General features: G+C 40.6%; 7 protein-coding genes and 1 long non-coding RNA gene across 10 annotated transcripts in view; 2 read left to right on the top strand and 6 right to left on the bottom strand.

The window, feature by feature from the left end:
- Window positions 1–26695, bottom strand: part of sipa1l1 (signal-induced proliferation-associated 1 like 1) — a 77300-nt gene extending 50605 nt beyond the window's left edge. The window contains exons 1-3 of the mRNA XM_034527687.1: window positions 26494–26695; window positions 18513–18664; window positions 2313–2381 (exon numbers count right to left, since the gene is read on the bottom strand). The gene's annotated coding sequence lies outside the window, so the exon portion shown is untranslated. The remainder of the gene's footprint in view (window positions 1–2312; window positions 2382–18512; window positions 18665–26493) is intronic.
- An 8651-nt stretch (window positions 26696–35346) lies between these two features.
- On the bottom strand, window positions 35347–47245 carry rab15 (RAB15, member RAS oncogene family). Its single transcript, XM_034527767.1, has 7 exons — window positions 46893–47245; window positions 40184–40244; window positions 39582–39642; window positions 39039–39116; window positions 38423–38512; window positions 37457–37522; window positions 35347–37200 (listed from the first exon to the last, which is right to left on the bottom strand). Exons 1-7 carry the CDS (start codon window positions 47014–47016, stop codon window positions 37039–37041), a joined length of 642 nt encoding a protein of 213 aa, XP_034383658.1. The 5' UTR covers window positions 47017–47245; the 3' UTR covers window positions 35347–37038.
- A 4072-nt stretch (window positions 47246–51317) lies between these two features.
- On the bottom strand, window positions 51318–66922 carry LOC117727484. Its single transcript, XR_004609046.1, has 3 exons — window positions 66468–66922; window positions 52822–53144; window positions 51318–51726 (listed from the first exon to the last, which is right to left on the bottom strand). It is a non-coding gene; the product is annotated as an uncharacterized LOC117727484 (long non-coding RNA).
- Window positions 66923–67925: 1003 nt separating this feature from the next.
- Window positions 67926–68706, bottom strand: LOC117727445 (costars family protein ABRACL-like). Its single transcript, XM_034527766.1, has 3 exons — window positions 68689–68706; window positions 68386–68451; window positions 67926–68247 (listed from the first exon to the last, which is right to left on the bottom strand). The coding sequence occupies exons 2-3, from the start codon at window positions 68444–68446 to the stop codon at window positions 68063–68065; spliced, it is 246 nt and encodes an 81-aa protein (XP_034383657.1). The 5' UTR covers window positions 68447–68451; window positions 68689–68706; the 3' UTR covers window positions 67926–68062.
- A 1530-nt stretch (window positions 68707–70236) lies between these two features.
- Window positions 70237–87417, top strand: reps1 (RALBP1 associated Eps domain containing 1). 3 transcript variants are annotated; one of them, XM_034527410.1, is made up of 20 exons: window positions 70237–70437; window positions 70659–71003; window positions 72768–72891; window positions 74356–74585; window positions 75353–75515; window positions 76175–76299; window positions 78160–78322; window positions 78438–78501; window positions 78934–79088; window positions 79646–79767; window positions 80184–80264; window positions 81325–81412; window positions 81780–81881; window positions 82262–82322; window positions 82572–82770; window positions 82906–83103; window positions 83558–83647; window positions 83994–84175; window positions 84277–84382; window positions 84469–85911. In XM_034527410.1, the coding sequence occupies exons 2-20, from the start codon at window positions 70851–70853 to the stop codon at window positions 84535–84537; spliced, it is 2475 nt and encodes an 824-aa protein (XP_034383301.1). In that variant the 5' UTR covers window positions 70237–70437; window positions 70659–70850; the 3' UTR covers window positions 84538–85911. The 3 variants fall into 3 exon arrangements, with proteins under 3 accessions (XP_034383301.1, XP_034383300.1, XP_034383299.1); XM_034527409.1 differs by having other exon boundaries at window positions 70237–70498; XM_034527408.1 differs by having other exon boundaries at window positions 70237–71003; window positions 84469–87417.
- Window positions 87418–90080: 2663 nt separating this feature from the next.
- On the bottom strand, window positions 90081–99711 carry clu (clusterin). The gene is made up of 10 exons (XM_034528406.1): window positions 99664–99711; window positions 96613–96777; window positions 95231–95379; window positions 94564–94734; window positions 93908–94078; window positions 93371–93572; window positions 93118–93258; window positions 92282–92508; window positions 91422–91597; window positions 90081–90808 (listed from the first exon to the last, which is right to left on the bottom strand). The coding sequence occupies exons 2-10, from the start codon at window positions 96725–96727 to the stop codon at window positions 90796–90798; spliced, it is 1365 nt and encodes a 454-aa protein (XP_034384297.1). The 5' UTR covers window positions 96728–96777; window positions 99664–99711; the 3' UTR covers window positions 90081–90795.
- Window positions 99712–112502: 12791 nt separating this feature from the next.
- Window positions 112503–121895, top strand: scara3 (scavenger receptor class A, member 3). The gene is made up of 11 exons (XM_034528186.1): window positions 112503–112638; window positions 113734–113775; window positions 114395–114514; window positions 117019–117099; window positions 117614–117732; window positions 117921–118165; window positions 118912–119131; window positions 119896–119984; window positions 120483–120675; window positions 121153–121330; window positions 121405–121895. The coding sequence occupies exons 1-11, from the start codon at window positions 112503–112505 to the stop codon at window positions 121893–121895; spliced, it is 1914 nt and encodes a 637-aa protein (XP_034384077.1).
- Window positions 121896–137377: 15482 nt separating this feature from the next.
- LOC117727449 (adenylate kinase 7-like) lies at window positions 137378–142545 on the bottom strand. The gene is made up of 18 exons (XM_034527773.1): window positions 142462–142545; window positions 142186–142344; window positions 141508–141622; window positions 141324–141418; window positions 141128–141238; window positions 140850–140933; window positions 140683–140771; window positions 140507–140597; window positions 140341–140418; window positions 140085–140234; window positions 139757–139885; window positions 139503–139608; window positions 139047–139175; window positions 138892–138957; window positions 138563–138760; window positions 137845–138062; window positions 137556–137714; window positions 137378–137458 (listed from the first exon to the last, which is right to left on the bottom strand). Exons 1-18 carry the CDS (start codon window positions 142543–142545, stop codon window positions 137423–137425), a joined length of 2097 nt encoding a protein of 698 aa, XP_034383664.1. The 3' UTR covers window positions 137378–137422.
- Window positions 142546–144179: the final 1634 nt, after the last annotated feature.

The raw sequence follows: 144179 nt of genomic DNA, 5'->3' as shown, positions 1-144179 counted from the left end.
GCTCGATACCATACCGACAGTCATCGACCACTGCCGGTTTCTTCTTAAAGGTGCAAGATCTGAAATTTGGAGCATTTCTATTGCTTCTCAAAGGCTCTCAACGTACTGAAGGTGAGCCAGCCAGTCATAGCAAACAACGCTGACAGAGCTAACAGTGTGGACCTGAAGGTGAACTGGAGGGTGGGTGCTACGCTTCCATGACCACGCTGTCCGTCGGGACATTATTATCAGCTGTAACCACCGTATGAGTGCAGTGCGGTGGCCGCACCTTTAAGGCACGCTGGCATGCAATAACATGCCCATGTGGCACACATGTCAACAAAGCAAGAAGCTCAGATGACAACACACAGAGGGAGAGCGCTTAGGTAGACATTACATCAAAATATATATCTTAACACAGAAAATAGTTGGTTGCTGGCATTATAATGTACAGAAAGTTTAAATACAGCTCCTTTAACTGAGAGTGAATGGAATATTTCCCACTGCGGTGTCATCCTTGGTCCAGCGCCATTTCAATATTAAAATAAAAGAAACATAAATAAAAACATCAATTAAGCTCTCAATATATTTCTTCCACTTATAATCCATACCTCCTCTCTGGTGTGGTTTTCAGTCGCTCTCCACCAGCGCTCAAAGCGGGCCACAGGTACGCGTACTATAACATATAGTACGCCCTCTCCATATCAGGTTATCTGGATGATTCATAAGGGCGAAGTGCCAGCGTTTTTGCACCACGCCTCATTAGCCACATGAACATAAAAACAATGTTGAGAGCATCTAGACGGGCCGATACACACGGCTTGGCAAAGAGAAGACGGGGGAGGGGGCGGGCAGACAACAAGAGCAATTTTATTTATTTGTGAGCAAATACACTTAAGGAAAGATTAGACGTTTTCTGAACCTGCTCTTTTGATTTATAAAATGTGATTTTACAGAGCAAATACTGCAAGAAAGGCTAAGCCTTTAATATCTGTAAATAATGTAATGATTATTTAACTAGGGCACGTGGTGTCTTGAAACTTTTGGATATCCATAGTAGACTTAAAATAAAGGTTCAAAATTATGTATAATTGTATAAATTTAAGCCTAAAAACATAGTTTTCTTGGGATGGGGGACCCTTAAATCCAATATCTCTAGTATATTTTATTCACTGTTAATATTCAGATGGTGTTTTAATTCTGCTGCACAATATGTTCAAGCATCCTGATGGACACTGCTCCTAAAACCTGAATGAATATGTCACGCCCTGTCTGTCTGACTGATGCTGATTCCGGGCTATAGGCATCCTAAAATATATTATAGAGTGATATTATAGGCTACAAATAACACAGGAAAGCACTTTAAGTATCAACACTAAGTTGATGAAGATGTATAGCCCATGTATATTAATATAACTATAAAATCACAACTGAATAGGACTGTCATAGTGTAACATGCTTCAAGACACAATCAATAAATAGAAATTTGTAGCAAGAGATTGCAGATACCAGCCGGTACACACACCAACATGTGAATATGGGGAGTACTGGCACTTAAAGCACTCCTCTCCACACTATCTCATTCCTGGTCTTTTCCCTCTCACTCCTTTATACTTGTGTGAACATTGACTCACACAGCGTATGTGTGTGTGTGTGTGTGTGTGTGTGTGTGTGTGTGTGTGTGTGTGTGTGTGTGTGTGTGTGTGTGTGTGTGTGTGTGTGTGTGTGTGTGGAGAGCAGCATTGCTGGCTGGAGGAGGAGGTGAGAGAGAGAGGGAAAGAAAGAGAGAAAAGCATTTACTGGAACAAAACATGCAGTTTCTGTCTCATAGATAAGGGCCGCCTACTCTCCATATCATCTCTCAAAACAGACACTTTATTTTTACAATCTATATTATTCCTTACATTTTAGAGTGTATCTCAAATAAGTACGTCTATCTTACCTTATTACTAGCCTAGGACAAACAGAACATTATCCTTTGGCATGTTTGCCACCCGACTGAAATGCGAGTTGCTAGACCCACCATCTGTCAAGTGTAAGTAAAGATTGAGGGCGGGGCATTTAAACATTTAAATGCTGGGAAAGACCTATTAGCTTGACACATTCACAATCAAATGAGTGGCCTTACCTTTCTAACACAATCCCAGTGATAATAAACAAATCCTTTATACATAAAGAGGGGGAATGCAGTCAAATTATATCCTCAATAGAAGAAAAAAACTAACAAATAATAGCCAATAAATTCATGTTTATAGAATAAAATGGCATGGGAATAGAAGAAAATGGCTGGACATTTGAGTATAAAAAAGAAGCCTTGGAAGTTGGATACTCACTGAGGATCCCAGTATCTTGTCCAGGCCAGTGGACTCCAGACGATACCGTCTGAAGGCTGTCAGGTGACCCTGAAAGATAGATTGATATTGTTTTATAATTAAGAATAATGTACATATTTTAAAATACAATCATTCTTAACATCACTCCTCTTCTTCATCAGCAAAGATCAGGGAACAAAACTCCCGGGTGGCCGCTTCTGATTTTCAGCCCACGCTGACCGTCTCTACCTGGTCTCAAAATGACAATTGACTTGTTATAGTTCCCACAACTCCAACAGAGTGAGACATCTTCTCTGAAGGTTGTCATGTCAGGTCAACAAGAGTCTCAGGCTTAGTCTCAATCGCCACAATCACAGGCTTTGAGGCTCCCGCAAAGTCTGTGAGGGGTTAGTTCTGTGTTTGAGGGCCCTCTAGCAGACGTTTTGAGACCCTCATGAACCTTTTCCCTAAGTCAGCATTAGATGCAGACTTTTCCAAAGGGCATTACCTACAATTCATAATGGGACATTAAACACAGATAACCAGTGGAACCATGGAGATGTGTTTTAAAAAAAAAGGTAAACAAAGGACGACACGTGTGTGTTCAACCTGGCCAAATGTACTCCGATCAAAGATGGAACATATAAACACATGAAATCAGAAGATATTTATTTATTTAGCAAATATTTAATTTGGTCAAAAACACATAAATAGATTATTTGAAGTGACCTCTCAACGTAAAGAGCCTGGAAGACGTTCAAATACCCACAATTGTACATCATATTTCTTGATAATTCTTGCCATGGTAACATAATAGTTGCAGCATAGTGCTGTCCCATTCGTATTTACACCACTTCAAGTCCTTACAGACTCTCATACTCATCCATTTAACAGGTGACATCAGCAAGTCCATGAGAGTTCAGGGTTTAAGGCTTTAGGGGGGGACACTGGGATTGGACCTCATCATTGTTAATCTTTCATTCATATCACCTTAACAGTTCTAAACGAGAACCTTCAGTATCTGGATCAAATAGTTTATGAAAAATAAGGAGTGGCAAACTTGACACACTAACTAATGATTATTTTCTTGATCAAACGTAACTTGAAAAGCTGTTCAACCGTCAAGATTGTTGTGAGTACATTTTCTGTTGTTTGATTATTAAATTACTCGATTAATAATTTCAGCTTTACACGGTTGAGAAACATGACAAGAAACTGTCTCTCTGGACTACAACTGTGTTGCTTGAACTATAAAATCCACTTTAGATGTTGTATTATAATGCTAACTGGTACTCTGCATACCAAAACATATTTTCACATTCATGAAGACAAAACCTCTCCAAAATTCCAGAAGTCAGAATTTGGTTTCAGTGATAGAGATTAGTTTGTATCCGATACCCTTCTATAAAAAGCTAGATCACACTGAGGACAATGATCTGTTCATAACAAGAGTCCTGAGTAAAAAAAAAAAAGAAGGAGGATGAGACAGAGACAACAAGAGCCTTAGATTTCCAAAATGCAAATTCTGAACTGTGACCCGGGAAAGTGAACATAATGATAGTCTGCAAATAAATCCATTAGAAACTGTAGGAATGGCTGAAGGGGATTTCCTGCTTTCAGCCGGTGAAAATCAGCTTAAAACGCCTTTGGGGAAACATATCAGTGCCGAATGTAATGGAGTATCTCAAAATGGTAGAGGTAATCCAAGTTTAAGGACAATCACATTAACAAGACAAAAAAAAGCCCTAATATTCACAGTCTAATGAAGACACACACACGTACACACAGTAGTTATCTTGTTAGCTCCAACTTACAGCACCAAGGTTTGACAGATCTGATGAACACTCTCTGTATGGACTTGATGTGAGTTTAACCGAACCAGCTCATGTCAAATCCATGTCAAAATGACCTGGCCAAGAAGTTTTCACAAACTGGCATGTTTTTTTTGTCTTTTAAAAGAAAATACAAGGTAAACAACAAAGAAGATCTGATATCCATGATTACATGCAGCATATTGTCTTCATTGTCTCATAACTGAGATTAGATCACACATGAGTATTATATTTGGTTTTAAGGAGTTCCATTCCACAAAAAAAAATTGTTTTAACAGCTAGTCCCTTGTGTCATTACCACATGTATTTTCGGTTGAATTCAACACCTGGTAATGATTTGGAAAATTATTTAGCAGAGGTGGTAAGTGATGTGAACATGCGATAAACCACTTACTGTCATCAGCTAAACTTAATGAGCCCAACGCTGACATCTCATCTTGTGATCAGTTCTCTGGAGGATAGCAATTTTCTCCATCATTAATATATCCTTTACTGTGTGATATAATGCCTCTGCCATTTTACCATGTAGCTAGTTTGTTTTTTTAAAGTGTAATCATTTCTCATGACGTTAGCGAGGGCAGCACATCCCTAACTACAATATGCAGCAGGGAACCCTGCACTCGATCCTTTGCTATGCCACGCTGCTACTCCACCAAGCTGTCAGAGGTACCACGGAGCCCACACGATCACCAACTGCACTCCCTGCATAAATGTTGTCAAATTTTTGGGGAAAACAAAAAGTGAATTGGGAGAGAAGCAGGTAGAAGGATCTACAATATGTGTTTGAAGGATATATCAGTACGTCAAATTGATTCAGCAGTGAAAAGATAGAAGATAAGGCCTCCAGATCACAGTGAATAGGGGAACCACAACATCACCTGGCAATCCAGACAGAAGACGATGAAATTAAGGAACAACGCTGTTCCTGTAAAGTCTGGTAGGTCTTTATTCACCGTTACATTGAAAAGCAAATGCAGCATGTGCAGTGTTTTCGCAAAGGATTTTGAGAGACTATGGTGGGTGAACACCAGACCCTTTGCAAGGGATCCAGGATCATGCTCCACCAGAAGAAAATGTTATTCTATGAAATCCATCAATCTGGTGCACTTTGAGAGCAAAATTAAGAGGCTAGATCTTTGGTGGGCCACCACAGTAGGTCATGAATGGGAATCACTGATGTGTATACATTCAGTAAACCTTCAGCAGTTTGCTTGCCAACTGTCGTTCTAATGAGTATCATTATTACATGTGCTTCAAGGACACTACGTTAAACAATAACTAGCTTGAATTCCAGACAGGACAAACAAAAGCATTTATTCTACTCCTAACCGCTTATCATAATAAACTACAAACATATTCCGATATTCCAATCCTTTCCTCCAAACTTAAACCAATGTACTCTCCAAATCCATTTGTGTCCTCCGAACCTACACAGTCAGCTTCATCACCATCCTTTTATATGCCAAGCTATTTGCACAGACTGCTACCATGGACCGTTGTCTGTTTCTGCATGGTGGCATTCAGCCTAATGAAGCTTGCTAATGGTCCACCCATGTCAATCTGGGAGAAACCTTCTCCTCTATGCAAACTGGACCACATGGACACAGTTGCCCAGTACACACTCCCACTTTCTACCACTATGCACAGTTGCTTTGTTGATGACAGGAGACGCATAACTCAAGCATGAGTCAACTTTACACCAAACCTCTGTCTGGCATCCTAACATACTGTATCGCTCACACTCTATTCATCTTCCCCTACTGGACAGATCTGCAGATGTTATCTTAGGCTAGTACAGCCTGCTTTAACCCTGTTACAGAACTCTGAGGTTTTCGGGACAAGAAATCTGCTCAGTTAATGTTACAAAGATTATCATTTCAACATTAACCAAACTGCAGATTTTAAAGAAAGAGTTTAAACAAATAACGATTTTTTGCAAATAATAAGAAAACACGTAATTGTAATGAGCATACCAACTGGAATGAGACCTACAGTACACTAACTAAGTGGAAAACCTGTTGTTCCACCCTACCACTTATCCACTGGGTGGTGACTACTGCTGCAGGTCTTAACTTTGATTGGCTTCCCAAGGCCACACGCTCACAGGAACTTGTCCATTAATCATGCTCTGTTAATAATACTAGTTAATGATTGCGAGTCCTGTTCCAACACATTTATAAAGTGTGGCCTCAGTCTGGTGGTCCACACGACACAGGGGAGTTGGATATAATACCAAAAAGACCAGTTTGAAAAGATTTGTTTCAGAGTTCGGAAGAAAATACAAAAAAACGTGTGTGATTCTGAAGAGACGGCTGCTCAGCAGGCTAGGAAACCTGGTGAAACTAATTCAACATTATCTAAATTCTGTATTACACATGATTAATTGTACGCAGATATGTATTGTAAGAAATGCAATGGACTTTAAAGCATTAAAAGGAAAACGGCATAATTTATTCAATCTTGTCCGGGGAAGTACAGGACTGCAGAAGTTTTACTATGACCAATACTGTGACTGCTAGCTAGGATAAATCCAAATAGTTTCAGGGAAGGGCAGAGAAATGAGAAGGCAATGCAGGTTTTTGGAGAGCAGAGAAAAACTGAGAAAGGAAGAAAAAGAGAAGGGCCAAACAGGTCAAAGCTGGTAAAGCCATTGTGCGGGGTGCCAGGAGAGTTCATGTCTTAGGCCAAAGCCACAAGCTTCTCAACAGCCTATGAAGCAAGGCACACAGGCATCTTCCTGCTACTTTGAAATTAAGAAATATTTTTAAAAAAAAGATGGATCGATCTGGAAGTTTTTTGATTATCAAAACATATTCTGGCCTCTAAGATACATATTACCTTGGATTGAGAGACTATGTCCACCAAGTAAAGTAAAGTACCAAATGTCAAATTCAATCTGCAAAACAATCCATAAGTGTAAAGCTTACAAGACCAATTGTTGATTTCTTGCAAATGATGTATTATTACTGTAGATTTGAAGCATTTTCCATCAAAGCTGTGATTGAGAAGAATATGTACATTGTCAAAGTTGCTTTGGAGACAGCGTGACAATAAAAATCACGCTGTCCGTGGTATACTGGGTTCAGAGAGCATGAGCTCAAGTTGCAGGTTGTAAAAGAGACAACATCCAGATGTCTGGCAGGACGCACAAGAATGTAGAAGAGGATTCAAGGAGCTAGTTCTCTTTCCAGTCAGCTATTGATGGCTGTGGTTCTTCCCAGGTGAGGATCAATGAAACTGACAACAATGGCAGTTCGTAGCACAAAGTGATAAAGTGCAGCAGACTTGTATGAATCTAAAGCTTCGAAAATTAATGTTTCATGGAAGCTGACTGACTAACTATTTTAAAAAGAATAACAATGGCAAACCTTTAAGCAAAGTGTAAATGTAAGACACAACAGTTGTAAAAAGCATCATTGTTTATATCCAAGTGGTTCAGCTTCTTCATCCAGACAGACCTCAAACAATTCTAGCACTTTAGGATCCTACTATATGGTTGTTAGGCTGGCCTTGATACCATAATTTCACTATACCAGTCTCTCCAAAATAATGCTCTGAGGAACAAATGATGGATGACATGAGAGACTGGAAAAAAAAAAAAAACTTTTTCCTGTCTTGGTCGAATCATGGTGACTAATGGAAGTGTGTGCCTCTTGCAATACAGACAAGGGAGAATAATGATTCCGACTATTCGCTTGCGCATTCTTTCACAAGTAATTCCATTGAGTCAACCAAAATATGCTTGCAAAAAAAACAACTAACAATACAAACTATTTCCACATTATAGGAGTGAGTCAATAGAGTGTGGGGTGTGACATGATGCAGACTCTATAAAGCCCAATGCAGGCGTTTGGGAGAGCTAGAACTTGCAGAAACTCAAATTTCTCTGTGGATTCCAGTCCAAATCCATTGCAAAGCCACCGCGAGCCAGCATACGCAGCTTTGTTCCTTTGCCACCTATCCTCACGGTATGCTCATTCTAAACCCATCTTCATTGTTTTGACCACAGCTCTCTATCAAGTCTCAGCTGCCTGATTTTCACATTCCTCAGTCAGGGGGACATAAGCTTCAGTTTTCCTCTCCCACACTCTTCAGCCCTTCAGAAAACAGGGATACAGGCTAGCGGAGCTGCTGTATCAAATCTATTTGTCGGCTAAACCTTCTTCAGAGCGGAGCCTGGATTAGGCTTGCTGCTGCTGCTGCTGCTGCTGCTGCTGCTGCAACTGCCGCCGCCACTATACAGAGAAACCTGGCATGCGTGTTTGCTTTGCACTGAGGGCCAGTGAGCTTTGACAGGCCAAGTCATTTGCATAGCTCTTGATTTGCCAGGAGGAGTTCATCCAACAACCACAGAAGCCTCAGATTTACTATCATCATGGTTATAGTGATTAGAAGTGTTTGGTTATAAGTGCTTACTTGCGAGTGTCTATGCAACTTGTGTAATTATGTGCACATTTCCACAAGTTAACAAACCAAGAGCCTATTGAGAGAATTAATGCCAATCGTGAGTATTGAGTAGTTTAAGTGCTGTGGCGGCGACATGGTTGGTAAGCCAAGTATCACCATCGAGCCAAAAAGAGGAGTAGGATTTGTAACAGAGGAAGGAAAAGTGTGTGTGTGTGTCTGAAGAAGCCTGGGAATCATCTGTGTGCAGAGGGGAATTGACAACATGTGGCAAAGGGAAAAAAAGCATAACCAAAGAAGCAGATCCTCTATGTAAGTCACACCAGAACGTAAAGTCCACAAGCAAGGGATGGGAAGGGAGAAAGGGAGAGAGAGTGAGAGGAAGGTGAGTTGAGGTGAAGAGCGGAGGAATAGAACGTGTTAACCAGAAAAACGAGCTAACTCGGAGAAACAAAGGAGGGGTTATGGGTCAAGAAGAGTGCTACAGATAGAAATATAAACAGATGAAGTGAGACAGGAAAGAAAAGAAAATGGTAAAATCCTAACTTGAGTTTACAAGTTCAACTGGAAAAACCTTTTTCATTCTCTCCACTTCCCCCCCCCCCTCTTCTACACTTCACAGTGAGCACACATATCAAAGATTCAGATAGCCAAGTGCATTTGTGTGCGGCCATGTGCGTGTGTTCTGTGTCACTAAAAGCCACCTGCAGCTCACCCCTTGAAACAGACCCGGAGCAGCATTCATATTTAATCTCTGTCGTCAAAGCGGCTCCTTAGAAAATGTAAAGTGTTCTGCGCCTCTGTCTCACAATCTGGCAAAGTACAAGCCTCAACAGTTATCTTAAGTGTAGGTCTGTGTGGTGTCGGTGTGGTAAAACCTTGATTAAGCTATAAAATCAGAGCTACTGTATCAAAGCCCATAAAACTCCAGCCCACAACAGCCTGACAACACAAACATGCTGTTTTCTTGTGGTGCTTCTCTCAATATTTTCTTCTCTCTACTAGTGTTCACACAATAAACAGCAGTGGCACGGGTTGCCATGGCCAAGCCAATTCACCATGAAGACGCTTGCCTCTTGTTACACCCCACTACAGCTGGCAAAATTAAGATCAATGAAAGTATGGGATGAGTTACGGTGGATTGACGTAACAAGGTTACCTTGAATGTACGGACTGGGAGGCGTTTGAATACCTGTATAAAGATGGGTACCGAAGTGGTCACTTACTACATCAACTCCTGTGTAGATAATGGGATACCCTTGGGTCACTGTTGACAAAAAGAAAACTTCATCCAATTGAAAAAGAGCTGGCATTTGAAGTAAATTACGAAGAATGAATGACGTGAAGCAGCTACTCAAAAACAACAATGCAAGGAGGGCATGGAGTGGAATGACGATAATGAACAAACAGCAGAGTTTGCCATTGATCTAAATTTATTTTTTCACATAATGAGCCTGATAGATCGTCCCAATTCAATGAATTAAATGATTTAAGACAGAAAACTTTAACTTCACTAATTCTGAAACATTTTGAGCAAATTCCTTTATTGTGCAGAAAAATCTGAAACCCATGGTCAGATGGAAGCTTTATCGTTTTCATATATAGCTAAGAAAGGTGTGGAGGATGCAACAGTAACACTTCAAAATCAAGTTTACAAACACCTGGAAACCCTATCATCTTATGTGGGCATATCATTTGCAGACTTCTCATCAATCCCTTGTAAAACTGGTATTCAGATAACTCATTGATTTTTAAACAAAGAAAACAAAGTAATGATCATTGATTTGATCAGAAACTCTTCTGTCCCCAGTAATCAATTAAAAGGTGTAGAGGACTACAAGTAATATTGTTTTCAGTTCAAAGATAATCCTAACATTATTGTTCTTAGCTCCACCCTCTTGCATCACTTCTAGTTGCAAAAACCAAGATGGCGCCCGCCAAAATGACAAACTCTAGTCTTCAAAAGGCACTCCACAAACAACTATGTCTACTTAATAAATACAATATATGTGGGAAATACAGGTTTGATTAGTAGTCATAGGTAGCTTATGCACTGTACAAATTACCACATAGATTTGTATTGTTATATGATATTAATACAGGTGATTTATTTCCAACAAATCATATGGATCCATTTTCATTTTAAAGTTTGGTCCACACACATTTGAAGTAATAGGCAAGATTTTAAGGTCCATCTCCAAAAAAGGTGACAAGTTTGCAGCTATGCAGCATTAAAGTTGCTTTGTGAATCCTTGATATAATTAATTCATAAAAATCTGTCTGGTGTATTTTGTCAAGAAGACTCACATACTTTGTTTATTTGTGTATATAATAACAGTGTACATACGCCAAGGCTTTTAATCCTGACATCTGAAGACACAAGCCCAGTACTTAGCAGTTAGCCGAGTGTTTTGTTCTCCCGCCTCTCCTTATTGTGCCGTCGGTCTACACAATCTCAAAACACCAGGGACAGTCCCATTCCAGGTAGCATCATTAACAGGCAAGCCAAACAATGTCTGACACGTTTTTAGGGGAGAGTGTTCCACTGTAAATAAAAGGCCTAAACAAATGTCCATGTCTTGACGAAACAGAAAGGTAGCTCTTTGGTTGGAGTTGTTCTGCATTTTTATTCCTGGAAGGCAGTAGCTAAACAAGATAACAGCAGAAGTCCACCAGAATTAATTCAAGGCAAAGCCATGATGTGCAGGACAACGCAGGCTTAACTAAATGGTGCTTCTTTTAGTGACTCTTCACAACATCAGTTTTGGAAAATACTCCAGATTCTTTTTTTCCATAGAGAACCATAAGTGGCGACCGTAGGTCAGTGGTTAGCAGGTCAGTCTTTCAATCAGAGGATCAGCGGTTTGATCCCCGCTCACGGCCCGTCGTAGTCGATGTGTCATTGAGCAAGATACTTAACCGTGAATTGCTGCCCGTAGCTGTGTCTACGGTGTATGATTGTAAGTCGGCTAAATGAAATGTAATGAAATAAATAAATAAATAAATAAATAAATAGGTATAGGAAAAATACTAGATAGTTTATCTAGCTCTAGTTTGCTACACCATGAGACTAAACACCAGTGATCCCAAAACCTCTTACGAGATCCACGTGTACTTGGTTTGATTTTATTCCAACAAAACTCAATGGCAGCTAATTAAAAAGGTGAATTAATCTGAAGAATTCATTGTGCAGGTTTTAACTATGCGTAGACATTTCTATGGTTGGAGACCAACAAGTTAGAAAATCTGCAGTTGTATTGATTAGGGCTAAACCAGCTGAGAGGCCATCGGGCATAAGACGAGGGAGACCGATTGACAACTGCATGTTTAATGGCCCTGAGAAACAGTGTGCAGGGGTTCCTGGGTAATCTCTGTTTTAAGGGATGGAAGGAGGATAGGGCTGCAGACAGCAAGCCCTGTGACACTGACAGATGTGAGGCTTTGCGCCTCCCAAAGGGGGCAAAACAGAGAAAAGGACTTTGAATAAAAGGCTTACTGGTAAGCTTTCTGTGCAGTGCCCTCAGCCCGGCAGCTCACAACCAAAGAAAGGGTCGAGTCGTTGCTTGACTACAGGCATCTGGGGCTTTTCCTGGCAAAACAAAACAATTAAGTGCGGGGGAAGGATCTTCTTGAGGTCCACCTTTCCCTCCCTCCCTACCTTTATATATATATATATATATATATATATATATATATATATATATATAAACCCTCTGCATTTTCCCCCTGTACAGATTAAATGTCTTTTCATTCCTTCTTTTTTGTCTTCCATCTTCCTTCCCCTGCTTATCGCTATCCATTTGCATCAAGTCTACCCAGTCCTGTTGCTATCCATGTATCTCTATGTCGTTTTTTGTGGCCATCCAACTCTCCCGCCCAGTCTCCCTCTGTGCCCCACCTCCTCAATTGATCCAACCCATTTGAGGGCTGAAATGCAGAAACTGCTTTGAGTGCAGAGATACAGCGCCAATGGCTCCACCTTCTCCACCTGTTAAAAGGGCCAACAATTGATGTCCAAAGAGGCTGGATTGGGGGAAACCAAGAGAAGTTCCTGTTGGGTGTTTTCAGGCAGCGCTTAACGAATTAATCCATCCATCCATCCATCCATCACTTGAGGCCTGTCTGTGTGGTAACATTTGTTTCTCTTAAATGGAGTTCAACCTCAAATACATTGTGTATAGTGGACTTAGTGGACCAGAGAGTTGTAATCACATTGGAGACAGAAATGTGATAATCAACTGGCAACTTTGAAAATCTTCGACTTTACTCTATACAATTTGAATCAATACAACAGGCACGCCAGAAATGTATACCAAAACGCAAAGCTTTATTTAATTTGGCTGATAACAAATTGCTTTACAACAAAACTTTTCTTCTTTTACATCACAGCCACCAGTGCTGCTGACATTTCTTTCAGTGGTTATAGTCCCTCAATGACGGATGTGTATAAGGGGAGCTTGAGTTTCAGCTTGTGTTTGCTCAAAACAAACTTCTATTAAATGGTCTATGTGTCTAGCTTTAAGGCCCTATCAGAGACCAATTAAAGCACAGATGCCTCTTCCTTTAATTACAGAGGTCTGAGAGAGCAACATGATGAGCTTTTAATGATAGTGACTCTGATACAGGCTTTTTAAATAGTGCATGCAGGGTGACAGGCCCCTTCCTGGAAGACACCTGCAGCATATTATTCTGTCTTTTTTCAAGGTTTATGTTAGTTTCATTTGGCCGACTCTGCAAGTAATGGAAATTAACACTAACTGAGTCTTCACAGAGGTTCCTGTCCACAATCCCTGTGTAACAAATTGCCAACACAAGGGGAGAAGATAGTGCTAACTAGTGTAAGCTGCCTGTTTCTACAATACATGAAAGGGTATTTGTTCTTGGTGCATTGCTCCACTGAAATGAAAGTGCTACAGAAAGAAGCTGTAGATGGGAAAAAAAGAAGGAAAAAGGGAGAGAGAAAAAAGGCTTCTAATTACCGTTGTTAGAACCCTGCATTATCATTACACTCCAAGGTTTCTGACAACACAACAACCGTGTTGCTATGGCAACACCGTGCCGGAAGAGAGGATGACGGTGCTGCCGTTTCATGTTTTGCCCATTTGAATTTGCCTTTGATCCATACTGGCTACATGTGATCAGTCTTTTCAGGGTCAATCTGTTCATTGACCTCTACCCTGATCCTGAACCCACTCTGAGGAATGCAGGTGGACTCATCAGTCAGCTTGGCTGGCACCACTTCACCCATGGGCTGAACAACATCACACAGCTGGGTTCATCTGATATTATGTAACGCAGCACCACCCCCGCAGGCCTTGTTCACACTACCCCTCTACTCCTACTCCGCCTCCCACTAGCGCACCATTGGCCATTTGCAGGCTGAGGTGCATTGTGATACAAGAGTGCTCCAGCTCTGACACAACCTGTGGGGATATTTGTGGAGGATTCAGCTTTGGAAATTTAACAAAATTATAATAATATGAAGCCCATGCATCCAGATGCGTTGACCAGCAGCTTATTGTGCTCATGTTTTCCCCACAACGTGTGATTTAAAACATAAAAGGTAGTCGTATACTTCGTTCAGTTGGGGTTTACCACAGTAGCTGCTTTAAATTCCTAAATTAGGTGATTAGATTCCAGTGTTTTATTAATCATTGATCCTACCTTTACATCTTGGACACAAATGTTGTTACTAAGCAATACTTGCTAAAAGTGGAATTGCACCTGTTGCCTGGCAACATTAGCTTATTGAATCTCATAGCAGGAAGCAAGCCCAGTGGTGCTTTGAGCTACAACCTTCTGGATACTCTTTTCATACAGAGTGAAGATTGTGACGTCCAAGTACAATCATGCTATTCAAGTCATCTGATATCCCATTAAATCTGTACACCTGGCCTCTCACAATCATGGATATATTTCAACACACAGCCACAAACCTGATACTTTATGAATCCATGAAGCAATATCATACCCCCAGCTGTTCTCTTACTAACTGCAAAGTATAACAGCAACAAAAAAGGCCATTTCTTTCAAACCAGTTTGCCAGTGACAAGCTCAAGTGAGACCCTTCCTTTCAACCTCTCCTCGACTCCTCGACCGTGGCATGGCCTCCTCCCCCCACAAGTGCTTTATGAGATGTCAAAAGGCTTCAGGCAGTCTCTTCATTGAAAACAACCCTGTGGGCACACATTGAAGATGCTTTATTTCTAAACTGTCCTGCCGTCATTAAAATGAACCACTAGGGCAATCAACTCTCCTCCCATGCGCCAGTTACTTCCAAATAAAAAACAGCTTGCTTAAGCTCACACGAGTCCCATCCATAAACCACTGATCGAGCCTTCCTCCTCTAAACTGGAGCGACCCAGCGGAGGCATTAGGTAGAAGTTGTCAGAACACCACTGGAATGGATCAAAGCTCTGTGTGTAAGTTGCCTCCGATGACCCTTTAAAAGCACTCCAACGCCATAGAGCAGCCCGCTCAATTTGAGTGACTGGGTAACGAGGCAGGAATAGATGCAGAGGCAACAGATGTGCATGGAGGAGAGCACGAAGGTTTTCTGACAGACAAGTCGGCGATCACTTGCTCCATGAGTCAAGACTGTTTTGGGGGGTTTTTTTAGCTGAAAATAAAAGACAGGTTACTGCTAGGTGACACAAAATCTGGGTTTGTGAACATTGTGATAGTATAAAATACACGTTGACACATTTAAGGGCTGTGACTACTAATTAATGAATGAACTGCCAACAGTGAAAAATGTCCCATCATAGATTTATCAGAGCGACATATTGCTCCTTTTGATAAAAGCAATATGGAGATAAAAGCAGCTAAAGCTCATATTAAAAAAAAAAAGGCAGCAGAAAATGTTTGAAATAGCTTGAATAGTTCCCAAAACAAACCCATCTGAAATGATAAATCAGTTATCGACTTATAGATTAATCAAGTCTTTTAATCTAAAAGACAGAAATCATAAGACTAAAATACAGGCCATCTTCACACTGCGAGTCTGTGATTGGAAATGAAAGTACAACTTTTATTTTTCTCTCCGTCTACAGTTGGCTGGGCAATATATCGATATTGTGAAACAAAAATGTTTTTTCCTGGATTTAAAGGCTGCATTATAGTAAGGTTGATGTCATTTTCTGAACTTACCAGACTGCTCTAGCTGTTCTATTATTTGCATTTAACTTTATATCCACATTACTTATAATGTCTTTATCAAGAATCATTGTGTAAATATTTATTGACCGCCCCAATAGCCAACCCTACAAAATCACTGCAAGATCTGTATCAAGGTATTTGGTCAAATTGATGGTGATATGCGATTTCCTCCATATCACCAAGGTCTAGTTTACAGGCCGCCTGAGCAGAAGTTCAGGATTGCATTCACTAACTGACATCAGCAACAAAGCACATTGAAGCTGGCTTCTCTGCAACCACATACCAGTGTTTGGAGCCCAAAACGTCCAATCCTGCCTGTCCAAATAATCATTAACCAGTTTAACCCTGAGTAAATATTGAAGGAACCTTTGTAAACAAGAAGGTACACACACACACACACACACACACACACACACACACACACACACACACACACACACACACACACACACACACACACACACACACACACACACACACACACACACACACACACACACACACACACACACACACACACACACACACACACACACACACACACACACACACACACACACACACACACACACACACACACACACACACACACACACACACACACACACACACACACACACACACACACACACACACACACACACACACACACACACACACACACACACACACACACACACACACACACACACACACACACACACTTTATCGTGTTGAAAACAATGAGGTCATCCCTGTTGTGCACACACAGCATTCTCACACATTCTGCAGCATGCCACTGAACGCCCAGCTGAAAGCATCATGGGATGAACGCAGAGAAAGGCTGATGCACGTCTACCAAACATTTGGTCTTTACAAAGCCGTGAACCTGAAATCTATTAAAGCAAACAATGGAAAGTCAACTCTGGTTCTCAAGGCCAAAACACTCCCCTTCATGGATGAGCACAGTGAGCAGAGAGGTTGCAGTGAGGATCATGACAGGCCACTTTCCTGTTTTGGTTTCTGCTTCCACCACCTGCCCGCCAGATGTTGTAAGCCTGGCACTGTGACCTCATTTCTATGGTAAAGATAAATAAATAAATAATAATCTGCAGGCACATATGAATCCCATCGTTTAGCCTAGTTTATGTTTGTAGACTGAGCACTGGAATCAGCAGAATAAACTGCTGAATCAATTTTTTGTTGAACTGAAAATGGATCGATAGCTTCAATTATGTATTAACCCTACATATTAATCGTTGAAGTGATTTGTCAATCAAAATGCCGACATGAGGCGGTTTCTAAAAAGTTACGATCTACTATTTTTGCCATTTGTAAATTAAATGCCTTTAAGGTTTTTAACTATTGGTAAATAACATTGCATGAGAACTAAATTGGGAAGGCTATTTTTCAGTATTGTCAGACATTTTATAGACGGTATAATTTTGTTCCCACAAATACAAGTAAATCAAATGGAAATAAATACAAAAACAAAGTCCAGTCCTGAACAGAGCCGAACGAGCGTCAGTGAGGAATGCACCGCCATCAGCATCATGTCTGGCTTTGTGTCAGTTCATGGATCTGCAAAGCAGGACAACTGTTGAAGGTTCAGCCAAAAGCTGCTGCTGCTCTCAGAGCACCAAGATGGATTCATGCATTTACCTCGCCTCCCAAAACCCAGGCAAGACGACTTTCATTACGAGGATACACCAGAGCTATTTTCTCTTTGGCACAATGAGCGAGTGCTGCAACCTTTTTCTAAATGAAATGACACTCGTGAAAATCAATATGCCTCGTTTTTTTCCAACCGTTTACCAAATGCAACTTTTGTTACAGCAGTCTTTAATCCAGATTCATGTCATTTTGTACAATAATACTTTTGTACCAGTTTGTGATCACATAAATAGTTGTACCATTTACTGAACTGGATATTTCAACACAAACGCACCACCAACCGCCAAACAGAAAAAGTGTCCCTGTTAGCAAGGCAGCAATAAGAAACATCCGTAAAACCATTTGCTGCATACTCAGTTCAAGGTCGTAGGAGGCTGAAGCCTTTACTATGCTCTTAGCAAATATTCAGAGCAGGCTGTAGTAAGTTAAAAGCACAATTCAAACAAACTCTTGTTAAATAACAGAAAATAACTTTAAATCATGAATATTACAGAGATTTGAACACAATTTTTCAGGGGCTTTAGAAACTAACCCTGGTGAGGTCAATAATCTATAACCGGACAACAATAATCAACTATGGTCATGGTATTTTTTGAATTATACAAAGGTGGTTCATAATGACTCTGGTAGAGTTGATGAGGAGCATTGCTTGTTAGCAGTAGCACCAAGAAACCGCCTAAAAAAATATTGTTTAAAAGAAGAAGAAAAAAAAGCTCTTTGTTTAAAAAGCGTCACTTATAATAAACATAACTTTACAACATCACATGTTTAAAATGTGTGTTGCAGTGTCTTTCTGGTAATGCGGTTCCCTCCCAGGCCGCCGCATTACCAGAAACATCAATATTGCCACAAGATTATCTGGTTTGGTTTGCTGTGGCTTAGGAAGAGAACTCAAACTGACAGTGTAAGAATCACAGAGACGGTCAATTACAGTACACTTAATGAATGAATTTCAAATGATGGGAAACGACCCTAAAACCTGTTCACTTTAAAGCCAGATTTCTCTCTCTGAGGCACTTATTCATGCTGTGGCGAATCTGCAAAGTGTGGTATGACACAGAAGAAGACAACATTCCTCATATCTTCTTCATCGCATTAAAAGGGCAGCTGCGTCAAAACTTTCAGATTTTTTTAATATTCTGCATGCAGCACTTGATTATTAAAGGAAACTTACGGTCAACAGATGACAGCTTTCCCAAACTTCAAGTAGTAACAGTTCCCTTTAGATCAGAGAGGCGACTCCATCCAGACAGTGATGAACATTGACCAGGATATGTTTTCCTTTCATCCTGTGCCTACTTGTGACTGTCGCCAGAAGACGGTTCCCTACAGCGACATATGAGAGAAGCATGCGTCTGTTAAGGAAATTGTACATTTTACAAAACATGGACACAGCCTGTTAAATACCTACACATGTCAGAATCTAACCATTAATTGACTGGGTAAAAGTATGCCGACTGAATTTCAATGCTTGATTATACTAATTATTATACTTGATTATACTAATACATCAACGATTCAGGAGGATGGTCATATTGTTGGAGCACACTCAAAAAGGAGAGACATAGGTTACAACAGCAAAACAATAACCAGTATCAGATCGAGTCTGTTACATTCATCAATCATGAACATAGATTCTACAGTACATGCAGCAGACAGAAATGCTCTTTTCCCCAAATGAACTGCATGCTTTATGAAATACAATTAACCATGCTCTTATTTCTTTCTTTATCTGAGTAATTCCAGCAACAAAGTGAGTGCATGTCTCATGCCATCCGAATGCTTGGACGACAACACAGTCCCATGAGGATGGGTCAAATGTTCCGGGGGCACATGTGTGACAACAAATTAGCCGTGCTCCTTGGATAACTGGATTGGTCTGTTAGTCGGTGCAAAATTAGAACACGTGATTAGTAATAATCCTCACTTTCCCGGGATAGTCTGTGTAAATGCATCACCAGCATGCTAGTTGAAAATAAGTAGCCTTTTAACACTTAGCTACACAAAGAACACAGCTTAGTGCCTGTAATACTTAAAGCAGTTGAAATTACAAGTCTATTGGATGAGCAGTGTCAGCCTCTTTTCTTATGTTTGTGTAAATGGAGATCTAGTCACATTTGCAAAATCTTTACGATTATTCTGTTGCACTCCACAGAACTTTTTACATTCAGAGCTAATGGAATAGCTAAACATGTTTTACAAATCACAAGATGTCTAGTTGGCCTCTACTTAAATTATTTCAGTTAAAAGGTTCTCTAAAATCATAAAAAAGGCAGACAAGCATGACAAAACAAACAGAGGGCATATAGGGCTCCACTTAACAGAGATGTGGGCAGGGAGCTTCAGACAAACAAGATCGCACAACATCTCTGAGAAAACTAATCTCGTCCAGAGAGGGCTTTAATAGTTAAGATTTCCCTGAGGTAAAAATCCAAAGTCACATAACGCTTTAATCTCTTAATAGAAAGCTTTTTTCAAAATTGCATCTTGCCATTTGTAATTTTTCTTCTCACATTAATCTTCACTCACTATTTTACATGTGTACATCTCTGGCTGACAGTCTGCACATTGGTGTTGAACTCAGATTTTAAAAAGAAAAACTCAAACAGCAACTCAGTCCCCAGTTTGCCTGTCCAGGAGAGTGGTTGTGTCTAGATGGTAACCCGTAAGTTGGGAAAACATACAAAAACGCTCGATTCTTGATCTACTTGCTTCCTGAAGACCTGACCTTAACCGTCAAGGTCAATGCCTAATCTTAACCATCTTGCGAGAAGTTTTGCAACTTCTAGACAACCCGGAAGAGTTAGCAGCCATCGTCGTGGACACGTGCAGCCACTCACCCTCTGCATCAACGACTACAGCTGCGGGCTGTCAGCTGTGTGTCTGCCTGGCATAACTTTACTCTTCAGGGTTTCCGCTGGAGTATTGCAAGCCCGGCATAACGTTAGCGAATGTCCATCCGAGAGAATGAGCAGTCGTGGGACGATGAGTACGAGGTCACCAGTAACTCTGGTGGACGATGGTCAAGTTACCAAATTTGAATTCTATGCGAGACAAAAAGGCCAAATCACATTTTCGTCACATTGAGCTATATTATTTCCTGACAAATAGCCTAGCTTGCATACATTTCAGATCGCAGATAGTCATCCAGCAAGACCGAAATTTGAGCGCTCCGTGAAGAGTCCCTGGGAATCTTGGCAAGATGTACAGTTCTCGTGCACAGTCATGTTCTTGTGGTGTCATCATGGGGTCTAAGGGAGGAAAACATCCTGAGACGACCATCCGCTTCGCACACAAATCCATTTCTGATGAAGATTAATGAACCTGCACTTGACTGAATTTACAACAAATCACAACTAAATCACAGAATCGAGTAGCATTTGTATAATTTTCGCCCGCAGGCATTTAGTTTTGCCTTTTGTTCCTATTAAATATAAAGTGGTCACAACAGCGTACACTTTACAAGCATGTCAGAGCATCTTAGAGGTTAAGAAGAGCAATGTATCGTTTAAGGGTCAAGAAGAACAATGTTATAACAATCCTACATTTATTCAATAGCATAGTATTCCAATATGTATTCTATGTGTTTGCTGAGCTGTGTCAGACCTATGGTACATTATATCCCAGGAGCAGAATAACAGAGTGATTATGGATCAATGAATCACCCTAAAAGTGGTCTAAGAAGGCCACATCAAGGTAAAGAAAAAATAAACTTCAAAAGGTGACGCTGTACTTGGGCAAAGAGTTTCCAATGTGTGTGTGTCCTTAACAGACTAGAGGGAGTGTGTATGACTTTGGATTTAAGTTGTGAACCATCTAGCTTTACTTGTATCACCAGTATCTTCAGGTCTCGTATTGGCAGATACAGAGTTGAGGTGTCGCAATTGGTATCAGAAAAGTTGATACGGTGCTTCTGTTGATGTTGTCCAATATAGCCACATGGAGTTCATAGTCTTTCCATCTTTTTATAAAGGTTTAGATGTTATCTGGTGATAACGGTCCACCCTGGCTTGTGCTATTGTAAGAATTGCTAGCTAATGCTGACAAGATTTAAGCATGATTCTCATAATAGGCTTTTCTCTCTCTCTCGGGGCTCTCCATCTGTACAGTATGTTCCATCTGTTTACTTCTGCATGGATTAGCCTGCCTATTCATTGTTTCATGGTGTTTTTATAGAATTGTTGCTCATCTGTCACAACTGAAATCTGGGCTGTTTTATATAATCCATTCTGTTTTAACGTGCTATAATCCAATGTTACAGCCCTAATTAAGAAGTTTTCTCATCAGACAAAGGGGAGACATTTGAATAAGAGATAGGGGTCCAATACATTTAAGTCGCCTCACTTCAGGTGGAATAGCTTAAAATTAACTGGTGCATTAAAACTACTAATGACAATATTTGTTTTTATCAATAAATTACACTTTTATATTCTTTTTATTTGAATTGTGTGTTTTTAATTAAGAAAGAAACAATAAAACAAAGTAAAAGTTGTGATGGTTTACACAGACTTCAGAGCAGCTGAAAGGATTTTTGGGACGGAAAAAATTGTCAAAGGGATCTGTATCTGCCAATATGGAACATCAATGATCGATAATCAGTATCAGCCACAAAAAAGATGTGATCAGGGATCTCTAAGTTATATTTGATAACTTTTTTTAATTTGTGCTGATCCGATCTGTGACAAGATTTTAACTGAGTTTTAGGATCCATTGCCCCACTAATAGAATGGTTACATGGTCACCTGGCTGTATTATCATAAATATAAATGCACAGAAAAAATGAGGATCCTAGTGGTGAAATAGACCATATGTGTTGATAATGTTTGAGGTTGGCACAAATGGGACATTTTACAAACAATCATTATTGGTTGAACTGGTGTCAGATGTCTGCCAGTCAAGCTGGCACGTACATCATGGTTTCAAAGAAAGAATCCATACACTTGAGACTTGATCTACTTTTGTTGAAAATATATGTGTGCATATCATTAATTACTGATAATAATGTAAAGAAGAAAGATTTTTTACAGAAAGCAATTCTCCACTTCATGAAAACTCCAAAAGCATTCAACACATTATTTTTTCTGGTAAGAGGCCTTTGCGGTTCCATAAACAGCAAGAAGTGGCATTCACGTCATATCGACCTGTTTTTAGTTAATTTTGCCCCACAAAAGGTTTTCCGACTTACATATAATGCAACACTGTCAGCTATTTGTCAAGAATACAAGACATAATGTAACTACTACTTTAATTAACATACCGGTTTAACGTTCTCTCTTCCAAATAATTCAGCTACGTAATTATACATTTATGAAATCGCACACTTTAGGATCCTACTCACCCCGGGAATATGCATCAACACTAATGGTTTGTAGAAGTGTCATTTAACAATGTAACAGGACAGAAAACAGAAGTAATCATGGACAGTCATAAGCCAGAGAACAGCACATCACCCATTGCTATTAAAAGAACATATTCCAACAATGTAATCCATCAAATCACACGTCATTATGTTCTCTTAATAGTTATTAAATTATGGTGTGGTAAAAAAACGGCATATCCAAAAAGTAAAGCAGGTCATAAACACCGCAAATCAGCTTTTTCCTGCATTTAAGAATCGACTCGATCTACTTGTAATTATGTTTGAATGATAGAAGTTGCTTAAATTTCATAAACTAACTTTTGTTTGCACATTCATAGTGCAACTCAATATTGTTGCTTAAGCAAAAGACCCAAAAAAAAGTATATGTTCAACTTTAATGAGGGGGGCGGAATCAACAATAGGGCATTTCCAAAGACTGCTACGTTGATGTCCTTGTAAATGAACTCACGAGCATCAGTTATGAGTTTGCAGCTTTATATTTTCTTTGTCTAAGAGCAAGTATACATTTGTTTCTGCAAGCAGTTCGATCGCCCTGTTTTCAGCAATTTATTCACAGGTGAGTGGCCACTTGAGGGGAACTTGTTGATCAATAACAGACTATAATTTCCAGACCTTTTATGTTTTCTGCTCACTGTGAGACGTGGGAAATGGACCTGTACTTGTATTGAGCGTCTCTTTTTTTTTTTGAGTAGTCTTCCGACAACTCAAAGCACTTTTAGCACTACTTGTCATCATTCACCCATTCATACACTGATGGTAAGTAACTAACATTCATACACCATAGGCAAAGCTAAGGGAGCAATTTGGGGTTAAGCGTCTTTCTTGCACAAGGACACATCGACATGGGCAAGCCGGGGATTGAACCGCCAATCCTCTGATTGAAGGACGACCCTGCTCTCTACTGAGCCACAGTCGCCTTGAGACATGACCCATTTGTAAGGTGAATTATGCTTCTCATGGTCAGAACCAATTACCTGGCATAGCATCCACGAGCCGTCCTAGAGGGATTCTGCTTTTGCAGTTGGCAGTGATGCATTTAACATAACACTTTTGAAATAGGTGTCATTATGTTCAGGTTACGGTAAACCAAACAAAAATCGAGACAATATTTGCGTAAGAAGGCCACCTTTGAAATGTTTCTATTTATGGAAAACCCTGATTAACCAAGGCATGGTAGTTGTATTAAATAATCCTGCCCCGCCGTGTGAGCTATTCACTGTTAACACATATTTCTTGATCTGGTATTTCTCATGAGACAGACCACCCCAAGACCTTAACAGAGAGAACTCACATTCCAATCTCCAGCATGCAGGGAGACTGAAAAGAAGGGGTGGGAAAGAGAAACACAGAGAGAAGAAAAAGGAGAAATTAAAACCAGGGAAGGGGAAAGGGAGAAAGACAGAAGGATAGATAAGGTTAGGGATTTTGACTGAAATGAACATTTCAGAGTCTCGATATGCTTTCCACAACAGGAAGGAAACAAGACAAGTGTAAAAGGCACTGTCAGTGTCGGCTGGCAGAAGGGAGGAGGACATCGTGGGAGGTGGAGAGTAAAGAAGCGGCGACAGAAGTGAGACAGAGAGGGAAGACGAGGCAGAGATGATAGAAAGTAGCCACCTAGCTAAGTAAGGGTGTGTGTGTGTGTGGGGGGGGGGGGGGGGGGGGCTAGCGTGGGAGATCGTAAACAGGTAGGACACCATTTCCAGCTCCTGTCAGCGCAATGCATTGCATGTAGACAGCGAGCGGTGCAAGCTGCCCAGCTAGCTTTGAAATTGAAATGTCCTCTTTTTCCTGACTTTGCATTTGCCAAATTTCTCTGTGTGCATTCTGCCAAAAGTCTTGCCTGTTCCAGATAGGCCTAGGCTACACATTAGAGGGTTTTTTAAAGAGTGACCGCATCCACGATCACAGAGTATCTGATACAAACTTAAAGCTAAATATTTTGCTTGCAAGCACCAACTAAAGTCCTGGGAAAATCTTCCTTTGAAACTCAGAATAAGAGACCCTAGTGCGCTTACGCTGGAGAGGGTTGAAACCCTTCCGAAGACAAGTTCTCAGCTAACTCCAGGAACACTAGAGATGGTTCAGCTACTCTACATCCCAAAATCCCTTTGAAAATCTTTCAGCAAACCTGACAATTTTCTCATTCCCTCCTTCTTTTTTCCCCCCTCCCCTTTAAAATCAGTATAGATACAAGTCTTACAAAAACATGTGTGCCTTCACCTACACACTCCATTTCAATAGCATACTTAATATTGTAAATGAAACCTCCAGATCTGCTCAGCCTTGGTATTCACAAGCACCGCCAAGGGAGGGCTGATTGCATGGGAGATGTGTGACCGAAATGTGAGTTTGGGGGGGGGGGGGGGGGGGGGGGGGGGGGGGGTCAACAAAGCGGCTGCAGTGGCCAAAGCAAAGCAGACAAAGTGGTTTAAATGCTGTCTTGGAGAGAATATATATCTCTGATGCTGCTGTTGTGTTTTAGGTTGAGAATCTGACCCACCGTGAGCACCCAATGAATAGAGATGAGATCTCTTTGACATGTCCATTTAGGACGTGTCAAAGGGGAGGGGGTGCAAGCCCCCTGGAAGGCTGAAGCTGGTAGCCTGGGGACAGACTCCACAGGTTGAGGTGGCAGAATGTGTAAGGGTTGAGAAGGGTACTTACAATAAGAATCCCTCTCAGGGTGTCATTAGAGCAGAGGAGAGCTTAGACACATGGACTAACAAACTTGCATGTAATCTAACTATAGTAAGTACTTGAACCTAAAGCTTTATTGAGTTTTACTCAAAAGAATAGCGTATTCATTTTGTGTCTATAGTTACATCACTACTCAAATCTGAGTAGTCTACATAGACGGCCATTTTGATTAATGAGACTGATTTTGGCAGAGCATTGGGTAGAAATGATATCTCAACTTGACATTTGATTTCCTGCAAGTTCCGAGGCAAGTGCACTATTGTAGTCTGCAACGGATTGTGTGCACGATTAATACGTTTTAATAACAGAGACGTCTGGTTTGCAGAGAAACAATTCAGAAAACTTTCCCTGTTAATAAAAAAAAAAAACACACACACACACAGTCGCACATCACTGAAGGATTTCTATGCGGATCCACACTTCACAGTTGGTCCAAACAACCCATGCAAAAGGACAGCAATGCATGACAACAAATTCCACCAGTCGTGACTGGTGCACGAAAAGCTTAAACAGAAGAAGGGGGGAAAAAAAGAGCCGTTTCACCAGAAGTGTCGTCGTTCACAAGTAAAGGATGGACAGCGAGGTTGAGATGGACAGGAAACCCACGAGAACGACTGCAGCCAGCCATCCCAATTATACAGCAGACACGCAGCGACCTAACCAAACAACAATTACCTTTTATCTGATGGACTTTGTTGTTGTTGTTGTTGCAGTTTCCGGTTTATTTAAGTGTGTCTATAATTCAAACTGTGGGTCGTCTTGCAGAGAGGGGGCATCGACGGTTGCGCGAAAAAACGCAATGTTTAGCCAACGACGTGGTTGATGAAAGAGCTCGTATAGAAAACAGACGTTAGCTAGAAAATAAGGCGGCGGGTGAGACATGACGCTCGCAAAACTTTTGTTACCTGCATTCTTTGTAACGGCTCACGCGCACGTATTCACACTGAAATGCACAGATAACGAATGAACCATTCACAAGTTGACCGTTAACCCGAAAATTAACTGCGCTGATAGCTATCGGCTGTGTGTCGGTCCGCAGACCAACGGAGGAGAGAGAGAGCGCGCGCGCACTCACCTTTATTAATGTCCACCTTGTCGGCGTTTTCGAGAGGAAAAATAACGCTCTCGCTGCTCGGTCAGCCGGCATACACAAACCGTCACGGCCGCTAAAGATACAAACGAACCGACGTGGAGACTTCGGAGCAGAAACCCCTCGGAATCTCTCCACCTCTGTGACTGTTTTTGTCCGCGCACTCCGCCGACCGACCGCCTCTCGGTTTGTTCTAATCAGAAGTTCATCCAAAAGTTGCAGCGGTTCGCTCCGCCTCGCGACGACGATGAGGTCACCGCCTCTCGAACTCCTCTGGGTTATGCTCTCGCGATACGAATCAGAGCGGTCCGATAAGTGCACGCTGCAGTCTCGCGAGAGTGAAATATACACCAAAAAAAACGAGCAGACGGGCAGATAGCTGGTGAAAGGATGTGAGAGAGGGAGAGCGTTGCTCTGGCAACAAGTAGCATGGGCTTTTCAGCTAGGCTTTTCTCCTCGAGCAACTGGTGTGGCAGGTTCGGGTGTTGATGAAGACTGCACATGAAGCTGCTTTTGCATCATCTATTGCAGTTTGTATACAGGTAGAATATTGCAAAATAAATGGACCGCCACCAGAAAAGACTTGCTGTGTTATTCAGTGTCCCTTGACAAGATAACGCTGACTAACGCTGTTTCCTCACATCATAATAAGGCACAGCTATATTGTGTACTACCGCATGTAGCTGCAGAGTGTAGTCCAATCTTGACCTTTGACCCAAAAAATATGTCCAACAAATTCAATATTTATTCACTTTTTTGTTTTGCCCTGTTTTGGTTGTCACTGATTCCACAAAGGGTATGTGACTTTAGTGCTTGATGTTAGAATTATTTACCCACTACTTGCTTGCTTTCACTGCCATTTGTTGCTGTGCATGTACCGCATGGTGGGTGAATCATAATTCACTCTCTGTTGCTGGAAATGTCACAAACAGCTTATTTAAAAAAATCTCAATGAAATGAATGGCGGTTAGGCATAGACAGCCACAATGACGCATGTAGTGCATGCATGTTAAAAGACAGATAATAATTTCAATGGCGTAAACCGATCTTTCCAAATTCCACCTGCTTGCTTTCCTCACATACATTAATTATTTCAGCATTTCATTTTAATTAGATAATAGAAAGAACACTGCCTTAATTAAAGCAGCTCAGCAGGTACTGACATAAGGAGTGGGCTTTGGACTAACAGGAATTCATATTTCTCTCCCACATAATCACCTCGAATAGTTACAGCCGTGTTATTTGTATTCTCTGTCTGCAAAGTCTGTCTGTCTTTTCTTATTCATTTTGGACCTTGTGACGCTAGTTCATATTCTCATCTTCATTCACTCATTCTCTCCACATTTACCTCTGCTTTACCTTTCATTTCCAGTTTCCATCTATGCATCCATTATACTAAAACGTCACCCAGGATTACATAACAATCTAATAAAGACAAAGGAAAAGAGATTACCGTCATTAAACCCTCTCTATTCCTGTAGCGCTGTGGTTCCTAACACTACCCACCCCATTCTGTCATGGGGCGGATATTTGTGTGGGCGGTTTGAATTGTTCTGTGTTGAAAAACTGCTCCCCCAAGGATTAGCTCAAGTTGTTTAATTGGGTTTAAATTCAGTATGGATTTAAAGCATAGAGAAGAAACATCACCAACGATAAATGGACGTTTTTTATGCCAATAAAATAATGAGGCATCAGTTACTTGGGCGGTAACTTCATAATACTTTATTAATCTAGTGGTGTAATTATGAGGTTTATACTGCTCGAGAAGTGTCCTGTGTCTTTAATCTGATTTTATATTTCAGAGAACAATATAACAGGATCTCTCTTAACACCCAAAATACTACTACTTCGTTATGAGATTATGACTTGAATGGCACATTGATCCACCATTCATAAGACAAGCCCCTGAAGCAGAGCAGAGACCTACAGCCTCTCAAAAATACTGAGGAACGTCTGTTTGTGTGTGTGTGTGCGTGTGTTTCTTGCTCTCACAACTCCTTTTCTAGTGAATTTGTTAAAGTGTTAAACGTAGCTATGAAATTATTTGATCCAACAACTAATGTATGTAGTATATTAGTACATACAGTATTATACATACACATTTTTAGAGATTCCCCAATCCAATTTATTGTTGATTCTGACACTGTCACCTAATGTGGCGTACCGATCCAATACAATACTGATCGTGGAAACACTATATTTCATAATAAAATAGACCAAAATAATCTTGTTTAGATTTCATCAGCCATGTCATGGACGATATTCCAGCAGCTTAATGTCAGTATAAATACTGATATTGACTGTTTTGGTGCATCCCTGCCAATCCTCATAGTACAGTTCTGTACTAGAAATTTTATTTCAATTAATATCCAATTTCATACAACTTGTGAATTGCTATGACTTTTTCCTAATATACTGTTTTAGCAGTATAAGGAAAACAGCAGTACTTTTCTGTTTTGTACCGCAAATGACACCTTAAGTGTCCTGGTGGGCGTCAATGAAACTGTGACCTTTGAATACCATAAGGCCAATTAAACTTTAGCAAAGAGCAAGCAACATGTTTCTCCAAAGATTTTTCAAATTCTTATTAATTGTTGTTTATGTCTTTGTTTTTCAGAATCTTCCTGTAACTGTTTTGAATATTTTTGACTACGCTCTACCATTTCTGTTGTGCATTGCATTGTGGGGCAACAGCACGTGTCAGTGTCTTTTCAACTAATTGTTACTTGAATACACGTTTACAACATGGATATATTACAAACCTAAAACTTGCTTCTTCTGTAGTAATTGCCAAAAAAACAGAAGATAATGTTGCAGTTGTCACTTCTGGAGTTCCTTTAATTGAGCCACCTTGCCTGTCTTTGCGCTCCATCTCTACCTCCACTATTATCTTTAATGTCCTCTCTCTATGATAGACGGATCTGTGGGGAAAGAAGGAATCTTAACGACGGAGGCTGTTTTTTGAAGCTCAGTCTTTGACCCCCGACTTTTACAGCCTGCCCTTTCCATCACAGCATCAAACGTGATGCTATCATATCTGATGGTGACTCCGCAGCAGCCGACTATTGCATTACGTCTGAGATATATTAAGATGTCAAGTAGGGAAGACAGACGTGGGGCGACCACCCATAGGAGACATGACCGCCGTAACCCACAGAGGGAGAGCGCTGGAATTCCTGGCTCTGTTGCCCCTGGAAGCAGCGGAATGAAAAGAATGGGTCCCATTCATAAAATTCCACTCAAGCGGCACTTGTACAATAATAGAGATTGACATAAAGAAAGGGGACAAGTTGTTTTCACATACACTGGCTCTTTTGTCCCTTTTACTGAGGGGCATTATGCAGACAGTAGGCTCTTAAAATAGACAGAATTTGATGTGATTGTTTTTCCTAAGTGGAGACCACAGTACCTTGATTGGAGTGTGTGTGCAATTAGTGTTTTTGTTGTGCATTGTTATTGTGAGAGTAAACTGTCAGGCTTTATTCACTGGGGGATTGGCAGACGGTTTAGCGTGGACAGGAGGAGAAAAGCAGCTGTTGCTCGGTCCAATCACCACTTAAAAAGAAATCAAATGCTCAGAGATGGACAACTTTTGCATCCTGTCAAAGACTGCGGGACGTTTTGAGCAAAGGGCATACTTAATGCGCAGCGCGTGCCTAAAATCATCACATGCAAAGAATTCAAATGTAAAAAAAAACACGAAATAACCGGTGTGCAAAACAAGAGTGTGCAGCAACGCTCGTGTGTTTCGTGCGTTTCGATGCTCACAATTGTGAACTCGCACCACACACAAAGTACAGCTGAGGCGGATGGAAGCGCCATTATTTCCGAGGTATTTGGTCATAAACCGAAGGATTGGACGAGCCACGGATTTGACCTGACGATGGCCCTTGTTGGAACCATGGACGGATGATTGGTTGGAGGTGGCATACTATCAGGACAGCTGTGGATTTCTTTTTTTCGTCTTCCCCGTGAATGTGTTCGAGTGTGAAGCCGAGGAATTGGTGGGTCAGCACTCGGGTTGAAGCAGTTAGAGCTAAACAAATAAAGCACCTCATCACAAGCTTTGTTTGAACACGCCTTCAAGTCTTCTCAGCCAAGTTGAATGCCAGTTGCAAAAAACAAAGACAAGACTAAGGACCTGCGAATCATCAATTATTTGTTATGGGTGTAGCTCCAACTGTATGCCAGAAGCATATTGAATCCGTTGTATAGAAGTTAGAAAAATCGACCTTTGTTTTTTATTTCCTATGCCGCTAAAGCAACTTTGGAGAAGTCTTTCTCCACAGTTCTTCACATGTTCAGTCTTCCCTCGGCTGCAGCGACAGACAGGTCTGTCTCATGGGAATGTGGGTTGTGTGCATGCTCCATGCAAACTCTATTACCAGATATGTATTTCTTATTAGAATTCTATATCAAAGAAAATGCACTGCTCGAGATGTATATATATATACATTATATAAATATATATATATATGTATATATATTGTTCTCCATCTCTGCATGTAGTAAAGACACAGGCAGTTTCTCAGAGGACTAAGATCCAAGTTGCCTGTCAAAAGATGCGCTGCACTAGGATCCACGTGATCCCAGCCTCCATTTGTAGAGTGCAGGCACTTGCAGGGAATTCTTTTAAGATATGTTTGAAAAGGCAGAGGCAGAGACCGAATTCAAGTTCAAAATACCCCCCATTTGGCAGTGCACACACACACACACACACACACACACACACACACACACACACACACACACACACACACACACACACACACACACGCACACACACACACTTCCCCAAGAAGAGCGCTGGAGCAGTGTGACTCACGCTTGTGTGAAAACACAGCGGAGAGGTGGGAGGATGACGTCACAGCACCGAGCAGAAGAACAAGTGCACCGGAGTTGGACCTCGTCCTAGCATGCATATAAATAAGGGCACACCTATATGTATATGTATATGTATATGTATATGTATATATATATATATATGTGCACACATAATATTGGTTGTCCTGAGAAGACATTGGAGTTATGTTTTTGATATCAGACTTCATATGATGGGGGGGGGGGGGGGGGGGGGGGGGGGAAGGCAAGCCAATGGTTGGCCGGGATACGGACATGCTCTGATTGGATTTGGGGGCCGAGGTTGAAAAAAAAGAATCGAAATTAAAAAGGAGAAGGTACCATCCAACTCAGATGCATTCAGGGTATGTTCACCCCCCCCCCCCCCCCCCCCCCCCCCCCCCCCCCCCCCCCCCCCCCCCCCCCTCCTCATAAATACTGAACGCAAGCGCACATGCTCAGTGTTTCTAACGCGATTGAAAGGAAGGAGGCAGGATTCAAGCTTGATCTGTGAGACAAGTCGCTGATGCAGTGATTCACCAACAAAAACACATTTCGCCAGCTCCGGACGAGCTCTCGGGCTTCCTCTGCTGATCAAAGAAAACAAAAAACACGCTTATGTCACGCAAACATAACTTTCAACAAGACATGTATCATGGGATTTATATTTACAGCAATATATATTAACGATTGAATTGCACTGAGAATAATAAGTGGCTATTTAGTTTCAATATGTTCAACTATATTCATTAGCTTGTTGCTAACATCATGTGTCCCAATACTTTGTTCTGGAAACAAGGATTAAAAGATAAACAGAACCAAAACAATTAGTTGTGGGTAGGAACAATATGGATATGCTGAAATATGCTAAAACGAGGAAATTTAGAATGAGGTGATGATTCTTTGTGGGTTTGTTACTATTAACAACACCTTTCACATTACACATTTGATTAATTGTACATAGAAAAATAGAATTGCTGAAAGTTGTCTTAGATGTATTAAATGGTGAAAATAGAATACACAACATACTGTATGTACACCATCAGCCCACTTATCTCAAAAATCGAACCCATATTGTCACGCTCAGATCTGGAAAAAGTCATTCATGCACTCATTTTCTCTCCACTCAACTACTGCAACTCCCTCCTTTCCGGCATGAATCAAAAATCCATCTCCCCCCTCCAACTAGTCCAGAATGCAGCAGCTCGGCTTCTGACTGGTTCTAACAGACGGCATCACATGACTCCAGTCCTGGCCTCTCTCCACTGGCTCCCTGTTAGTTTTAGAATTGATTTTTAAGATTTTGCTGCTCACTTTTAAAGCACGGCTGGGTCTGGCCCCAAGCTACATCATTGAAATGTTAGCCCCATATGAGCCAGCTCGCAGTCTTAGATCCTCCGGTGGGGCCCTTCAAGGCCCTTCAAGATCCTTCAAGGCCCTTGTTCCAAAGTCAAGGCTTAAATCAAAGGCTGACCGTGCTTTTGCCATCAGAGCCCCTCGACTTTGGAACGACCTACCTGAGGGGATAAGACTAGCAGAATCAGTAGCTTCTTTTAAATCACTTCTTCAAACCCATTTTTATAGAACTGCTTTTAAGTGATGTCGTCCTTTTATGCAGTTTCCCCTTGTTTCCCCTATTTTAGTTTGTCTGTTCTGCATTATTTTGTATTTGTAATTTTCTATTCCTCTATTGTGTTCATTGCCTCATGTATTTTCTGAAATGTTTACTTGTATTGATGTTATGTTTTTACCTTGCTTATATGTAGAGCACTTTGTAAACTCTGTTTTTAAAGGTGCTATATAAATAAATGTATTATTATTACTTATCCCAAAGTCAGAATCACACTTCAAGCTTTGATGACAACAAGAAAGTCGGGCAGATTGTCTGCAGATTTTTGGAGGGAGATGTTTCTGAAGCCAGGTAACCCCTTCCTACTTCTTTTTGCTTTTTAGATGTAGTTAAGGAGAGAAGATGGAGGCAGTTCTCAAGAACACAAGTAGCTTTAAAAAAAAAAAAAAAGCTCAGTGCAGCCACAGGTGGCATGAGAAGATGGAGGAGAAAAATGATTCAATGTAAGATCTGGCTGTACAAGAAACCTTCCACCTACACTGCTACATCTGAATGTGCGATTTAGAGTCTATTTTCTCCACATATTCTCTGGCTCGCTCAGAACATAAAGCTACAGCTCCATTTGGACTGGAGGCATTGGCCAGGATACTGGGAAGTGGAGAGGGGAGGGGGGCGTCTAGGTCTGGCTTGGCCGAGTGCTACAGCAGTTAATTAAAGCTGCCAGGCAGGTATTTCAGGATTAGGAGTGGGAGTGTAGAGAGAGCTTCTGGTGGCCTGCGCATGAAGTCGTCATCTTGTGTGTATACCTTATCGTGCAGATCGTGACTCTAAATGTACTATGTTGTCGTCCCAATAGAATCCATTTAATAATTTGTTACAATTGGACCACGAGTGTCGACAATGTCATCTGGCAAATCACAGCGCGCATTTATTCAGCTCGCCATTGTACTAAATGTGTGATTATTTCTCATGATTAGTATTTCCTGGGGTCACAGACAATGTTGTTATTTTGACACAAACAGGATTGTTCATCGTCACAAAAGAATCATTTCATGATCAAATATACGTCGCGTGAGCAAAATGCCCTGTAATTATTCCTCAAACAATTGCGATGACAGATTGATGTGTCACATCGCGAGAAAACATGGAGCAACTCCAAATGAGGGCTGTTGTTGCGCCAAAAGTGAAGCTGATGCAATGTGCCTAAAAGTAATACATTAATAAATTAACCTTACACAGGTTTTATTTTCCTTTGTGACAGAACTGTACAAGTTAAAGCTTGTGTGCATCGAGGTCAAGGGTGTTAGGCTCGATCTGTTGTGCGTGTGCACACATGAACAAGTCTGTACCTGTTCTTATCTTCTTCTATCCCACTTTCCCACACACAGACAGTTGTATCATCCCGACTCCAAACAAACACTCACACACACACACACACTCACACACACACACACACACACACACACACACACACACACACACACACACACACACACACACCAAATGGCCGAAAGTCAGACAGCTGCAAAACCTGTAGTGATGTGGTGCGGGATTGTGTTGCAGAAAAGGATGATGATGATGATGATGATGATGATGATGGTGTGTGTGGGTGCTATGTGTCAGTGGGCGTGTTGACTTGTTATTCTGTACGTGTGTCCGTGTGTCACTCAGCCGTGTGACAGATACTGAGCTGTCATATCTGACAACCAGACAACAGTTCATCATTATGCTAATTTCACCCAGAGAGATTTTAATGAGTTCACAACATTAACAACTCAGATGAGGTGATGAACAAAAGCGTTGCAGCTTTTTTTCTCCAGTAATTCTCACTGAGAAAGCCTCATGACGACTAATTACGAATGGATATTACTATAAAGTTTCAGTGTGAACTTCATTATTATATTACTAAACACTCAGGCTTTAAAGCGGTTTAGGAATAAAGTGGACCTTAATTTATCTAAAGTATTGAAGTTATATTAATAAACCACCAGATGGCAATAGCGTGATCTAGTGTTTATTGTTGTAAATGTTTCCTTTGTAACACTATAAGTGACTAATAATTCTCGCTCACTGTGACACATTTTAATTGTCTTACACTCTTAAAGCAGACTTTGACTAACACAAAAGGTAACTGGGTGAATCTGTCATCTAGTGGTCAAAGCCCGCTTCTGTTTGTGGATATGCAAACATCCACCATATGATGATATTCATCCATAGGTTGGGTGATTCGACGACAGATAGCTGACCATTGGGAAACACTGGTTCTTTAATGTGGAGCATAAGCACAGTCTACTGCCTTTGTGTTATTGATCATGTGCTCATGTTACACGAGGACATACTCGTAACGCCAACACAGTGCAACAGTATGCATCTCCGTCTCATATCAAGGGAGTACCGGGTCTCGACATAACCATGACGACAAGGCATTTATCTGCAAGTATTTACTCATAAACATCTGACATCTTTTCGTCAAGAATAACATGTTGCATTTTACATGTTGCATGTAATATATTTCCACAAATACAAGTTGAAGTAGTCTAAAAGGAGAAGAAAAAAAAAGTAGTTCTTGAAAACAACAGATACATTGTGTATCTAGAGCTTAATCCAGAACATCATTCATTTCACACTGTGCACAGATCAACAACGGTTTTGAGGAGCATTTCATATTTCTGTGTTGCAAAAAGAAGTTTCAGCCAAATTTCTTCCAGTGATGGTGATTCTGTTTAAGTCTCAAACAGGAAGCTCTGGTCAAATGCTATGCTTGTGTGGTCAGTTGATGATTAACTTCATTGAAGTTGCAATAAAAGAAAAGAAAGAAGAGTGGATCGCATGCAAAACCCTCGCTTGTCCCTTTATAAGGGAGGAATAAATGGCATCTCTACTGGAGTCTGTACAAAACAGCGAGAAAATGACCAAAACATTGTTATCTTCACAGAGGGACCATTTCGGACCAGAATATCACTGAAAGGACTTTTTTTTATACAGCCCTCTAATAATACATTAAATTAATGTCACACTCATGGTTCTACCAATCTACAATGCTTTGGAAAAACCTGGTATATGTACAATGCAGTGGGCACTTATCAAACTATCTGTGTTATACATCTTCTGGAATAAACAAAGACTATAAAATGAAAAATATCTTCCGTTTTGCTACAGGGAAATTGAATAATTTTGCTCTCAATGTTTCCCCCAGTTAACGACTTTTACTGGTGTCATTATCAGAGTGTACGTGTTGTTTTACATGGACGATATTGCAAGCTGCAAAGCGTATATTTATTACTGAGACAATATATTTGCATAAAAACAATAAAAGGAAATAATAAAATTACTGCATATATCTAGAATCCTTTCATCGCATTAAAGGTAGTCGCTGCAAGTGCAATTACAACCAAAAACAAAAGCAGAAGAAAAGAGGGCAAAATAGCATCATTTAACACATGGCAACTCTCCAGCATATGTGCAGTTTTTCACAATGCACGTAGCACCCTCTTGTGGTCAAGTTCTCACACTACATCTAATGCATTCAACAGTAGAAAGGCGGAGTGTGCAGGGGTGCCAATTCCCACATAAAGCACAACACTGAAGGGATGGATGAAGGCCAAATGGAATCAATCACATTGTTGATTTGCAAGGCAACCGGACCGATGAGCAATATAAGAGACAGCTCTTGGAAAACATTGTGAGATATAACATTGTGAAACGCTTCGAGTCAGTGGTGGACCATACCAAGTCAATCCCCATTTTCTACATCTGAACACTGTACACGTTTAGTAAGACGATGGTAGAATCTCATCGTGGTGTTAAGTCAACTGTAGGTCAATTGCAGATTTTTATTTGGTTACGTCCAAGACACACTGAACGGAGCAGGAATTAGTGCTCTAGACAATGAACAATCATTCTCACTGAGGGAAACCTTGACATTTGGACCTTCAGTTGGTTAATCCACCACACACTTGGCACTGTGGGGCAAAATGTTTCCATCTTTGTCCTTGAAACTGCTCTCAAATGTCTCGTTCGCAATGTTCCTCTTTAGTTTCAACTAACGACAAAAAGAAACATTTTGCCTAGAGTGTGCAAAGTGTCTGGTGGTAACAAATGATCTGATTTTAATTCTTTCTTTAACACCAGCAGCCTTTGCCTTGATCGCCCGCCGCACTGTCACAGAGTCCTTCCTCCTCCTCCAGAGCAGCGAGATCAATCTCGTCATTCACAGACATCCGGAGAAGATCCAGGTCCTTTTTATTGGCTGCCAGCACCTGTTCAGCCAATCGTGTGAAAGTCTTGGAGGCAAAACACAGACACAGGTTGAGAGCGTCAAGATGCAGTCATTATTCAAGGTGAGGCCTTATAAGTCAGTGGTTAGAAGACTGACACTAGGGTTGTCAGTTCAATTCTCACTCTGCAGTGCAATGGCATTGAATTTTTATCTAATCACGTAATTTCTTCCCGTTATATAACCATGACTGCATGCATTGCGTTGATCGTGTTACTACTCTGTGCGTGGTCATAACATGTCATGAGTTCAGACCACCTCACCTCTGTTATATTTTGATTGGTGAAGGCACTTGTCTCAAAGAAGTCCATTCCGTAAGCCTTGGCCAGCTGCAAGATAGACAACAGGGACGTATTTACTTTGCTGGTGTAAACAAGTTTATTTGTTGGTCTTTTTTAATTAGAAGCACAGACGAATGACACGTTATTCGTTTTCACACAGGCGCAGTGAGATCTGCTTGGCTGTCAGCTTCGGATGGCCTTTACAGCTCATTTGTGGAATAGACACAGTCCTGATGGTGATAACAAATGATGGCAAGCTTTTGGGGAAACCCAGAATAAGTACCTCTTTAAAGAGACAGTTCAACATTTGGGTAAATAGGCTTGTTTACTTTCCTGCCAAGAGTAGATCGATACCACTCTCACGTGCAACAACGATAGAGTTAGAGGACAGGAGGCAATCGGCCGAGCTTAGCAGGATGAGACGATTATCCTGGCTCTCTCCAGGTTTCAAAAATAGGCCGAACAATACTGCTGACATGTTGTATTTTGAGTAGCCAGGCGCAGTGATTTGCCTGACTGAACCGGAAGGAGCCTCTTTGTGTCCGTCTTTTGATTTTCCTCAAAGTGGTTTGGATGCCTTTGGATGCACGAGGATGGATAAACATTTTGTCACAGCACATAACTTCTGTCTAAAACATCCAATTGTCATTTTTCCACTTGCGGATTAAACAAACAAGGTGTAATGTGTTCATTAGTGAGCTTTAGAGGTGCTGGAGGGCATCATTTTGAACGTGAGAGCAGCTCCCTGTCTTTGTGCTAAGCTAACTGCCTCCAGGAACTTTGAGCCTAATCTCTTTCAGAACCCAAACTGAACAGAAGCTTTTCGGTGAACTAATTTAACTCAAAGAAAACCAGCATCATAATAATGTATTTTAAAGCGTTATTGTTTTAAAATATTATTTTTCAAACCATGCCATGGATCTAATTATCCATTTGCGATTGACCCACCTTGATACCTTGCTCTGTGGCCACCTGCCTCTTGTCCTCTTCATCCGACTTGTTCCCTACGAGGATCTTGCGGACCTTCTCAGGAGCGTACTGCAGGGGTTTGTCGTGTGAGTGTGTGTAGAGGAATAAAGAAAACAAAATCAAAGAAATAGGATATGTCAAGGGGAGAAAACACAGCACTCAGGAAATGAGACCTAGATTAAAAGTATGCTGGAAGAGTGCCAAGATCAACAGAGTGTATATTCAGACAGACCATAAAGGAAATTAGGTCCATCATGACTAAATTATTAGAATAAAGTAATCTGGGAAATGACAGGAGGAAGCAGGCCAGACGAGATTGCTTCCTGAAACCTTTGAAACCGATAGAAAAATGCGACCGCGAGAGGAAAAAAGATGATTCTCCTTCCAATGACGACAGATGTTTGAAAAATGAAGACGGAACATAATAAACACAGCGGAGCTTCATCCGTCGGGCCAAAGCATTTGTTTTCTATCAGACCGCGTCGGACAGCTGTTCTTTGTCAACCGGAGGCCTCGGCACAGTAAGTCGTTGTGTCGGTTTTTAGCCTTTTCTGCTGCCCCGTTGATCGTAAATCCCCCGATCTCCGTGACTCACCTCATCCACATCACTGGCCCACTTCATGATGTGTTGGAAGGATCGCTCACTCGTGATATCATACACCAGGAAGATTCCCTGAAGAGAGAGCCAGTGCATTTTAAAGCATGTGTAAAAAGAGTTCTTGGTTTCTTGATGCTTAAAAGCAGCATTTTTATATCAATACATGTGGGGGGAGAAAAATCCTACTACTGTTTAAAAACCAGACCACCACTGGCAGGATGGGCATTTTTATAACACAACACAGGAACCGGGCATAATTTCATTACCAGTTTCCGGTAAATGGACAATTCGATGTCAGCCAGTTTAAGCAAATGCAACATTCATACAACAATGTCAGAGTGGTGGTTGTGTTTGGAGAGCTACTCCCAACATCCTTGATCCATGAGAGATCCCTTTAAAAACATCTAAATGGTTCATAAAAGCACCTGAAGTGCTGCCAAGGTGTGAAGCGTATATCAACATCTTTAACTAATCACTCATTTTATGTCCGAAAATAATTTGATTTAAATTTGTCAATGGAGGAGAGTTGAGGTCATCTACCTGTGCTCGTCTGTAGTACTGCTTAGTGATGGTCTGGTATCGTTCTTGGCCTGCAGTGTCCCTGGAAAGACATCAAGCATATATGAACATACATATACAGTCTTTGTATGCGATTATAATATCACAACAGGATGGGGGAAGTTTATCGAAATACTATTAGTCCCCATCCATAAAATGCGTCTGGCACCTAAAATGTTTAATTATTTAGATTTTCTTGTCGCTGTCCAATGTATCTTGAAAATAAATGTCAAATAATTATGATAATATGATTCCAGTCTCCTGCATGAAAGTACTATTATTTAATTGACCTAAAAAAAAGTAGTTAAATGTAAACACACACAGTCTAAAACTACTTAAATCAGTTTACAAAATACTATCAATATGAAAGTGTGTCATTGTATAGAATAATTGTAGAATAAATACAGAGGACCTCAGTGTTGGTAGTGGTAGCTGCAGCCCTGTACATGAGCCTGATAGTGATCGCATATCTACAAACGAATAATATCCCCTCCATCAGAACTACTGTCGTGTAATATCTAATAACATTGTGTTCATCTCCTGCACAAGGCCTTCCAGCGAGGCATCCTATGCCGCTGTCTTACCAGATCTGTATCCGTACTTTGATACCATCTATTACTAGTGTCTTCATTTTGAAGTCGACTCCTGCAAGAGAGGAAAAGGCATGGTAAGGAAACACCACATTCACCGAGGAGCTCTAAATGTATTCAGACTAAATGTTCTGGATCTTCTCAAAGGCCGTCCACTCAATAATTGAGTGAATTCAATTAACCCGGCGCGTATTTTATAGGCAGAAGTTCACCGGACTCTGCTGCAGCTTTGTAACCTCATAGGGAGGATACACGTCACCCCTGTATAATCAGACTGTTATATATATATATATATATATATATATATATATATACATATACATATAATGATCCAGCGCGTCCTCTGTGAGTTCAGTTCTCTGCATCGATCACACAGGAGTTGAAAAAAAAGGGGGATTGAGAGAAAAATAAGCAGAGCTGAGACGGGGGGGGGGGGGTCACGCTCGCTTCAGTGATATTTGATCTATTTCAGACGGCTGAGTGTGATATTGTATATAGACAGAAAATCAGGCAGCAGCGCCAATCTTTTTATTTCTATCAAGATTCATCCTGTGATATGAATATGATATGAATATACTTGAGAGAGGTCGCAAATACGTATTATTTGGGGCTGATGCTAAGTATTTGAATGCTTCTAAAACAAAAGGTTAATCCATATATTGATTACTTTCCCAGAAACATTTTTTCAAAAGACCATTGAACATTATTCAGTCCATCTTGTATATAACATAATCCTACAATTTACACTACGACAAGTCTACGACAAGAAATCTCTCGTCACACAAACCAAACTCTGCATCTTTTTTCATTTAAAAATAATCATTAAAGTTTTAAATTATAATGGTACATTTATGGTGTAAATGTCATTGACTTCTAGTCTTCTCTATACACTGACAGGTGTGCAATTCTGTTGGAGAACTCGTAATCCCTTTTAGTCACCTCAAAATTAAAATGTCAAAATATAGGTTAAAAACATAACTTGCTATCAGGCGGGAAGAGGGCCATCTACGTACATTTCTTTGCCCATGCAGGGGTCCATTGTATCATAATCCTTCTATACCGATGACGTTGTCCTCAATAGTAGTTACCAACAATAATAATAAACAGTAGCAATAATAAACATATTCATCTTGAACATGTCAGTTTGACCATGAACTCTGCCTCTACTGAATTCTTTATATCTTGTCTTTTTCTCCATGACGGTCTCCTCAGACTAATGCATCCGAGTCGTTAAAAAGCAAACCCAAAGGCTTCTATAGACCACACTAATCCCTCAGAAATCAATTAACAGTTCATCCCAATTAACCCGACACTCCCGTGTGTCACAGCCCTCAGAGGAAGAGCTGCGGAGTCCAATCGATTCACATCAGAACTGCTGTTTGTGTTATTTCATAGCAGAAACAGCTGACACACAAGCTATCTTGTACATATTACCACCTTTCTGTATACACTACCACCTATCTGTATAGTGTTTGCTTTTATATTTTGTATTTTTTCTTTCTTTCTTATTATAGTGTTCATTTCTAAACTGTTGACTCGGAGAGCCCTGCACAAGATGTCCAATGTGTCTGGACTGTTGGTTCTCGGCACAAATGGCAAATAAAAAACCTTGAAACTATCGGCTGGCCTGGTTGGTTTTAGTGTTTGTTCAAAACAAGCTGGAGTCGCGGGGGAGACTCCGGAGGCTGGAGCTGCACTGAGTCGGCAGTGCGAGGCCTCGTGAGAAGTCGCGAGGCGGCCTTTTGCATTTGTATAGAGCGCATTCAAACTAAGTGAAAGGTCAGCGTAACAATCAGTGGCTCGCTTTGCCCCGAGGCTTGAGAGGAGCTCATGAAAAAGACTACGTCTTCCTGCATCACTGTCCAGCTGCATTAGCAGTGTATAAAGCTCCAGTCGGATGTCATCCATGCAAACAGCATGATTTAAATAGCAAATGCAGCTATGGCCTCATGGATTCTACAACAAGGGGGAAGGACCAAATCTGGAAACGTAAGAAATAAAAGCGAGATGACTCCACCGGCAGGTCTTATGAGGACAAACAGAAAGCAGGAAGTCTCCCAAATGAGTATCTTTTCAGTTATATTAACAATAAACGTATTTGTTTAACAGCTTCCCGCTCGTTAAACGAATAAATTGAATGGGAACCCGTCTGATTGCTCTGCATTGTTTCATACCAGTCGAGCAAAATGAGGCTCTTTTATAGAACCAGGTCCAATCCGAACTCTAGTGGGAACAATGAAATGACCCAGCAGGCTGTCGTGAAGGCATTAAAAACACATCTCTTTATTCGAGGGTTGATATTCAACTCGTTGTGGGTGTTCCCGTCACAACAGCACACCTGCATGAGAAGATGCACGTAAGTCCTAAATGTTACCGTGACAGGAAAGATTAGAGGTGCCAAACGTGTTTCATTTTAAAAGCAGCTTTTAGCGTGACGGTGCCACTACCTGGAGTCAGTCAGATGGGCCTACGAGGTAACAAGAGTCCTCCGTAGGTTTTTGAAGTGTTAACTTGAAACTAAAGTGTAAACAACCTAACTGCGTCCTCTCACTGGCAAACCAAACCTCGCACTTCAGACTGGCGCACGTTCCAGGTGCCAAGTTTAAGAAACGCGACAGTTGTGTTAAAGCTGCCTTGAAAAGAAGAACAATGCATTCTTCCCTCTCCTTCTTCGGAGGGGACTGTGACAATGGAGACGAGCACAATGTGCGAGGAGAGACAGCAGTTAATTGAACACGGCAGCCTTTCACAATCGGCAGTGTGGAAGCCATGTACGAACCACACTCGACAAATTAGAAGGATGCCGGTGTTCCGCTCTACAAGGTGGATTCGGTGGTGACACATGTCAGCGTGCTCACTAATGGACGGACGGATGATCTGCCACGGATTCTGTGGGGAATGGGTATGTCATCCATAACTATCATTACTAGCAGAGGACAGCCGACAGCTGCCACAGCAGGACAAGGGACACACTTGTGTTCAACCTGGACTAAATAGTTACGCCTTGTATTGACCTCCTGTATGTATATGTATAATGACTCATAGTGGCTGTTTCATTACAGACCGGTGCTAAGCATTAAGGCCCAGACTGTGGATGTCGTCACCGTGACGTCATCCGTTGGTTTGTGGACGGCGATTTGGAGCCTTGAGTTCAGTATTTTGGCCGTTGCTGTCTTGGCTTTTTTGTTTTTTTTGCAACCAGTAGCGACACGAGGGTGTGAAGCTTAGAACAAGCGAACGCTGAACAAGACAGTTACAGTTAATGAACTGAACACTGGGAAAGGGTTCAAGTTCCCAAGAGTGAAACACAGACAACTCCCAGTGCGGGCAACGCCGTGGTAGCGACCTGTCAATCACAAGGTAGCCGACAAGCGCAAAAGCATACCCTTCGTTATTGTCTATTCTACTCTAAATGCAAAAGCATCATTTTCAAAGTGAACATCATACAGTGTTGAAGAAGACTTGACCATAAACTCATGCTTACAATGTGTACCGAGGTTATAAGTATGATCATTTTATCATAGACTTATTTTTGCAATCAGAGGAGTCGCCTTGTTGGTAAGAATGCCTGAACCTCTTCCCAAAGAAAATAACACAAAGTCAAAAAACTAAGGGGTTCAAATATGATATTGTTTTTAACATACAAACTTCAGGCTTCACTTGAGCCCGACTGATAAGCCAGTCAGTACATGGGATTTATCAGCAGTACACATCTTTAAAAATGTCTTTTAAAATGATTGCAGCTGGAAGAAAAGTGAGATCACGCCATTCATTCATTCATTCAGGAGGAAGTCAAGGCCGAGACAGCACCACTGATTTCTTTGATAACTCTGTATGAGATGTGTGGTGTCTGAGTCCCAATGCCCTTTAGACACATGAGCTCGTCAAGCAGTGTTTGACCAGGCTGAGACCATAACACCACTGGGATCACCAACAGGAGGACCGCCGCTTATTGAGCTGTGATGTAGGGCCGGACTCGTACTTTATAGGTGCTGTGACAGGCAGGAGCTTCGAGGACTCCGGTCACGAGACCGCCAATGTAAAGGTGAGGAAGATTAAACTCGAATAGCATTAATAAATCATCTCTACAGCTGCTCGCTGCCAGAGAAATGTGCACCTCTCGGGCCCAGATGGAAGTCTTATGAACAGAGTGACCTGTTCAAATGAAATCTGATCCCTGGATGAGTGAGGGTGTATTATCAGAACACCTGCGGCCAAAGAGTCTGGACCAGTTTGATTTCTCTGATATTGAAGGGGAGTACAAAAGTCGGAGCTTATATTTTTATACTGAGCTGTAACTATAGGGAAGAAGTCACATCCTTTGTTGATCCTACTGTATAGCCAGGTGTGCTATGTATTGGTATATTTAGAGAATCTCATTTATTCTCAAAAAGCCTTGGTGGATCAACAATGGTGGATTTGCATGCAGGTCTCGGCGCTGTGGTTTTCAAATGAAGCAAAATCCAGACCCTCTCTCTCCACTTTCCACAGAGAAGGGGTTTTGGAGTTTGGTGTGCGAGACCTTGACCGGCCTCCCTCTGGGTTGATCTGAGATGACGTTCTTGTGCACTGAGAGGGAGTCGTTTACCGCATCTATATGCATCATCCCTCTGTTTGCTCAACCGCATGAATTGTTTGGTTTTATTTTCATGCATAACCGCAGGAGGTGCAAAGTAAGACTCTTTTCCTCCTCTAATGTATAAACGTTGTTGAGTCAACACCCTATGAAAGTGAGATCCCAGACGTTTTTGAGATAATTAAGAGCAAAAACTGATCACATGGACTGGAACAGAAACTGGTGAATTATGGAGCTACCCGTAAGGGGGTACATGGGAGATCATTTTATATCCCTCTGTGACCATGAAGGTTAGAAAATTATTTATTGATCCTCCGCAGGAGAGCACCGATGGTGGTCGCTTATGATCTCTCTGTCTTTGGCTTGTTTAGTTTGAACTATTGCCCGTTACAGTCTGTTGGTCACGCCTATTCGGCCCAATGTCTGCCTTGTGAACACTTACACTGCAACAAAAGCACAAACAGATCATTACATGCAGACAGGCATGTAATTATGAGCATGACGCTACTGGGAGGAAGTGACCTGTGGAGCGCCATATAGGTGCACGACTTTAAATAGCCGTCTTCGGTCTAAGTAAGCTTCATGATATAATATGTCTTTAATGGTTGGAGCAAACAAAAAGCCTTGAAGTGCAGTGTGATGAGCAGAAGAGTCTAAATCTGGAGTTTGAGCCTAATGCTGTGGATGTGGGGTGTTTGCAACACCAGAAAAGGCGTTGATTTGACTATGAAAGCATCCATGCAAACGCAGCAGTGGTTAAAAAAAATATGAATGCACCCTATGTTAAAATGAACGATGACTTTTTTTGTCAGACCTTTTTTTTCCGGCAACATCTGCCTGCAAATCCCAGCCGGACGGCCAGCTTCACGACTTCTTCTCTTGACCTTACTCAGACAACGTATCTTTAATACAAAAAGACAGCTATCCAATAAAACTTCTCACTCGAACCACATGGATATCTGTATTGCACCGTCCATCCAATTACTACAATGCCAGAAAGTAGTTGCTGCCACAAAGAATAGGAACTTACTGGGAGAAAACGTCTCTATAGGAACTGAATACACCCATAAATAGACACGTGGCAGCACAGTTGCCACAGGAGATAAGAGACAACTGCAGCATATGAAAAGAAAACAAACAGCTTACTGTACATCGTTAGTTCCCTCACCTCAAAGTGAAGCCCGGTAATGCGTCTGTCATGCTCTGAATCCTAACCATGGAGGGAATAGACTGCACAGCCCATATCAACTTTGAGGAAAGAGGCGGGTTCAGCTTTGCTGAGTCAAAAGTCATCTTCAGGTGTGGCAAATCCATGACTCTATATACTCTGAATTAAGGTGGAGGAGCAGCATTTGCGTTTCCTTCTTATTTGTTCTCTGCAACATCAGAAAACATGAAATGTTTTTTTTCTTGAAAACCCAACTTTAATGAATTAACCAATTATCAAAATGTATATGCCGGTTCATTTTCTGACAATCCACTCGTTTCATAGCGGTTTGGCAGGAAGGAATCGAGACGGGATCAGGGGTTCCTCAAACATCACACCAAATTATTTTGAGATCTTTTTGTGTTGGATGACTATAGTGAGACTGAACATGACAGGCGTACATGTACTAATTCTGTTTCAACGTACTGGAATAAAACTGTCAATCGTTTTGATTAGGAGCCTAACAAGACCCAGAGTTTTGATGCACAACGTATTCCCAAATATAAAAAGTGTGCCTGCTGTTATTTCTTCTTTAAATGGCACATGGTTGCACCGGCAGTACCAAGTGCTCATAGTTGGTAAACTCATCTGCATGGCTGCCAAGTGTTAGACCCTCCCCCTCAGAGCTTCCCCCAACCAATGCAATCACGCTGATTTTATAGTTAACACTCTCTGAATTCCGGCTGAATACACTATTCTTTTTTTTTTAAATCTAGACAAAACCTCTGTACAATTCCGCATCAAATCTATAGTAGTGGAATTAAAAATAAAACATGTAATGACCACGAAGAAAGGTACGATGCGTGAACGAACGTGAACACAACACGTTTAAAAACACCGTGGAAACAACAAGCGGGGCTTTGTTTAATGAAATGAAACAATTCAAAAGAATAACTCCGGGGGGCAGAGCCGAGTCTTACCGATGGTGGAGATGTGAGACGGGTGGAATTCGTTGTCCGTGAATCTGCATAACAAACATGTTTTCCCAACCCCGGAATCTCCGAGGAGCAGGAGTCGGAAGAGCACATCGTACTGCTTCGCCATGGTGGTGGATGTGGTGTTGAATTCAAACGGCCCCTAACTCGTCGATGGGTGGCCGGTCCCTCCCCGCCCGCAGCCCATGTCTGCTCGAATGGTCAACGCGAAGGCTTTTGGCGACGCTTCTTTTTGTTCACTGACGCGGGGTCGGTGGGCGACAAAGCAGGGATGCTCCGGCTTCCCATGCAGCCTCCAGCTTCCAGTGGGTGCGGTGGACCATTGTCAAGTTAGTCCTGGTGAGAAAGAAAGAAAAAAAAGGAGACTTCCGGTGGTGCCTTTCAAAATAAAGGCCCGCAGGTTTCGCGAGAACATTTTTTTTGGGGGGTGGGGGGGATTATGAGAGGATTGGATGACTGTTTTTGGTTGCAAATTCAGTAACAGTGCGACGTACCCCCCCCCCCCCCCCCCCAACACACACACACACACACAAGATATCCTTATGAAGATGTGATGTCCTGATTATCATGATAATATTAAACATATAGAGGTTTTTGAAAGTGGGAGAAGAGCATGCACATATCCACATCTTTTCTTCACATATTGTGGCGAGCCCAGTGTGGCAAGGAGCTGGCCATATGTTATTTGCCTATTTGGCATCTTACATGTCTACCAGTATCAAAGTTGTACTTTATTCATTCATATGATAACTTGACTATATCCTATTTATGATAATGCATTATAGCATAGTTGTTACATCTGCTTATTGTGCATATCCTCTTTTTACAGAACGTTTAATTGCAGTATCTGCACTTTGCATCCAACTGATCAAACGACTAGAAAATTGCAAAATATATAATACAATAATAATAAAAGTCGTATAGTCAGGGTCTCACAAGATGGGACCTTAAGATTTGGTGGGCTATGCAGGTGTTGCAGACACTAAGTGTACAACATACCTCAGAGGCCATTACAACCAGTGCAAACTTGTATTACTGTCCAGTACTCTCTCTCCAACATAAGAGTGTTTTAGCTGTACCTCAGCTGACAGCCAATTAGATTCCCTCCTGCATTTAGTTGTTCTGTGTCCTTTGAATCAAACCACATCTAAAACATCACACCGTGATCATTATGATGCTAAACGTCATGTGATGCATTTTTGTTATTGAAGGATGTATATATTTTTTTATACTAATAGAACATATTTGTTTCTGAAGCATTATAATTATGTTTAATAGATATGTTTTGTATTTGCAAAACAAAATGCATTGGCTTGTTACTATTGTGTAGCATTTACAAAGCACACTGTGTTTGTTATTTATTACAACAGTATATAAAGTATATCAAATAATCATTAAGATTGGTTAAAAGAGGAGTCTGAATGTATCCACTAATGTTGCTGTGCTTTGAATGGGTGGTGTTGCATTGGACTGAAATAAAGCTGTATCTGATATTTTGTGCACCTGAATTGTAGGAAAAAACATTATTATTGTTATTGCACCACATTTTGCACCACATCAACAGCCTCCCAAAAAGAAAAAAAAGCACCTCTCTGACATACAGATTACAATTCTGGGTTTCACAATTTAACTGGACACTCACTTGATTTTTATATTATCAATCTTAATCTAAATGTATAAGTAAGATTCAGCAAAGCTAATGCCATGCATATATTTGCACCACTGACAGAGTGAGATAGAGAGAGTGAGAGACAGTCAGACAGTTAGTTAGTTAGTTAGTTAGTTAGTTAGTTAGTTATAGAGTTAATTTCTGTGGCAGGTCCGTTAACACAGAGGTTACCTGCTTCTCTGCTTTCATCTATGCAGCACGTTGTTCATTGAAGTGCTTTGAATCCGGTTACAAGCAGACGTGTTTAAGGCTCATAGCGGCATGACATCATCATATCAGTTGTCTGTGTTCATGTTGCGTTGCAGAAAGTCAGTTTTGTCACAGATTTGTGGTCGTATCATTTAGTTTTGTGTGAACTCCATCTGGCACAATGCACGTCTCCAGCACAGCCGTGACCTTCACTTGCTCTCCAGGTAACTGAGCTACATACACAAATGTTATCTTCTCCGATGTGGACATCGTGGCTTCTAGGTGTGTCGTCTTTCTAATAACATACCTTCACAGTCTTATATTTCAACAGTTTTACGACAAAATGCGTACAAAACATTTGTTAATTTGACAAACATTATGTACAAATTCATGGCACAATTCCAACGGAATCAAAGTTATTTGTCTCTCACTATTGATATATTTTTAATGAAATAAGGTGCCGTGGTGGTCCAACAGAATGGGAGGGTCTATTTGAACAGTGATGCAACACTTAGTTTGAGCAAAAAGGTTAATTAACAACAAAGTCAGTTACTACAAATCTGAACTGAACACAGTGATTCTCACCAAAGTTGCATTTAGGTACATTTTTAAAACTTTTGTTAAAAAAAGTATCTTTTTTGGACTGGTTGTAGAGTGATATGGCAGCTGGAAGGAAGGAGCCCCTGGAGCGGATCTGGATCAGTCTCTTCCTGAAAGTGCTCGACCGGGAGGACCCTGTTCTCCACCACCCCCTCTAATGGTTCCAAGATGGTTCACAATTATGAGATGCCCTTGTCATCTCATAAAAAATAATTTCCTTTTGATATTGTGATATCTCAAATGTTTCATGGATCTATTTAGGACAGTATGTACCTGGCAATACTCTTTGAGCCGGACCTCTGTTTGTTGCAAAGTAAAAACACAAATGTACCTTGTTGTGATTTTCAATATACAGTATTTATTTATTATTTATTTATTTTGCATAAATACTGTACATACAGTGTACATGATAATTTTGTATTTTATGTGACAAATTAAATGCGTTTGGGTTCAGAGGTCGACTGTGGGTCTGGGTCGCATGGGTTAACGGGTTGGTTGACGTCCACCCTCAGCTTCCCCAAGAGAGAGACAAAAGCCCAGAGGAGTCCTGCCCTGTGAGACACAAACACAAGAGATGAATACTTTTGAATTAAACTACACAGCCTTTACATTGTTGTGTTGAATCTGGTCTCCAATGATGGAATCTTATGACTGATACTTCTGTAGTCTTGGAGAGGGATCACTTACTCAGCCCACTGAAAGAAAGGCGACCGCTGCTCTCCATCTGGTCCTGTGGTCCTCCGTCCTTCTCATCTGGTCCTGTGGTCCTCCGTCCTTCTCATCTGGTGCTGTGGTCCTCCGTCCTTCTCATCTGCTCCGTCGTCAAGGAGACCCTGGATGTTGCTTCTTGTGTCATGGCCATCGATACCTGAGTAAAAGAGACTTGGAGACTTTTCTTAACGTTAGTAGTTTGTATCACACATTAGTCTGGTTCAGCCACCTTCACCTAACTATATCAATAAACAGAGTAAAATGAACACCTGGAACAAATCTGATTTAATGCAGAGAATATAAGCACAGCTCCTACTGCAGTCGTACAGAGACCAGATAGCTCGGCACCCCATACTCCCGCAGCACCCCCCACAACAACCCCAGAGGAACCCAGACGAAAGCCTTCTCCAAGTCAACAAAGCACATGTAGACTGGTTGGGCAAACTCCCAGGACCCCTGCAATAGTCTCCTCTTGAATCTGAGGTTCGACAAACGGTCGGAGCCTTCTCTCCAGCACCCTGACATCAGCTTTCCACGGAGACCTGAGTAGTGTGATACCCCGATAGTTCGTGTCGGCAGGCGGCGCCCTTTCCCGGACCCCTCCCACCGACTCCAAGAAGGCCGGATACTCTGAACTGCTGTTCGGTGCATAAGCACAAACAACAGTCAGATCTTTACTCCCCGCAACCCACAGGGAGATGACCCTCTCCTTCTCTGGGGAAAACTCCAACATGGCGGCGCTGAGACGGGGCCTTGTGAGTCCAGGCGACGTAGCTAAAGTCTGAAAGATGAACATTTCGAAATACTACTTACGGATTTTTTTAGGTGAGAAGTTAGTTGTTTAAGACATCAAATCTGTGGTCGGTTTGTCAAGATTAAGCCTCCTTAAAAATGTGCATCCGACGATGGTGGTTTGATGGTAAAAATAATTCACAGTGAAGAACCGTAGTAAACTCATTAGCAAGAACAGCTGAGGTGATGATGTCATCAAGTGAGCTGCTGTTCTAATTGCAGAATGACCGTACTGCGTCCTCCCGTCCCTGGGACTCCAAAGTACACAACTGGGGGCGGAGCTTCTTCAGGCTGTTCCTGACTAAAACCTCTGCTACAGGATGAAACCTATTGCCAACCCCGCCAGACGCGAAGGAAGGCTGTCTGGCGCTTTAACAGTCCTGCCAGACATAGAGGTTTAAAATCCTGCAGCAAACAGGCTGTCGGTCTCAATCCGAGTCGCTGTCCTCATCCCACTGCCAGTGTGTTCTGTTTGTGGAGGACCCGAGGCCTGACGTGGAGGCTGCAGACCATGGTTGTCGCTCCAAACCGGGCTCCATTCCGCGCTCCAATCCGAATCGAGGTCCTCATCCAACTCCCAGTGTGTTCTGTTTGGGGAGAATCTGTAGTCCTCTTCCTCGACCTCAAATCCTTGCAAGTGGTCCACGTCCCAGTGGTCCAAGTGGCCCCAGTGTACCACACGGTCCAGGTCGACGTCCTCTATCGCGTTATTAAATGCCTGGGGAGGGAACCCACCGCCACTGCCACCCGCCTGTCACTCAAATACAATTTCAGCCTCAACTTGATTACCTTCGTCGTCAAATAAGGCGATCCCGATGGGGTCTCTTGCAGGGCGCCCCATGATGTAGTTCACACCAGCTAAGAGGGAAAGGTTAAAACCATAAGGATTCATCATAACAATAAATATTTCTGGATTTCTTTGAGCAATAATATATTATTATTATAAATAATAAAAAATGACAGCATATCCTTAAACTAACAACGACAGACCACATACAAGAGGCCCGTGCCTTTAACAGTTATATCAAACATATTGCAGTTCTGGCTCTGTTAGTTTAAACGGATGAGGTCATCAGAATAAAGTCATGATGCTTCCATGTGACATGACACTTAATGATACACATTGTTGTTAATACATTTTGTTAATATTTTAAAAATCGTTTTCACAAAAATGGAAATGTTTACTACATAATATAATTGTATTCCAATGGCAATAATAATAATTATTATCGTTATTGATATTGTCAGCAGTATGAATATCTGTATATGTCCAAAACAACAAGGTAGGGTTCATAATTAATTAGTTGCAGATGTGAGGACTTCATAAAGTTTGCTGTGCCTTTCACGCACGGCTTTTTTTGTGGTCAATTAACCGACAGTTGAGCTCTCGTGAGCTCTCAAAGACATTTATTCTGGACCAAACAAGTGTCAGGACTTCGGTGTTTGTGAAAAAAAAACGATTAATGGTTAGCAATAAACGGCGTGAACGTATTTAATATACATAAACCACGTGCGTCATGACGCACAGTGAAACATGGCGATATTAATCCAACATGACCACAGTAACCTCTTTCGTTTATAACTCATCATTCTCCGGTTAATGAGGTGCATCTCAGAGCGCGTGGAGGAGATGCTGGAGGCAGCACGCGCGCATGCATTCAAACCAAAATAACAGGGTTTTGGAACCTCTACACTAATTGTTATCACATTCCGCACATCTCTCGCAATTTTAAAGACATTCCGCCCCTCAGAAATCCTTTCACAGGAGAAATCATCGACTGAGAGTCACCTTTCACTATATATTTTTTCCCCAAATTGCCTGACGTCATTCTGTGAATTCTTAACCTTAAAACTCAAAAAGTGTCACTGATTTCTAAACTGAGAACACTTTTAAGGATTGAAGGGGATACATTCATAATACAAATGATAAATGAAACATAAAAATGGTCTTACCTGCACAGTTATGGTCCAAGTCACAGCCCGGTCCCTTCAGCAGGGGCTCGTTGTCGGTCTGGAGTCGTCGGAAGGCCTTTCTCAGGGTCTCTGATGCTCTCGATAGTCGTGATCTCAGTTCTGTTCGAACAAAAATGTTCGTTTCTAACAAAAAGTCTCAGTTCAAAAGTCAAATAGTTTTCTTCGCAGGTTTGGGTTCTCGGGAGGGTTCTCAGGGTTCCGCTCAGGTCGAAGTCCAAAGTGCAAAGGGACGAATCAGAACGTCCGCGGCCCTTAAATATCCTCGGTCCGGTTTCCATAGCATTGACGCACGGGCTTGCGTGCTATTGAGCAATACAGAAAGAGAGTAATATTAATTATTTCCCCACATTTGTCAAACATATATTTGTATTTGATTCATACTAGAGTTATTATTATTGTATTTGTCAGTGATCTGTTGCTATTCAGTAAAGCTCTATAAAGCCAAACTGGATGGTAAATGAAATATACTTTATTATCGTGCAGTATTGTAGATTAAAATGATGCTCTCGTTGTAATTAATCACGCAGCATATGGAGCTTTCTTATGTGCTTTACGTTGTTGCACATCTACTTCTTGTTGATGATTAGCATGATGTATGATACATAAATGACGGGCTTGCAAGTGCATGGTCTTCCGACTAAACTTATTTGACAGATAACTACTTTGCAGATTAAGAGACATTCCCCCTCTCAACTTCTTGAAACTGTTAGAGAGGTACAAGTATTACTGTCCAGAAACAAAGAGTAAAGTCTAAAGTCTATTTGTTCTTCTTCTTTTAGGGCCAACCTATTCTACCAGGAGGCTTGGGGAAAATAAGACACACATGCACATCAGAAATAGGATATTGTTGTCAAATGTTTTCTCCTTTTTTTCATTTTACAACTGGAACATCTCCCCGCTGAAGGTTTATTTCCCAGGGTCGCTCCTGTCCTCGGCATTACGGGAAGAAGTCACTTCTTACACGTCATTTATTTGCAAAGTTTGCAAATATTGTGTGCACAATTATTTAAACGATTATTATAATATTATAATAATGATTATAATGTATATTATATATTATTATATGTTATATGCTATGTTTTCCAACGCGCCCGCGAGACAAGACGCTGTCATTTAATTGGCTGAAGAGTCAGAAACACTCCGTAAATCGTAACTGACTGTAGTCACGGTGAGCTACTAAATACGACAGGAAATAATAAAGCCTCATATTAGTATTTCGTTTGATATCACCATTGATATTGTTGACCCTGTTGTGCTTTGTAGAAAGGAAAATGACACCAAAAAAGAAAAGAGATATCCGAAGTTTGTTTACCAGCCAGAGGGTAAGTAGCTACCAAGAAGCCCAGGTTGTTGTTAGTTAGGGTTAGCTAGTAACGTTAGCAGGCTAACTACCACACAGTGGAAACCTGCATCCTTTGAGATGCATTCAGGAAAGTCAGAAACTCCGAGCAGGTGCAGTGCAGCTTGAGGAAGCAGCAGCTGGACCACCTGGGCTTCAGGTGAGGTCTTACATTTGTTTTGAGTCCACCATTAAAAAATGTCCCAGCCTTCTGCTTAAATGGATTTTGTAATTGTAAAAATGCCATTGGAAGTTTTAATCGCCATCAAGAGAGTACGGCTCACCAGCATGCTGTAGCAACACATGCATTGGAGAAAACGCCATGCAATGGCTAAAACACAGCAGGAGGCAAGGCACTGTCTAATTAAAATTATGATAGATTTATTTTAAATGTTCTAATTTCTTTTGTCTTTTTTCACTACACAACTGGTATAAGTTGTTTATATATATTTTGGATATAGAATATACTGTTACTGTATCCATTTACTGGTCGGTCTACGTTCCAACCCTCACCTATGGTCACGAACTCTGGGTCGTGACCGAAAGAACGAGATCTCGGATACAAGCGGCCGAAATGAGCTTCCTCCGTAGGGTGGCCGGGCTCAGCCTTAGAGATAGGGTAAGGAGCTCGGACATCAGGGGGGAGCTTGGAGTCGAGTCGCTGCTCCTTCGTGTCCAAAGGAGTCAGCTGAGGTGGTTCGGGCATCTAGTCAGGATGCCTCCTGGACGCCTCCCATTAGAGGTTTTCCAGGCACGTCCAACTGGTAGGAGGCCCCGGGGAAGACCGAGGACACGCTGGAGGGATTATATCTCCCGGCTGGCCTTGGAACGCCTCGGGATCCCCCAGAATGAGCTGGAAAGTGTTGCGGGTCAGAGGGAAGCCTGGGTCGGCCTGCTGAACCTGCTGCCACCGCGACCCGACCCCGGATAAGAGGGTGATAATGGATGGATGGATAGATGTTACTGTATATTGGCATTTTAGCAGAACGTTCTTATTCATTTATTTAATTATGTATTATGTATTATTATTATTATTATTATTATTATTTGTTTGGTGCAGAATACGGTTTTGTATTTAAACTAAGGTTTTATTACTGTTATTATTTTTAAATCAGTTCCAAGTTACACAAATGTTAATATATTCTAATAAAGTTTGCCTACATAATATTTGCTATGTTTTTTTTATATGGTGGGGGCGGGGGGCTGACAGTGTCCCTACCATTGCTGAGACCAAACCTACGCCCTGGCTTGACTGCAGCGTGCACGACCTGCGGGGACACAGCGACCTGGTGACCCGTGTGCTGCGCAGACCCTCCAACCACCTGCAGGTACGCTGGTCTCACCACCGTTTGGGTTTCTTATCACTTGTGTTGAAAGCTACTCGAGTAAAACCACCAAAGTAAATAACATTAACATTATGCAAAATCCATGTATCTTCATATGTTCCCTTTAGGGCCAGGGTCAGTCTTCTGGATCTTACACAACTTACCAATCGGTTCCTCACCAGTTTCGTGATGCTCTTTCACACAAGCACGTTGTTTTGGTTCCACAGATAACTTGTATACATTTTTTTATTCCATAGGTCTATAAATCATCCCAATTTCCTCCAGCTGATTTCTTTAGGAAGTTTACTTTGTCTGAGCGATAGTCCAGAACCTAAATAACACTTAATTATATAATGCAGAGAAGCAGCACACTGACACAAAGAAGAGGGAACCATGTGTCCATGCTTGTGAATAGATTATCCAAAACAGTATTTCTGTTGATTGTATTATTGACAATCAACAGCACTGATCAATTGCATACATCATCTGTGGAGAAAGACTCCACTCGACATGATCTTACATGCTCCAGGAGCATGTAATATCACATGACATCTGGAGGGCCGTCCTTTAAGACTGGAGCAACGGTGCTCCGTCTAAATACTGTCGTAGCGCCATGATTCCATGAACTTATATCTATATATCTAATATGCAAACGAGAAGTACGAGTTGAACGTCCAAGTTATTAGTAGTAGTTCCATTGTTAACTGCAAAGTCCATAAAATAACTAATCATTCGTGGTCAACTCTGGTGACCCCCCCCCCCCCCCCCCCCCCCCCCCCCCCCCCCCAGATCACATGACATCTGCGCAGGGCTTTTTAGGATGGGAGCAATGGGGCTGTGTGTAAAGCACTTCTGTTCAATATAATTGATCTCACTGATGTGTGTACTTTTTTTGTTTACTTAAAAGTACACACTTTAGTATAAGCATACATTGTATAGGCTGTAATTACTCCGAACTCATCATTCGTGGCACTGCTATTCTATAGTTATACAACACCAGTCCTTCTGAAACTGTGAGGTGATGTCTGGAAGTGCACACTGACAAGTATAGTCTTTTACCTTGTCAGGCACCTTAACAGCACACTTGGGCCATCCCGACATCACGTAGTGTTGAACCGTGTGCAGTTCTGCGTCCTGTAAGGTCTGCTGTTGGACCATGTGGGAGCTTGGTGGGTGAAATGGGCCACAACTCGTGGATTGCTTTCTCATAGGCTTCTATTTAACTGGTCGGCTCTGTGATTTATGTTAAATAACTGTTTCATTAATAATAATAAAATAAAACTGTTAAGTGCCAGTGCCACCACAAGTTAAAATCCTGAAGAGATTTTGAAATTAAATGTATGTTGTTATGAAACTGTTACTAAGAACAGTTAGTCATGCAGAAGATGTTGACAGACGATATTATGCCTTTTGCAGCATGTCTTAAATTACTTTTTGTGATGTCATTGTGAAACTATTGTTTCTGACATGTACACGTTATTTATGACTCTAACATGCTACATGTGTGTGTGCGTTCTGGTTTGTATGTTTCCTCCCCCTTCAAATTACAACCCAATAGCCTATCATCATACTTTACGATATAATCCCCGGGCACTAGGACCTTGGGGAGGCTGCTGCGCTGACTCTCACTCTGCCAAGTAACGTCTCTCAACGACAGACAGGATTACAGCCAATGAGGTGAGCGGACCTGTAACAGAATGTGTCGTCTATAGTTGTTAACGAGTGTTACCTGCTTACATTTAGCTTTACAAATGGCAAATGAAAGGGAAGTTAGAAACCGTCTCCATTGAGCGAGTGTGAACGAGCGAATTCAAAATACAAGAAAGAACTATCGACATCTGTCTATTCTTTGCATGAATATAGATTATTATAATATTTTTTTCCATTGAATGGTATATTTGACACAGAACTAGTTCATCTTTATCTCAGTGATAGTGTCCAAATGAGCATAAAATATCACTATGACCCTGAAATTCTGTCTCTTGTGTTATCATATACTGAATGCAAGCAAAACCACAGAGCTAAATCTCACTCTTTCTGATTGAACCATTCTATGACAACAATGGATCTCAGGGGCCCCAAGAAAAATGTACCCAAGAGTGCCGCTCCCCTTGGGGCTTATCCCCCCCTTTCTTTGAATCCTACAAACGCCCCTGGGTTACTGTAATGCTTTATCATCATGGAGGTGATCGAGACAATTGTGATCTGAGGTGGCAGAAAAGGAAACAGTTGTATCCAGCGTGGACAGCGATACAACTAAAGCAGGTTAGTAGTCGAAACCCTGAAGTTAAACAGGTTTCATCCAGTCATCGCGTGAAGCGAGGAGGGCCCAATGAGTGTGCATTCTCTGCCCATTGCGGTAAATTTTAGTCATAAACCGTGACTCGCATAATGCCATATAGTTAACAATAACTATATGGCAGCTTATTACCTCATATTGATGTTATAATCAGATTATTTATTTATTTTAAATTAAGAAACACAAAAAAAGAAGCAGGAAATGGGTTCAATTGCAAGGTCTTATAATTTAACAATGATTTTACATGATATACTTTTTTTTTTTTCCTCTCTTGAATTCATATGGACATGCATCCATGATTGGCAGGACTGCTCAAACATTAACCAGCTCCGCGCCGAGGTACCCCGCTTTTATGCTGGATCCAGACGGGATAATTATCTCTGCAGGTAGCGTGGATCTGCTCCAGCAAAGAGGAACACACACACACAGGGAAAAGTGAATGCAGGGCATCAATGTATGAGAAAAGGCACCAAACTGTGCATCATCAGTGCCATCATACCTGTTTAAAGTTGTATTCTGTAAATTCCCCCTGCATGTTTGTCATGGGAAGCAGCCCCTCATCCCTCTGTGGACTGATTCAGCCATCCCTTTGTAGTTTGGATTTATTTGATCAATATAGTTGTACAACAGTCTTACCTCAAGGTCTATTTAGTTCTCGAGCCTTTGATTATATCAGCGGGTGCAATTTGCTCTGTTGACATTTCAATTTGATAAACTTATGAATAGTTTAAATGACCAGTGTGTGGACTTTAGTGTCTTGTAGCGGTGAGGTTGCAGATTGCAACTGCCTGAATGCCCCTCCGCTCATCACTCCCACTCCAAGTGTGTCGTAGAACTACGGTGGCCTTCAGGTTACATGAAAGCCAGTGTTTGGTTTGTCCATTCTGGGCTTCTGTAGAACATTTGGCAGTGCAGGCTGACTCCACACTGTAAAAAAGGATTTGAACAATAAGTCATGATAATGTATTTTTGTCATTTACTTCAACTTATCATGATAAGTTATACAATTACAACTCAATTGTATAAGTTGTCGGTAGTTCAACTCAGGTTTTTAAGCCAGTTCAATAAATTGTACATTTCAAGAAGTCAATTGAACTTAATACTGTGAGTTATAATGATGGTTATGTCCAACAGTCAAAAACAAGTGCCATTAACTGCCGATCCTCAAACGGCCACTTGAGAATTTAAAAGCGATTCAATTTCCATTAGACCCCCATGTTAAATAGTCAAATTCTACCCAGAAATACAAATACATACAGCCTACTACAAAAAACAGTTTTATTCTCTTTAGCTAATTTGCCTCTTCAGGAACTGTTCAGGGGTGACTTTGTGTACAACTAATCCATTTACATTGAATTGAGGCTTATCCTGCATAACTTTAATAGGCGTTCACAACAAACGCGTTGCGAATATTCGCAACGCGTTTGTTGTGAACGCCTATTAAAGTTATGCATAATCGACCGTACCAGGTCGATTATGCATAACTTTAATAGGCCTATTAAAGTTATGCATAATCGACCGTACCAGGTCGCAAACTGCGAGCTGCCTGTCAGCTCAGCTGCATCACTAACCAATGGAAAACCAGACGGCGAACTAACCTAAACCACGCGGCGGATCAATACGTTTTTGACAGCCGGATCACAAACGTGACCTGGACACTACCACGCAGTACGTAGGTTCAGCGAACCAAGTGGCGGATGAATATCGTTAGCTAGCGAGACGATGTACGTGAGTCGACCCTGGACATGCGGCGCGACAGCTCGGAAAGAGAAAGCCCAGTGAGGTGAGTGACTCCATCAGCAATATCATTCAACCCAATAAGTCAATGTAAAGAAAGTACCTGCTGTCATGTTAATATATTGTCTGTAAATGTATGACGCGTAAGCTTTGTTTAATGCGGGTGGTTCAGTATGGAAAATAGTCCAGTGTTAGCTAACATTAGTTTTTAATAGTCACATTTGAGCCGCGTAAACCCCGATAACCGGTTTAATTGGACCCGGAAACGACAGAAAGGTTGATTAACAATAGTTTCAATCAATTATAATATTTCAGAGGACATTTAGAAAAATGTAATTTAAAGCTAAAGTAATGTTTTTAGCCAGCTTCTCAATGTAACTTAGCTTAGCAACAGGACTGTCTCCAGGACAGTTCGCTACGGTCAGTTTATGGACTATTTGTGGTGTGGCTAAAATATCAGTAGCTAATATAAGTACATTTAAAATTAAATTAAATTACATTTAATTAATATTTTAATCTTTTTGGATTTGTGCTGGCAGGCTAATGCTTTTGTCAAAACATGCCTCGAAAACGGGACCTCGTTATCTAGCCAGTTAGCTAGCTAGCTTAAGTTAAGGTTTGCACTAACCTACTTATTTGACGATAATTAGCTCGCTAGTAGCTTTGGCAAGCTAGCTGAGTTCGCGCCACTTTCGCGTGCTCATGAAGTGACGTCATGAATTCCAGTCTTGAAGCTCCGCCTCCTTCAACAATGCTGACGCTAAAATATTAGATTTGAATTATTTAAAAAGCATTAGTAGATATTCTAGGCTTAAAATATAGTGCAGCAATATAAGATACTAATAAAATATATAACATGTTACTAAAATGAAGTTAATAAGAATAAATTCAAATGCTAAATATACAATGTAACAATGTCTGGACGGGTGGTTTAAAGTTAAAGTGTAACATTGGTTGTGTACATTGTAAAGTGATGAATAAAACGTGAATGCTTTTATCATTTTAAAACCTGTTATTCATCAAAATGATACTGTTAGGAAAATAGATTTGTAATCCAAATGACAAATTCACTTGGCTTATGATTTTGTTATTTAAAAAAACTCACCATAGGTTATGGAAACTACCTTTTGTTCCTAAGATCATAATTGTTTGTCCTATTACTGTGCAGTTTACTCTCTTAATCAAGTTTGCAGTTCATATGACTAATGGTTTTGCTATATTATGTTATTGATTGTGTTTCTGTGTTTCAGGTGCAGATGGTTTGGTCATTGAAGTTTGGTTGCTGTTGATGAAGTGGAGTTGTAAGTTCTGCAGTTTTGCCTCATACAATGAAAAAACAATTGAGTCATTACAAAGACAATCATGGACGTGGAAGACGGGGTTTCAGCTGTATAGACCCAAACTGTCTAACATTTTTCCAATCTCATGTGGAATTTACGCAGCATCTAAAGGAGCACAAGAAAGCAACCAATCCAGTTGCTAAAATTCGCTGTGAACTTTGTACATTTTCAGCACCAAGCAACATCAAACAATACTTTCTTCATTTAAAGAGACATTTGGGAAAGAGAGAGACTGTGAATTGCCCATTTGTGGGATGCTCTTTTAAATCTAGGGTATTCTCAACTCAAACAAGTTCTCAAGTTCTCAGCTACAACTTATAAAAAAAAGGACTCATTAGCTAGATCCTGTCAGTTGTTTCTGTTGTATTTAATGTTCTTTGTGAATAATTCTGTTTAACCACATTGTGGAAGTTGTTTTAATGTAAAATAAATTTGTTTTGATGCAAAAAAATAAATATGATTTTTGCCACAAGATTCTGTGTTTCTTATAACTATAAATTGTCATTTGAAACAATGCATACTTTTACGTAATATTAACTAGGAAAGTTATGTCAAAACGTCCTTCTAACTTAAATAAGAGAGTTGAAATCATTAGTTGGATAACTGAACAGAATGCATGATAATGAGTTAAATATCTTTTTAACTTGCATTGTTAAGTTGACTACTTATTTGGACAAGTGAACAGAATGCATGATAAGTTAAATATTTTTTTAACTTGCATTGTTAAGTTGACACTACTTATTTGGACAAGTGAACAGAATGCATGATAATAAGTTATATATCTTTTGAACTTGCATTGTTAAGTTGAATAAACATGTACTATACAGTCATGTGAACTTACATAGAGCAATCCAAAGCTAAAGTCAGCTAAAAATCATAAGTTGTAGCAAATTGTAAATCCAATTTGACTCTACTTGAAAGTTTAAGGCAGCAATTGAACTTATCTTTTTAAGTTGAACCACATTGATTTTTATTACAGTGCATGGAAGAGGACCCGCACCCCATGTATATTATCCAGGGCTCATTCTGAGCTAACAAAAACAAGATTCTTAGTTTTGGGTCATCATACACAAATGAAAACACAGTTATGAATAGTATGATTTATTTCTGCCAATACTGGCAGAACCATACTGGCTCATTTACAGCATCAGTGATGATATTTCAATAATCAGTGGTAGAAGATAACCAAGTACATTTACTCAAGCATTGCACTTAAGTATTATATCGAGTTCCTTCAAGGTTCAAGGTTTTTATTTGACATTTGTGCCTAAACCAACAGTCCAGACACATTGGTAATCTTGTCCAGGGCTCTCAGAGTCAACAGTTCAGAAATAGCACTGTAATAAGAAGGAAAAAGAAAAATACAAAGAGCTCTTTTATATTTTGTATTTTTCTTTTAGTATACAGAAGGGCGGTACTATGGGCTGATGGGCTTTTGCCATCAGAGCCCCTCTTCTTTGGAACGACCTACCTGAGGGGAAAAGGCTTGCAGAATCAGTAGCTTCTTTTAAATCACTTCTTAAAACCCATTTTTATAGAACTGCTTTTAAGTGATGTTGTCCTTTTATGCAGTTCTTTGTTTCCCCTATTTTAGTTTGTCTGTTCTGCTTTATTTTGTATTTGTAATTTTCTATTCCTCTATTGTGCTCATTGCCTATATGGCATGGTCTCCTTTGCCTCATGTGTTTCTGAAATGTTTACTTGTATTGATGTTATGTTTGACCTTTGCTTCTAAGTAGAGCACTTTGTAAACCCTGTTTTTAAAAGGTGCTATATAAATAAACGTATTATTACTATGTACAAGGACAAGAGAGGTGTATCCCAAACTAATATGTAGTTTGGGATACAGTTTTAAATTAGACACTTTTAAATTATATAGTTTTTAGTAATAATATGTCACATATTGCACATGATAAGTGTAGTGAGGTAGGTTCCTTAGACATATTTCCATTGTTTTGTGTTGCCATCAGTCTGACTGGCAGGGAAGAAGCTGTTGAAGAAGAGTGTTCTGTGAGTGATGATGCTGTGCGCTCTGCTGTGTCTCAGGTTGTATGAGCATTGTTTGTGTCTGAGCAGAGAGTGAGCTGGGTGGAGTGAGTCTCTGATGATTCCCTCTGCTCTTTTCCGACAGCGCTGCACATATATAGAGCCCACGGAAGGAAGTGTTGTCCTTGTACTTCTACAGTACTTGAGTCATTTCTTAATGATGGTACTTTATACTACTCTTCCTCTCGTCTATGTTTCAGAGACAAACATTGCACTTTCTACGCATTTACCTTTAGTTATTGGTTACTTTGTAGTTTCACATTATTATTACGATTATTATTACGAAATATAAACCGACTAACAAATATTGATGTATTAGTGTAGATTAAGCTATACTTACAGTATATACATTTGTTCAAATTAGCCCGGTCTTCATCAGATACAAGAATTATTATGATTAATGATTTTTACTTAAAATATCAAAGTACTTCTTCCACCACTGCCAATATATATATATATATATATATATATATATATATATATATATATATATATATATATATATATATATATATTTCTGAATAGGGCCATTCTGCCCAATAAGTTATTTTACTGTTATACTTCAAGTGCATTTAGCTGCTTTGAGCAGTATTGCTGTGTTTACTGAAGTATAAGACAGAGCTGCCAACTCTCACGGTTTCGCCGTGTGACACACGCATTTGCATGTTTTCACACGCACACGCCACATAACCAATTTCTCACGACAAAAAAACATTCTGATTTTGGGCAGAGTGGGAGGTCTGTCGCCGGGACGCGTTCGTTCCTTTTCAAACTTCCCGACGATAGGTGGCGCTAAGGAGCGCATCTGTAACCCTATTCGCTGCATAGACATCCTATTTATCCCAAAGAGTCCCGAAGTTAGCAACAGAAGAAGATTTTCAAAGAGTCAGAACAGCCAGAACAATTTATAGAAACAACAGGGCAACAGACAGAGGAGCAACACACAGGACAGAGAGAGATATGGACAGATATGGACAGCTTCTGGGCTGAATGGCAACAAGGAAACATAAGGTATACATTTCTTTTGGCAGGTGTGTCTTGACTACATCCGTTGCTTTTATTGATGCATGCATATAGTGTGTCATACATGATGCAAACTATGCATGTTGTATCTGAAAATTCTGATACCTCATTTTTTGTTATTTTATTTATGTGTTGAACCATTGTTTTGGTTAAAAAGGCTACTGTTTAAGCACTTTATTTGTTGCACTTTTTTGTTTCATAATGAAAAATATTTCTCCCTAACTAATCTTGTGTCATTTTTTGCTTTTTTGCTCTTAAGAATACAATTATTAACAATATAGGTTAGGTTTCAGTTAAGAATTAGTTGAATACCATTGTAATCAAAATGTCAATCAACCTACCTTGGTCAAATCTTAAACACAGGTCTATTAATTAGGCTATATTGTGGTACATAGACAGTCATTGAGGCACAACAATAGTTTTCTGGTTGAATGTTCAGCTCAAGCCTAGAAGGCCCTGCAAGTCATGAGCAGATGAACATGAATCAGAATAAGTTCAGGTATTGCACATCCTTAGCATACCACCCAAAAATCCACTAGAATGCATGAAAGATTACTTAAACCAAAATTTCCTGGAGGCGGACCACCTTTGCTTCACAGAATGTAACCAATGTTGTCCACCTCCAGTAGGCCGCCCCTATCAACGACTATGGGCCCCACAAACCACCAGAATGCAGGGCACAACATGGGTACAACGCCAAATTAATCAAAAATGTCCTGATATTTGGGCCACCAACGTGTGTGGCTGCGTGCGCAGCAACATTTTGGTCACCCCCCGACAAAATCTCACTCCAAGATTTTTTGAAAAGTTGGCAGCTCTGTATAAGATGTGTGTAACGTCACTTCTTCCCCCACTGAGAGGAGTATCCGTCACCTAACGTTAGCTACACATGGCACATCAAGCGTTACTTTGCTAATGTAGCATTAGCATGTGCCAGCAACTCCACGTGGAGCTTCACCACACAACAGAAACATGCACAACGGTCACGTCTTCGCCTTCAACCACACGTTGAGAAGCAAACAGTATGGCGGATAGCGCACACCACCTGACGTTAACTGCGCCCGCGTGCGTGTTCGTGTCGGCTCATATATTCGCATAACACCGACAGCTTCAGCTCAGCCGTGCGCGTTCACGCCCCAGATTTGGATATGACGGCGCCGTCTCCGTGCCTCTGTGCTGGCAGAGAGAAAAGTATTGTGTCTCTTAAAAGAAATCCAACGTCAAGGAAAAAAATGTTTCGGTTAAGTAATCAATTGTCTTTGTGCTTCATTTAATTGCAAAGTGTTAACTTTAGACATGTTTAGCAGACTTTTAGTCAGACGTATTTAATGATTGTGATGTGTGTCGATACTGTCTGTGTTTGTAAAAGCGAACCACTTCATTGTGCGTTTGCGATACTGCGCACGCGCCTGTCTGTGTGCTGCGGTCCACTCAGCAGACACTCGGATCTCCGTGGTCAAATCAGCCGGCACTGAAATTGTTGTGCGCCTATATACTGACATTCAACACGTTCAAAGTCCTTAACACATGTGCAGTAGTCATTGCCTGGATTTATTGCTAAATGTAATTTTAATGAACTTTTAATATCCATATATTGTCTTTTTGAAGTACAAAGATACGACTTTTAATTTGAAATATCTCATAATCTAGACAGTAAAAATGTTTGATTGTCAGTATGGGTGACGTCCTACATGTCCTAAACACAGTTGCATCACTCATTGCCTGGATTTATTGCAAAACGTATTTCTATTGACCTTTTAATATTCATAAATGTGCTTTTTGAAGTATAAAGATTGGACCTTTTAATTTGGAATATTACCTAATTGGTAAGGTAAATGTGTTTCATTTCCTGTGTATGTGTAGACAGAGATCCCTTCAACATCACTCATATTTGGAATTATTGAGGAAAGTATGTCTATAGCACCTCAAATATGCCAAATTTACCATACACATGTGAATTAGACATTGCTCGACATATTGAGACAATTATCTTTATACCATAAATGATCTATTTGAAAGGCACAAAATCAATTCCGTTCTTACTTTGTAAAATATCTGAATTGGTACAGTAATTGGTAATTTATTATCTTTCCATGAACCCTTAAATCAAAGAATAAAGACACTTTACACACAATTGAGTTGTATGTTCACCTTAATTCACTAGAAGCAGGTCACATTCATACATTTATACTTAATGTGAATATTATTTATTTAATATAATTTCCATACAAGTATACGATTTGTTGACATCTTATTTTGAAAACCGGATGTTGTGTCATGTGGATCTTTCCGCTAACTTTGCAAAAACCCTCGCTCGCTCCTGAACTGGGTCGTTTGAACGTGTTTACCATAAATGTCCGCATATGGGTGCACAACAAATTCAGTGCCGGCTGATTTGACGACGGAGATCCGAGTGTCTGCTGAGTTGACCGCAGTAACTCGTGAGGGAGGACCGCGGAGATGTCTTCACCGTAAATACAAAACCCAGATGAAATGTTAAATGAACATGTATTTACCTTTTAATTTCGTCTGGATTCTAATAAGATGACGGACGTCTTTCTGATGTCTCGGCTCCGGTGGATGTTGCTGCTGCGTTCACGGTCTGCGCGGAAACTTCCACTTTCCTCTTGGTGCGAAACAATCCCGAGATTAATCCGTCTTTCTTCTTCTTTAATGTAATGGAAGACTACAAACCAACCTTTAAGGTGCCTTCCGCAACCGACTGTACCGTGTACCAAGGCTTTATGGCATTTTTCAAAAATAATTTTAGTACAAATAAAAAGGATCTGACTTCATAATATGTTAAACACACTTCATCCAAAAATGTCAATAAATCCCTTTTAACCTGACTTGTTTGTCACCTATGTGTAATAGTCCTTTGGTGCTCCACTCCATTCCCATATCACCCTGCCAGTCCCCCCACCTGAACAGTACATGTTCAATAGTTTCTTTACAATTACATATGTCACATTTATCCAACACTGTCTTTATCATGTATGTGTCACTGAGTTCTGTATGTCCTGCCTTAATCAGAAAAAAAATAAACTTCTTCTTTTCCACGTTTATCTCTATCACATCTCACTCTGACTGACGTCTGAATGTTTCTACCCTCAGTGTCATTATTCAAAATTCCCTGCCAAGATGTCATTATTCTGTGCTGTATTGTGCTTCGGACCTCCCTAAACACATTTCTAAAATATCATTATCATTTTTGTTTAATTACTAATACCTAATTTCCCCCTCCAACATCAGCCACTCCCCAACCGAAATATCCATCTATTCCTAATTGTTGTAAATCCAATAATTACATGCACTTCCGCTGAAAGATCCTCTCAAACTGACTGTATACTTTGTATTGCAGCTGCAGAATCAGAACATATTACTCATTTAATTGGTTTAACCCCCTCGACCCACTGAAGAGTATTGCTGTCAGTTCTGCTGTGTACACGGATAACCTGTTTGAGATTATTTTTGCAATTCCTTTGTTGAATACCGGAATGTATACACCAACTACATGTCAGCTATCTGAGTGTTTTGATCCATCTGTAACATATTTAGATAATTAAACATCTTTTCTTGAGGTAATCTGGAATCAAGTATGTTAAAATTCCTCTCTGTCTTTTCTGATCTGTATACTTTGGTTTGTTGAAATATTCATTGAATACTAATCCAGTATGATAGTTCTAATTTGATTCTCCTCAGATATAATGGCAGTTTCCTGGATTCGACAAGCTCCCAAATTAAGTCCTAACTCTCTGAATTGTATCAACATTTTTTTAAATGAATGTGTTACACGGATTATTACATTCCGGATTTGTGCGTTTATAGTCTTAACCCTTTAAAAGTGTATCAAAATCACATTTCAGACCCGTGGTTGAGAACAGCAGCGCCTGTAAAGGAGAGAAACACATATTTCCCTTGCCATCTGAAACCATGATCAAGCTGGGTCTGTACTGTTTATTCAATCTGTTGAAACTCAAATACTGAGGCCGGCACATGAAGGAAGAGAACTGAAAACAGAAGCTCAATGACAAGCCGGTAGATGGCAGAAGCTCGGTATTTGAGAGGATTCAGTAAGTCGCCAGAAGACCGTCTGATACCAACTTTGGCCTCATTCCTGGAGCAGGACGATGTCAACATTATCATGGACGCCCTGCAGCAGCAGCTCGCCCTCAAAATTGATCACCTTTCTCTTCTTGGCTGCCCTCAGGGTGCCCACCAACGCCTCGAAGATGTTGGCACACCGGTCGTCATTAAACAGGACCCCAAACTTCACTCTGGTTTGACCATCAGCACCTTTTATAAAGAGACAGATTGATAAATTAATGCCAAATGGGACAGATTATAATCTAAAAAAAAAGTGATAATGACCTAATGTTTCCTCATAAAATGAAACCCATCCTCCTCCAATACAGAATCGTAGCACGGACTCACTTTTACTGCCGAGCTGCTGAATCTCCTCCACCAGCAATTTTACTTCATGATCGACATTCATTGTTGCTAAAAGGGAAAACAGAGAAAAATATAGCAACGCAATTAGACATTTGATTGAAATTAATCTGTTTATTTTCTGAAAAGCATCAATTACTCTGTGTCCGGATACATAGGGAAGTTATTCAGAAACAAATCTTGACTTTTATTAGCCCCATGGTTATATTTGATTCCAATGTATTGAAAATGAGCATCCCAGTAAACACAAAAATAGATTCAATGTTACATTAACATTTAGATATTTACCTTTTTATTTAATCTTGATTCTAATAAGATAACGGACGACAGCCACAAGCGAGGGAGTTCAGGATACGTCCAAATGGTAAGAGACCTATGGTAGACCCAGAACACGAGAGATTATATAGCCAGCCCCCGTCGAGACCTGGAAAAAGTTGCTGGGGAGATGAACGGCTGGAAAAACCTGCTGAGCCTGCTGAGCCAGTTGCCTCTGCAACCTGGCCCCAGAAAAAAAGCAATTTCTGCTGCAACATTCAGACAGTAGCATCAGAATTTGTCGTAAACAACATGAAAGCATGGCTCCATCCTGATCCTATCAACAGTTCAGGCTGCTGCTGGTGGTTTGTAATGGTGCGGGTGATATTTTCCTGGCGGCAATTTTGGGCACCAATTGAGCATTGTGTAAAAGCCACAACCTACCTGAGCCTTGTTGCTGACCATGTCCATCGCTGTCCACCACACTGTACTCTTCATGTCACAAAGCTCGAATCATCTCAAACTGGTTTCCTGAATATGACAATGGCTTCACTGGACTCAAATTGCCTCCATAGTCACCAGATCTCAATCCAATAGAGCACTTTTGGGACGTGGTGCAAAGGTGCTCAAATAGTACTAAGAGGTCCAAAGTGTGCCAAGAAATGTTGATGAATGATGTCTTGATGTGTGGCACAATTGTGTTGTCAAATCCTTTCCACGTCTGGTTGTAGATTGGCCTTCCAGCTTTATCAGTGAACCCGGTCATGCATCCATCACCATGGACCCGATATAAGGGAGAAAAAAGCTCTAATGATGTGTTTTAGTGACAACCAGAAGGAATAGGGTATACTACTCAGACCTACGATTGTATTCCGGGAATAGTTTGAGCTCACCTATTTGGCTCTATGTTGGCGGTGGGGGTCTGTAGGAGAATGTCAATTATTAAGGCCAAGGGATGAGTAAATACCTATAATCATATCAATGTAACTAGATCATAAGGAAATAAAAAAATTAATGTAAACAGAAATGTGTGTGCATCATACATGTTGATGGTGGTCTGCGTGTAAGTAAACGACAACAAAGCAGCTTTGTCAAAATGGAATGGAAACATTGCTATTGATATGATAGACTGACTGAGATTGTGACACATGGCTGTTAGTAGCATTGTGCTAGTGGTGAGAGCATATGTTGTGTTACACTCTTTGTTTTCCTGCATCGCCAGCATAGCCAATTCTTGTTGCCACAGATATGTGAAAGGACTATGAATTAGCATGCAGTAAAAATAGGTCCACATAATATAATTTTTAGGACAAATGCAGAGGCACATAATGATCTTCGTTTCAGTTATTCTATTGAATGTCTAAACATTATCCCACCAAACCTAATTTGAACCTACTTTTCCATGAAAATTTAAAAATAACAATGATTATTTACTAGTTACTAATTACACATAATTTGGATATTTTCAAGTCCGGGAAATTCGATATTAAATGGGTTAAATCAGAGCCCTTTAAAGGGCTCTGGGTTAAGTGCACGTCGAACCGATGTTTTATTTTGAAAAATCCAAACGGAAGTGTTACTTTAACGGACTTAACACTGGTGGTAGGAATGGCGGCTAAGATTACTAGAAGAAGGAACCCAAAGACCATGAAACTTTACTTCTAACGGCCCCGCTGAGGAATTTGTTTCCAGCGAAACGCAGAGAAGCCATCCCATAACGGATTAACGGGAGAAGAAGTGCCATAACGTGAGATTAACGCAGCAGATGTCCCGGCTAAGGAGGTGGACGCACTTTGCGACTCGCTAGTTAGCTTAACGTTGGTGCCACTGACTTTGATTCAAGGTAGCCGCTAGCTCGCTGTACTGCTAGCCAGCTGTTGGCTACTTAGCCCAACAAGTTAACTAAGTAATTAACTGTATGAAAACATTCATTGTTTGAATATTAGAGTGTTGACCAGCTGCCTTTATTAACAGATAGTATTGGCGTTTTTTTTCTTTTCCAGAGAGTAGGCTCAGGCGACAACAAGTCGACACAGCGCGCTGAGAACAGTGTCACTGCTAACCTAGCTCGTGCAGTAACGCGAGCTAAGTTAGGATCCTGAAGTCTCGCCCATTTTTTGGATCCTGCCCTAGCCATTGGCTCAGGGCTAATCAACAGCCAAGTAGTTTGGGTTTCGGGGTCAATTGGTGCTACAATGGAAAGTCTGACGCTTACTGATGTCGAGCAGAAATATTACTCGGACTTGTTCATCTACTGCGATACGGACAACACCAAGAAAGTGGCTTCCAATGGGAGAGCTCTTGACCTTTTCCGGGCGGCCCAGCTACCCAGCGAAGTTGTCCTGCAGGTAAGCTAGCGTTAACGACTGGCAGTTTTGAAAAGTGGTATGGTCAGACTGTGAGGCTGTCCAGGAAACGTGGCGCTGGTCGTGGCTATTTGACGAACTTGCCTGGCTGTCAGAGCTGACCTGTCATCCAAGTGCAGCTCTGGGTTGGCCGTGGTGGTTAGCAATGCTGCGCAGCAGAAGAGACACACCTTCTTCTGGCTAATGTTAGCCTGAGCCGGAGAGTAGGCAGCCAAGTCTCATCATTTACTTTAGCTGAACATTTGGTCTCCAATTGGCATCTTATTCGTATAACAGACGCGTGTATTTCTGCTCTCCAAGTATCGCCCAATTAACATAACGTTGTAGAAAATTATTATTATCATCCCCTTTGCTTCAGATTACTGCCCACTCTTTCCTGTCTTCTCACTCCATTCAAATCTGTGGTTTTGCTCCCCACTGACATGATGGACAAGCAGACCCAATGTCAGTGTCTACATGTCAATGTGATTTATAATAGCTGTTACCTAACATACCACCAACTGTCTCTGATTTAGGAAGTGTGTCACTCAACCTGCCCATACACATATCTATTTTTGCTCCTTGTCATATTAAATTAACGTTATGGTCACATCCACCTTGATGCCATCCACGCCCTCACTGCTTTGCTAAGAGTTCATGAGCAGCCATCTCAAATGCAGCAGCTCCATTTTTATTATTTTTAGTGACTCCAGGTTTTGCAGCAGGCCAATGTTTGCAGTTTGAGTCTGAATCCTTTTCAAGGTCAACAAGGGGAGCTGTGCAGTGAAAGAATTGGGCAGTGTTGTAATCATCTACTTTCAAAATGTACACTGTGGTGGCCAATCGGACACGTACAGCTACAGTGTCATGTTGTAACAGGCGGAGAAAAGTGACTGGCTGCTTTGTATCCATACATACTCCGAATACATCCTTTGTCAGCAAGAAAGGGATCAGTCAGCTGTGGCGGCCTGTCGATGTTGTGCCTCTCAGCGCTGAAGGAATCATATTAATGTTATGAGGTTTAACTCCCTGGGTGTCAATCATCCACAGTGACTCCACTGAATTATACTATCTACCCCAACAGAGTGCCATATCTCCTATGTGTTTCTTTCTGTGCACATTTTAAACACTTTGTAGTTTCTGTCTGAATGTTCAGTCTACCATTTTGGACAAAGCCTGCTCAGCATGATGTCAAGTTCAGCCAAATATGTGATAATCAGGCTTATTGGCGGCCAGTCCCACTGATCATCTGCCAATAAGCTGAGTAAACTGACACAATTCTTGTGTCAGTTTTTTTGTGACTTGAAGCAGGTAGACTACATCACGTTAACTCAGTAACTCTGTGGAGACCGTTGGTACAATATTTCCACTGGTTACAATGTTGCTTGTTGTTACTGTGAAGAAAAACACTTAGCTTCTAGTTAAAGCAAACTCTAGTTGTTTATTTTTAAAATTCTGCAAACTATGAAGTGTTTTTTTTTTTTATTGTACACTTTATTAATCCCACACTGGGTAAATTCCTCTCTGCATTTGACCCATCCGTAGTTATTAAGGAGCAGTGGGCTGCAGTGAAGCAACTGGGGGTTCAGTGTCTTGCTCAAGGACACTTTGTGGTTGCGGGACGACCACTCTCCCCATGAGCTACAGCCGACCCAAATGAATAGTCTAGTCTGGTCTTCTCTTTTCTCAGCAATTGATAATATCAGAGTTTCAGATGAATACAATGTTGTTAACTGTTCCTCCTTGTTCTTTTGTGTGTGGGTTTAGATCACAGAGCTATGTGGAGCCACTCGGCTGGGTCACTTCGGGAGAAGCCAGTTCTACATCGCTCTGAAGCTTATTGCCATTGCCCAGTCCGGTCTGCCCCTGAGGGTGGAAAGCCTCAACTCGGGTGAGTCCACCGATTAATTGAACACTTTATCTTACTTCAGAACCCACTCTTGTGCAAGAGCAGCTTCACACTAAGTGCAGTCATATAAAACATACCAGTGACATTGGACTTGAAAGCTTTTTGTCAATCTCGGGCAGTCAAAATCTTGTTTCAGAAATGATAGCTTAATTAATTTGGGGAGGTCATGGGACCAGGAGCAAGGGACAGTATAGAAGTCTTCAAAGTTAAAGTCTTAAAGATTGCTGGCTGTGTTAACTAATTGTAAATGATGGGCCTAATATGTAATAAGATAAAAGCCCAATATTTGTGTTATCAGGTGCTTGACAATACAAGCTTTCTATTTATCTTTGTACTTGTAGTAAAGTCTTAGTAAGTCTTTAGTAAAAACGCTCGAGGGTTTGTCTTTAGCATGACCGCTCTTAAAAAATACACAAGGAAAGATGGCACTGTCAACCTCTGAGTGAAGTTACTTGTTTGACACGAAATATTTCAACATGAAGTCGCTGAAATTTGAATAAATATAAGGAAACAGGGTGGCCACTTCCTTAAAGCAAAATGGACGTGATGTACAACAGGATCTATTAGATTTGTGGATGTTAATAAACCTTTCCCTCTTAAAGATGAGACTCTCAGAAGTAGATTGAGTGAAACTAAAGCCATGGATAGAATTTGGTTTAAAATGTTCACTGGCTTTGTGCTATTTGAAAGCTTAAAGTCACCTTGGTCATGTTGACATATTAAATATAAAGTTATTCTATATCACAAGTATATAGTTTGTTCCCCAGAGAGCACATTTTTCATCTGGGAAATGTTCCACTCAGTATATTGCTTTGTTTGGGGGGATGCACATTAGATTTTTGAGTAGTTCTTTTTTTTTAATATCCATATGGTTATATAACAAATTCCTATCTTTCTTTAAATATGAGCCGATGAACTAAAAGCAGAAAAAAACACCACTTGTCTGAAACAGTAGAAATATCAAGTTTTCATTGATATAACGACCAAATAGTGAGGACTTCTTTTCTAATGTCACTATAAGAGGAGACAAACACACCGTTTAGTGCAGCAAAAGTAGCATCAATAGACCGTTTATTTTGAGGAAGCAGTTTCCTTCTGTTTTCACACTGTTGTTCTCATTCTTACTTTTGTACTCAAAAACACATAAACCACAGATTGCGAGAAGTTATCCTCCTTCTCAAGGCATTCTGGGTAATCTCCGGACTGGAGTCAATAACTGAAGTAGAAGCACATTAGGCAGAATGAAAGTGGCTTGACCACAAAAGTAAACTCATCAGCGAGGAGTAACCGATGAAGTCCACTAACCATAACGGACTGATGACATCTGACAAACTTAGTCCAATTCAGAGAGATGTCGGTCCTTCTGTTTAGTGCATCAAAGCACCTGAAAGTCAATCTGAATCTAATCTTTCCTCTAATCCTATGAATGGATTCCTGTGTCACCAGTCAAAGACCTGCCGCTGCCCAGGTTCGTGGTGGGGAAGAATGAGGCAGAGGCGAGGCACGCAGCTCTGTACCAGGACTCCGACAGTCAGGGGTTGTACCCAGCCTCTGCCGCTGCAGTAATGCCCAGACCACCAGGCAGGGGTCTCCAGAACAAGAAAGGAACCCCATCAGCAACTTCACTTCCTGCCCACGAGGTCATCCAGCCCCTGGCACCCAGCATAGAACCACAGGTCAGTCATTTAACTTTTATTGTGTACATGGAAGACTTAGTTACATACTGTCATTTTGTACTTTTATGTTTTACATCCCCATGTGTCTTCACCCTTTTCCTTAAAATGACCTATCCCTTGGGGTTGATGTTTAGAGACATGCATATCTTTTTTCCCCTGCAATAACTGCATTGGTCAAATGGACTTTACTTTAATCTATATTTTGGGGAACATCATACACACACACTTTATTTCCTCCTGCAGACAAACCCAGCAGTTACTAGAGATACGCCACTGGAATACTGTTGCGTTTCCTGTGTTTCTTCCTGTGCATGTTTGAGTATAGGTCAAATTACGCTCAAAGTGTTTCTGCTGAAACCCACAGTGTGTTGCTTGTCAGTTACATAGACCTCATATCGATTTGTATCTATTGGGAAATGTTCGCTCGCTGGCTGCTTGAACATCCATATCTGTCATGAGCAGAGTAAAAGCTTTGACGCAGCATTTATTGGCTCGGATGTGGCATTTTCAGGGTGGAAATCTTGTATGAGATGGAATCTGAAAGTTAATACTCATAACATGTTGAAATCATGATAAGACAGTTGTGGCTACTCTTCTGCACGCTGAGCTCCTGTTTCCTCCCTGTGTGTCACATTATGATCTTCGAAGATTGCATGTCTGGAGATGTTTATTCTCATTAAATCTGCAGTTGTTTAGGTGTTTACTGAACGCCGTCTTTATCTGCATACATATTTCACAAGATTGATTTTATTTACTTGTGTTTCCAGCCCGAACCGACGTCCCCCGTGGTCTCCCCTCAACAGTCTCCCCCCACCTCCCCTCCCTCGTGGAGGAAACACAAGCGGCAGACCAGTGGAGGAAACGTAGACAGACCAGCGGTGGTGGCTCCAACTGGAGCTGTGTGGACGCATTTCAGAGAACCACAAGCAGGTAACATCCACTACTCATAACGTGTGAAACAATGATAAGCCACTGCTGCTGAATAAAAGTTGGTGATGGTGAATTGATTCAAATTTGTGTTAGTTTGTCCAGTGTCTCATGTTTCCTGCTTTTGCCTGTTATTCATTAATGTCATGTTAAACAAAATATCTTTGGATTTTGGACTGTTGGTCAGAGAAATCCTGACATTTGAATTCGTAACCTTTGACTCACTATTTATTACCTAATGCCTAATATATATATATATATATATATATATATATATATATATTTTTTTTTTTTTTTTGCAGAGTAGTGTGTTTTCAGAAGTGTCGATAACAACAATGATAATTTGTTAGATTTGGCAGAAATGTGATGCCGACTGTGGGTCTGGCAAGAAGGAATCGGCACACAGCATAGTGGTTTTGTTAGTGTTACTTCCTGGTGTTTGCATCTTGTACATAAATGGTGTTTGCTGAGTGGCAGTTAGTCATTAGAGGAACAAAAGAGACATCACATGACCTGTGTCACGCTTTCATCAGCACAAAATGGGATGGAGATATTGTAAAAATGAATGGTATAAAAGTGATCCTTTTTGGAGGTGCGTCTTGCAGTATATTTATTTGTGTCACGGGATGTAAATGTTTGCTATCCTCTCTTCCTCCCTCCAGGTCCGGTGCCCGCTGATGGAATGTGGCCGTCCCACTCGCCCCCGCCTCCAGGTCAAGAAAGTTGGGTCAGTTTCACAGCAGACACCCCGCCATCCATCCCAGGAATGCATCCCTCATCAGTCCAGGTAGGGCAGTGTTATGTGTCTGTCCCTCAGTACTAGGGCTGGTCAGACATACTTGCTGCTGAAGCAATTCGATTTTAAATTTTTTAGTTGCCTAGCAAACCCCTACCCTTTCATTCTGGCCATGATGCTTAAAAAGATAACAAACTGCTGATCATGCAACACAATACAGAATTAGTGCTGTCAAACAACACCATCAGCTAATCACACAACAGAAATGGGGTTTGTGGTGACAAAATAGAATAAGCTTACATATTATTATGGCTGGAGGCAATACAATAAGTTATCAATATATATTATGAGACTGACTCAGGAAATATTGTGATAGGCTGTATTAGGAGGGAAAACATCAACCTCATTCGTCAGATGGAAAATTGCAAATTGTCAGACATTGCAAACATAGAACGTAATCTTACTAATCCCAGTGGTGCCTCAAACATGAGCCAACTTTTTATTTTGGTGCTTTTATCTGCTGGAGCTAGTAGATTAAAACTGTGCAAGCAACGTGTGTGACATTGCTCAGCCAAAGAGAAAAACTGTAGAAGCCTCTCGGCTCAGTGCCGGATTTTAGACGGACGACATGCTGATTTTTAGCTTCATAGACAGTGTTTCCCCTAGGTTAACAGCTTTGGGAGTTTAGGAGGAGGGGGGGGGGCGGGGGCGACACCCACAGAAACACTTAAAGGAAACTGCTGACCGGGACTTTCAGGGCAATGGAAGCCAGCAGGTTCATTCTTTGGTACAAGACACTAAAGTCCTCATATTTGCAGCTTGTTTCTTTACTTGAACCCGGAGCAGGAGAGCTACTCCGGGTTCTACTCGCAGGAGAGCAAGTGTTGCCATCTTCACCACCCTGGGAGCGCTTTAAAAACGCAGATATAGCTTGTGCGTGCGTGACCGACCATGTAGAGACAGAAATGACATGCCGTCGTGTAGATAAGATAAATGGCATACGGACATTAGTTTGTTTAATAAAAGAACAAGCTGTAGACCTGTTCTATAGGAAAGGGAACATTACATTGAACAAAATGAACTCAACCTTCAAGAGGGGCGGAGGGGGGCGGTGCCCTAATATAATGGTAGGGGAAACACTGATAGATGATGTGATTTTAAATCTGTCAAATTGTCATTGATGGCTGGAATCTGACAATGGGCCTTTGTCTGTCCAAATTCCTTTTGCTGTGCCACCTTCTTGCTACTTTTATGATAACTTGCAACAGTTTATACAGTAAAGCAAACTGTGGTCAGAAAATTGACTACAGTACAAACGGCCACTGAAGAAACTGCACTTGAATACATACAGGTGTTATTCCAACCCGCTTTACTTATCAGACAAAAGTGTATTGCCAGGGAGTTTTTCCACTTATTTGCCTTGGTGTGTTTGAATGTAGAGAGTAAAAAAAAAACATAAATAAGAAAGGAGTAGAACAGCTGCTCTGACCATCACCCCGTGGAATGAATGGAGCGGCGGCTGTTTTTGTTTGTACCGCTGCCATTGCGACTGTTGGCATGTAGCAGGCTCACTGGGCTTTAATGCTACAGTGGTTACAGAAAATGAGCCAAACAGCAGTGGCCAGCTGCAGCGCTGTGTCTTACCGGTCCATCCACCTCACAAAGCCAGCTATCCGTCTCCAGAGCTGTGGCAACAATTTACAGCCTCACTGACATGTGTCGTCAACATAACAACTAGTCAGATAACCATAGAAAACAGTTCGATGTCCGTTTTTATGAATAAATATTAAAACAAATTATTAATGAAACAAACGACAATTATGTAGTAATGACAACTATTACTACTACAATTATTGTATATTCCTTTAAACCAGTTTTACTTTCTTAAATGTTTCTGTAAATGTCCCGTAGGAAAGCACAACAATACGAACGGTGGCCTCGGCAGCAATGACCAATGAGATCCAGCGACAGTCCAGCGGCTACGATGATCCGTGGAAGATCACAGACGAGCAAAGACAGTATTATATTAACCAGTTCAAAACCATTCAGCCAGACCTCACCGGATTCATACCTGGTAGGCACCCACACACCAACGCACACACACACACACACGCGCGCACAGGCGCGCACAGACACACACACACAGACAAGTGGATTGTGTTAATTTAATCAGTTTCGTTGCGTTTCAGGTTCAGCCGCAAAAGAATTCTTCACCAAATCAAAGCTGCCGATTTTAGAGCTGTCACATATTTGGTGAGTCTTCACTCTTCTGCCAGTCACCATCTCTGCTGCGTTTGTCTATCCTGAAGATATTTAGTGTCCCATGTAGATGTCTCCAGTGAAGCTACGACTGGACAGTTACTGGCAGTGTTGATGACATCTTTACTATCATCCTGTTGTTCAGTTACTTTATTTAAATACTAATGTGGATTGGACAGGAACCAAGCATTACCATTTTAATTATTTAATTTACAGTATGAAATGTAGTGTGTTCAAAATCTGATGGGAAAAGTAACAAATCATAGTTGTCTGGATGAGAATCTGTAGAAAGCTAAATTCTTTTTTTTGTATACATTTTTTTAAGCGGATCTATTTTGAGAAACTCTCTTCTGCACCTATAGTTGCTAATGTGATGCATTTTGTGAGGATGGCAGACTCACTAATGTCTAATGTGTGTTTTTGAAGGGAGCTGTCAGACTTTGATAAAGACGGAGCACTGACCCTGGACGAGTTCTGCGCTGCTTTCCACTTGGTTGTGGCCAGGAAGAATGGCTACGACCTCCCTGAGAAGCTGCCTGAGAGCCTGATGCCAAAGCTGATAGACCTGGATGACTCAGCAGGTACACAGTGTCTCTGTCTGTCTTGTCTGGCCTCATAAAACCTGTGAGGTTACAGCACTACAGTGTGGTGGTTCATCGATGGATTAACTTGGGCTGTACTTTCTGTGATGGAGCTACTGTACGTTTCTGCTGCTCTTTTAACGGCACATCCTCTCTTTAGCTTGCCAAAACAATTTAGCTTGCAAATAAAAACTGACATGTTTTGCAATTGATATCATTGTTTTCTGTATTTTAAGAGAATTGTGTCTTTTTTTTAAGAGAACAGCAAAACATTAGACAGTTATTTATCTCTCTTTTGGGTGTCAAGTCCCTTCGACCACAGAAGGCAATTTACAGCAAATGTAGTGTGGCGAATGGAGAGGAGTCATAAAGTCTACCTAATCTACTGGTCATCACAGACCACTTAAAGCTTTAGCTGTGACCCCTCCCCCCCCGAAGCAAGGGTGTGTTTTCTTTATCATAGGTTAAAATTCAGATTTTTAAAAGAGGAAAACTGTCGTGGTGTTGGTTGTTTGGTTGGAACCTGGCGAACCTGTGTCTATTTTTTCGGATTTCAGAGGGCTCGGAGCAGACTGCTGATGTTGGATACTCTGGATCCCCGGTAGAGGTCACCCCCAGCAAGTCCCCCTCCATGCCTTCACTTAACCAGGCCTGGCCGGAGATGAACCAGAGCAACGAGGTTCACAACACGCACACAGCACACACGTTTTCCTATTGTATCTTCACACATAATGTGAGCTCCATGTTTCTTTGCTTTTGCTGTGTTTGCATTTAATTCATCATAATTAATTGCGCAGGGTTAATCGGGTGCTTTTTCTTCATTCATCCATCATGATTTGACTGCCACTTCATCCTCTTCATCATCAAACATAATTACTGATAATTCAGCACCTCTTCTCTCACTTCCTGGACTGTGGCGTTAGCCTGCTGTTCTGTATGAAAGTTTTGTTTCGTTCCATGCCCACCGATGAAGCCACGTCGCCTGGCGATGGCTGTCACATGACGGTAGCGGCTCAGGCTGATGATGTAAATGTGTGATGTCACTGCACTGGCTGACTGACGTGTTTTTTCTCACTGTCTGTCTGTCTCCTGCAGCAGTGGGAGACGTTTAGCGAGCGCTCCTCCAGCTCACAAACTCTGACCCAATTTGACTCTAACATTGCACCAGCTGACCCTGTAAGTCAACACTTAGTATGCATGGTTTCACCATTAATGCACAGACATTAACCCTCTCTGGATCTCCACGAGGTCTCTCTCTTTCTCTCCCTCTCTCCTTCTTAATTTGAATTCAATATGATGTGCTTTATTGGCATCAGTGTAACAAAGGTGATGAGTAATAAGATTTTTAAAAAAAAGAAGAAGTAAGGTTCATAAAATCAAGAAAATAGTTGTCTGTGTGTGCGCCAGTCAGTACCTGGATAGTAGAGGGTCTGTGTGGTTGTGTAATAAGCACCTACAATAGACTCTTCACCCCACTGGGAGTATCGGTATCAGTTGTTGTAAAAGCAAGAAATTATCCAAAATGATCAAATTATAGCCTTTACAGAATTATAATGCCAAAATTACCATATACCATCTCTGTCTCGCTCTCTTAAGTACTTAAAATGGTGTGGTGCTTTCTCTTTTACTCTTGCAGTGTACAAGTCCTTTTTAATTTTTCTTCCAGCATTAATTTGCTCACGAATAGCTCTGCACTATTAATCTGGTGAGTGCAGTATTGACAACCACAATTTGCCTTATTGCAATAATGTGCATATTTCTTTAGATTGCTTTTGGGTACTCTGAAGTCCCAGCGAAATAAATCACTTAAACATGGAACATGGCTGTAACCCCCCCCCTCAGATTTGTACTTCAGTACAGTACTTGTACAGAGTAACGCTACTTTGTTAGGGAGTTAAAAGACAATACTTTTTTAACCTCAATCATATTCCAATTAGAACATTCAGAAAAATGTAAATGTCTCTCTTGTAAAATAATGGCAGTTTAAAATGATAAAAATGGGTCAACACAATCCAAAAATGTGATGCGGACATGTGATTGTAGCAATTATGAAGTTGAGTCTTTACTTTTTGTCATTTGATAGGCTGCTCTGTATCAAACCAAGTTGATTGATAGATGGAGGCAAAGCCTGACAAAGTAAACGGATAATAAAGTGTTGTGGACTACAAATGTATCTCCAGTGAAATGTCATAAATCGGTCTTCCTCACCTCCTGTCCCCACATATCTGTCCTTCAGGACACGGCCATCGTCCACCCGGTCCCCATCCGGATGACGCCCAGTAAGATCCACATGCAGGAGATGGAGCTGAAGAGGACTGGCAGTGGTGAGACAACCTCTGGCCGTAGATTACAATTTCTTAAATCAGTATAATCAGTTTCTGCCGTTATGTAAGTGCAGCAGAAAGCTTCTTGTAACACAAGCTTTCTATGTGTAGCATTGTGAGCGTGAGTTAAAGCTAATAGGAAAAAACAATGATGCTACTTAGGATTTTTTAGATACGGTTTATGAGGAAACAGAAACTAACGTCATTAAACATCTGTTTTAGTTAACTTTTCTAAAGCTGCTACTGAAGATATTTTGCGACGAAATTAGTACGAAGACTCTTAACTGTTTTAAAAAAAAGTTATTCTCATTACCATGATCAATTGACTCAACACCTCTGGCCTCCCCGTTGTTGCTCAATTCTTCAGACCACAACCACCCGACCAGTCCACTACTGGCTGAACCTCCGGAACTGTCCGACGAAGCCAATTTACCTGCTTCCTTGAAGTTCGTAGCAGCCAACACTGTAGGTGAGTAAAGGATGGGCTGCGGTGCCAGAGAATCCATGTTTACAAAAGAGAACTTCACCGAAGCACTGAGAGACTCACAGATGGGAGTTAAGAAAGTCAAAATGGATTCAGAAGAATTTTAATCCACGCATTCCTCTTCCCTGTCCAAACCTTGCGCCTACATTAACCACAGTGCAACAGTTCAGTCTGAGATTGTAGAGTGTTGTGCGAGGAGAGGAGTGGGCTACAGAGGTCTGATAAGCTCACTTCTTTCTAAAATGTTTAGCTCACTGTGAGGTGAAAACTAACTGGCATAAAGTCTTTTGTATCTTTTGAAAATGCACAATCCGTAGATCGATCAGATGTTTATGGGATGTCTTTTGTGTGTTTCTGCGATGAAGGTGATGGTTACAGCAGTTCAGACTCCTTCACCTCTGACCAGGAGCCAACCACAAGACAAAGGTCAGTGGCTGTCACGTGTTTTGAGTTTGCTTCTGTTCTTTATTGTTGGGCTTTATCTTGTTTTCTGACTTCTGTTGGACAATCACTGTGGACATGGCTTTGAGTTGTGTATCATTTATCTGTTTATGTGTGTTTTTGACCATCTTTCCACTTAGATTACCATCCGCTCTGATAAACCGCACAGGAAATGGATAAAGTAAAAATGTAAATCCTATCCATAACTCCAGAAACATAAATGCTTGTCTTCAGATCTCAGTCAGGAACGTCTCCAGAGGCACTGAAGGTGGTAGCCCCCCCACCACCTCCACCCCGCCCCAACGCCTCTCACTCTCGTTCCTCGTCTCTTGACATGAACCGCACCTTCGCTGCCGCAGCTGTTGCAGGACAACCACAATCCTCTACGATAGCGTACCCGCCTGCTGTGCCTCCTCGACCGCTACCCACACAGGTAAGATGGACAGGGGGAAAAAAAATCATCCACCTTTTTTAAAAACAAATCACGAAGTTCAACTGTATCTCATCATAAATCCTGCATCAAGTGTAATCTTGACCCTTCACCCTACTTCTCTCTCCCTCTTTCTAGACATCAGCACCACACACCGGGCATCGTGCGGAGGCTGAAGGTGCATCAGGAGGCGGTGCGGCGCTTAGCACCACCACCTCCCCCCAACAGATTCCCCAGCAGCCCAACTTCGCTGACTTCAGTCAGTTTCAGGCCTTCGCTGCATCTGAACAGCCTTCAAGCCTGCCGGAGGTCGATATACACAGTGAGCCTGGACAGGTACGTTGTCACCTGGAGTTTGTGTGTCTCTATCACTAAGTAGCCGTTCATTGTAAACATTTCACAACTAACTCCTGTTACTTGACCACCGTTCTTCTCTCTTTCTGAACTTCCTGAAGGCACAATGACATCTTGCATCCTTTTATTGACGATGCCATTCAGTGTTCAAAGCCTTCACAACAATTAATCATCATCAATGAACTATATATATATCGCCTAGTCATTTTTTAAAATTCAGATAATTGCAAAGATTCTTCCATTTATTGTTGAGCAACATCCACAGATACACATTTCTTATTTCCAATAAGAATAATGACCTTGACAGTCAGCGCTTTTCCAACAACAAACTTAGGCCAAAAGTGTCTTAAGGAAATTAAAGTTCTGACCATAATACAGTAAATTAGATGTACAAAATGCACAATCTGTGCCATAATTTAATTTTGTGTGTCGACAGGTGGAGAAGACATCGGAGGGAGCCGGCCCTTTAAGAACAGTGAAGAGTGATGGCCAAGCAGATGAGAGAGCCTCAGCTACGGTCAACTCTGTAAGTCAACAGGAAAATGTAAACAAACTGAAAAGCTAATCTAATACTTCCAACAGTTCACTACACAACTGAACAATGCTGACAAAATGTAATGAAGATGCATCTTGGGTAAATATTGTGAAGATGTTTGTAGAATGGTAATATTTGTATTAATGTGGAAAAAGTTCAAGATAAGTAGAGACTACAGCTAACCATTATTATTTTCATTGAAAATTAAGCAGCCGATCATTTACTTGATTTATTTAATTGATTTGTTTCTTATATAAATACTGATCATAGTTTCAGTGAAAAGCACCCTCCTTCCAAACAGTAAAACTAGACACAGAACTATTGTTTCCCACATCAGGCCAAAGGGTCTGGGTCTGGGTCTGGGTCTGGGTCTGGGTCTGGTCCGCTAGCGCCTCCTCCAAAGCCTGTGCGGCGGAGGTTGAAATCTGAAGACGAGCTTCGACCGGAGGACGAGCAACATGGTCCGCAGAAATCAAACGTCATAGCTGCCGTCCTGGCCACTCAGCCCTCCATCCCCAGGTAAAAAACATGGTTGGAAGACTTTGGAAGTTATTTAATTTAGTTTTTCTATGTATTTTAGTAATAACATTTTTTTTTTTAAACGTGTGTGTGTTTTTTAGGTCAGTCGGAAAAGACAAAAAGGCAATTCAAGCTTCAATCAGAAGAAACAAGGAGACAAACACAGTGTTGGCACGACTTAACAGTGAACTGCAGCAACAGCTGAAGGTACGTAGGAGTCAAGAGTTTTCCCTTCGGTCTCTTTTACCCGCTGGCATAAACCAAAAGTTCACTGACAACTTGTCATTATCCAGGACCTGCTTGAAGAGAGGATATCCCTAGAAGTCCAGCTGGAGCAGCTCAGACCTTTCTCTCATCTTTAACTAACGTGAGGCGGAAAACTCTGCTTTAGTGAAGCAAGGCTGGGGCCCTCTGTGTGACTCCGCCTCCATCCCTCCCGCCTCCTCCCACCATCACGGCTTCCTCTGGAGGCTCCGACCTGCTGCAGGGTGCTCCGCTAAAACTCCCGCGCTCAATCCCACAATTAATTAATTAATCAAAAACCAGAAGGACCTGAGAGCAGTCTTATCACGAGGAGGAGGGGGACAAGAGTGTGGGGGGAGGAGACTATACACACTGGCACTTTTTAATTTTCTCTCGAAGTGAACGTGAGGACGACAGCGGACTGAAAACAGTTCGGAGCGGTGGACAAGACACTCCGAACTGCGAGTGCCGTCTCAAGACAAACTGCTGGTGTCTGATTACTTTACTCTCTGAATGACTGAAGAAGAAGAGTGTGTTTGTCGTGTGTGTGTGACCGTGTATTTGTGTTCCTGTTTTTTGACTTGCTTGAATCCAGCACCAATGTGTTTTATTTTCCCTTGAGGTGAAGACTCCGCAGCACCAAACCCCTGTTAAATTCAGGCAGGTTTAAAGAAGCGGTGTAGTACTTTTGAGAAATACACTTTGCTTTCTTTCGTAGCGTTTGATGAGAAGATCCATATTAATCTCATGTGTGTTAGCTCAGCTTAGCTTAGCATAACGACTGGAAGCAGGGGGAAGCATCTAGCCTGGCTCTATCCAAAGTTCCAAACTACACCTCTAAAATTCACCAATCAACATGTTTTTCTGTCCTTTTTTTCAAAAAACATAAATTTCTGAGTATAGGTGGTAAATGCTGGAACTGTTGGAAATGTGCTTTGACTGCTTCTACAGAAGTAACCTTATTTGTATTTCTCAAAGTAGAACTCTTCCTTTTTAAATGTCTTATCATTTATTGGTGTGCCTCCTTTTCTCCTACCTTCAAAACTGGAAAATTGTGGAAAACTCTAAAAACCTTTTCTGATTTAAATATCACCAAAGATCATCTATCGATTTGAAGATTCAACCATCTTCAAATAGTCTGCTAACAAATAGATCACAGAGACGTGCTGCCACACACGTTGGAGGCTTTGAAAACATGAGAAATTCAAGTAAGCAAGGAACGTAAAATGTACTTTTATTTTTTTTGGACTGGGGTTTGGTGTGGTTGGTTTCCATTAAACATGCTGGGCTACTTCTGGACAGGTTTTATGCGCGTGTTTTTGTGAGGCCTTAAAAGGCTAACTCATCATGGTGAAAGCTTTTTTTTTTCATATTTTTTTTTTAATAACTCATCCTGTGATATGAATTCAACCCACTTTTGTTGTTACTGCCCCTTGAAGTCTACTGTGTGTATGTTGATGTGTTGAAAGAATGTCTTTTAAAAAAAAAAAAAATGTTCTCTCTGTACGCTAATTGGTACCCGGGGTTAGATGTGACTGAATGGTTTAACTTTATGCCAAATGACTGAACTATCCCTCTGCTCGCTCACCTCGCTGTGTGTTTTTAAACCAAGAAAAGCAGCCTGTTTTCCTCCCTACAGGTTTCTCTTGATTTATTTTCAAACATAACAGTGTATCGACGTTGCGTCTTTCTTTTAAACATCTCATAGTTGCTTGCGGTCATTTCCTGTCTGTTACCGTCAGCCGGGAACAGACATCCACTTGAAGGTATTCCAGCCTCTAGACTGCAGGAGGCATTTATGCATAATGTTGCTGATCGGGGGAGAAGATTTCCAGCAAACACGCATGCACAGATCCAAACTGATGGGGCGGATAAGCGTTTTGATATTGGTTTAAAGATTAATTTCCAATCGGGCAGTCGGCACTATGCAACATGGGGGGCGATACATCCTCACAGACCAACTATACTTCTGTATTAGTACTACGACAGTAGCGACTGTGAACAGTGTACTCTGTATCTTAGATCTTCCAGAACACCATCTACTGTATGTTTATAATTAATTTTGCCTTTTTCTTGACCCGACCCAAGAGGGAAATCCAGACCAGTGTCTTATCAGGACACGTTCGCCCCAAAATCTGCAAGATGTGACTCTTGCTGGGTGTCGACGAAGCTTAACGGCATTACAGTCGGAGATCAGTCAGCAGGAAGGGAGACCTGAATGACCCAAATGCACTTTGAACTTAACCCCCCCCCCCCCCCCCACACACACACACTTGTCTATTTGTATTTTTATGTTACATCCCTCATCTGCTTTCTTTTAACATTTGCATGTTGGTCTCGTTTTTCACATGTATTTATAAAAAAAAGAAAAGGAAAAAAAGCTTTAATGAGAAAAAGATGATAATCAACCACTCGGGTTTGATCTTCAGTGTGTGTCGTCCCCGGAGCTTCCCGTGTCCGTCTTCTACTAAAGCCTTACTTCCCGACTGGCGTTCAGGTTTCCACGGTGGCTGACTGACCTCTCTTCCTTGTTGTATCAAGGGCCGCCTTCTTGTTTTCTTCTTCTGCTGTTCAAGATGATGATGATGTGTGTGTGTGTGCCTGTGTGTGTGTGCCTGTGTGCCTGTGTGTGCCTGTGTTGCGTTGACCGCGTTGTTACTAATACCATTTAAAACCCTTTGTTTGCTAGCACAATAGCTCCCCATTCATCTTCAACCCAAACGGCATCCAGGCAGGAGCAATCACAAAGTCTTTGATGGGATTTTGAATGCTATATGCTCCCAGCGCTGTGTTGTATATTGTATATGATACACACTTTTTGGACTCATATGTAAATTTGCATTAATTGCTGACTAACAGCGAAAGAATATTCTATTTAATTTCTTCTCTTGGCTGTGGGATCCTAGATGTTTAACTGCATGGATGTACTGTATCTCTGCAGAGTCAACTAGCAGCTGTGTGATTTTTACACAAAAATAAAAACGGCACAATATTTTAAACGCTGCTCTCTTTACCGTCTTGTTTTTTGATAAAACAAAAATCTTTTCCCTCTTTGTATGAGCAGTAAGGTTCCACATGATGATTTTTTTTTACTAGGTTTTTTTTTGTTTTTGATTATGGTTATTGAATATTTTTACAGTGAGGAGGATTACAAAAAGGTTTTCTTAGCAAAATTTCACATTTTATTAAAAAAATGTGAAACACTATGAATATCTATATCTGCCCTCATGTATCTTGTTGCATGTGCATGCATTTATTATGACATGTCAGCTAAACTTGTACATCTTAAGAGCAGCTTTCAGGCTGCAGACTCTGCTTTCGTGTCGGTTTTGTTTATCATTATTCGTCATAAGGTTAGGATATGTGTGTTTTTTTAATATGCTTTACAAGAGGAGGAACTGCATCTTATTCTAGAGCTTTTGTTAAATCAACCGTGCAACATGTTGATGGAAACTGGTATACTCTAGCGTGCTGGTAGTTGATCAGTTATATCTCTTGATCAGGCACAACACATTTCCACAAACATCATAATATAAACACATCACAACTTAATCATTGGACACACGTTAAAAGTTTAAAGCAAAGCATTATATCAAACAGTTGTGTAGCTGAAGTTCTGTCTTATATCCTCACGGTGACACTAGATAGATAGATAGATAGTTACTTTATTACTTTATTTATTAGGGGACATGTTTCGCTACAGCATCATTTATAAGCAATAAAATATAAAAACTGAAAATTCACCTTATATACAAAAATAGAATAGAATAATAAGAAAAATGCACAATATATACACGAAATAGAATAGAATAATAATATTTTTTTTTTCTCTTGTGATGCTGTTTTTATAGATAGAAAGAATGAAACAAACTCATTTGGGCCACTTTTTCTTGGCAGTGTGACACAATTCTGATGATGATTTGAGTATTTCCCCCCCAGATGAGGCTCTGCAGAGACAGGAGAAGATCTGGCAGCAGGAAGTCGAGGAGTCTCTCTCCTTCTGCCGTTCACTTTCTCATCCCTCCAGACCGAAACATATCGACTTCTTGCGCATCACTGCACCTGAAGATGACATAATTGATACGCCGACATCCACGCCTATCCCACAGGAGTTACGGGTAAGTAGTTCTGAAGACTTTATCTGTGTTATGCTGTCTACGACTGGGAGTTCAAAGTATTACCACAACCTAGAAGATTGCGTTTTTTTCATCTGACCATATGACACTTAAAGTAACTGTTGTCGTGTTTTTTCTTTAACGTGTAACTTTTTACTACAGCTAAAAGCACTTAATATACTAGTTGCATGTGTGGCGATGGAAAAGTTATAATAAAGAAAAAAATGTTTGCATCTTGTTGTTGTAGCTCTGGACTCAGATGCACTTTTGCTTCTGGTGTTTTCTGTTTAATTTGAATGAAAATACAACGGTTTTGTAACACTGAGAAAATAATTAAAATAAAAAATAGAAATATTCCATCATCATTAACCGACATATTCCCAGTATAGTGGAGTCTGGTCTGCCCTGTGGATTCAGGCTAAAGAAAAGCCTCATGCAGTGTGTGTGTGACAAAGAGTTCCTTGTTGTTACATAACAGAAGGGATTTAATGCGACCTTGTATAAGCAATTGCATCTGTATTCAAATAAAATGGCAGTTTACTGGGGTTTAAAGCTCTTAAGCTCCGACCCGCTCGGCCGAGAACGCGGGGACGCCGGTCGTACGTTTTACCGTCGATATCCTATCCTTGTCGATATAAAATATTTTCCTAAAAATGCCAGTCGATCAAAAATGTAAAAAAATGTAATGGAAAAGAAAAAAAAATTATTTGAAAAAAAATGTAAATATAAAAAAAAAATGTAATAAAATTTTTTTTTTGTAGATCCTTTTTTTTTTTAATATCAATTTTTTTTTGGGGGATAAAAATTAAAATAATTTTTTTGATAATGAATTTTTTTAATATAACATTTTTTTTTTTAATATAAAAATGAATTTTTTTGATAACAATGAATTTTTTAAATATAAAAATGATTTTTTTTGATAACAATGAATTTTTTTAATATAAAAATGATTTTTTTTAATATAAAAATACATTTTTATATAAAAGAAAATCATTTTTATATAAAAAAAAATCATTGTTATCAAAAAAAATCATTTTTATATTAAAAAAAAAACATTTTTATATTAAAAAAATTCATTGTTATCAAAAAAAAATATTATCAAAAAAAAACATTTTTATATTAAAAAAAATCATTTTGAAAAAAAATCAAATGATCTTTTTTGATAATGATTTTTTTTGATAACAATGAATTTTTTTAATAAAAAATTAATTTTAATATTATTTTTTTATTTTTTTTATCATCTTTTTTTTTATATACAGTGAGTTCACATTTTATTAAAAAAATGTGGTTGCTTAATGGAGCTTCTCTCTGCTATGTTTAACGCTACATGGCTGCCGTACTCGGTGCACGTTAGTGCACGTGAACGTGCTCTTATTTCCTCAATTAGCACCTTGAGGGCTCCCTCAAGCTCCACGGACACCATTCTCCCACATAATGTGGTTCCACACACAAAAAAATCTTTGATTGACAAAAGGTGTTAATGATTCATAAATGCATAAATCAACATTGAGGAAAAATACTGTCAATAGAAACACAAAGACACTGAATAGGTTGAGCAGGTTTTATTAATCTCTATTCTTTCACGATAGACTCTTGTACAGAGGGGCTCAAAGCAATCCTGAACATAATCAACTCTTATTCCCCAACTTTAAATCTCTCCACCAGCAAACCAACCAACTCCGATCACAGCTACATAGAGACCTACACAAGGGGAGATCAGGTCTTTGTAGTCACTGAAACGGCTGAAATCCACTTGCTCTAAACTTTAGTTTTCTACAAATCTTTGCAACAAACCAAATGTTTGTTCTATTGTGGCAAAATAAATATCAGTTTTTATTCTTCATGCGATAGAAAGGCTGAATGCAGAGAAAAAAGGCCTTTCAGATTTGATAAACACACCTTTTGAATTTGAACAGAAATGCTAGCAGAACTTATTTAAGTACTATGGCCCCTTTTTGCAAAGCCAGCTCACATGTTTGAAGGCCTTTATGATGAAGGTACTATAGACATGAGTAGGCCTGCTATCTACCTCTACTGAACATCTTCTCTTACAGCGGGACAAAGAGCTCTAATGTGACGATATACATCTTCCACGTTAAACTGAGTTGTTTGCAAAAGCAGGACTTGAAGAGCGTTTCCAACAGAACCAGTGTTGCCTTCAGGTTTGATTTCTTCTCACGTCTGTTTATCGTCGGGTGTCGCTCGTGTGTGTCGATGAGTCCAGAACATTAACTTGTCAGCGAGACAGCGCGGGTTGAGACTTTATTTGACCACACTGGAAAAAAAAACGAAGAGAAGGAGATTAGAGATCGTCTGTGATTCTTTTATATCCTGTCGCCCTTAGAAAGTTGATTTCCAGTCCGTCTCCCCACAAACGGAAGGTTTTGGGACAGCAGACGACCAAAGAGCCCTAAATGGACAAGAACCTAATATATCTTCAAACTGTTGCTGTTGTTCAGCATTACAGTTGAATTTGGACCTTTAAACCATAGTTAAAAATGTAAAAACTCAAAGTCCAGTTATTGTCTACGATGATCTGAGGAAGACCACAAGATGGGGGAAGGTCCTGAAGTGAGCGATTTGGACAACTGAAATTTCGGATTTAAAAATAAAATAAAGTAATAATAAGTTTACTGAAAGGCAATTTAAGTAGGATTTGTAGGTTGCGTTACTAAATAACGACATTACAGCAACTCTGCCCTGTTACTTCGGTCCATTGCCATTACTGATATCTAGAACATGAGGAATTCTCGCAGCTCTGAAGCTCCATTGTCGGTGAACTTGAGGACATTGTGGCAGTTTAATATGGAGAAACATACGAATGCTTGGAGGAAAAAGTCGTAGACCTTTTGTAAAACACACGCTGGTCAGCTGTGCTCGACACTCACATGCTGGTTTCCTTGTAGCGGTCCAGAGCCTCCTGGGCCACCACCTCGGAGAACTTGGGGTCGGTCCAGGGGATGTCGCTGTGCACGCTGAAGATCAAGGGTGGAGAGTCGAAGAGCTGCACGGACACATTTGTTTCTCCAGGCAGAGTTTCCCTCTCAGTGTTTGTGCTGTTAACCTGCAGCACAGGGACGGTTATCATCTGTTAGTGGCACTGCACATCTTAACAGCCTCAGCAGACGTGCATTCCCAATACTGATGTACTTGAAAACTGTTCGCATGCAGATACGGTGGCTTTTACTGCTCCCAGTTGCATTGTTGCTGTCACAAAATCAAATGTGTACATCATTTATAGTATTAAATCCAACTTGCGAGGTGGTCGTCTAGCCAACAGTATGTATGGATTTATTGAAAACAAAATGAAATGTGTACATCATTTATATAGTATTCAATTTTACTTGCAAGGTGGTCGTCAAGCCAAAAGTATGTATGGATTTATTGTCTTTCAAAATCAAACAATTGCTGCAAAGAAAACAAGCACGCCACAAAATGACACACACTTTAAAACCATTAAAATAACCAAAACAAATCATAAATACAGTGTCCTAAGTTCATCACGGGAGATTTTTTTGTTGTTGTACATAGGATAGTCTTCATGATCTCATCATATTTTTCTTATTCCTCACTCTGCTGACCCTCCAAAAAGGATATTTCTTGATCCATTTTCTCAAAACCAGCTTGTTATGAATTTGTATTCTTCTCTGATTTAGGAAAGCTCCATCAGTGCTTAAGTAAAAAAAAAAAAGCCGTCACACGTGATGATGACACATCGATTGTTCTCGACCAAAAGGCTTCTTCGTACCATGTGAACCCGGAAGACGTCGTCCTTGGTGCTGGTGCTGTTCGCCAGAGACGACACCCAGCCGAACTCCCTGTTGAGCTGATCCAGGGTCGAGGAGGTGTTGAACATCTGCTCCTTGAACGTCTTCAGGAGGCGGCTGTACTGCTGAGTGAAGCGCTCGGCCATGGCCAACGCCTCCTCCAGCTCCTCCTTCAGAGGACCCTCCAGAGGTCTCATCCCGGAGCAGTCTGTGAAGGAGACATCATCATGGAGTAAAGGAAGACAAAAATCCCTTTACTTTACTACACTGGCATTAATTAGAAGAGGACACATTTGTTTCATAGCATGTTTAAAAAAAAAAAAAATATTGATCCCAGATTATATCACGTCTGACCAAAGACTTTCCCTGGGGTGTATTTAAAGCGATATTTTCATAACGAAAGTGGCCCAAAAAGTTATTGTAGGTTAAATATTTTTACAAAACCATTTGAAGCCCTTCCTGTTTCCAAAAGGATCATAAATCCGGAAAATGTGTTGCTCTAATAAAAGCATCTCTGTAATATCATTCATATCTCCACACCACCGGTTTCCTGCAGGAGGAGCCGGACCTCACCGCACCCTTTGGATGGGTATTATAAGTTGTTTTAATACATCTTACACTCCTCATTCAATCATCGAGGATGTCGTTCATATTTTATCCTAATTCAACACATATGTCCTCGGTATTGCTCATTATTTGTTTTGATTTGCAGCCCAATATGTTATACACCGTGTATCAACGTTCATGTACGGCACTAATATTGATCACAGAACACAGAAGAAAGAATTAAAAACACGTCATCAGAGTGTTGTGATACCGATATGCTGGATCTCTTTGCATTTCTGACACTCTTCGCGGAACTTGAGGCAGCCGGCTGAGTTGCGGCGAATCTCTCTGCAGGTCATCCTGCCGTTGGCAAAAGGTTTGGTGATGACCACGTCCTCGTTCACGCTGCCGTCTGCGACCACGTACAAACACACGCCGTTGTTAGACAATTAAAACCACCTTCCAACCCTACGAAAGCGTTCCGAATATGTAAACGGGGCATCAGAAGATGTCAGAAGCTGTACCTTCATCGGGAGCTGTGTCTGGGTGGACGTCCACCATGGAGCCCATAGAGCTGAACAGGTTCCTGCCCATGTCCATCATGGGGGAGAACAAGTCCTGGAAGCCGTGGAGCGGATCGTGGAAGAGAGAGCGAACGCTTCGCCTCGGTGCCAGGAAATTGGGAAAAAAGAACACTGGAGGGTTGTAGTGCACATGATCGGCCACCTGAGACACACAAACAACAACAACAACAACAACAACACAGAAGCCTGTTAACTTCTTTGTTCTGCAGTTAGTGTGCTGTTGCATCCATATCTCTTTTGTTGATGCATGATTTGAGACCAATAATCAGGATTCATCAGAATGAGCTGTAAGCACAAAATGATGATAATTTGTGTCGATTTAAACGTGTGTTTTAGAGATTTCAAAGCTGGTATTATCAGATGTGTAATTCCTAGTTGGTTTGTCTGTTCTCGGCTACTGCCAATATATTATGCTAAATCCTACATATGCATCTGTGCCCAGTGTCTACATCCATGGGCCTATCAAGCAAACAGTACCTTCATACTCTCTGAGAACATGTTGTCCACAACATCGGTCATCTCGGTGAATTTGTCTTGCAGGTTCTTGAACTCTTTGCGTTGACGCTGCCCCTCCTGCTCCAGGACGTCTATGTTCTCCCCGTTGATCCAGATGGAGAAGGGAGACATTGTGTTCAGCACCTGCTCCAGCTGCAGGTCAAAGGAGAATATTTAGATTTTAAATATCATCTTATTTTGATAAGGAGAGTGAAGAAGCAAGAGGAAGTGGATGGGAAAGAGTGTTGCACTAGAGAGTGATTGGGTTTAATCTTTTTTTGTTTTTCTGATGCTGGTACTAATCTTTGTGGTGGTATATTTAGTTGAGCCATGTAATAATATTAAATTGGACGATTTACATGTCCCTGACATTCCAAAGTATTTACTATTGCTCGACAAGAAAAGTGGCTGGAATTATTATTTGAATCCAAAGATCTTACTCATAGGCAACATGTGTGTGCACACGTTGTGCATTATGGTCACTTTAGTTTAAAGGGTTCTATAAAGACCACAGCAGTATTGATTAATTCCCAAAGCATTATGTAATCAATGAAACTGCACCCTTATAGACGGAGGCAGCTAACATCTGGATTATAATCTAGGATGAGCACATGCACGTGTCCATGCGATGGTCTGACCTGGCGGCCCACCAGTCCAGATCCACTGCTGCATGTTTGGGAGTAGTACTTCACGCAGGTGTTCTTCAGACAGGGCTTACACTCCTCCCACAGAGCCCTCATGGTCTCGTTACAAACCTCCTGCTCCTGCTCCAGCTTGGCCTCCATCTCTTGAGCCATAAGTATTGCTTCCTGTCGGGAAGCGTAAACAAAGAATTCATCAGCTAAGCTCTTATTTTGGTGGGATCTTAAGAACTCATTGCCAATTGTTATCGTTTTATCCGGTGTCAGTTAAAGTGATTGTAATATAATGAAATATATTTAGATTCTGTTTTGTTTGAAGATTGTTTTTAATATATAGTGAAAGAACCTTCTTACTACAGCTGTTAAACTCTATAACACCTCGTTATTTAACCCTTTTTCTTTCTTGCTCTAAGGCATCCAAAAAGTGGTTGATATATAGACGGCAATAATCTTCTTCAATTTTCACTTGATGAAAAGAAAGGTATGACCCTGGGTTCCTGTAATCGCATCATAAGATGTATACAACAACACCATAAACAAGTGGATCATATTTTATCACCTCCTGTATGTATGTATGGAAAAAAAAGCACCGTTAATGTGTTCATTTATTACAAAACTCTGTCTCATTAGCATCAGCGCTGATATCTGACAGGCCTGTTTCTACCTCTTTCTGCTCCTTGGTTTTCTCCAGAACGTCCAAGAACCTCTGGTGGTCCTCTGAGGATTTCTGCATCACGCTCTTCATCTCCTTCACTCCGTTAACAGCGGTTTCAATCTGTTTGCCCAGATACTTTTCTCCCTGGAGTGACAGCTCTGACAAAAGCAAACACAACATATTTACTGCAGGTGACGATTCACCGACTCCTGACTTCCTGCCCTCTACAACCACACTGATTATTTAATGATAACATATGTGTGGGGTGTTTTAGTTGTTCTTTATTTATATGTAATATTATTTAAAATATATAATATAATGTATATAATAAATAAAGAAATATATACACACACAAATATATATATATATATATATATATATATATATATATATATATATATATATACACACATATTATTTCCATTTTTGGGCCTTTTCATATACATATAAATGGTTTAAGAGCACTTTAGGGTATTTTTCTTCAGTTTCATACAATCTGTAATAGTTTTTAAAGGTTTAACAAGTATCTTATGAATGTTTGTGGTGATAGAGGTTAGCCGCCCCTCGCTCTGTGTAGCTTAAGATCATTCCGATAGACAGACTGATATATAATAATACACTCTACACTCTCACTATGGGCCTCACACACAAATGGCTGGGTAAAAAGTAAAAGAACATTCCTGCTATAGTTAAGTGAATTATTGAATCATACTCAAAGGAATATGTTATGTAGTTAAACTCCAGCAAACAACATCATAGGCGTTTACTTGAGAGCTTGCAGGATTGTTCATTCATGCATTTTGGATGTGGCTATTCCAAAGGAAAACACATACTTAATGTAAAACATTGTGAGGTAAACATGTCAGATATAAACACCAGGCCAAACAGTCCAACACAAATGCCATCGTACTTTGCCTGCTGTTTCCTCGACGTAGACTATATTTATCTTCAAGGACACAGTAAATATTGATAGGATACATTAAGACGTCACTAAAGATTTTGTCTGAACAACTAAATGATAAAGTCAGAAAGGTCTGATAAGGTCTGAAAAAAGCACAACATAAACGGTGACAGCTCTGACAGTATGAACAATATTAAAAAGCTGAATCATACAGGAATAGTTGAAGATATTTTCAACATTTAAAAGTTTAAAAGGTGTCTGTAGCCTAAAGTATGCAGAACTGTTGTGCTTTTAAAGAGCACACCAACAATAAACAGTTCTGATCACGGGACCCTCTACTCGTTAATTTGTAATAAATTACAAATTCTTTTCTTAATTAATTTTTTTTTTCTTGTGATATGTAGCAATTCATATACTACTTTAATTCTTCAGGCTTTTAGTTATTAGTTTCTGTTATTTCTGCTGCCGCCACAATATCAGGCTTACTTACGGTTAAGATCTTCTTTTGATGGAGGAAGGATACAGTTAACTGAGGCCAGAAGAAGAGCCACCACAGCCAGAGACTTGGACCCCTTCTTCTTCATCATCATCATCATCATCAACATCCTCTCTGACTCTCACCGGGCCAGCAGGCAATGATGGGATAAAAAAAAACCTGGGGGGAAAAAAACAAAACACGACCGGTCAAAACCGATGCTGGTGTAATGCTCCTCCATCTCCTGTAGGGGGAGACACAAGCTGTAAAGAAAGCAGAGACCTACGCAGTAGAAAATAACGGTCAATAATCAGCAGTTTTCCATCCATACTCAGCACAACATAAAAATAACAGCACTGATCAATACTTATTAATAATTTAGACTCATGCCTGCTGAGCCTGCATCATTTACCTCTTCTCTTGTTTCATGCGCTAAAACAATTTAAAAAGACATACGGACCAAACTGACCTCAGATCAGTGTATCCTGTGACTTTGACCAACTGTGCATTATATAAAGGTAACAGCACGCCATTTCTGTTTACTCATTTTCTCTATGACGTGTGCACACACAAACACACAATTAATTTTGTTAATGTAAAAAAAAAAAAAAAAAAAAAAAATCTATATATCATAGCAGCTTTTAAGTACACGTGGACACAAGTGCATACGTTTGACTATGTAGCGTAAGCTAAGCTATGGTAGGTCCTTGTATTCTCTAAACCAAGAGAGATGTTGACACATATTTGTTTACCATCTGATCTGTGTGCTTATTCTTCTTTCTATATCTTCGTCACACATTTCTTTGTGGTTTGTGTCTCTCGATGGTCCTTTTGTGACTCTTTGTAATCGTTACGCATCTCTCTCTGGTTTTGTGTCACTTTGTGAGTCAATGGACTTTTTGTGGTTTTTTTAAAGATAACTTTGCGTCCCTTTGTGCTCATGTTGTGCCTTTTGCAGTCATTTTGAGTCTCCGTATAGTTGTTTTGCATCACTTTGTAGTTGTTTTGAGTCTCTATACGATCACTTTGTGCCTCCTTCCAGCTGTTTTGCATCTGTATGTAGTCATGTTATGTGTTTTTTTAGGGCCTTTTGAGTCTCCACCTGGTTGGCACGTGTCTCCTTGAGCAACCAGGGGGGCCCCTGACACCTTCGAGTATGTTAGGAAACTTCTGGATCCCTTCAAAATCCTTAAAATTGTGGGTTGAAAAACGTATTTTCTGACCTTTCAGATACATTTCTCGGCAACTATTAAGGTTGTTTATAAAGTAGATTAAGTCTGTGTGTGATAGTGATTTTGCTGATGGTATATATATATATAATCTCTTAGAATTTCTGTGCTTTTATTCTGCAGTGAAAAACAGAAAAAAGGGCTAAACGCCCACCTGGGAGCTAAGAACCCTGTCCCACTTTCTCCTCTTTCGCTGTATGAGCTCATGTGTTTACGAGTTTAACACGTTCAGTGCAGCAAACTGCAGCCGCTTACACAACAAGGTCATTATTCATGTGACAATAAGCCTCTCGCTTTAATCACAGCAGGCCAGCTACTGGAAGGGTTGTAAACAGGGGCAGACTGGGACCAGTGAGACTTTTAATGGAAAACCCCCCAGCATGAGTCAGACTTTGAGGTGCAGCTGGAGGGAAGAAGGAGCAATGGATAAGAAGAAAACAGACAGAGACAGAAAGAGTTAAACAGACAGAGAAAGGTTGACGGGGAGAAAGTTAAACAAATATACAAAAGGAGGGAAAGCATAAATAAATGGCATTGCAGATGTCTAGCTCCATTGTTTGCTGCTTGGCAGCTGCACCTCCCAGTTACACAACTGGACGGATGCCAACCGACCAACCTTGCAGATGTTGCCTCAGGGCCATTTAGAAAGTTCAGCTTCAGGAAGTAAAATACAGTGAAACATCAGACACTTTGTTTGAGTCCATATCTAAAACTAATTCATCCTACATTGCATTACAATACATGTATCACTTTATAGCAATACTATAATCTATTAATATTAAATTGGTATTATTGTGTCTTTATATAACTTGTTAGACTATAATGTGGTATAATTTCTTTACTGTATACAGCGTGAATTTCACAGCATTGTAATATTACTGAAGAGTGTGTTTATATTATATACCACACACGTTTAATATCAACTGAAAGGTTTTGTGGATGAATTGCTTAAAATTGATCCACAAGGTTTTTGAAAAATCTATTTATAATTGATGTAATTCCTAATTGCTGTGACATATGAATTCAAAAAAGTGTTTTACTATATTCTTCTGTAGTAACATTTATACATCTGCTGACAACTGCAGCTGATGCTTGTTTTTCACGATTGATTAATTCTCTCTTTCTGTCTCAAAGCTACACAGACGAAGTTGGAACAATGATCTAATCTGGATCATTTGAGCTCCATTTGCCACAAATGGGACTGTCACGTGTGACCTCATTTTATGAGTTTGGAGATGTCTGCACCCAAAGGATTCACGTGTCATGTGGTTACAGAGGAATTAGGGTCAGTTTTAATGTTACACATTTTCCATTTTTAGAACTGTTAATATTGCAAATAGCTTTTCTACAGTATACATTTGGAGGACTAATATTATAACTGACCCTATTCCTGTACTCGACAACACTCATCAGTAGCTGTATCAAATAGCTAGTTAATATTCATATTTTAAAGTTAGTATTGCTGCTGGGTGCGCCTAGCCTAAAGTGTATTGAAGTGAACCAACCATATGATGTCATCTACCCTAATCCAGTTGTTTTGATCCAAAGATGAAGGTCACAACCATGAATGAGTAAGCAACACAAAACAACATCAGCCATGAAGTCTGCACGAAGAAAAACAACTGCCAGAATTAAAATAGAAATAATAAAAAAAACAAGCACATTATACATTCGAATTAAAGTTAAATAATGTAGACATTTCATGAGCTGAAACTGTAAAATGCGTTGCACTCTATTCTCATTGATCACAGCACGAGAATACAGCTCGAATATAAATATTTCCCTCTGAGCATCACCGAGCTGCAGACTCAAAACAATAAAAAGCCCTCTGACTCACCTCTGTTGGTTTCCTGGGACTCTGAACCGTCTGAAGCTGACCCAGTCTCTCTGCTGCTCGTTTTTATACCAGCGGATAACGGGGACGGTGCAGACACGTGACTCACGCAGCCCGCCGCGGCCACCGTCAAGCTACAGCAAAAATAAAAGCCAAGTTCCTGTATAACCTTTCAAAATAAATTGCTTTCGTGAACGTTTATTTTTGGGATACAGACAGGTGAACATGCAGTTTGTAAAGGACCAAACCCACATCGGATACTTTTTTTTTGTATTCGTTTTTTTAGAAATACTAATACCACACAGTAAAAATACTCCGATACTAATAAAAGTACTGCACTGAAATTGTTGCTTAAGTAGGCTAACAATAGGTGTTGTAGCTTAAGTAGTGTATCAGGAAATTTGTTTGTGTATTAATCTAAAAGCAGGATTTTACATTTAATTTGTAGTTAACTATAATTTGTAGTTTAACTATTGAACTATTTGTATGCAAGTAAATACATATTTTAATCTGCTTAATTCTTTTCTTCTACCAATCGATATATATGTTTTGTTGTTTTTAAGAAATAGTGTTGAATGTCATCACAATAACCAGAGCCTTACATTACAGCAATAATATGCACCCAGTGATTGGAAAAGGGTGTGTGTCACTCTCAGTCAGTCAGTCTATTATACATCTTTTAGTACCATATTTATCAGGAGAGACATGAAAGAAACCCTTACTTTAGTGTTCCATGTCCAATAAAGGTTTATTTAGGGTGAAAGTGAGAAGATAAGAAACATTGTTTAGTCTGGAAAGTGTGGTTCAGGTGTGGTGATGGGCACATAGCAGGATAGAGATGGGTTCCCATAACAAACCACTGATTTTTGGTTTGAAGTTTGAAATGTGTATAACTTTATATATGTATGACATGTCTGCTGTTGGTGCCCTCGATGGACTGGCGGCCTGTCCAGGGTGTCCCCTGCCTTCGCCCTATGTCAGCTGGGATAGGCTCCAGCGCCCCGCGACCCTAATGAGGATAAGCGGTATTGAAAATGGATGGATGGATGTCTGCTGTTGGTCTGGAGCCTCTCGAAAACCATGGAACATACTGTACAAATGCTGAACACTGTATTTAATAATACATGTAGTAAGTATAAATACTCATTTTTAAGGTTTTGCTTAACCCTTTGCTTAACCCTCCTGTTATGTCAAATTGATCCGTTTCGAAGTTTGAAAATCTAAGACAAATATTTTTAAGTACTTAAAAAAAAAAAAAAAAAAAAAATATATATATATATATATATATATATATATATATATATATATATATGTGTGTATGTATATCTCCACAAGGAAATTTGAAGAAAGGAACCAAGTCTGCTGTCTTGTTCTTTGCTGCTTGCAGCTGAAGCACGTCCACATAAAATACCACAATGTTTTACAAAAGAATTACGTTTTAATTGTTATATTCAAAGTCTGCATGTCTTTTTTATTTTTAGCTTTTTTGTCCCTCAGTGCAAAAGCCGAATTTGACACTAGGTGGCAGGAGCTCCATTCTTATTCAGTAAAGTCTTCTTCCTATAGATCGCTGTATTCAAAGTGTTGGATATGTATTTTCCTTCCCAGTACTTATGAAGATGAACTTGAAAGAATAAAGTCCAATTAGGGATATAAATCAATGCTGTCTGACAATTTAATTCTGTTAACAACATTTCAGTGTTGTCCATTCGCCAAATTCGAGTCACTTTGAGCCTGTTGACGGCCTCCCACTGCGTCTAAATAAATCAACAATAGCCAACAGAACATCTGTGTTAAGATAATGAGGATGAAGAGAATACCAGATTTATCGATAAAATGCCCTCTCTGCTCTGTCCAATATGGCCCCCACATGTGAAATTGCAGCCAGCCATGACACAGCATCCCTCATTTAACAGCGGCTCGGCAGTTGTCATTACAGCAGCTTTATTTGATTGCACCTATTAAACTAAGTTTCTATCCATTAAAAAACCTTGCAGGACAATGGAAATACTCAAATCAGTGACACAAGCCGGAAACCGTTTTGAATTTGTTTTATCACTTTGTGTTATTCATTTGTTTTTCCTTTTTTGGACCTCGCCATCTCTTTTTGTGGAGACTTGTTTGCTTCACAACAAACTCCGGATGGAGCTTCATCAAACCAAGATGGCTGTGGTTGCAAAATAGAGCTATTTTCAGGCTTTTCTTCTTTCTATTGTCAGGCAGCAGTGCAGGAGATGGGATTGTTGGAGGATCTTGCTTTGTTTATCTGATAAACAGCTCTGGACAAATAATACACAATTTTCCATCAGATTTAGATGATGACTTAAGCCTCCTATGTGTCTTCCTTATCAACAATTATTATGTTGGTATTGTCACTTTGTTCTGGTGTTAGAACGTTGACTATTAGAGCTAGATCAGGTCACTGCACATCTTAATCATGTTAGCGCTTCAATGAATGTGTCGAGGTTGCATGTGTACTTGCTCGGCCCATAATGTGTTTCTGAGCTTCTTTTTTTAAATACATCTTTTGTGCACCAGTATGAAGAAATACATGACGTAAGTGTAAAGGGGATCTCTGATGCTGTTTTTACTCCTGAATACAGCAGAATGAGAGATATTGTTCTGTTTTATTCCACACATTCTTCCTCCTTATCAAAACATGGTGAACGCAACTCATTACTTTCTAACTGCACACCTCCAGATTTCTTTAATTAACTTTAGACCTAACCTACATTTAAAGCAGGTATGAGGGATTTTCACATATACATGAACTTCTGTTAAATTGAAGCCTTAGCTTCACACACTATGTTCAATGAGCCTTTACCTGTCTCCATCGAGGTCAAGGGAAAGTAGTCAGGAAAAGACGTTAGAATGTACATTAAAAACATTTTCTTTTTTTTAATAATTCGTTGCCAGATGAAGCAAGTTCACCTGCCGGCATTCGTCATAAGCATGCATCATAAGCATGCATCATAAGCATGCATCATAAGCATGCATCATAAGCATGCCTCAACAGTGGTTGTTTAATGACTCTCACTGCTGGAGGGCAGGAGATAAAAGTTACACACTGCAGGTTTAATTTGTCAAACTTAACACAGCACTAAAGTCCAACTTCACACTATCCTTCTATCCAAGTCTTGAAATCTCTTCAAGTCTCCAGCTCCGGCTCAAGTACTACTACTGAAGTGAGAAAAGGGCAACCAGCCATCGGCTACCACTTCCTTTGTTTCTGCAGTTACCAGTAACTTACACGAGTTAGGCCACCAGTGCACATGTGGAGTTCAAACTGGCTGGCCCCGAAGTTTGTGTTGGACTGTGTGGACAGTTTACTAGCCGCAGATCCAGTGTGACTAAACTAATTATCTGTTACGTGACCCTTTGCATACTTGAGTTTTGCTCCACTTTGTCTCTGTGTGTGTGTGTGTGTGTGTGTGTGTGGGCATAATGTGCCAAACTGCTCTAGTGTTTAATTGGCCATCTAATGATTTGAAACTATGACGCTCTGCAGCCAATCCTCAGGCAGTGGCATGAATTATAACAATTCCACACACACTCTACTGGCTTCTAACACAAAACATAATTATCAACAGGCTTAATTGGTCCATTGGTGGCACTGAACTGGAAAGCCACAAATGAGCTTCAAACATTTGGACGATTCTGGTATCAATTTAGGGTAAATCGTGTTTCTCCGTTTGAATGTGCATGAGCCGAATGATTAAGAAAGTTTTCTGATCAAAGGCCAGTGGCTTTGTGATAAAGTCCAGCGGACACATGTTGGCCATTAAATGACCTCATGTGATCCTCATTTTTACAAACTGTAACATCCAAAGCCCATAAATAACTTGTAAAGGAGAAGATGGGAGAGAGGAGGATGTAGCTTCAAAGTCATTCAGGAGTGTAGAAGTAATCATCAAAAGGGCATTATTCACTCAGATTACGGTTGAGTTGTAATGCAGAAAGATTTGGCAGCACTGCAATGCTGTGATAGGATCTTCTGAAGATCTTATGCAGTAATAATTATGAGCAATGTCCTTTTGGGCCTGGAAAGTGTTTCTCTAAATTGTTTTTCTTTATCCGTTGACCACCTACACTACCGCTTTTATCCACAGGGACCGCCAAAAATCAACACAAAATTAAAATTCCTAGTAGCTTTAAGTACATTTGATGCAAATACTTTGATAACTGTACTGCAATAAAAATTTGAACGCAGGAATTAATCTAGTATTTCTACGAAGCAGTGTTGCTACTTGAGTACATCTCCTGAGCACTTCTACCACCACTGCTCAAGTCTCTGAAACTACACAGCAGTGGCATTCTGTTCACCTTTCGTGGATTAGTATAATAACCCAGTAGAATATACACACATCTTCATATTTATGTGTGTCATAGTGAGTGCAGGAGAGGAAATAAAGGAGCTGAAACTCCACAAAGCCAGGCAGCCACTGGATGTGCCTCGTCAGCCGGACGGCCGGATGTGTGTGTTGGTGAGAATATTACACCTGCCGTTTAGTCTCACACACTGGTAGTCGAGGTTACCAGGATCAAACTGAGAAGACGGCGAGCTGGTGCCAGACAGGGATTATAGCTTTGACGTGTGTGAGATTAAGTGTGTGTTCACAGAAACTATTTTCCTGTCTTGCAGGCCAAGGCCATAGATATTCAAGGTGCTCACACCACAATGTTCAAACATTTGTTACCAATTAGCCTCGGCCACAAAACTGACTTTCAACAAAACACATGGACCCTCCCTCCTTCAACTCTCTGCCCTTTTTTTTTTATTTTTTACACCCTGTCCCTTTTCCAGTCCCTCCCTCATTTTCCAGTTTCTTTGTTCCCCTCCCATCTCTTTCTCCCTCTCGCTCTTTCTTTCAAACCTTCTTGTTTTTTTTTGTTTTTTTCATCCCCTCTCGCTCCATTTCCTCCCTCCCTCTCAAAAGTTGCACATGGTTTCTGTCCGAGGAGGTTTAGTTTCTTCAAGCTCTGGATGGGAGAGGGATGATGCCAGAAAGCTGCAGGCTAACACACATGTTCAAAACTCAAGAGGTGCTTTGTCCTTCAGCACTGATAGACTTGCAAGAATATTCGAAATAATATAGAAATCAGACCATTTTTTTTTAGGTTGCACAGGTGCATTTGCATTTTGCCCACATGGAATAACATCCAATCCGGCTGAAACCTGAAGTCTTTGCTTTTTGTTCACCGATTTTTAATATGTGGAAGTAAGACATTTTGGGACTTTTGGGGCTTGCATCTGTCTTTGCAAAACTGGAAAATGTTTCACGGATGAGTTTGCTGGCACCTCAACGCTACCTTGCTGACTACCTTTGTTGTTCCTGGACACTTGCTTTGTGGTGAAAGAGTGAAGAGTACTGTCATATTGCCGCTGTCAAGTTGAACATCAGCAAACTAGACCACCACTTGTTTGTAAAGGATTCTTGAGTGAAGAATCATGAAAGGTAAAGTAATTTCTCTGACTTCTTCAGTATTATGTTGATTCTGAGCACCTAAAAATGATATCTTCCTACCCTCTGGTCGTGCAAAAACAAAATTCACCTGGGTGCATTTTCCACCGGTAGAAATACTTCAAAATAGAGACAGGAACAGTATCCGTCATTGTGGCATTCAGGCAGGCACCTGCACAGAGAACCAGCGACCACATATGCTTCTCATCTGCTGTGAATCTTGGCAGTGTGGATCCTGAGAAAGTGCCGGTTTGTTGTTCTTGGATGTGAGACTATGATCAGTCAGCTTTAAATCTCTATGCATGTGCACCGTTTCATAAGACATAAAATGTAGATTGACTTAATATCCCCCTTTTAAAAGATGGTGAATGAAAACATAACATCTGAATTTGAGCTTTCTCCTAACATGGCATGAAAGGAGAGCTGCCACTGGCTTTGAAGGGGGCCGGGGCTCATACATGTTTCCCAGACATATATAGTATGAGAAGTGGAAAGCGGACCGAGATGGGAGGTTACAGTGGGAAGGGAGCAGGAATAAATCGCCTGAGGTAGCAGGTTGGAAATAGGTTAAGATGTGTTGACATATTCATTACCAACTGCAAATTGGCATCTATGATGGCTTAATTCCTGTATTTATTATTGTTGTTAACTTCTCTCTTTAACCAACTTGATGCCTTTTTCCTTCGATTTTATGTTTTGATGGTGTTTCTCTTTAGGGCTGTTTCAATAGACTACTCACTCAACCTAAACAGCAATTATCCAATCATAGCTTAGCAACTGTAACTACAATCCAGCAACCCACGGCAACGTTACCACCGGATTAATGTTTAGTCATCATCCTAACAGCCTCTTGCGATGTTGAATCATGTAGCAAGTTCATATTTAGTTTTCTTTTACAGGGTTCTCATTTTAAAATATGTCAGCTTGAAATATTGAAATGTCTGAAGACTAAGTTTTCCCTCACTCAAGCTTTATAGCAAAGCTACAGCCGATGAAGTCTGCTAGCAACATTTGTCACTTCAGCCGGACAATCTGACGTTTAAAATGCGAAATTGCTTTTGGTTTTCTCTGCTGGAAGAAAAACAAATTACAGCCACCTAGTGAGAAGGATGCTGTATGTATACGTAGGCTCTGCAGTGTGGTTTTGAGAACAACAAGTTATAAAACATATTTAGGTGCAGGTTATTACTTTAGTTGTCAGTGTTTGATAATTAAGTTGCTTCATATTAGTTCTTGGGTTTTAGGACTGTCTTTCTGAAAGCTGGACGTGTGCGTTAGGATTTTATTTCACACGACCAATTACAGGAAATCAAGGAAAGCTTGTAAGTAAAAAATAGAAATAAACCAAATCAAACTTAAAATGTAGTCAGAACATTGTGTCTCTACTCCTGTTGAGTATTGAGTCGAGATGTTGCATTGAATTGCGAGTCGATACAGAAAGTTAACTCCCAAGAACATATACTCAGAGGAGGTCTGCTAATGTGGTTTTCGGCTCTACCCGACCTGATCTAAATATGCTGCCTCATACATTCCTAACAGGGCTGGAGGGGAGGTGGTCAGAGGAGCTGAGGCAGGTGTATGGCTGGCAAAGGAGAAGGAAAGAGTGAGGGGAAGGGAGAAGAAAAAGGGAGGTACAGACAGAGACACCTTTGCTGTGCCAGCGTTACACATTTACAGTCAAAGATTTTTAGATTTGGATTAATTAAATGATTGGGTCGGTAGGTATTCATTAATCCACGGCTAACTGTGGGTAAAGTCTGTCCAAGATTTCTTCCTAACTACTATTTTCATAGTAGTGAATCAGGTAACAACTATGTAAACAGGAAGTTACAGTCGTAATACATTTTTAACAATTTGTTGACCCATTACCTCATCAATCGGAACAGGTAATATATTAACAAGCTAGTTAACGCTAATGTTGGTTTCGTTAGCTAACGGTTACACCTGGCAGTTAGTTTGTTGAAGTTTTTAGTGACAATCAATGACAACTAACTTACTACTAGTTTGTCGTAGATGTACAGATGTGCAAATATCCTCTTTAGTAAACACTGATGATATAATAGGCTAAATATGACAGGTGTCGAAATACTTTTAACCAGAGATTATAATTTACTTTTGGAAAGCTTTTCTTATTCTTATCATTATTCTGTGTCTCTGGAACATTCCTATAAGTGGGTGAGCATGTGAAGTTTGAGGGCAAGTCAACGTAAATACTGAGAGGCCTGCAAACAAAGTATGAGGGAATATTGCACACACCCTTTGGCCTCAAACCCCTGTAAACGTACCCAGGCTGTCCAAATTGGTTTGAGTTCTGAGAAAATATGATAAGTTAATGGGATTGTGACTCTGAAAATCTCCCAGTTCACTGCCTAACCACAATAAAAGAACATGTTCTTGTCATAACTTGTCTATAACTTCAGCTTCGCCGTCTACAGAAACACATACCAGGCGTTTATAGTTTTGTGAGGAGACCACACATTCCAGTCAGAGGGCACCTACATGGCTTGGAAGTCGACAGAGGCTCGGAGAGGGACTCATTTGGCTTCATGAGTTGTGGTCAAGATCTCCACTCTGATCTGGATCAGGGCCCATCTCGGGACTCCTGGTTTCACTTAAAGCTATTTGATGAGGGTCTTGAGGGGAATCTTCTAGTCAAAATAACTTCAATTAATTAATGAAAGACAGGAACTTGGGACAGCACAACATGTTTGATCTATGCATCTTTACATGGAGAGAGTATTTCCATGTTAAATTGTATTATTCAGTGATATCAGATTACAGGACATTCAAGGCATGTTACTCCTGGCATACGTTTCGTCCAGAAGGGTAATGAAGGGAGGGACCGGGTGGGAAAAGGGTTTTAAAAGTCCAAAAAGCCCCTAAGAGGAACGACCACAAACATGAAGTGGTGCTGAGAGTTAGCTGACTCAGGCCTGACTGGCACTGAGTTCACAAACACCAATTGTCCATTGGTGAAAGAGGATGGGAGGCAAGCCTGTCTCCTACAAAATGATGTCTCCAAGAGGGTGAAAAAAACACATCCGGATATTTTTATTTTTACTCATTAATCTTCTAGTCCTACTTTCACTTGCCCACATTCACATGTACATGTGTCCTTATTGAACTGATTAGAAACAATCAGAAATGTATAGAAACGCTCTGTAAAGTAACCTGTAACATGTCTGTCTCATATCCTGTGTGTGCTGATTTAACTTGCTGCTGGCCTTGATATTTTCATAGGTGTGGTGGCTGGTCCACTGTACACCATCTGAACCAGCAATATATAGTGCAGTATATTGACTGGAACCAGTGCAAGCTCCTACCTGAACAGTTAAGAAGACAATGTTGCTTTGAAAGCCATTTTTGAGAGGACATTGCGATTGTGAGATCCTGAGATTTGATCATAACATAGTCAACGTCGCCGAAATTTGGTGTTAGATCAACACATTGCTCTATTCAATTTAAATCACTGGGAGCTATTATTAAATGCTGTGGATCTTTTGGGAAAGAGATCAACATATGGGTGTAATGTTAGGGTTTCCGCATACATACTGTACTTACGGTCATCAAGTGTATTTCATCAAATACAACATTTAATAGTATTGTAGTATGTATGTGGCTGGCAGCAGTATTTTTTTTTTTTATATCCAGTAACCCTCTCCAGTAATTAGTCATAAAAAGTATTATTGGCAGAATTTAGAAATATGGTCTTTCCAACCTTGTTGGACTCATGTTGAATGATCCACTGTTCATCACTACATCCTTTGGAAACAAACGCTCTTGGAAATGTTTAGTTGTGTTACATTTTGTTTAATACATTTTACATTTCAAGCCCTTCAAATAGTATATTTACTTCTTGTCAAAGCACAAAGGCACACTTGCTGCAGTGTGTATATAAACCGCAACCAAATGTTTCCATCCTCAGTCTGCCTCACGGTCTGGATAAACAGTCAAGAAAACATGTCTGCTTTGGACTTTTCGGCAGAACACCTAACTGCAGATAATCCATAGGTTGGTTCCATATTATAATATCAGCAATAGAAGCTGTAATAATGTCACAGATGTTGTCTATTTTCATGGTCAATTTTTCGATTACAATTGTTCGTATTATTAAATCCTAAATTTGAACATATATTTATAATTTTGTCAGTGCCTCATTGTATTTCAGTAATAGTCAAAGCTCTGAAGAGGTCAAATTAAACAGTAATTTAAATGAATAGAGGATGGATTCAAAATACTAAAAAGTACACATATTTTTGTGAGGCAGAAATGTGTTAACTTTAAGCACTGTCACAACCTCGCAGCAGTTAATTCAAACCTCAGGGTTATTTCTTCCTAAATGCAGATTGTTTAGAAAAAGGAGAGCACACACACATACAAACCAGTTGGACGGAGACCTTGCTGCGATGGTGGTTTTGAACGATCTGATCCCACTCAGGAGCGCAAAGTGCCTTATTTTTTAAACATGTCATGAAAGGTTTACGCAGATGCTCTCGGTTTGTTTAATCTGTAAGTAAATGCAGCAGCAAAATGTCTGACCAATGAAGTTATTGATGAAGTACAACTCATTTTACACTTTAAAGCATTAGCAAATGTGAAAAAAAAGTGTGAATCTGACAAAGAAAGCGAGTTGCCGCTGATTAAGACTGAACCAAACAGTTTTCAGTAGTTTCCCAGTGTTTTGCCTCACTATAAGTGTGACTTGTAGGGGCCGTGTTGTGCTGCTGTCAGATCAGCTCAGTTCTGCTCTGTGAGTGTTGGACAGGTTTACTTCCTCACTAACGAGACAGACATGAGGGGTTTTTCCACAGAGAGAATGAGGAAAACATGAGGAATAAGAAAAAGTTAGGGAGGGCGGTGAAGCAGGAGAAACGAGGAGCAGGCAGATATTTGAGGGTGGATACTGATGGTGATATTTTGGAATGTTAACTTCCAATAGCAAATCATGTGCTGACATTTAAACAATTGAATCTGACCATTGTTATGCCACAGAAGTCCAAAAAACGAGAGGAATTCAGTTTTACCCTTAGAAATGTATTTAAATCAGTGTAAGAAAGTCTCTGAAATTAGATTTAGAACATATGGGACACAAAAAAATCAGAAACCCTAGAATTATGATGGTATGTTATGATGGTACCTTTTCTCCTACTGCCTTTAAAATGAAGCTGTGAGTTTACATTAAACGTACTTTGTTGGCCAGTTAGGGTCAGCAGAACAACACAACATTTGCACAGTTTCACCTTATAAATTTGATGAACATGTAAGCAAACAGTTGCATATTTACACATCCAGGACACAGACATAATCATTCATGTTGTTTTTCAAGTCCAACATAACCTCTTCTTTTAGCTCTGTGTTGGTCTTCACCAACTCCTGAGAAACACATTTGGCTCTCTAGCCACCGATTGACTCTTTGCTAAGTCCCTCTGCTGCTACTCAAATCAATGAAGCCCACACTGTCACTAACTGTGGAAATAATATCTAATTATTGAGAGAAAAAAAAATGTAGAAAGTGTTGCCTGGGAGAAGCAGACAGAAGGGTCTACAATATGTGTTTGAAGGATTTAAGATGTCAAACTAATTCAGCAGTGAAATCAGGTAAACCATAAACAGATAGGAGCTAACGCCTACAGATCACAGGTGAACCACCACATCACCTGGTGATCCAGACAGGAGACAATGACATTAAGGAACAACCCTGTTCTTGTGAAGTGTGGTGGCTCTGTAACCTGTTTTGTCATTCAGTTTGGAGGCTGTGCCTTTCTTTGTATATAAAAGATGGATGAAAACATGTCTTTTATACTTGACAAACAGATATCCACTACGTGACACATTAGTTATTCTACTTTATTGTGACTTGAATCTTTTTGGAGGTAATATGGAGTAATATTTGCAGGTTTAATACTTTGCAATCATAGCATGACCTCATTAGAAAGTAAAGGACAGAAAGATGTAATTGAATAACTGGCTCCATGTAGATGTTGCCTCTGCATTCATGTTTCTAATAAAAGGCAAATCCTGGCTTATTATATCAACAAACTCAAATATCAGTCATTGTAAGAGTTTCCTTTTGTCCTCGTGAACCACCATGCAGAGCAACGATTGAGTTTGAACCTTCTGCTAAAACATATTCGGGGTGGACATGCAGATCTTTGTCCTTCTGGCTGCCTATGTTTCACATCCTTTATTCCTCTCCTCCTGTTTTCACCCTCCCTCTCTCCTCCCTCCATCACTATGTGAGCATCAGTGTTTTGTGACTCACACCTGACCTCAGCTGATAAACATTCTCCTCATTGTGGGGTTTGCAGGCCAAGTGTACGTTCACTATCAACACTTTACCGTCATTGTTTTTGCAGATTATGTCATGTGTTTTCTTTATTTAGGTTTCATTTTTTAACAATAACTTAAATTTATGCAAAACATGATCATTCTCAAATCCCATGCCTTTTGTGTCACCACCTATCCCATAATGCTATGCAATGATGTTCTCTCTTTGAATTCATTAAGAATTAGCCGTTGTAGCTCAGATATTTGCGCCCCTTCAGGGCCACCCTAAACCGTTCAGGTGTAGGACTCACAATCTACGTTTTTGGTGGCATATTCTTTTAAATGACATCACGTCTAGACTCAGTCCACACACTTTCCACATTTCCACAATCATAAACGTCTTTGCAAAGTAATTTCGCTGTCCTCATTTTCAAGTGCAGTACTGAAGTAAGTCTGCGGTAGTACAGTGTGTGCATGTATATTACATTATGCAGCAATATTTTCGCTGTCTGGCAGTTTGCTTGAAGGGCAGCTCCCTTGGCATTATCAACACGGCCCAATAGCAGAGTCCAACTGCTTTTCTCCAGCTACTCAGCAACCTGAGTGTATATGAATGTGTTTCCCAGCTCTTTTCATTCAGAAACAGCCTCCCCTGCAACTGAGTGCTTCCTAAACGTGAAGTGCCTCAGGTGTGGGGTCGGCTACGAGTTGGGGTGGTGTACAGTTAATGACATGTTGTAACTTCTTTGCTATCCATACACTTATTCAAACATGATGGTGAATGTATTTTTTTTCGAGGCCTTGTGCGGTTTATTAGGTCCTTTAATTAATTCTGTGGACGTCATGCACCTTATTTCATTCTTTTCCAGTAAAGAGTTTGTGATGACAACTTCCTCAGGCACGCAATACTCCCACCAAAATAAGCACACCAAACCAACAACCGTTCGCATACTTTGTACCACCGTGGGGCAGTTTTCTTCGGAGTGAGCTGCTCAGCTCAGAGAAAACATTTGAGCAGAACAAAAACCTTCCTTTTTATTGTGCTAAGAAAGCAGTGAAGTACAATAGAGAACTCCGGAGGAGGCTGCGGGGGATTGTGAGGCAGCAGTTTGTATGATTTATGACAAGAGCAATAAAACATGTTGGTGGCGCCAACAGATTTGGTTTCAGTCCATTAAATACCTTTTTTCTGTCTTTCTTTCCGTTTTGGCAGACAACTATGGCGGATACGAGAACCAGCTTTTCAAAGGTAATGATCAGAGTTTTCTATTGTCTAAGAAACATACATGTCAACCAGTTTATTACACATGATGAAGATGGTCAATTTGGATGTTTTTGGATTTGTACTGCCCTTACTTGATCTTGTATGATTCTCATTGATTGTTTTTTGACATTTTGGGACATTTATTTCCTTTCTTGAAGAGTGTGTGATGAAAACATGTACACCCCTTTTATATCTGTCCATTAAGTACACCAGGAAGTGATTGGCTTAACTTTGTATTAGGACTGAAAGGTAAAATCCATCCAGAATTGTGTTTAATGCTTACAACTTGAAATGTTGCATCTTGTTTGTTTCTCTCTCTCTCCTTGCTGCCGGTCACGAAGCGACAAAGACTGTTTTCAATTGATGTACTACTTTACAGCCACTCTCCATGCACCTCTCTGAAGCACCAGAGGTGTCCACGAGTTGGTGTCAATTTCCCTTTTCTTAAGGTTTCTCTTGATCGTGTCTTTATAGTGGAGCCGAGGGTGGCCACGATGTCTCTTGCCAGATGGTAGCTGCGAGAAGAGAATCTGCTTCGGCAGGCATTCTCAGAAGGTGTCCTGTCCAGCGGAGATTCTTTCTGATGAGGAGGTCTTCCATAGAAGGGAGTCCGGTCCTCTTGAGAATCTCCGTGTTAGTCACCTTGTCCTGCCATTTGATTTTCAAAATTGACCGCAAATGTCTCATCATAAAAGCGTGTAGCTTCTTCTCTTGGCTCCTGTACACTGTCCATGTCTCAGTCCCGTACAGCAGGGTGGAAATTATGATCGCTCTGTAGTTTTTCCCTTTTACTCTTGCGGACACATGATAGTTGTTCCAGAGTCTTTCGCGAAGCCGACCAAAGGACATGCTAGCCTTTGACATCCTCTTTTGTATCTCAGTTTCTATTCGGCCATCTCCTACTATTGTGCTGCAGAGGTACGTGAATTCTTGTACAGAGTTCAGAGTGGTGCCATCGACCATAATATCTTCCTGCCTGGATGTTTCAGAGTTCGACTTGTTTGTTTAATCTGAGAATAATCAGAAAAGTTAGTGTTGAGCCCGGCCATGTTTGAATTTTTTCTTCTTGTGTTTTTCTAGAGGAGGATTTCACTGGAGAGGAGGACATGCCTTCATTTAGAGGTGAAGGCCACACACACACACGCGCACTCGCGCACACACACACACACACACACACGCACGCAGGCACGCACGCACGCACGCAGGCACGCAAACACGCAAACACACACACACACACACACACACGCACGCAGGCTCGCAGGCACGCAAACACACACACAAACACACACAAACGCAAACACATACGATCATATGATAGAATATTCCACCATACATGATTACAAATTAATCTGTAACAATAAAAATAAATAATAATAATAGTAAAAACAAAAATGTAAGGGGGAAAAAAGGCATATTCTTAGTCTACTATGATAGTAAACTACAGTTTAGCTGGTAACATGTACAAAACAAGTACATGTTGTATTGCAAGGAGGGCTTTAGTATAGACATTATATAGACCAAAGCATTGATTTGGTCATTCAAAACAAAAACTGGCAGATTAATTAATGATGAAAATAATCATTACTTGTAGCTCTACAAATCAGAATACATGTACACTAGCCTGCATAACTCAAAAGGGGCCATCATAATGAGCACTTCTGATACTTAAGTATAGATCAAATGTAGGCGTATAGTCTGTTTTGTTTTTATTTATGTGTATATTCGTTTAATGTCCCTCCAGGTCGAAGCAGAGGTGGCTGTATGAGGTGCCAGCAGAGCCACTCTCTCCAGCTGGCTGTCAAAGTCCTCTATGGATTTGTTGCATTCCTCATCATTACTGTGGCAGTGCTGGCGACGCTTGGTGTGTATATACATATATTATATGACACTCGCACAGACACACATCTCCAAGTTAAGTCAAGTAGTTTTACACATTAATTAGGTTATCTTACTGATTAATGCTTAAAACCTTGCGTTAATAAGGGCAAGTAGTGGCTTGACATGGGAAGAAAATCATACTTCTCTCTGTATGCGAGTGTCTTAATACGACACAGTAACTCCCATATATCAAATGAATGTGGTGCTGAGCCTCATGTGCCATGTTTTACCTGACAGCTGCTCTGCACCAACAGATGCTTTTCACGTTAACTTAACATTTTATTGGGTTTGAAAGTCGTAAATCTTCATCTTTTACTACCTTACCCATGTCTCATGGGGCAGAGAGAGAATGGGGCTTGGTGAGAATGATGTAATTGATGTAAGTGTGATACATAATTCACTTGTGCTAGAAACATGTGGACGTACTGTTGGGGGGGGAGACCTTATACAATATGTTTCATTTAATGGCACACCATTGGTGGTGTGCCGCCAACACTGAAACAATTTTGGTTCAGGCAACAAAACTACGTGGTTAGATTTAGAAAATAAAAGATCATGGTTTGGTTAAAATAATTAGGCCTATGTTTGTTTGGCTTAAAATAAATATGTTTATCAGGTACAAAATTTACATAGCCTATGTCATTTCAAAAAGGTCAATGTTGATTTTTGGTTTCACATTAAAAAAAACATAGGTCTCCTAGGTGAAAGTCTCAAGTTTAACCCATCCATCCATCCACCCCTACCTTCACAGACTTTGATAAATTGCCATGGAAACTGAGAATTTGTGTGCTCTATTTGCATTGTTTCCATTGTGCCAGCACATCATTTTAACACATTACGTGCCAATGGTCTGCCAATATATCACGGTTATCTGTGTTGCACTTTTTCACTTTTGCACTGTTATTTAAATTCTTGCGTGATGGACGTTTTAGTTATGCAAGTCATTTGCCAGTAAACTAATCCGGATTTTTGTGAATCCAGTTTTTTATTAATGCAACCAAGGGTATGTTTTTGTATTTTTTTGATATTTTACAATATATTGTATTGTATATATTCTTATTGAAGGACAGTCAACAAATGGCAGTACAGTTAAGTCCAGTCCTCTTTGTAATAAATGTTGTAATTAATGTGATTTATCAGAAAGAGTTATCTATAAAGGATACATTTATTTTATAGGTCTACCCAGCATTTACCATGAGTTATAATAATAATATTGAAATGAATGCATAGTGATTTTAGAAGAGTTTAACTGATACACACTTTTGTATGGTAGCAAGGTCATTTACAATAAACATCATAAGATGATGTATTTTTGTTACAAAGTCAACATTAGCAAAGACAAATGAACATGTACAAACATTGGTTGTACCCAGATGTGTCCCAAATGAAGGGCGAGTTCGAAGATGGCTGTGTTCCGAGCAAGGGCACTGGATGGAGGGTGTTAGGAAGAGGGGAAGGGGCCATTGGCCCCCCGCTTTACGCCCCTGGTACAATGTGTCACCGCGACTGGTGTGATCGCACCGCGAGACAGAATCTTGTTTTTGTTTGTGTCAACTTCTCGCACAGCTGTACAACACCAAAGCCCTGGACACATAAGTATAAACAGAAAAGATATTTCACTTGGCTGCAATTCCCAACTGTGCATGTGCACATGGAAAAACAGAAAATAATAACCTTTGATTTTCTGTTCCCTGCTGGACGGTTGTTTTATAAAAAACACTTAAAAAAAAATGTTGTACACATTTCTTTTTAGCTCTTTGCTCCTCGAAAAAAAAAAAAAGGAGGATTGTTTTTTGTCATGGTGCCACATCCAAACATAAAAAAGATCAAATACGGATGGAAATGAATAGGAAGAAATCTCTAGTTGTTGATTTACACACATATGGATATTGCTTATGTATTGCTGCGCAGAATTGAGCAAAATGTATGATCCCTTTTTAGCATCACTGTTACAGCAGCTAATAGAGCAGGTCATGGTGATGTGCATCTGGAAGCAAACACCCAATAGAACGGACATACATCCCCCGAGTCAGGTCAGGGCTTAAGATGCTGAAAAGGTCTGCAAACACACAATATTCAAACACTCTCTTGCACACTTCTCAAACTCACACTCACTCACTTGTTTTTGCTCTCTTGGGAAATATGTTGGGAGAGCAGGACCTGACCAGCTGGCTAAACTATCATTCATCAGTGTTTTGGTGCCATTTGTTAGCTAATGAAAACTTTACATGTTTTGTTGCCATGGGCTTCAATTTCAACTTCCTGTTTTTACTCCTTTTAAATACTTCCGATGTCCTGTTAACACTGAAGTACTAATGACGATGATCATTTCTGTATCTACTCTTCTGCGTTTACAACCATCCCGACTTTCACGGGAACAAAGCAGTGTTCCTTCACTGAGACGTAAAGCCAGCTCTCAGGAAAAAGAATATGTCATTTTGCAACCCTTGAACTTTTTTCCTTTTATCAACTTCTCCATGTCTCCAGTGTTCAGGAAGGTTGGCAACCTGTCTGAAGAGGAGTCCGTCTACCACACAAAGATCACCAGGATTCAACAAGGAATACAGGGTAAAGTAGCTGAAATCACCTGCAAGTGGTCATTTGTTATATGGAGTCTGGATGGCCTCGTATACCCGAATTTATGGGGAAACAAAAGCTATAAAAAGAGACTTATGCACATGGAAAACAAAGAGTATTCAAGGTTTCTTAGAGTAATAACTAAAAACCCTTGTATATGTATATTTATTTGTATATGTACATATATGTATAAATATATATATATATATATATATATATATATATATATATATATGTATCAATTACATTTAGTGATACACACTGAACAGCCCCTAATAGGCCTTGTGGTGTGACTTGTTTTTCAACTACATATACCCACATATACTGGCCATGTACCAGGTGTTTTATGGTCGTTCGTGAAGCCCTTACGGATGATTAAATGTAGCTTTATATATCTTTTTCTTTCTTACACACACATGGTTCCCTTGAAGCTTTGCGCATACAGATATCTAGAACTTGTATGAATTCTGCCTCACTGTCTCGTACCTTCCACTCAATCTCTCAGATCTGAGCTCCACCTCGAACTGTTCAGGCTGTCTGGATGTGACTCTGTACAGCGAAGAGATCAGCAGGCTGAAGAGGGAGTTTGAAGACATCCAGAAAATGATTCTGGGACAGGAGCAGGTACTGTGTGGTGAATCACAAAACCAGCTTGTTTTGTTCAACCAAGAGTCCAAAACACAAACATACTTCATTTTGTAAAGCCATAAAACAGATCCTCAGCTTTGAGCTTTTTAAAACCTTGTACAGCCTTTGACTTCATTCATTTCTGACACTCACACTCTGCCTCTTTGAATCCTGTCCCCCTCTAGATCCTGGACCAGGCCTCCCAGACCCAGGCCACCCTCAAGACCACCAGCAGCCGGCTGACACGCGACACGCAAAACCACCTCATGTCAATCAAACTTCTAAACCAATCGCTGGAAAGATACTTGGATCGGGTCGAAGGCTGGAAGGACGTGATCGAGGAAACAGAAGAGAAAATGAAGACGCTGACGGAGGATCAGTACGACATCAAAGCTACGGCACAGCAGGTTAACACGACAGTGGCACTCAGGTGAATGAAAACATGTATTTATACTGGAAAAACAGATATCCACTACGTGACACATTAGTTATTCTGCTTTATTGGAAGCTTTTTGCAGGTAATATGGAGTAATATTTGCAGTTTTAGATAGCATTTTTTCCATAAATTTAAGCCCCAAATACAGTTACATGTCACAAATAGATTAAATTCAGCTGGCATGGAGACATTCAAAATGAATGTGTAACAATTATATTATGGCGGATGCCATTAGCACCCAGGACTCTTTCGGGCCCTTCAGGCCCTTTCGGCCCAACCCCATGCTAGATTATTATCAGGTCTTGTTAGCTACATGTACACATGTTAAAGATCATTTAGTGAACTGGCCAAGTGGGAACATAAAATACGTGGCTGTCAGCAATCACGATGCCAAGGTTGAAGCCAAAACTGCAAATTTCTGACAAGCAAATTATTATATATTAATTGAAAAAGGCACAGCTGACAAACTTAATGCTGATTAAACCCCTCTATTGATTGTTAACAGTGGAGTTAATTATCCATGATGTTGTCGTTTTGAAATACTATGGGTGATGATGTCTTTTTGAACGTGTGCATGCTTTATTAAAACTATTTTGAATAAAGTGATCTACTTATACACTTTTGGCTGCTTCTACAGTTAGTACAGTAAAAAGATAAATACAGCAGACACAGTTTGAACAAAGAAAATGAAAGTGAATACTAAACCTAACATATCTTCTGTGTTTTCCTCTGCTCTCCAGTACAATGTGGATAGATGCCCTGCAGAGAAAAGCGGAAGAGGAGACTCTGGTCCTCGAGAAGTTGACCACCGACTGGCAGAACTACAGCCGAGTTCTGAGCTCCATCAAATCCAACACCAGCAGCACCACACAAACGATGCGCTTGCTCCAAAACAACATCGTACTAGAGCACCAGAGAATCGACATGTCCACTGAGGTGTACTACGACCTTACCCAGCAGGTAAGTGTGTGTGTGTGTGTGTGTGTGTGTGTGTTTGCCACACAGAACACCCATAAGTATTTTTTACAAGTCTGATTTAAAGAAAACATTTCTTTAGGAAAAAGAAGAATTCATTTGAATGTAATCGTTGTGGGCTGCACGGTGGTGTAGTGGCTAGCACTGTCGCCTCACAGCAAGAGGGCCGAGCGGTCCTTCTGTGTGGAGTTTGCATGTTCTCCCCGTGGCAGAGTGGGTTCTCTCCGGGCTCTCCGGCTTCCTCCCACAGTCCAAAGACATGCTGCAGGTTAATTGATCTCTAAATTGCCCATAGGTGTGAATGTGAGAGTGAATGGTTGTATGTCCCTACATGTGCCCTCGATGGACTGGCGGCCTGTCCAGGGTGTCCCCTGCCTTCGCCCTATGTCAGCTGGGATAGGCTCCAGCGCCCCGCGACCCTAATGAGGATAAGCGGTATTGAAAATGGATGGATGGATGGATGGATGTAATCGTTGTAACTGCAGTTGTCGTAGGCTGCAGGTCATTTCAATTGCCTCAATGATTTTTTTACTCGCCCTTTCTTTGAGAATCTAAGGTACGTCAAAGGTTTTCACTCTGTAGCTCTCTCGGCCATTGTTGCTCTCTCCCTTACTCGCTTGTTAATTGGATTGAGTGGCAAACTCTGAAGGCTGTATGTTTACGAACAGCAACCGACAAATGCAACATGTTATACCTTTAACGAGGGTCCTCACAGGTTAAGGAGTACAACATGTCTGAATTTCTTCCAGGTGATGAACCTGCAGATGCAACTCGACAATGTGACGTCTTTCATGGATGAACACGAGGAGAACATGCATGACCTTCAATACCATTCCAGGTATCACACATGTACTACACATTAGAGGACATTATATTGACTTACATCGACCCCCTGGAGGAGAACTAGTACCTTTCATGCCTGAATCCTACCTATGCCCCTTACCCTGATCTTAACCTGTAACCCATGGATGGCGACATCGATAGGCTTATGCACAAACAGGTAACCCCAAACATAAAACAACCACAGAAAACCTGGTATACACGGAGGAACGGACACCAGGGCGGGAGAGAAACAGGGTTTAAATACACCGGGAAGGTGCAGGTGATTAGACACATGAGGATTCAATCAAGGACTGGGGAGACGATCACAGGGGCAGGAAGTGAAGGGAAACAGAGGGCACGGGAGACAAGGAACTTCAAAATAAAAAACCAAACAAAACCCTGAACTGTGACAGCTTCAATATATAATATAAACACTCAACATGCAAACACAGAAATAAGAAGTATAATGAAAAAAAACAACTCACTTTAACCATCCTCAACTGTCCCTCTTTAGGTACTATGAGAACCGGACAGGTGAGCGTTTCTCTGCTTTGGATAGTCGTCTGAACTCCATCTCCATGGAGATCGATACAATCTCCTCCAGCATCAACGCCACCGTCAGCCACGTCCAGAGCATGTACAAGTACATCAACATCGAGAGCTCGTCCTGCCAGGGTCGCATGGGCAGACACACTGAAGATCTACAGGTAGTGAACACAGAAGATTTCTGTCTTCTTGCTTACGGTTCTACCAATGAATATACACGAAACATGCTGGTTGAGAGCTGAAGCTTTGCACAGGCAGAGATTACATTTTAAAATGTTTTATAGTATATCACTGTCAAAAAGCAGGTTTTTTGTCAAAACAGACCTCCTTTATAGAATTAACCCTACCGTAGATGTGTTTTGTCTGATGAGCCATGTGCTGCTAAAGCTAAATCTAGAGCTTTCATGACTAAATAAGGAAAAGTTAGCTATAGCTAGCTCGCTAAATCTTTTAATTGTTTGTTAAACAGTTTTTCATAATATTATTGACAACAATGACATATCACGTAACTGAACTGTTGATGAGATTGTCTGTTTTAAGTTTACCAGATGTCTCCTCCCCGATCGTCGTTCTTCTACTCTCCCTGTTCTCATTTTGCTTCAAATATTTATCCCCGTATCCTCCTCTCTTTTGAGCAGAACCTCAACAACACAGTCTTGTTACTCCTCCACTTGGCTGACACACTGAGACAGCAAAACATGTTGTTGAATGTCCAACTGGATGTGGACATCAGGAACCTGTCCATGGTGATGGAGGAGATGAAGCTTGTGGATGTTCACCATATCCAGCTCATAAAGAACTTCACTATACTAAAAGGTAAAGTAGATGGTGTCATATATTAAATGTACACTTTATTCTTTAACTTAACCTCATCGTTCTTCTCTCCACAGGTGCTCCTGGACCACCAGGGTCCAAAGGGAACCGTGGCGAGACTGGCTCAAAAGGACCTGTTGGACTGACTGGGAGCAAGGGTGACCGAGGCCCTATAGGAGGCCGTGGAACCTCTGGAGAGAAGGGTTTGCTTGGGCCCAAAGGAGGACCAGGTGAATCAGGACCCAGTGGCAATAGAGGGGCAGTGGGAATCAAAGGTGTTAAAGGGTCTCTTGGCCCGCCAGGACCACGTGGTGAGAGGGGCCAGAAAGGTGACTTTGGCCTCCGCGGTGCAGAAGGCACTTCAGGACCTGCAGGGCCTCCAGGGATCCAGGGTCAGGGAGGACTACCGGGCCTCACTGGGCCACCAGGAGCAAGGGGAAAACCAGGGCCAACAGGGCCACATGGACCACCAGGAACCCCTGGACCTCCGGGCTTGTCTTACCCCCATGCACAAATCAACACCCAGCAGCGGACCGTGACACCTGCTACTGTGTCCAAGAGACAGTAGGAAGAAAAGGACAAAGACGTGGACTCAGAGGTGATTTGTCCAGTTCAAAGAAGAATTGTTGACAGATAAAGGAATATCACTCATTGTGACTGGAGATGCAATAATCCATTTTGATGGAATTATGCCAAAGACAATTGAGAACTTCATGAACAAATTAATTCAAGATGTGGCTTTTACGACACGGCCACATGAAATGAACTAAGAGGAAGATCTAGGAAATAGAAAACAGAACTGAACTATTGTTGAGAAGTGAAATGGCCCCCGTGTTTGTACAGAATATGAATATTGTGGTATGTTGGAGAAAACTGCCTTCATACAACACATGGGTCCCATTATTACTTTTCATGGCTCTCTCCTTGTGCATCATAGCTAAAGAAAACCCAAAGACAACAAGCTCTGTATGAGATTTTATGAGATTTTACCAGAATTAAAAACGTTAGATAATCAGATTACAGGAATTCAAATATAGAAACACATCCATTATTGTCGTCTCGTTGAATGTACTTAAAGCAAAGGAAACCTCATGGGGTGTAATAAATAAGAGAGCTGTTAACCACGGATTTAGACTGATGTAGTGGTATCTCTCCCGTCCAGACAACTCAAACTACATTCCCATGCACTTCTTCCCATCCTCTACACATTGACACATCCTTTTTCTGATGGATGGGACTTTATTGGTTCTTAAAGTGTGAAAATGAAAGTAAATGTTCTTCTCTTTTAGCACTTCAGAGCAGGTACTCTGAAGACATGTCTTTCATCTTCTGGGCAAAGCTGTCATTTTATGATCGTTTGCGTTTGAAGAAGTACATTTGCAGAATTCATGGCTCTCTGAATGTCTACTCTGACAACCTTTGTTTTACATTGTATGCAAGATTTGCTTTTATTGTTGCTGTATGAATGAAGAATGTATTGTAACTCTTGTTGACGTGTTTGTGAAAACCTTTTGAAAATTCACTCATTTGCTTTCTCTCTGAGTTTGATGAGAAGATTGAGCCCACTCTAATGCATTAGCTTACAAATAGCTTGTAAACTGGCTATTTATTAAACAATCCGACCATAGATGTCATCCAATTCCATTTTTACGTCTCAAGTTACAAATCTGACTGCAAAAAATGACACACGAAAGATAACAGATAACGAATAAAAAAATAAGGTTCAATCTGGTAAATACTATGATTTAGAGGACCTTTTGAAAGTGGTATCAATCCTCTCATCTAACTCATGGAAAGAAAATAAATAAATGCATATTTCACAAAATATTGAACTATTCCTTTTATGAGGTATGAAGGATAGGAACCTCATGAAACTCATTCAACACATACATAACAATTAATAACAATGGTTGTAAACATGACATGCGATATAATAAATAAATCATATTTTTTCCTGAGTTTCTATAATACTTGAGACAACAGAGTGTTGACTTATAAGAGGGTTTAGGTCTTATGATACACACATAAATAACCTGTTATATCACAAAAATACAAAAACGTACAAAAAGGGAAATGTAAAATGTTGTAAACCTTTCTGTTGTAATGAAATGCGACTGGTTTGCATCGAACTTCAATAAAGCTTTTTTTTTCCAGACCCGTTCTTGTCGGTTTCTTACTGTACTCTCGAAGCAGATTGCTATTGATGTGAGGGAAACGAAGCAGCCATTAATTCAAAACACATGTCAAACCCCTCCCATCAGATTTTTGAGTTTTTTTTCCACAAAGTCAAAAGATATTCGATTGTCTAGATTTACTCTGTTGTTTTTGGTGATTGTTGCAGTTCACAGTATAATTTAGTAGAGTGTAGGTTACAGATGACCAAAAATAAGAGTTAATGGAAAACATTTGTCCTCGTTAAAATAATTTTCTGAATATTTTAATGTGACAATCAGCAAACTTGCTCTAGAAAAACTGTTGCAGCTGACAGATATTTTCACTTTCCCGGTGCAGGAACATGACAGGCCTTGTGGGATGTTAGGAACCTGATCTCCAACAAAAACTTCCTTCAAGAATCCACCCAAATCCCTTATTGCTGCAGTCCTCATAACCTCAGTCCTCATAACCTCCAATGTTCCATGCTCATAACTTCTAGTTATGAGCATGGAACATTGGCTTTAAATCACTCACTGTTTTCACCTCAGAAACCTGATGCAAAGGCGTACAATTGCTGCTATTTCTGATCTATGAAGCAAGAAAATATGATATATATAAAATGTAGGATTAGATTTATATGGTCTTGATTTTAATGCTTTGTTCATACGTCAGACGTACCTTCAAATCGGACTGGCACAATTGTTCTGCTTGTGGTGAGGGAGACCTCCTGCAGACCAACTATTCCCACATGTTGCTCCATAAATCATGGACTGTTGCTAAATTATTGGACAAGCACATTATAAGAATGCTTACCACATGCAGCCACAAGAGAGACACACAGAGAAAGCAAAGGGACAACGGAAGAAAGAAGGAGAAGAAAATATGTTTAACCCCATAGATGCTTATAGGTTACCTCTCTTGGTTTTTATGTCAAAATGAATGCAATTGACCTGATGCACAAAAAGGGATTTTAAGCATCCATCCATCCATCCATCCATTTTCAATACCTCTTATCCTCATTAGGGTCACGGGGGCGCTGGAGCCTATCCCAGCTGACATAGGGCGAAGGCAGGGGACACCCTGGACAGGCCGCCAGTCCATCGAGGGCACATGTAGGGACATACAACCATTCACTCTCACATTCACACCTATGGGCAATTTAGAGATCAATTAACCTGCAGCATGTCTTTGGACTGTGGGAGGAAGCCGGAGAGCCCGGAGAGAACCCACGCTGCCACGGGGAGAACATGCAAACTCCACACAGAAGGACCGCTCCGACCGGGAATCGAACCCGCGGCCCTCTTGCTGTGAGGCAACAGTGCTAGCCACTACACCACCGTGCAGCACGTTTAAGTTTTAATATACTAAATTCACTCCCGTACAGTAAAAATTAACTGGAAAATAGTTACAGAGACCAATAACATGTTTTTTTCCATGCTGTGAAAATCTTTCTTCCTGTTCCAAGTTTTAACATGGGGGTTCGTACACATTGCTTTTGGAGCCCGCCTCAAGTGGCCATTTGAAGAACTGCAGTTTTGGGTATACTTCCGCTTTTGCTTCATTACTTAGCACTGGATGTTGCCCCTTTGTGTGTGGCTGTAGAGTGTTGCACAGTATTTTCAAATATATAAATGTTGACAAATTTCTTGCCAGAATGAAACATTTAGATCCTTATATATACGTTTTCACATCAAACGCCAAACTTCGTCTCGTTATGATAACTGAGCTATCTCCGAGAAGAAGCAATCCGCCGTAGTGCAATTGAAAGCTTTTCACATCCAGTCACTCTATTTTGAGCTCGCCAAAGGCTGTTGATGGTTGTTTATTCGTTATAGTCACTGACTGATAAAACACATGCCTTACAAGTCATTTGTTGGGGATGTGGGTTTCCCAGCTTGTTCTAGAGCTGGCAAAAGTGGCCAAAAAAATGAATGCAGCTGAAAAAGTGTCAGTCGATGATTGACTAAAGCTATAGTGATAAAATATGACAGTACATTTGTACAAACCCGAGCATTACGTTGAAGCTTAGTTAGGCTACTCCTGATTTCTTAAATACTACAACAGTTCTTGATAATTAATTTCTTCATATGGGGGTTTCATCCATCAGTATTTCAAGTGTCTTTTCCAGCATCAGCACTCAGTTCAGCAACAGACAGATTCATGTTTCAGATTGTCATCAAACTGAGGTACACTTGAGTAATATGGGAAAAGGGGGCTTGGGAACCAAACCAGTGTTTACATTGGCAGGAATCACTTGTTATTTTTGGTTTGCTGCATACACCACATGCTTACTTACAAGGTATATTTAAGAACTTTAAAATTACCAGATGTCATTGGGGGATTTCTGGAGGAGTTTAATTATTGTTTTCCTACTTATTATAGTGGCTCAGCATCTCTAATCCTAGAAGAAAAACAACGATGTAAACCTCTGTAGTGTCATCTTTCTGGTGACCCAGAAAAGCAGCAGTGTTTTCAACATGGGTTTTGAAAAGGTTTAATTAACTTGAAGGTTCTGTAAATACTTTGAAAGTACAGCAAAGAGAAAGAACATGAACATCTCCAACCTGAACAGAGAGAATGAGAGTCAAAGGAAGTGAAGTACGACGTGTGAGAAGTGGGGGCATGGTGTGCTAGCTGTGGTGAAAAACGCCTGGCCGAGCCAGCAAACCTGATGGCCAGATGTGCGTTCTGGAAACAGGTCTGGCTCTGCCAGGTGCAATATATTTCACCGCTTCACATACGGGTCATTTTCGAACCCCAGGGGCTTAGCAACCGTCTGAAAGCTCCAACTTCAGAATAGTCATTAATGATCGGGATGTAACACCTCTCGTCCCTCTTTCCACATGCACACTTAAAGGCTGATTGGCTGTGTAGTGGATTCAGTAACAGTGGTGCATGTTGTAGCGATGGTTCACTGCATCGCTCAGGACCAGTGCTTTCTGCTGACTCAGTGTGTGATGTCACGCCTGAGATGATATGCAAAGATTTAAACATATTCTTAAAAGTCATTAATGTTGTCCAGAGGATAAATCCTACTGTCTTTGGCTTTCCTCGAATGTTTCCTCTAACACCACCATGAGGTTGACATTTTGAGTCGATGTCTTAACAACAGTTAGATGTAGTTCCATGGAGTTTGATTCACACATTCATGAATGACATACCTATCAGCTGTACTTTGTGTTTAGTGCTTATTCAGCTAAACATAGCATGATAATGCACTAAACTAAGAAGGTGAACATTGTCGTTGTCAATAGGTTTCTGAAGAGCTGTTGTGAAGCTCAAAGTGGGTGACTCCATCCGTCGCCGACAGAGCAGACAGCTAGAGACCTGAAACGACACTCACCTGAACTTAAATAGGCCACGGCCTTAATTATGTTGACGTTTAAGTTTTCCCATCCATCCATTTTCAATACCGCTTATCCTCATTAGGGTCGCGGGGGCGCTGGAGCCTATCCCAGCTGACATAGGGCGAAGGCAGGGGACACCCTGGACAGGCCGCCAGTCCATCGAGGGCACATGTAGGGACATACAACCATTCACTCTCACATTCACACTTATGGGCAATTTAGAGATCAATTAACCTGCAGCATGTCTTTGGACTGTGGGAGGAAGCCGGAGAGCCCGGAGAGAACCCACGCTGCCACGGGGAGAACATGCAAACTCCACACAGAAGGACCGCTCCGACCGGGAATCGAACCCGCAGCCCTCTTGCTGTGAGGCGACAGTGCTAGCCACTACACCACCGTGCAGCACGTTTAAGTTTTAATATACTAAATTCACTCCCGTACAGTAAAAATTAACTGGAAAATAGTTACAGAGACCAATAACATGTTTTTTTCCATGCTGTGAAAATCTTTCTTCCTGTTCCAAGTTTTAACATGGGGGTTCGTACACATTGCTTTTGGAGCCCGCCTCAAGTGGCCATTTGAAGAACTGCAGTTTTGGGTATACTTCCGCTTTTGCTTCATTACTTAGCACTGGATGTTGCCCCTTTGTGTGTGGCTGTAGTGTTGCACAGTATTTTCAAAAATATAAATGTTGACAAATTTCTTGCCAGAATGAAACATTTAGATCCTTATATATACGTTTTCACATCAAACGCCAAACTTCGTCTCGTTATGATAACTGAGCTATCTCCGAGAAGAGGCAATCCGCCGTAGTGCAATTGAAAGCTTTTCACATCCAGTCACTCTATTTTGAGCTCGCCAAAGGCTGTTGATGGTTATTTATTCGTTATAGTCACTGACTGATTAACTTTGCCTTTGCTGACAACTTTGTAACACCATGAGATGAAAATGTACAGATATAGTACAGAAAAGTAAAGAAAAGATTATTTGTCTTTACATTTCTGTCATTCTGACTACCAGATCAGGTTGTGTAGTCTGAGTCATGATGGCATTAAATCTGCCAGGAGTGGGATGTGGCACACAGAGAGAGACGTTACCTAACCTGGACCAGCAAATACACACACACACACACACACACACACGCTTTGAGACATTAGCTAACAGTTGACTTGACAGGCCCCCAAAGAGCTCATTACATAGACAGCTGTAAAAACACACTTGGCCCTCTGGCTCAACCCTTGTTCTATGTGTGTGTGTGTGTGTTGTTTGTGTGTGTGCGTGTGTGTGTGTAGGAGGGGTTGGGGGGCGTCACACCTGCTGCAATGTGTGTAGTGAGTCAGCAAGTCACTCTGAACAATAAATAGTGTATTTTGGCCTGTGATTGAAATGCACAAATTGTGAAATTGTGATTGCCATGCTGTGGCTCAAAGCTCATGTCCTCACACCCAAAAGTAAGAATAGCATAATGTATCAGTGCCTCATGAAATGAACATTTGATTAAAGTATGGTCAAGTGTGGGCAAATAAAATAAATTACTTCCACGATATTGAGTTGAAAACAGTGGCTTGGACAGACCTTTTGAACCTCTTAAGTCACCCAGCTTGACACGCTATTTCTGTTGGCAGTGACTGCAGCGAGGAGGGCGAGGACCCGCTCAGCACATGACGATGTTAAAGTTAGTACAACGGGAATCAAAGGGCATCGCAGGGGTGAATTTCCCTTGGTTTTTCTATGAGCGATCACAGTACTGAAGTAAACAAATAAAGCAGACAATGCACAGCCAGTTGTGGTCTTGACTGGTCTTGGAATAAAATCCACATTCCTCTTTGTCTGAGACTGAGACGAGACCAAGTAAAACGTGGCCTTGAGATTGACCTTGAGGCCGAGCTCGACTACTACAACAGTGACAGAAAGGTAGAAACAACGAAGAAGTAGGTCCTGTGACCATTTCCTCGTCGACTAGTGGTGTCGTCACTAGTTCCAGCATGTACACTTACTCCCGTACATACTGACATGAGAGGGGTATCTTTACTACTAGAAAGGCCCTCGAGAGTCCCTGCTAGAGATCTGCATCTTCGGTCCGGTCTGTTTACTTTTGCCACATTTCACTGGCTGAATGTCTGTTTGATTGACTCTTCCATACTTACAGTGTGGAATATATTGTATGCATCCGAGTGGAACGATAGTGTCAACATGATGGAGAGCTGGTCAAAGAAAAAAAACATCATATCCTCTTACATAATAGACGTGAAAATACAGACTTAAAATGTTTACATCACAAACCTGTTTACCTTGAGCACCGGCCCGGCTCCTAATCTGCTCTCTGAGAATGTTTTTCTCCACTCGAGGAAAACTTTGACACGCCTACATAACAGCTTCCCTCCAGAGTCCAGACGCTCCGAAGTTATTTCAATAAGTAACCGAACATTTTATTGAGAGATCAAATTAAAGGAGTATAGGTTTTTTTTCCTTTGCATGGCAGCAGGGGGAACAATATTATCATAACCGCGTGTGTTTGGAGTTCGGAGTGTAGCTGCAGCCCAATGAGGAAGATTAGTCTGCAATCACCGGAGAACATTGGCGGATTTGTTTCCCACCATTTTACTTTTGGCACATTGATGGGTTCCGTATTGGCTCCAGAAACTAGCGTGTGAACTGGTTCAGCTTTTAAATACTTATCTTATTGAGTTCCAATCAAATGTTTCGTCCCGGTTATTGAAGCCTGGTGAGAAATCGTAATGAGTAACGCCTCTGAAGTGCATCAGAACATTTATACAACGCAGTGCGGCGGACGTACCCAAATAAAAGTATCCTTTCGAAGAACAACAGAAGGGTCACTACAGTTTGAGACATTCTAGAAATGTAATACACACAGTTAACTTTATTAATTTTGTTTTGCCATCTTCCACAAATATGAATTAAAGCTGTGAAAAACTGTTATCAGCATTTCCATGAAAGAGTTTATGGAAGTTGTTTTATTTTTCTGAAATCCTCTTTTGCAATATCTGAGCGGTCTTGTTTATGAACTACATGTGCCAATCGTCCTTTTGCTCCTTCATCTTTACCAAAACATCAATTTGAAAGTAATAGCTCCGGGTCCTGAATATTGTCATTGCAATGTAGCAGCGACGTGACGGCGGTCTCGTTGCGGGTTTTTCTCTCGTAGCTTCTCTTGTTTGGCGAAACAGTGTGTACGAGTCACGCAGCGCCCACATGGCGGACAGCTGTGGGAACCGAGAGGACGAGCCGTGACGGGCGCTCAACGTTGAGAAACAGTTATTTGGTTGAAATAAACACACATCTCTCATCTGCTTTGCCATCCTCTATAAATCTTCCTCATCTCGATCACAAAGGACTTCTGACAGCTTGCGAACTCTGGTGCTCGTCACGGTCAAAAGCAGTTTTGCAACCATGAGTTTCCAATAAAATGGGATTGTGTCTTTTTCAAGGCTGCATTAATCAACATTTTTGTATGTTATTTGATATAATGTAAGGTGCTGCTTGAGTGACAAACGCACCAGTAATTAACACCCCGACTCTACGGAGCATTTTAGCATCTTTCAGCGCATTGTTTTGGTTTTTAAAGCCCACGACTTTATTGTTGAGTTTTTTTTTCTGTCTTTTGATGGTTTGTAATAATAAAACATGGTGTGTTCCTTTTGAAAGCTGCACCCAACACATGACCCTGTACAGACACACAGTCAGACCCTTGGTTAACCCTCATCCAGTGTTTTTGGGAGGAGCCGCAGTATAAAACCCGTTCCTCATTTCCCTCCATGTGTTTAGAATAACAGAAGTGCAGCTGCTCAACTCGCTTCACTCTGCTCCTTCTCTCTCTGGTGTATATCTCAAGTGAAGCGGCGCCTCACTCTGTTAGAGGTGGAATGTTGGGCATTGCTCATTTAAATATCCTCTTGCCTGCGTTACGTAACCGGGCTCCATGCCTTGCCATAAGCCCGTGTTCTTCCATACTGCCCGTGCTACACTCACTAAACATGAACACGACACACACATGTGTATGAAACGGCTCGTTTTGTCTGGGCTTCATTTGCACATGTGTTGAAAGAAAAAGAGAGGAAAACACACATCAATGTGGACTTCATAACATCACTCATAATAATGTCACATCACGAGTTTTGCGTATATTTTTTTGACACCTCCCGTCTATAGTTAAAAAAGTTATTTGTATTATATTTTGTTCTGATTTGGTATCACATGTACATTGTCAATTTTCACAATTTCTTTTCACAAAGCAGTTTGAACTACTTTCTCTGAGTAGTTTTAGTCACTACTAGAGTTCCTCCGAGGGTCGCTGCAGTTCAGCTTCTTGCAGTGTGAAGCTCCAAAGTAGAGCATATAGAGTATATACAGTGTATAGTGGAACCTTGTGACGTGTTGGTATCAGGACACTGTGTCCTGGACAGTGTGGATGTTCTAGTAGGTGAAACACTGACATGTGATGAGCAAAAGTCGTTCGATGTAAACAAATCCATTTCAGCACTGATAATCACTTCCATGGGGAGCAGATTACGGTGAAGCACTACATGTCACTGGGCCTTTAACGTTGTGATAGCAGCTGTAGGAGTCAGGGGGTCACCGGGGCAATCAGATATAATTATGGGATGTTTATAATGTCATTGCCTGAGACACGTGTAAACATGTACGCACACGCAGCCACCCAACTACCCAACACATTCTTAACCCATTCACTGATGTAAACACAGAAACATCTGATACAAGATTGAGTCAGAACCCTCTAATTACCTCCTAATTACATGTTTTCAGTTTGTTTGTTTGTCAGCAGGCTGAAAGTATTCAGAAGACCCTTTCATTCTGCACAGTGATGGATTTCGTTATGCGTTGCATCACAAATCACATCTTCCCTCTTTTACATATCCGAACAGCTTCCTTCCCCTTACAGACTCCCAGGAACCTCTAATCCGAGGCCTCGGCAGACCTGGGTTCCATTAGCATTTGGAAAGCATTCACATATTTGTATCTGTGATTGATCGAGAACGCCCGTTAACCCTGGAGCCCGCTGAGAAGTCACAAGTAGAGCCTGCTGAAACTTCCTCTACTCGAACTGATGCTCCGGGAGGAATACGAGAAATGTTGGCCAACGCCATTTTTTTGCCGTCCCAACAGAGGCTTCATTACGCTGACTAGAAGATGGAGTACATGAGTGATCCAGTGTCATGCCTTTCATGTCAGAGGTGCACAATACTAACTGGCTGATACATAAACAAGATCATGTATCCACACACACATATATGGATGCACAGAGGGGATGTTTCATTTTTTTATGTGGAAACACAGGCATGCCGATATTTTGTGTGAGACACATTCATTTGATATCCCTTTCTGAAACATCTGAACTAAATTATTTATTTCTCTATAAAATACAATGTCTTTTTTTCTGCAGCAACATCCAGTTTGCAAAAAAAAATAATTTGTTTGTAAAATAAGTGAAGTAAATGTGGGTCAGAGCTGTTTGAGCGCCAGCAGTTTTACTGTAAATAATCACAAAATCATAAACATGTTGTGCAAAACTCACGCACACACAACCACAAGTGGCTGCCATATTGACCAGCTGGAGCGCACATGCTGAAAATAGAAAAATACATGTCACGGGACCTCACTGCAGAACATCACCTGGCCTGTGTTAGCTGCATGTCCTTAATAAGTCTGATCATAGACTTGAGAGGAAAAAATATTTAAACTAAATGTGCAGGATGCTACTGACTCGCTAGAGCTACTGCAGTGAAGTTCAATTTGAAACGCAATTTAGATTTTTAAGAGGATGATGTTCTTTTTCTGAAACATAATGGACACATGATGGACGGTTTATAATCAAGTTTTAGTGCAGAGCCACAGCTCAAGTTTACTGCTTTAGTTTTCTGCTTCGCCAACCGACGCCGCCTCAAGTGACCTCCCCTGAGGCACTTCTCCCCAGGCCCTTTAAACAGACTGTGATGAAGGTCAATCACAGCTTTTGTTTGCATCTTAAAGTGTCCTTCTTAGAGCAGTTAAAGAACTCAAAGACAGATTTCAAAGCACATAATGCTGCACAACATGTGAAACCTAGAGCTTCAGCAGCAACAACACAGAGAGCAACATGTTGCCCTTTGAAACAACCGAGGGATGACCTGTTGGACCCATGTGGGTGACTGGTTTGCATTCATGGTGAAGCACGTCTGTATGCAAGCGCACACACACACACACACACACACACACACACACACACACACACACACACACACACACCCTATGTCTCTCTTGGGGCTGTTTCACTATCCAACAAAAGCAAACCCTGCTGTTAAACACAGCTTGGTAAGAAGTGTGTGTGTTTGTGTGTGTGTGTGTGTATGTGTGTGTGTGTGTGTGTGCATGTGTGTGCGTGTGAACATGTGACACTCTGCTCTGGTGTGAGGTATAGTACAGGAGGTCAATATGGTGATACATGGGGTCTGAATTAATCATTTCTTTCCTGAAGTGTGATGCAGGACTACTTGTGGTATTTGTGTGTGTGTGTGTGTGTGTGTCTGTCATTGAGATACACTGAGATGGTTCACTACACTTCCCTGTGTGTGTGTGTGGTCCTCTTCTACCATTTTCAACTACCAGCAGATGTTAGAGTGACCACCACGGGGGTGGTAGATGCTATTTCCATGTTTGGTGTGTGTGTGTGTGTGTGAGAGAGAGAGAGAGAGAGAGAGAGAGAGAGAGAGAGAGAGAGAGACCACTCCAAGGGTGGTAGAGGTTATTGTGACTGGAAGCCATAGCAGATAAAACAACATGGCTAACTTAGACCACCTTAGACCTCCCTCTGACTGAGGTTTCTTTTTCTTTTACATTAATCATCTCAATCTCTCTGTTGTAGGTGGAGGATACAAAGGTACGTTTACACACACACACACGCACACACACACACACACACACACACACACACACACACACACACACACACAAGCTGTGCAGAACATTTGGCACCATGGGTCATTTTTCTTTTACATTAATCATCTCAATCTCTCTCTTGGAGGATGGAGGATAGAAAGGTACATACGTACGTACGCACACACACACACACACACACACACACACACACTCACACACACACACACACAAGTTGTGCAGAACATTTGGCACCATGGGTAATTTTTCTTTTACATTAATCATCTCAATCTCTCTCTTGGAGGATGGAGGATAGAAAGGTACATATGTACGCACACACACACACACACACACACACACACACACACACACACACACACACACACATACACACACCCATACACCCACGCAGGTTAAAATAACACATTTTATCAGAGTTTACGGAGAAAAGCATAATGAGGATATCACATTCGTAAGCAATCAGAAGTAAAATTGCTATAGAGGATAGAGGACGATCTACCCGCCATGAGTGTATTTGAGCCGGTTGAGCCGACGCCCTGCACCACAGAATGAGACCTTTCTCCCTCGCTTGTTCAGGTGAAAGTCCTCACTAATACACCATTTCTGACATCCTGAATGAAAGGTTTTCCACTAGAGAGCGGCCATTATGGTCGAGCAGACAGCGACCTCTGGCTGTGACCACAGATTTAATGTTCTTATTAACTGTCATATTAGTAATAAGTCAATAATATTGATAACAGTACAGTAGGAGTAGAACACTGTAGCCTGTTAAGAGGTCTTTTCCCAGCATGCTTTGGAGCCAGTGAGAACACTTAGAACAACATGAGGCAGCTGGACCATCTGGGATGATGACTCATGTTTTCCAAAACGGACCTGAGAGCAAATACAGCTTCAGCTATTTACAATGGATTCTCTGCATTTCTTCAAAACTGTTATTTAAGAGTTTACAGCTTGAGGATGAATCTAATAAGGAACTTAACCTGCTCAAGTGCATCGTGGGAAAAATAACTCTAATTAGGGAGAATAATATCCTCCTTTTACAGCAGTAAAATATTGGAAACGAGGACGGGGTTAGCTGACTTTGGGGTCCAGTAAAAAGCTGAACGTATTGAAAACATGAATTATGGGAACTGGGTGTGTTTGGCAGGACATCTCGCCGTTTTTCCCCCATAAATATGAAGTTAAATGTTAGTGACAGAGCTGGACCTGCTCCCTGCCGGGAAAGTCAGTCCTAATTGGTTATGCCAGACCATTCTGCCTCTCCCACCAACAACACTTTTATTTTGGCTGATCATATGTTTACAATACAGTGGTTGTTGTGCACATTTGCACAGACAACAATTAACTCATTAAATTAAGTATGACACATGGAAACACATACTACTCATACTAATAATGACAACAATAATACTTTCTGCAGGGTTCAGTTTACTGAGTAAACACCTCACAGGCGTTTTCTCTTATTCTTACCACAGTACAGCTAGTTCTGGTTAAATAATTAGTTTTAGGTGTAGAAGATTTAATCAGCCTCATGTCTGTACCAGCGACTACTATAATTTTAGAATTTGAAAATACAGTAGCGATGGGTTTTAATATGTAACATTTAAGAAAAGATACTGTAAAATAACTTCATATATAGATACATAGATATAATAAGCTACCGAAACAATTACACAGCTTTGCTTTTAAAGCTTTAACAACCTGGAAAATGCTACTCGTGCCATATTATTGTGGTCATTTTTGTACATAAAGAGACAGGAAGTGCTTCTGTTATAATTTGGTTTCCATAAGAGCGAGCCTGCAAACAGCTCCTAATTATCTGTGGGATTCCACCAATTCTCAGTCACAAAAAAAACTACAAAGCAAATCTAGACAGCAGATTGGCCTCCACAACAAAGCATTCTTGTTTTATTTTACAACAATATCAAAACAAAGGCCCTTTGCCTCAGCCAGACTAACGTATTCATAAAAGCACAACAAAGCAAGACAATGTATCTTATAACTCTTTTGTCTTTAGGTTAAATTGAGAGAAACAAAAGCCCTTAACGGACATTAAACTGCTTGAATACAGGCGCTGGCCTCTTTCATGCCTCTGTGACGTCTCTCGGTAGAATTCCTGCACCACCTTGTGTTCAAAGAAGCAGACTTGTAGCCTAAATGAAAGTTTTTGGGGTTTTGTTTTCATTCTGCAACTTTTTCATGAGCACTGGAATAATTATTACATTTCTTTTTAGTGATGTCATAAACATAATGTAGCATGAGTCACCATGTTTTCTTTCAGTATAATGTAAATTAGAAAGAAACAGGAATGACGTTTTCTTTTTATGAAATGCATTTTTTTATTTATTAGTTGAAGCTGTGTTTATTCAACTGAAGAATTTTGCACAAAAATTGTTGTGTTTACATCATCTGGATTATAACCAGTCATCACGCTTCCAGTCATCTCTGACTGAGTCATAGACCAGATGGAGGCTGTAAGAGGATCTGAAATGAGTAGAAACCTGGCTGAACAAACATTGCACTGAGCCAAGAGAAACATTATTATTTCTTCATATTGAAAGTGTATTTTTTTTACGTTATAAATGTTCATGAATAAATTGTAAAATTGCCATTATGTCTTGTTTCTTCCTTGTTAGTGATATACTTCAATCATCCAATCCACCAAACAACACCAAACAAGAGTCAATAGCAACAGCAAAATAAGCTGTTTGGTATTGGCAGAGAAGATTTGGCTAATTTTTCATGGGCTTTCATATTCCCAATCTGCAGGACACAATATCTATTTTCCACTTGAGATTCTTTATTGACATACATCTGATTTGCAATTAATCAATGTGTGTATGAAGGCATAGACCCTCCAATGGAGCATTTGACCTTTGACCTTCTAAAAAGGACTGCAGGGCATCTGGACAACAACCCATTCATTAACAATCTGTTTACATTTACAACTGCAGACTGGATGGGTTATTGTCAATGACAAATTAACATTAAAATGTGTTTAGAAATGACTCACTCATTTCTACTGAATGCTTATCGGAAAATGAGAAACACAACACTTTATTAATTACTTTACTAATATGTATAACTGCAGAACTTATCATTAATTAAAAAGGTGAGTAACTCACAAGCACTTCAAATTAAAGACACACCAACCCAACAGCTGCTCTTATTAATGGCTTATGAATTATTTTAAAAGGATTATTCATCCATCCATCCATTTTCAATACCGCTTATCCTCATTAGGGTCGCGGGGGTGCTGGAGCCTATCCTAGCTGACATAGGGCGAAGGCAGGGGACACCCTGGACAGGCCGCCAGTCCATCGAGGGCAAAGGATTATTCAATAATTTAGTATTATTCTATTATTATTAAAGTCATTAGTTAAAATGTATAGATCTTTTATAAATAGTGACCTACTCACAGAGTAATATTGATAAGGGAACTGTTAGTATTATCAATAACTGCTGAGCGTTTGTTCTCTTTGTTTCAGGTAAACTAATAAATGACAACAACCATACAGCTTGGACACGTTTTATAAACTACAATTTAAAATAACAAAACAACCTAAAATACACGCCTTTCACACTGATGCAACACTCTTTTCATTTTATAATCATCTTTGACTACACGACTGTCGGAAAAAACAGAGCCTCAAATATATAACATCTCCTCATGAGATCAATGTTATTGTTGCTGCTTGTTCCGTAGTAGATGTTCAGCCTGCCAAAACAAAAAGTTACATATCAGCAGATTGAAAAGAACACATCAGTATTTAACAGAACTATGCTCAATATGAGAACCTCTACTGTGCAAATACCAAAAAGTCGACGGGGTCCTCTGGTTTGATCTCGGTGCACTCTAACATGGCTTCAGTGAGCGACGGCATCACGTACTTCATCAGATAGTTCCTCAGAGGAAGAGAGTGAGCTTCCTGCAGCTCCAACTCCTGCCGCTGCACCTCGGACAAATTCCTCTGCTAATGAATTATAGGATATTTTAATTGGCTGATATTGTTTACAAGTCATGATGTTCTAGCGAAGTACATAAACCCAATGTGGCATGGTAATTCATCTCGACCATTCATGAATGCATTTTACAGCACTGACCCACTCCTCATACTGAGCAGCCATCTCAGCCAGTGCAGCTTCATTCCTTCGTTTCTTCTGAGCAGCATCTCCCGCCAGCTTCTGTTTCCTCTCTTCCTCTTTCTTTTTGTTCTCCACCTCCTGCTCCTCTGGATTTAGGCCATAATTTTTGGGAATCCCCACCGTATCTGTGATCTTCTTCATGACATCTGTGTACTCTGAATCAGCTGTAGTGACCTCTGGAGAGGGACAAGACACACTTACTTTGAAGAAACAGAACCATTGGGAAGTGACCTCAACAACTTCAACCGTCACGTCAAAACGACAATTTCCCTATTAAGGGGGATGAGCAGCAGCTGAGAATATATAGATACTAGTGTTATCACTCATCTAATCTAATTCTACAACAAAGCAAATAAGTATATTTTGTGAAAGGTATTAACTGTTTCTTTAAACTGTTTTTCTAAGAAGAAGCATGCTCTTCAAAACATGAATAAATTGTGTTTACAGGAAATTTGATTTCAAGAAAAAGACCCCAAATTTGTCTTCGACATGGACACTTTTTTCCTGTTGCCTCGTATAAAACGTGACCTGAAGCGCTGTTAAACACAGACAGAACGTCACAAAAACCTGCTTCAAATGAACCAAACTCACCTTTTCTATAATAACATGTTTTACATCTAAGGTAAATATTCCCCTGATGGTCTAACATGAACGGTGTGTCTTTTGAGGAGAGTACCAATATGTTCTGGGTGAATCTCCAGCTCATCAAAGTAGTCCAGCAGGGTTTCCTCCGCGGTACTGAGTTGTCTGTATCTCGTCAGGCGAGGCACGAATTCCTCCTGCGTGTAACGCATGTTCTCCGCCACGCTCTGTGGAAGTCCCTGAGCTCTCTTTGTCAGGAAGTCATCTGTCGCATTGAGGGCGAAAACATGCTCTGCAAAACATGAAACAAGTTGAATAAGAATGTGTTGTAACATTAGACAAGAGACTTTGGGGGATTGCTTTTTATTCTGGAACAATTGAATGGTTTGATTGGTGTAACAAAGTAACAAATACATCAACAACCTGGAGTGATCTCCTTGTTGTACACACGTGTTTTGGGCATCAAATCCTGGCTCTCTGTGTCCTCATCTGCATAATAAAAATAACCACATCCGCATTAGTGTTATCGATATTAAAATAAACATTACAGCGTAGGTAAATGAATGGATGAAACATACCAGAGAAAATCCGCTTTGCCTGCTCATAAGACTTGGGGAAGCCATTGAGAACAAATCCTTGGTTCCTGCATGGCTTTGAATTCAGCTTTTCTTTTAAAATGTTAAAAACTAGATGGTCAGCCAGTCGACCTAATGGACCAACACAGTTGTTGAAACCTAAAGTGAGGAAATAAAAGACCCTCCATGCAACAACAACCCAACAATAATCCAACTACAGACTTACCAAATGCAAAGGTGTCAAAATGAGCACAACCCTCTGCCTCAGACCTGTTTCTGGGTAGGTTATTGAGTAATAATATGTATTTTTCTCACTTTAAATATCTTATAGCAACAGTTTTAGTATACAGGTTTGAATTAATCCAAAAGCAGCTGTTGTCAAACAGCCCAACCACAGCTTTTAATGTCAATAAACCAAACCATGTTGCTCTTATTTTGCGCCGTGGTTCTCTAACTAACCTGCATTCATTTCCATGCTTTGGTTCAATTCTTCCAGTTGTTTCTCTGCAGCAGTCACTTCCTCTTCACTGACAATTTCAGGGTCAGCTTCATTCACGATCTCCTTCTGTAGCATAGAACATAGAAGGAACACGAAAATGAACAATGAGTCAATATTTGTCAGGATTCTCAGATTGCAAAGAAGGCCTTCCACAAGAGGGCAGTAGATTTCCTTTAGTTACTTCACAGTATTGCAATGCAATCCTTTCACTGACCAGCTGTGTGAGCTTTTCCTCAATGACCTCTTTGATCTTGATGTGGTGTATTTGGTAATGACTGCAGAGCTTCTCTGCAATGGTGGTTTTACCCACAGCTGGAGGTCCAACCAGGCAGATTCTGATTGGCTGTGACAATTAACGAGAAAAAGGAAATCGTGGCAGCTGTTATCTAGTATCAAAATAGCTTTTACGCCCCGAATACCCCATCAATGTGTTTGTAATGTTGTGGGTTACTTTACTGACACATTGAATCTGGTCATACTGTAGATTGGAGCAACAGAAATTATTGAAAGATATTGAAATATGTCCTGCTATCTGTACTCACAAGAAGCTGCCTGGTGTTTTTGTATTCCTCAACAATGCTCGCCATGTTTTCAACCATCCCAGCTTCAGACGTCCAGTTGAGACTGAAGGAGTCTTTTATAATGAAAGCATCCAGGCGGAGGTTGATATTAAGGTATTCCAATTCCTCTTGCTGAAATAAATTCCCAAAAGTAGAAAGACTTGAATGTGCACAATAAGAGATAATCCAGACTAGATTCTTAAGTATTTAAAATAAGAATACACATTTCACACTCTACCTTATAAGCCTTCATGGCGATGGCATCCTGCTCAGGTACTTTGTTAATTTTTCCAGAACCAAGTGTATCGCTTATCATCTGGAGAGTTAAGAGTCAGATAATAAGATAAATTTAGTTAGTTATACAACTCAATGTATTGCTGCATTATTGTTTTCAATAAGGTTACCTTTACAATATCCTCTAAAGTGTTCTTGGAGTCATCGACAGCAAGAATGTACTTTGACTTTGGCTTGAATTCAACAATGTTTTGGATCACTCTAAAAAAGAAACACAATTCAGCTCTTCATCACTTATCAAAAGAAAATAGCCACAGTGAATATGAGTACAGAAAATTAAAATCACCCTGCAAGATCATTTACGTGAATCATGGGGATATGATTTGTTCCCGGTCCAAAGAGAGGAACTTTTGGAAGCTGCATCAACCAAGAGACCTATTCAAAACACAAAAACAATGTTCAGAAGATGATACTACAAATTGGGATAGATAGTATACACAAATTAATATCTACCTTGAAAAAGTAGTGAAAGAGGTTCTCTCCCTCTCCATACTGAAGACCAGAAGCTACAACATATCCAGCAAGCTTGGAGTTTCTCTGCAAGATTGGAAAATCACACGGAATCTGTGATGTTTACGTGTTAACACACTTTCTTTTCATTTTAAAAGGCCTTGCTTAATACATTTCCAGGTATAAAATGATGATTATTAATAGCATGGAGTAAAATGCCACCAAGCTTGTTGGAATATTTGTTAAGTATGTTGACCTTTTCATCCCAAAAATGTACATACACCTCTGCCAAGTTTCAGCACAAGTTTCTCCAAAATATTGTGGTTTTTGAAATTGGGATGTGGCCTTTTTCTTCTGAACTCTTCCTCTGTGAGCAGAACATCTGTTTCTTCCTGAAGCAAAATGAAGCAAATGATTATACAAAAGGTTGTGTTTTATTCACAGGACAAGTTTGCCAAGATTTTCCTCTGGGCTCACCGGATCCTGCGGCTTGGTCATAGTCCAGGTCATCACACTTGAGACTAAGATGAACATTTTTCGAGACTTGAAGTTCTCAATCTCATCATTAAGCGCTGTTGTAAAATATAAAAACAAGTAGAGGTGTGACAAATGAAAACAACAAAGCCAGTCCACTGCATAATAAGCCTACTTACTCACTTACTTGTGATTGCCCATGTGGCTTCTTCAATCTGCTGTTGTGTAGCACTTTCTGAGATGTTGTACACCACGACGTCACACTCCAGCAGGCGTTCAAGAAGCTCGCCTCGAGTTGGTGACTACCAAAAGAGATTCGATATCCAATCACACATTGTCTGGAAATAGACATAATCTATATATCCAGTAGTCATTAGAGTTACTTGTTATGGCAAGTAAATGCAGAAAATGCCACAATATAAAATACTCAAGTCCTGCATTCAAAGTATTGTCAGCAAAACATACTTAGGGTAAAACTTAAATTGTTTAAAAAGATGCTATTAAAACATAAAAGTACTCTTGATGCAGAATGACTCCATAACAGAATCTTACACTTGGGGATGATTATTATTGATGCAGAATTTCACTGTTATATGTATATAAAGAGCCTATTTTTAACTGTGGATTAGTTGTATCTATGAATTATATTGTAGGCTACAAGTTGGTATGATTTGTATTCAAATAATCTGTAAAGTAGATTCTAAATTAATGCTAAATAGTAGACTTGTAGTGGGGTAGACGTGCCAAGTGACATACAATGAAAATAGGATCTCATGTATTGTGCAAGTACCTCTAAATCGTATGCAGCCTCAGTGTAATGCTTGAGGAGATGCACTGTGTTACTTTCCCCTGTTGAATGACTCACCGGATACTGTTCCAACAGAAAGGGCTGCTGATCATGTTTGCTGGACGGAGACACAGTCCCCACTATTTGAAAAGCAGGTTCACCTCGAGCGGAGGAGGTGTCTCCTGCTTCCACGGCTCCTTCAGAGGCCTCCTCATCCACGCTGGATGTCGATAAAAACTGTTGAGACGGTCAGAATAAACACTGGAAAACTAGTGGACGACAAGCCATGTTATATGAACACGTAACTTACAGCACGTAAGCGGCTAGCAACTTGTTTAGCTTAGCTGACGTTACCTTAGCGATGTGTTTGGAGGAATATCTGTCGACGTCGTTAATAAAAATACGTTTGGGACGCGTTTGTTGCTGTTCGTCCCCCATTTTAAAAAGACGAGCACATTTGTGGTTACGTACAGCTTAAGCTTATTGTATTAACGATTCACTTTATTACTAACTTTTACTAAAGATGTAACGTTAGCTAGGCTAGTTTAGCTAAAGTGAGTTATTGCTGTTGCGTTCCGGGTCCGTTACTATGGCCTCACATCGGTTGCTACGGGACAGCCAATAAAATGCTACGCTGAGAATGCGTCAGGTGGACACGTCGCGTGACTTCACATACTGCACGTTCACAAATGCCAGCCCAGGTGAAATGTTAAAGCCTGTATTTATTATGTTGTTGCTTAAAGTAATCCAGTTTAAACATATTGAGTCTAAACATAGTTGACTATGCATTCCAATTATGATCATGAGGATGACTATATGACTAACTGTACATATTTCATAGTGAACACTAATCTTTGCACAAATGTAACATTTGTGTTGCCCATTCATGCCCAATAGTGTATTTTTAGTCCTATCATGCTGCTGTTGCATTTATATAATGAGATAAGGGAGAAGTTCCACCATGTTGCTCTTTTCAAAGATTGTTGCCTATGATATAGGGGACTTAAAACATCAGATATATGGTATTAAGCTTATTATACAATTTGTTACTATTCATCTTTTACTTAGTAACTTAGTAAACGTATCAGTATTACATGATAGTCATGGTAAACGTGACATGATCGTCATGACAACGTGACGTGACATGATCGTCATGGTAACGTGACATGATCGTGAAAATTCCGAGGAATTATGTCAAGTCACGTTACCATGACAGTCATGTCACGTCACGTTGTCATGACGATCATGTCACGTTGTCATGACGATCATGGTTATGGTAACGTGACATGATTGTCATGGTAACGTGACATGATCGTCATGGTAACGTGACGTAACACAACGATCATGTCAAGTTACCATGACGATCATGTCACGTCACGTTGTCATGACGATCATGTCACGTTGTCATGACGATCATGGTCATGGTAACATGACGTGACATGATCGTCATGGTAACGTGACATAATCGTCACGGTAACGTGACATGATCGTCACGGTAACGTGACATAATCGTCATGGTAACGTGACATGATCGTCATGGTAACGTGACCATGATCGTCATGACAACGTGACATGATCGTCATAACAACATGACGTGACATGATCGTCATGGCAACGTGACATGACATCACCTTTATCAATTTTTCGGAAAGTTTCCTCTGGAATTCCACGGGAATTTTCACAACGATCATGTCACGTTACCATGACGATCATGTCACGTCACGTCACGTTGTTATGACGATCATGTCACGTTGTCATGACGATCACGGTCATGGTAACGTGACGTGATCGTCACGGTAACGTGACATGATTGTCAATGTAACGTGACATAATCGTCATGGTAACGTGACATGATCGTCACGATAACGTGACATGATTGTCATGACAACGTGACATGATCGTCATGGTAACGTGACCATGATCGTCATGACAACGTGACATGATCGTCATAACAACATGACTTGACATGATCGTCATGGCAACGTGACATGACATCACCTTTATCAATTTTCCGGAAAGTTTCCTCTGGAATTCCACGGGAATTTTCACAACGATCATGTCACGTTACCATG

The sequence above is a fragment of the Cyclopterus lumpus genome, chromosome 24, assembly GCF_009769545.1.
Source record: "Cyclopterus lumpus isolate fCycLum1 chromosome 24, fCycLum1.pri, whole genome shotgun sequence".
In the NCBI taxonomy this organism is placed as follows: Eukaryota; Metazoa; Chordata; class Actinopteri; order Perciformes; family Cyclopteridae; genus Cyclopterus; species Cyclopterus lumpus.
Note: the sequence above shows the minus strand (reverse complement) of the source record. Positions and strands in the feature narration are given on the sequence as shown.

Excerpts from the sequence above, each read along its gene's own strand:
- rab15 (XM_034527767.1), bottom strand. The coding sequence starts at position 47,016 with ATGGCGAAGCAGTACGATGTGCTCTTCCGACTCCTGCTCCTCGGAGAT. Across the intron at positions 39,117-39,581 it reads AGTACTACAGACGAGCACAG|GGAATCTTCCTGGTGTATGA; the intron begins GTAGATGACCTC and ends CTCTCTCTTCAG. Across the intron at positions 38,513-39,038 it reads GGGCCAGTGATGTGGATGAG|TACGCTCCTGAGAAGGTCCG; the intron begins GTGAGTCACGGA and ends AAACCCCTGCAG.
- LOC117727445 (XM_034527766.1), bottom strand. The coding sequence starts at position 68,446 with ATGAATGTCGATCATGAAGTAAAATTGCTGGTGGAGGAGATTCAGCAG. Across the intron at positions 68,248-68,385 it reads TCAGCAGCTCGGCAGTAAAA|GTGCTGATGGTCAAACCAGA; the intron begins GTGAGTCCGTGC and ends TCTTTATAAAAG.
- reps1 (XM_034527408.1), top strand. The coding sequence starts at position 70,851 with ATGGAAAGTCTGACGCTTACTGATGTCGAGCAGAAATATTACTCGGAC. Across the intron at positions 78,502-78,933 it reads TTAGAGCTGTCACATATTTG|GGAGCTGTCAGACTTTGATA; the intron begins GTGAGTCTTCAC and ends GTGTTTTTGAAG. Across the intron at positions 82,771-82,905 it reads CTCGACCGCTACCCACACAG|ACATCAGCACCACACACCGG; the intron begins GTAAGATGGACA and ends CCCTCTTTCTAG.
- clu (XM_034528406.1), bottom strand. The coding sequence starts at position 96,727 with ATGTTGATGATGATGATGATGATGAAGAAGAAGGGGTCCAAGTCTCTG. Across the intron at positions 95,380-96,612 it reads ATCAAAAGAAGATCTTAACC|AGCTGTCACTCCAGGGAGAA; the intron begins GTAAGTAAGCCT and ends TGCTTTTGTCAG. Across the intron at positions 91,598-92,281 it reads ACGTCTTCCGGGTTCACATG|GTTAACAGCACAAACACTGA; the intron begins GTACGAAGAAGC and ends CCTGTGCTGCAG.
- scara3 (XM_034528186.1), top strand. The coding sequence starts at position 112,503 with ATGATTTATGACAAGAGCAATAAAACATGTTGGTGGCGCCAACAGATT. Across the intron at positions 119,132-119,895 it reads ACTACGACCTTACCCAGCAG|GTGATGAACCTGCAGATGCA; the intron begins GTAAGTGTGTGT and ends AATTTCTTCCAG. Across the intron at positions 121,331-121,404 it reads GAACTTCACTATACTAAAAG|GTGCTCCTGGACCACCAGGG; the intron begins GTAAAGTAGATG and ends TTCTCTCCACAG.
- LOC117727449 (XM_034527773.1), bottom strand. The coding sequence starts at position 142,545 with ATGGGGGACGAACAGCAACAAACGCGTCCCAAACGTATTTTTATTAAC. Across the intron at positions 141,239-141,323 it reads TGACCAAGCCGCAGGATCCG|GAAGAAACAGATGTTCTGCT; the intron begins GTGAGCCCAGAG and ends ATTTTGCTTCAG. Across the intron at positions 140,235-140,340 it reads TCGCCATGAAGGCTTATAAG|CAAGAGGAATTGGAATACCT; the intron begins GTAGAGTGTGAA and ends AATTTATTTCAG.